This window comes from Meriones unguiculatus, chromosome 7 (genome assembly GCF_030254825.1).
Source record: "Meriones unguiculatus strain TT.TT164.6M chromosome 7, Bangor_MerUng_6.1, whole genome shotgun sequence".
Classification (NCBI taxonomy): Eukaryota; Metazoa; Chordata; class Mammalia; order Rodentia; family Muridae; genus Meriones; species Meriones unguiculatus.
Genome location: NC_083355.1, coordinates 56,311,761 through 56,455,939, shown reverse-complemented (window position 1 = coordinate 56,455,939; position 144,179 = coordinate 56,311,761). Strand labels below are relative to the sequence as shown.

Genomic DNA, 144,179 nt, shown 5'->3' with positions numbered 1-144,179 from the left:
AAATCTTAGATATTTCAAGAGAATCTACAACAACCAGCGTCATTCCTAGTTGCACTCTAAATATTTATTCTTAAATGCACAGATAAATGTAGCTGTCACCCTTCAACAAAGAAACGTCTCTTTGCAACAGATGGAGACCATTACAGAAAACCATAACATCAAAATGAACAAGTGATCAGGTGGTGCCCAGCTCCAACTGATCCATTTACAACACAGCTCTTATACCTAAGACTCAGGGAACATCACAGAAAAGGGAGCAGAAAGATTGTATGAGCCAGAGGAGCAGGAAGTTTGAGACTGCTCTTCTAGAAATGTTGAAGAAGCTACACCTATCAAGTCTAAACAACATGGCTGCCTAAACAGGACCCGAACAAGGATAATAGCTCTAGTCATACTAACATTAAAGGTAAAAACTCACATTGTTCCAACCCTGGACAGAGAACTACAGGCAACTAAGGTATGCTGAATATGCAATAAACAGTAGTTGGCTGTGCAAATACCAATTGGTAAGTATTGAAATATGCAGGCAAATAACATTACACAGATTGAGAAGGTTGTATAAAAATAGTTATAAACGTGTGCATATCTGTGTGTTGTGTGTGTATGTTATTGTGCATAAAATGACAATTATAGAAAAAAGACGAAGGCTATAAATTTGACAGACAGGAAAGGGGAGTACATGAAAGGGCTTGGAGGAATGAAAGGGAAGGAAAAATGATATGATATTTTTATTTTAAAAACAAATTAAAAAGAAAATCTCTATAGTGGTTTGAATAAGAATGTCCACATAGGCTCCTATGTTTCAATGTTTAGTCCCCAGTTGGTGTAACTGTTTTGGAAGGATTAGGAGCTGTGGCTGTGTTGGAGAAGGTGTCATGAGGGCTGGCCTTTCAGTTTTCAAAAGCCCAGGCTATTCAAGTAGTTCTCTTTCTCTGTCTAATGGTTGCTGTCTCAACATGTAAACTTTTAACTACTACTCCAATGCCATACCTGCCTGACTGCAGCTGTGGTTCTTGCAAGGATGATCATGGACTCTACTATCTTTCAGAATTGTCAGCCTCTAAATTCAATGCTTTCTTTTATAAGTAGCCTTTATTTTATTTATTTATTTTTTAAGTAGACTTGGTCATGGTGTTTTGTCATAGCAATAGAAAGTAACTAATGCAGAAATTGGTACCAGGGACTAGTGAATTAATGAGACAGTCCTGACCATGCTGCTTTTTGTAGAAATATGGAAGATTTTGGAACTTTGCACTAGGAAAGTGGTTGAACACTGTAAGTGGAGCATGGTAGGAGCTTGGAAGAGAGTAGTGTTGAGAGCAGGGTGGGCTGTAGAGGCCCAGCTCAAGAGGTTTCAGAGGGGAGCAATATTAGCAACTGGCTTAGAGACCATTCTTGTAATATTTGACAAAGAATGTATCTATGTTTTCCTCTTGTCTTAAGACTCTGCCTGAGGCTAGATTGAATAGTTTAAAACTAATTTTATTGGAACAGGAAACTTCAAGACAGATTAATATTGACTGTGCATTGTGGTTACTAGGGAGCACTCTTAAGCAAGATCCCACACAGCTAAGATTCCAACTGGTAAAGTTGTCTAAGGAATCTTCTACTCCTAAAGCGAAGGAAAGCTAATTGCATAAAGGAAAGCAGCAGCAAATCAAAGCTTATGTAAATCTTATCAAGGAGGGGCCCAGATTCCATCTGAAGTAGGCAACTCAACTTGACAGTATTAGCTATGTGGTTCTGGCTTTGAGTCAAGAAGGATACAGGAGTAAATGGGTTGTCGAATTGTCCTCCACAGTTAAGGAAAGCCGTGGAGACTAGGGATGTAGTAGAGGAAGTCACTTCATGGATGCTCAAAGAGGCCATTATGTCAAGGTGTGAAAGTGAAGTCTGGGATTTTTTTTTAGAGACCCCAAGATTATGGAGATGCCAGTGCCATGGGTTGTCTGCCAGGAAAGTTGCATACAGAGAGAGTTGTCCAAGACAGAGAAATGTGTTGCATTCAACAAAGATGGCAGGGCAGAGCCATCTTAGCCCTTTCACATCTGTCATGGAACTACAGGATTTGGAGTTTACCTTACTGAGGTCCAGTCTTCCTTTGGTCTAATAATTCCTCACTGTGTGCCTTTTCTTCCCTTTTGAAATGGTGATATATATTCTGTTCCACTGTATGTTGGAAGTATGTAATTTGCTCTTTGATGTTTATAAGGGTTACAATTAAGAAATTGTCTTTAGTGTCAGAATAGGCTTTAAAAAGTGTTGAGACTGTGAAAGACTGGAGCCATGCCTTTCTGTCTGCTGCTGTACTCCACACTATGATGGTCATAGATTCTACAACCCTCTGGAACTCTGAATTACCAACTTAATTACTTTATTATATAAGCATCTTTGATCATGGTATTTTATCTTGGAAATAAAAAAGTAAAAAGACTGTTGTTTTAAACAAAATCTCAAATATTCAATCTTACCAATAAAGACTCAGGAGCCAGATGCTGGGGTGAAAGCCTGCTAGCTCAGAGAGGCAAAGAAAGTAATCAATTTACCTTCCTCCCAAAAGGAAACCAGGACATTCTTCCCCACACCACCTCAAAAAACCACCAACCTGAATTTCCCTCCTTTCTACTTCCTGTTCATCTACCTATCTGTCCTTTTGACTTTCTATTACTGTCTATTTATTTTCCCATGTTCACTCTCTGTCAACTTGTTGCTTGTTCTGCCTCTTGACCTTGGGTTAACTTTATTTAATCCTGTTTTTGGTACTCAAGCAGGAAGCTCTTGGATTAAAAGTGTATGCTAGGGCTGAGCCACAACACAACTAGGAACAGGTTTTTCCTGTAAACATCACAATCTCATGGTTCACAGCATGGTCAAATATCCTGCAACATAAGACAAGACATATTCCTTCCTTTTGTAGTTTTAAAATAGTTTGAAGAGTATTGGTGTTAGTTCTTTGAGGAGCTGGTAGAATTCTATTCTGACTATATCTAGCTCTAAGCTTCTCTTAGTTAGATTTTAATTATTGATTCTATCTCATGGAATGTTCTAGATCTATTTTTCATCTTGATTTAGTTTGAGTAGGTTATGTAGACCTAGAAACTAATTAAAAATAAGATTTTCCAATTTGATGGAATGTAGTTTTTTTTTGTTTAATTTTAAGGTTGTATTTTAATTACAACATTTCTCCTGTCACTTTCTTCCCTGTAAATCTTTCCATATAGCCCTACTCATTTCCCTTCAAATTCATGACTTTTTTTCATCAATTGTTATTGCATGTATATAGGTATTGGTATAGACATATATATTTCTCAATATAACCTGTTGAATACATATAATGTTACTTGTAAAAAATGTAAGTTTTCAGGGTTGACCATTTGTCACTGGATAGCCAGTTTGTGTGCTTTTCTCTGGGGAGTATCACCTCACCCACTCCCAGCTTTTCTCAGCTGTCTATAGTTCTTTGGATAGGGTTGAGGCCTTATGGTCTCTCTTGCCCATGTAGTTTGGCATGTTCATTAGTGTCCTCCTTGTTCAACTCACAATTGGGTGGTCATGTTAGCAAGACTTTATGGGTGTAGCTTCTTATGTTACTAGAGACACAATTTCACAGAAAAGTCCCTGATCTTCTGGTTCTTACAATCTTTCTGTCCCCAATTTTGCAATGTTTCCTGAGCCTTAGATGTCAGAATATTTTGTAGATGTTATCAATTGCCTATCCAATTGGTGTGGTTAATAGGCACTAAGCTAGGTGAAATCTTTGCCTTTCTCCTTTGGAAGGTTTCATAGTGCCTTCTGGTAACACGACAGCTAGTCCTCAGGGAGAGGGTATTCAGGGAATTCTAGCTCAGGGGCCTCTTAGCCCTGTTTCTGCAGTGCAAGATGTTATTTTGTTTTATTTTTACCATAATTTTACCTCCTTCCCTCCTTCTGTATTTACCCCCATTTCTCTGAAGAAGCCTCAATTTTCCTATTTCTCAGATTACTTGCACCCTGCAATTACTCCCCTGCTCTCCAACATCCCTATCCAGGTAATGTACCATTTAACTTTTCTGGTTTCTGTAGTTACTGTGGGCTATATAGTGACATCTGAAGATTTGGAGCTAAGACCTTCCAATAAGTGAAAACATTCAACATTTGTCTTTCTGGGTTTTAGTTACCTCACTCAATATCATTTTTTCTAGTTCCATCCATTTACTTTTAAAGTTCATGATTTCATTTTTTAAACTGATGGGTATTATTTATGACATAATGTACATATACCAACTTTTCATTATTCATTCATCAGTTGTAGGACATTTAGTTTTTTAAAATTCCTAACTATTTTGAATAGAGCAGCAATGAACATTGTTATTAAAGTATCTGTGGAATATGATGTCGAATCCTCTGGGCATATGCCAAAAAATAGTATAGCTGGGTCATATGGTAGATTTATTTTTAGCTCTTTGAGAATTCTCCACACTGATTTCTATAGTGGCTGTACCAGTTTGCAATCCCACCAACAATGAGCTTCCTACATCCCCTGCAGCATTTACTGTTGGCTTTCCATTGATATTTGCCATTCTGACTAGGGTAAGATGAAATCTCATAGTTGTTTTGAATTGCATTTCTATAATTGTTAGAGACAATGAATATTTTAAAGAGATGTTTCTTAGCCATTGCTTTTTCTTGTTTTGAGAACTTTGTATTTGTGTCCCAGGCCTATTTTTTGAATGGGTTGTTTTTTTTTTTTCTTGTTGCTTTTTGAGTTCTTTGTTCTTTGTATATTGTATATTGTATATTGTATATCACATGTGTAGCTGGCTTCCTCTTCACCTGGTTGATTGTTTCATTAGCTATGCAGAGGCTGTTTACATTGAGAAAATCAGCTGTTATTCTGATGGGTTTTTCTTTATATGTGAGTGGCATTTTCTTCTCTTGACACTTTCAGCACACTGTCTTTGTTATGGATACTTAAGGTTCTAACTAGGATATTCATTGGGGCTTTCTTTTTTCTGGTCTGGTCTATTTTGTGTTCAGTGTGCTTCTTGCATTTGTATGGGTGTGTCTCTCTGTAGTTTGGGAAAGTTTTCCTTTATGATCTTGTTGGAGATCTGGTCTGGCTGACTGGGCATTCTTCTCTCATCTTGAAGAGCTTAAGTTAGTTTGGGTGACCTCATTTTGAGATAAGAAGCAATCTGTGTACACCTGTGACCCAGGGCTGAACTCAGGTACCAGGAAGAATCACAGAATGTGCAGAAAAGAGAGTTAACTCTCCTAGCAACAGCTTCCAGGAAATATCACAGAACAAATGCTTGGTAGAAAAGAGAGATAATTCCCCTGGCAACAACCAATCAGGATTGAGTGGGAAAATTTTCCCCAATGTTCCAGATGTAGTTTAGAAGAAGAGCCATTGTAAGTTAAGCTTCAGCTAAAAAGTTACCTTTCCCCTCTGACTTTTACCCAATCCTGTAATGCCAAAGCATGGAACCCCCAGCTTGCAGTTTTTCCCTTTAAAAACCCTGTTCACCCAGGGCTTAGGGTCCCACTTCTCTACTGCTGTGTCAGGGAGATTTGGGTCCCCTGTTTGAACACATATACAATAAATCCTCATGTATTTACAGCAGAGTTGATTCCTGATAGGCTTTGGAGGGTCTCACGAACTGGGTATAACAATTCATGTCTATAATTTGAAAATTTAGTTTTTTTATGGTTTCTCATATTTCCTTTGCATTTCTTCCTTGAGTTTTTAAAAAATCTTTTTCTTGCTGATGTAGTCTACATTCTCTATTCTACATTTGAGTACTGATATTCTGTCTTCTGCTCGATTCATTCTACCTGTAAGGATTTTCTATGAGTTTTCTAGTTGTGATATTGGGTTTTCAATTCCATCTTCACTGGAGTTTGAGTCCTCTTCAATGTTTCTATATCTTTATTGAATTCAGTTTTCAAATCTTGGATTGTCTTTGTCATTTCCATCAGGCTTATGCTTGTATTTTCTTGGGTATCACTCAGGCTTTTATTCTCCTTAAATTCTTTCTCTATGTTTTCATTGAGCTGTTTGTGTCTTCTTTAAACTCCTTAATTTTTTTGAGGTTTATAATTACTCTTTTTAATTTCTATGTTTTGAAGTTTATATGTGTAATTCTCATTTGAGAGCATTTGTACAGGATTGGTATGTTTTGGAGAGAAGATACTTGCTTGATCTTTCCTATCATTGCTATTCTTGTGATGAGATCTGAGCATGTGGACTTCTTTTTAGGTTTAAGTTTGTGGTGGGAGGAGCAGGGTTGGGGAAAACGAGTGGACGTTGGAGTGGGTTGGGTCCAGAGGTTGGAAGTGGTTTGGTTGAAATGTGGTCTGGTGGGCAGAGGGGACTAGGCTGGACTACAGGATGTGCTTCCTGTTCCAAGCTTGTGTGGGGTAGATATGTCTAGGTGGAAAGGTTGGACATGGGGTGAGAAGTCCTGTGGTATGGTAGATAGTTGGGAGGACACTGGCCCAAGCCTAGAGAGAGCTCTTTTGAGTACAAGACACAGAAGGCCAGACAAAACAGATACACTGTTTTGGGGACTTAGGCTAATTCTGTTATGTAATGGCGAATGTGTGGATGAAGAGGTCAGGGGTACTCACCAGGCCAGACCCTTGAGGAGGACATGGAAAATCTGCAAAGGGTCTTGTGAGAAGATATAGGTAGAGCCAGTTCTGGTGGGAGCCTAGGTGTTGGCTACAGCACCAGAGGAGGTGGTGAAATTCGGCTGGCATGTAGGATTTGAGAACTCATGGAAGGCTAGAGGTCACTATTGCAAAGTAGAAGTGGCTAGACTAGGTCATGGTACTGGCTAACAGGTATGAACAGGTATGGAAAAAATAAGGTGTGTGTGTGCATGCGTGTGTGTGTGTGTGTGTGTGTGTGTGTGTGTGTGTTGTGCTCACCAGGCTAAACCTTGGAGGAAGATATAGGAAATCTTGGATATAGATTTTTAAATTATTTTTTTGTGATTTTCTGAACATCCTCTGGATCCCTTTTCATCTTTTATTTTATTATTTTGAATCACTTCTCTTTTTCTTTTGGTTAGTTTGGCTAAAAGTTTGCAATCTAGCTAATCTTTTCACAGTACAAACTATTAGTGTCATTGATTTTTCTCTTGCTTTTTTCCTTCATAGGTTATTAATTTTTATCAACTTTGAATTTTTTGGCACCCCTGTGACTCTCATTTTGGACATTTATTGTTTTATTATTAGAGAATTTCATACAATATATTTTGATCATAATCTTTTCCTTTTCCCAACCTTTTTTGATATTTTCTCCCACCCTACCCATCCTATTTTCCACCTCTTAAAAAACCCACAAAACCAAAACACCCCAAATGCAAAAAGTCCAATTTATATTGACCAACTACTTCTGAGAATGGAACCTTCTCTGAAGTGTAGTTGATATATCCAGTGTTACTTCCTTGAAGAAAACTCATTTTTTCCTTCCAAGCCTTTATTAATTGCTAATAGCTTCTTGTCTATGGGTGGGACTTCATGCCTGCTTCTGTTCCTCTGTTCTGGGATTTTGTCTGTCGGCCTTGATTCTGATTATTTTTTACTACTTACTTTTTCTGAATGTTGATTGTTCTTGTTTTTCTAAGGCCTTCAGGCACATCATTAAGTTATTAATTTGAGGTATCTCCAATGTTTTGATGTAGGCATATAGTACTATGAACTTTCCTAATAGGACTGTTGTCATTGTATGTGATATGTATTTTGATATATTTTGATAAATTTTCCTTATTGATTTCTTCCTTCACCCAATTTTAATCCAGTAATGTGCTTCTTAGCATCCATAAACTTATATACTTTCTATCATTTCTGTTGTATTAAAATAGCTATATGAATTTATTTCTTAGTTTAATTTGTTGGAAATTGCCTTTTCCGTTATTTTACCTTAAGATTGTATCTCCCATGCATCATAGGGTGTGTTTCTTGGTGGCTGCAAAATAGTCGATCCTGTTTTCTGATTCAATCTAAGGGTGTATGCATCTTTATTGGGGGAGTTGAGCTCATTATTATTAAGAGTTTTTATTAAACAATGTTTACTAATTCCTGTCATTTTTGTTGCTTTCATGGTATTTTATTAGAAGTTTTTTGATTCAGTGTTCAGGAATGACTTACTTGTTTCTGGTTCCTTCATGATTGTCTTAAACTTCTCCAGTCTTAACTGTTCTTTCCAATATCCTCTGTAGAGCTGTCATAATGGTGATGCAGTCTTCAAATCTTTTTTTTTTTTTTTGTTTTAAAGCATGGAGAATTTTCCTTTCTCTTTTGATTGCAAATGAATTTTGCTGGATATAGAAGCCTCAGCTGGCATCTATTGTCTTTTATATCTTGTGAATCTTTGGTTCAACCTCTTCTGGGTTTCATAGAGTCCATTGAAAGATCACCTGTTATTCTTATGTGCTTGACTTTGTATATGATTTTTCAGCTTTCAATATTCTTTCTTTGTTCTGTGAATTTAATGTTTTGGCTATTATATAATGTGGGTAGTTTATTTTCTAGTTCTGTCTATTTGGTGTTCTATATGCCTCTTAGACGACTTTGATAGACATCTCTTTTGTTAGGTTATAGAAGAGATCTACTTTGGTTTTGTTGAAAGTATTTTCTTTGCCTTTGATCTAGGTCTTTTCTTTTTTATGCCTATTATTTATAGGTCTTATCTTTTTTTTTAGTGTCCCAGATTTCCTGTTTTAATTTTTAAATATTTATTTATTATTGATACTGCCTGCATGTGTGCCCGAATGCCAGAAGAGGGCACCAGATCTCACTATAGATGATTATGAGCCACTATGTGGTTGCTGGGAATTGAACTCAGGATTTTTGGAAAAACAGTCAGTGTTCTTAACCTCTGCATTATCTCTCCAGTCCCAGATTTTCTGTTTTGTTCTTGGGTTTGTTTGTTTGATTATTTATTTGATTTAGCATTTTCTTTAACTGACTAAGCCATTTCCTTTACTGTATTCTCAACTGATATTCTTTCTTCCAATTGATACAATCTATTGATGAGGCTGTCTTTTGTGTTTCTCCCTGAACCACTGGAGTTTTCATTTTAAGCCCTATTTAGTTTTGCCTTTTCTTCAGAGATTCTGTTTCTCTATTTAACTCTGTTTTGATATTTGGAATTGCTTTTATTATTTCATTTCAACAGTTGTGTTTTCCAGTCTTCAAACTGTTTATATCTTCTTTGAGTTCCTTTATCATATTTATTATTGATGTTTTGAAATCACTATCTTATTTGTCATGTAAGCCGTAGATCTCTGGGACTTATTGTTTTGCTGGGACTTGTTTTGGTTATTTATGTTTTTGTATTGAGGTGGGACCTTGGCACCTGGAGTTAGGATATTTGCATGCTAGAAGGTAGCCACAGGAGATATGGTACTCTGCAGGCTGTGAGGGTGAGGGTGAGGTTGTGAGGGTGGGATTGTGGCCTCAAAGTAATGGAGATCTGCTTGTGTCTGTCTGTCCGAGTGCTGGAATTAAAGATAGGTGCCACCACGCCCAGTTGTAAAGAGTTCTTTTTAACACAAGAGCCCTTTTCTCGTATGGAACATGAACTGTTTTTGGATAAAAAGACCATCACCAGTCAGACATCACACAACCATGAGGGCAGGAAAATACAATGCAGGACAGGTTGAACGTGAGCCCAGTGTAGCTTTGTCTGCTTGTTACAGAGGCAGCTGTTCCTCAAACCTGGAACCCATGAAAACACCATTATCTCCTTATGCATAAGATTATTGGCCTGAACCATTGTTTTCTCAGTTTTTTGGGAGAAGTCACTTGCAGACCATGATCCCCAGACTACTACTAGTTTTACAAGTATTCTACAAAAAGCAAACAAGTGAGGAAATGGAAAAAAAAAAAAACCAAAAACCTCCAACAAACCTTTCCAAACCACTGAAAACTATACCAGAGAAATTGTGTTTACATGGGGGTGTAATGGGTAAAATTTAAATGTTAGGAAACTAAGAGGTCTGGAGATTTAAGAGGGAGTAACTATTGCCCAGCATTGTGTTCTAGGTTAACTAAATAAACCCAGTCTCTCTGTGGTAATTTGGTTATACAGCTGTTTATGACTAACAGCAACATTATCAGAAGATATATCAATAGTAAATATTAATCTACTGCCTACAACAAATGGCGCCCAACTAATCTAACTATCCACACCCTTTAAATAATCCTTTATCATAATTTGGTGCTGGGAATAAGCTCCCACTGGTTAAACCCAAACTTAAAACCTAAAAACTCCCAGGTCAATTACTGTCTCTTTAAGAGAGACTCTTAAACCCACCCAGGAGCAAAAGACAGCCTCCTGTGGGCAGACCTGAAACTTAACAAAACTGGCTGCTGCTGCAGTTTACTGAGGGGTAAACAAACATGACTCTTTTATACTGTGGCTGGCTCAACTGGCTCAGCTCCACAGCCATGGCAGGAAAAAAAGGAATTGGAAGCAGACAAACCTCTAGACAGAGTTTGGCCTAAATTGTATCTAAAAATAAAATAAAATAAAATAAAAAAATTACCATGGCAGAGGGTGTTTTAATCCCTTTTGGCTTCATTTTGGCTGTCATAGTCATGGATCTGGTTGCAATATGTTTAATGGTGTTGGTTCTTCTCCATACCTTTTCCAAGAAAGTTGAAGGAGAAAATGAGGAAAAAGCCAAGGATTGGGGTACTAAGTCACAGACAAGAAAAAGGGCACTCTTCCTAATAATTAGATTAATAATGGCTAAAATTTAAAGCTCTCTGGCTGCAAGATATATTTGTCAGCTCTTTCTGGTAAGGGTCTGCCAATTTCCTGAAACATCAACTGAATTCCAAAAAGTAACCAACTGGGATTTGTTTGTTACAGTGTAAATTGGCACAACTGACCACAAAGTTAAATTTTTCTGTCTCTTTGTTTGATTTTAATTTAAAGGCTTTGAGTTACAATGATACTGATTTGAAGAAAAAAAATATCTGAACATGTTGGTGAAGGCACATGCCTTTCTTCCCAACACAAAGTAAAAAGAAACAGGAAGATCTCTGAGTTGCCAGGATGGCAACTCCTGTTTTTTAGTCATTTGCAGAGATACTCTAAGATTCAAAATGACAAAATTTTCCTTACGGTTACCATATAAATTCTTTTTTCTTAATAATAGATGTTATATCCTTACTGGTCTAAAGGTTGGATTCATATCATTTTTAGGTTTATGTAAAGAGAGATAATGTCACACTGCTCTGGAAACTGCCTTATCCTTTTAAATGTGAGACATTTTCACGGGGGAAAAATGTTGGTCATGCCTAGGTAAAAAAGACACAAGAGGCTTAAAGATGGTAAAGTACATGCCAACCTAGTTTAGTCCTAAAAACTCAAATATTATATTCATATGTTTAAAAAACAAAACTGTCCATTCCATATCAAAAAAGGGGCAAGTCAAAGATAGCCAAAACCAATGTAAAAATCCAGGTACATGCCTAGGATATACTTAAATTATATAAAGTTTGGCTATAAAGGCATAACTGCCCATCCTGTATAAAAAAAGGGCAAGCTAAAAAAATAGTCACAATAGTCACAACCAATGTAAAACCCAGGTATAAGATGCCTAGGGTATGCTTAAATGCTAAAGGTAAGAGGGAGTTTAAATAAAGTTTGGCTATAAAGGCATAACTGCTTATTCTATATAAACAAGGGGATAGGACAAATAGCTACAACATATATAAAAATCTAGGGCTAAACCTCTAAATAGGTACAAGATACTTACGGTATGCTTATATTCTAAATTAAAAAGTTTACTTAAAACATGTGTTTTCTACTGCTCAAGGCAACCAGCTTGTCTCTCTAATGGGAGGCTTCTCTAGCGAAATAGGTAGCAACTTGGCCTAATACAACAGGCACACAAGTGCCCCAAAAATATTTTAATCTATCCAACCTTGTTTTGATTTCAACATTATAATGATTATATGTTCAGTAATACTGGTAACTTATATTGATGATCCCTTTGTATGGAAGCAACTCTAAAACTAACTGAGAGAATTAAAAAAAAATGGCTCCAGCCAGTACTCCAATATTACATGACCAAGAAATCCTTGGCTATAATATCCTCAAAAAAATTATTATGCTATTCTTTTAATTGGCATAGATTAAATTTGCTTACAGTTTAGTTTCATTCTGTACCTCTCACATATTTATAATTTTAGAACGCTATAATGCTTGTGAGAAATTATATGTTTTCAGAGAAAAAGAACTGGACACTGGAGATGGTAGATCAAACCTGACAGAATCCTCCTTTCAGCATGCTGAGACATTGACGCATCTGTTCCAGCATCTTGCATGTTCCAGTTTTCTGCTTGTTCCTGCCTCAACTGCTTCAATCTGGACATTGCATTGTGATACTTATTCTAAGCATCCTCAACTTTGTGCAAACAGGCCAAAATAAAGCAACTAGCCACAATGTTGAGCAAGGGAAAGGAAGCAGGGAGAGGGGAGAAGTATTTAAGTCTACTCAGAAATGCTTATGGACCACATAAATATATCCCACTATGCCTAAATTCAGGGACTTCAAGAGTCCTTACAAATAAGAATGTGCTGGCTTCTAAATTAAAGGGCTATTTTTGGTCCTGAAATCTTACATGATTTTCTGATTTCAGTCTAGGGTATATGTATGTTTCTGTTATGTTTGTTTGTTTAGTGTAAGTGTTGAAGGGGCACACAAACACCATGGCATGCACATGGAGATATGTGAACAACTTGTGAGAGTCAGTTCTTTCCTTCTAGGGTTCTTATGGGTGCCAGAGAAAGAGTGGGAGGAAAAAAAGGAGAAGAGAGGTAGGAGCAGAGCTGGGAGGAGATCTTGGAACTGTGTGGAGAATGAACCAGACCTAAGATTTCACAAAAAGCAAGTATAATGGGTAAAATCTAAATGTTAGGAAACTATGAGGGCTTGGAGGTTTAAGAGGGAGTAACTATTGCCCAGCATTGTGTTCTAAGTTAACTAAATAAACCCAGTCTCTGTGTGGTAATTTGGTTATGCAGCTGTTTAGGACTAACAGCAGCTTTACCAGGAGATATATCGATAGTAAATATTAATCCACCACCCAGAACAGGGGTGAGAGGAAGCAGGGTTTACGAAGGGAGAGCCCACTGTTACTTAACTGGCTTAAATGATAGGACATTCAAGTCACAGAACATTTAACTATAAATGTAACTCTAGCTTCAGAAGAAACTGTACAGCGTTACATACAGTATCTATTAATGCTTAGGAAATTAGTGTTCCAGTACAGACTGAGAAAAGCTCTCCTCAGTTACTGTTTGGTGTATACATATCACTTATTTCTTGGGAACACAGGATTTATCACTGAGAATCACTGGGGATTAGTTGTTATCCCTCAATTTTGCTGATACCAAAACCACTTAAGAACCTAAGAACTTTCTCAGAAAGAAAAATACTTTGCCCTTTGAGAAGTTTAGAAGGCTCTCAGCAGTGCGTTTCTCTTGGTAAACTTGTCTGAATAAATCTTGGGTACCAGTGCAGTTCCTGATATCAGTCTTCTTTAAAACATTAATTAAATGAGCAAACAGAGTTCAGATTCTTCAGGTTCAGGTCTTTCTCTCTTTAAATGTGCAGTGTTCCTCTGTTTGGAGTTGCCATGGAGTTCTACAACTGTACAAAGGACAACAGAAAGAAAACATTGCCAGGAAAGGGGTCAGTTATGCACCGAGAGCTGGTGCTGTTGGCATGACTGAGTGACTAGACCCACATAGCCAGGCCAGTCATTCTCAACCTTGCCTGAACGGCAGAATATTTTAAAAATGAAGGTCGGTGGCGCTTGAGCCCTGCCCTCAGACGCCTGGGTTTAATTAACTGGGGCAGCACTGAAGTCACTGAGATTTCTTTAATTCCCTAGGGAGCTGTGCATGCAGCCAAAGTTGGCAGTCACTTTAAGGAATCACACATCTTATCTACGTTGTTACATTTTGACAATAGTGCTGATCTGTCATGGACGATGTATGGATCTGTTATTAGGTATTTGACCAGGAAGTTCAACACTGAGGCAGTTTGTGCTGGAACAATTGGTAAGTATCATTATTGCCCATATTAGAACATGGCCAACCTCACTGTGCATCAGTGACCTGATGCACAGCTGCCTCAAGCAACACAGATCCAGGTAAAAGGAATGCCTCTGCCGAGTCACTGCAATTTTTGCCATTAGTACTCTGATTTTATTGTCACTTAACACTCCACATTTGGGCTGAAAAGATGGCTCACTTGGTAAAGGTGCTTGCTGACAATTCTAAAAATTATAGCTTGATCTCTAGAACCCTAGAAGGAAAGAACTGACTCTCACAAATTGTTCACATATCTCCATGTGCATGCCATGGTGTTTGTGTGCCCCTTCAACACTTACACTAAACAAACAAACATAATAGAAACATACATATACCCTAGACTGAAATCAGAAAATCATGTAAGATTTCAGGACCAAAAATAGCCCTTTAATTTAGAAGCCAGCACATTCTTATTTGTAAGGACTCTTGAAGTCCCTGAATTTAGGCATAGTGGGATATATTTATGTGGTCCATAAGCATTTCTGAGTAGACTTAAATACTATAAGCATTTTGGTGTAGGAATGGCCTGCTCTGGATGCTGGCTGACCTAATTCCGTCACATAAACGTTCATGGCCAGAGGATTTGCGTGATGAAAGGTATTGTATAAACTAGTAATAGTAAAATGTGTGTGGTAGAGATTAAACAGCACTGTAAATGCATCAAGGCAAAGCTACCTGTGAAAATTCCTATAGTCATCATCTGTGGGAAATTATGAGCTCTGGTTTTCACTGACTCAATCAAAATGGAATTTCTATCCCGCCAGGTACATATCTGATAATGCAACAGAGAGGATGTCACACACATCACACGTTTTTCTTTTCTTGACAGGAACTATACGAGATTGGAATCAGCTCAAATTTCTGTGCCTGTGCTACATAAGCTTGAAGCAGAATTAGTATTCTTTCTATAGATAAGACTGTAAAAACATAGTTACAAAGAAAGTTAAAAATATAAAGTCATCATAGAGAGGACCTAGAGCTCCCCCACCACCATTCAGATGTAGCCAAAGACAGCTCAGTCTCCATGTGTATTCCCTAGTTAGAGGAGAAGGGACAATCTCTGACATGAGCTCGGGTGCCTGCTCCTTGATCACTTCTCCCAGATGGGGTGACCTAGGCAACCCACAGAGCTGGATCCAGGCAGTCCCGATGGGACCTGATAGGCTAGGGTCAGGCAGTAGGGGAGGAAGACTTCCCCTGTTAGTGGACTAGGGGAGAGGGGTAAGGGAGGGAGAGGGAGTATGGGAGCAGGAGGAGATGAGAGAGGGGGCTACTAAGGGAATAAATTGTAAGAATAAATTGTAGGAATAAATTGGGATACTAAGTGAATAAATTGTAAAAAAAAAAAAAAATACTAATAAAAATACAAAGTCCTAAAAGTGGGGAAGAAGTGTTTTGGAGGCATGTTAGGCAGTTGACTCACAGGAATCTTGGATTATTTTTGTAGTATTTGAATACTTATAGCATTTTCAGCCTCCTAAAGGTTTTAATATGTTTTGATTGCTTTCATTATAAGTAAATGTTTAAAGCAGTCTTACCTGAATGCAGTTGCTGTGTGATACACAACTGCCAGGCAAGATGTGCTTGCTTATGGGTGTGTTAGTGACAAGACTGTTACAGGTGTGACTGTTACAGGTGTGGCCAGCCACTTTGCGATTGGATCTGATGCTTTCTCAACAAGTACTTCATTCCTGGTGCTTTACACCTGGTCAAAACCCTTTGACTTGGGAGGTCGTAGGCCTTAGAGGAAAAGCTATGACAGTTGTTTTGCTAAATGGATATGTGATAAGAGACCTAAGAGATTTTCACAGTGGTGTTGTCCCTCTGACCATGCACTTTTATGAACAAGGAAATGGGCCTTCATCTGAGATTGAATACACTGGTGCTTTGCTCTTAGACAATGTAGGCTGTAGACTGCAAGAGGTAAACGTTTCTGTGTATAAGCCACTGACTTTTGGCATTCTGTTGTTGTTATCTGAACAGATAGAAATTACGGATGACTTTAAATTTTCCCAGGGAATATAATAAGACTTAATGTTCTGTATATTTTATGTCGGCTTGATATAAGCTAAATTCAGCTGAGAAGAGGGAATCTCAAGTAAGAAGGGAGGAGGAATTTAGTGGAGACAATTCAGTTAGGACTGAGTGTTCCAGTGTTTCTCATCTGTGCGCATTGTCCAGTTGAGGGTCTCTGTATTTGTTTCCATCTACTTCACAGGAGTCTTTCTTGATGATAGCCGAGCAAGACACTGATCTATGAGAATAACAAAATGTCATTAGAGTCATTTTTATTGCTACATTCCTTTAACAGAACAGTAGTATTTGGTTTTCCTCTAGGTCCTTGTCCTGTCTAGCCCCACATTTTATTTTTTAATGGCTGAGTAGTATTCCTTTGTGTAAATGTACCATGGTTTCTTTATCCATTCTTCTGGTGAGTCACATCTAGGTAATTTTCAGTTTCTGACTATTATCATTACAGCATCAGTGAACATGGCTGAGCAAGGGTCTCTATGGCAGGATGATGTATCCTTGGGTCTATGCTCAAGAGTGGTATAGCTGCACTTTGAGACATATCTATTCCCATCATCCTGAAGAAGCACCACACTGATTTTTATAGTGACTATACAAGCTTTCATTCTCACCAGCAATGGATGTGTGTTCCATTACTCGGCATCCTTGTCAGCATGAGTTATCATTTGTTGTATTGGTCTTGGTCATTATGATTGGTGTAAGATGGAATCTTAAAGTAGTTTTGATTTTTATTTTTCTGATGACTAAGGATATTGTAAGTATTTCTCATCCATTTGTGTTTCATCTTTTGAGAATTCTGTTTAGTTGATCAGGTCTTTGAATCACTTTAGTTTATTTTTCCTCCATTTTTTTCTTGGTGGTAACATGGCATCTTTAGTTACTCAGCTTGTCACCAACTCTTGCCAGGCTGTTTCTGTAGTCATCTCCACTACACACCTCATCAGCTGCTCTTGTTCAAGCTCTCTTTATCACTCACCTAAAGTACAGCAATAGCTTTCAGGATGATCTTGTTGACTAGGAGTAAAGAGTTGAATCCGGGGGTTAGCAGTCAATGTGGTTATGGGGCGAATCCAGTTGCTGTCTGGTTTTTTGTAAATATTTATTGAAACACCACCATGTCTACTCATCTACATAGTGCCTATGGTTGCTTCATGCTTCAATAGCATAACTGGACAGTAACAGAGACTGTGGCCTACCAATCCCAACATATTTGCTATCGGATTCTTTTTAAGCAGTTTCTCAGGCTTTTATATAATCTGTTTTCCACTCTGACTTCTTATTCCTGCTTAAAAAATCTGTACCAATTCCTTCTCATGCATTGTACAACCTATAATTACCCAGCACAGTACTGAGGTGACCTCTGCTTCCCTTTTCAGTCTCTTCTAGCATTTCAACACTTGCCTACTATCTGTTGCTCTGATAAAATACTTGCCATGTCCCAGACATTATATGATTTTCCCAAAGGTCTTGCTTCTGGCAAACAGCCATCCTTCAACATTATGAAAAACTGTTGATGCTTTTTTTAAAAAAAATATTTTTTATTTTAAAATAATTTTATACATTCACTTGTATCCCAGCTGTAGCCTTTAGCCTTCACCCTCTTTCCCTCCAAATTCTCCTCTACCTCCCTAGTCTCCTCCCTGCCCCCTTCCGAGTCCACTGATTGGGGAGGTCCTCCTTTCCTTCCATCTGACCCTAGCTTATCAGGTATCTTCAGGACGCCTGCAATGTCCTTATCTGTGGCCTAGTAAGGCTGCTCCTCCCTCGGGGGCAGGGCGTGGGGGAGGAGAAGCTCAATGAGCTAGTCATTGGGTTCATGTCAGAAATAATTCTTGTCTCCCATACAAGGGAACCCACTTGGATACTGAGCTACAATGGGCTATGTCTGAGCAGGGGTTATAAATTATATTCATGCATGGTCCTTGTTGGTTGGGAAAAACAGTCTCAGAGAAGACCTCTGTGCCCAGATATATTTGGACTTTGTGGGGCTTCTGTCCCCTCTAGGTCATACTAACTCTTTCTTCTTTCATATGATTTTTTGCACTCTGCCGAAGGCTTGGTTATGGGTCTCAGCATCTGCTTTGATACACTGCTAGGTAGAGTCTTTCAGGTGCCCTCTGTGGTAGGCTCCTGTCCTGTTACTTAACTGTTGATGCTTAAGTAGACTTTCCAGTTCTTCTGAGAAGAAGTAAATTTTTATCTTTGGGAATTTGTAATTTCTTCTTTATCACCCACAGGACTCCCTTATTTGGGTGTCATTTTAAACTTGGCCTTTGAGTATAGATTATGAGCCTTTGGAAGGTCTGGGTGGTGTCTTAGGTACCCTGGCACCACTCTCTATGCCTTGTCCAGTGTCCTAAACATTGGGAACATTTAGGAAATGCTTGCTGAGTCATGCATGGGAAAATTTTCCCTGTGTCTTCCTTTAACAAACTGTCATGTGAGTTATGGAGAAGCAGACTGTTGTTTAAAAAATCTTTTTTTTTTTTTAACTTACAAAAACACTTTTTTTATTTACGTTTCTTATGTCTTTTTCTCTCTACTACACCCCAATCCCTTCCAACACTCCAGTACCAGGTAGAGAAAAACAGTCAGTAGGAGAGAGAGGCTGCAGTTCTTTCTCAGCTGCTGCGTGCTGGTCAGGGTCGTCGGGTTCCTTGGAGCCAGTCCATTCCTCATTTCAGTAGATCTCCAACTTCTTGTCTCACAACAGCAACCAGGAGCAGCAAGGCAGAATCAGGAGCAGCGTTGTTCTTTCTCAGATCCCCAAACTCTCTGGGCTTTGGAATTCATTCTCTTTCCAGAGTCCTCAGATTTAAACTATCTGCAGCTGGCAAAGAGTGCCTATCAGAGCCTGCACAAAGCAAATAGTCTGCTGCTGTGGACCATCTGAATCAGTCCCACATCCCACACCTGGGACCAAAACAAAAACATGTTTGTATCCACAACAACAAACCCTGCCATAAAGATTCAAAAGCACCATTGTTTGTTCTTACATTAAAACTGGCTACAAATTTCCAACAAATTTGCATACAAGAGAAATAAAAATCAATTTAGTATTCTTAATGAGACATGTGATGCATATCTTTAATCTCTGCATGTGATACTTTAACAGGACTTTCTATTTAATTTAAAAAGCAGGGACTTCTAAGCCTGGAAAGATGTTACACAGTTAGTGATCATCTCCCTAATATTGACACATTACACTTTTTATTGGGATAGAGTTTCACTGTAGCCTCTTCTGCCTCACCTGTCAAGTGATGGAAAATCAAATTTTTGAAGTTTGAAAATCAAATTTATGTAGTTTAGAGGCTGTGAACCACAATTACAGGTGACTATATAGAACATTTATAAATATTTGTAAAGTTTATTGTTTCATGTACTATAAATAGGACTGTTTTGGTCAATGTTGACTCTGCAGTGACACTTTTATTCAATTATTTTAAAATTTGTTTTGTTTAACAAGAAACTTTACATTTTCCTGGGATTGTGATATGACTCAGAACTGTTGACTCTTTTTCAAGCATCAAGCTTTTGGTGTCAGAAATTCATAGTTATTTGGATGTTTTTAATGGAAAGGTTTTGTGTGATTCTTATAAATCATCACGGTTGTCTGGTGGTTGTCAAACTTCCCTTCACATAGTAGGTGACCTGCTATTTGTCATGATGTATCTTGCCTGAGCACGGCCTCCTCTGTCGTCAGCTCAGGCGACGATATCCTTGTCAAGTGAGCTGACGTATGTAGGAATGCAAGTCTAAGTTCTGAGTTTATTTTCTCACAGGTTCTGCTAAAAATCCATTGCTGACGCATCCATTAGTACTCAGATATCTGTTCACTGTCTCTGAGTTCCAAATCCTTTTTTATCTGATGTCTTATTAGAAACGATTAAAGCTTGAGAATGTATTGAAATTTCTATGGTTTTTACAAATGCAGTAAATGTAGGGGTTCTGGAGTCCTGTGCAAGGCAAGGGCTGCTTGCTCTTGGTGCCATGTACCATATTAACAAGGATTGCTTCTTGCTTTTAGGATTCCAGGCTATTTTTTCACTTTCTAACTTTTCATTAGAAATTTCTAATTTTCTGTATGAGTTACCTTTACAGTCTGCAATCAGCTATGGTGTGTTGGAACTTGCTAGAACTGGCTCTTCTTGGTTTCGGTACTAGATCACATGCACCTTCCCAGGTTTCCATTGGCAGCCTAGTGTTGAGAGCTTGGAGAATTACCACCACAGAAACCGGCAGCATGGAGATCAGTGGCTTGGTTTTGAGTACACCACAGGTAAACAGACTTTCAGTAAGAGCCAAAAGAGTAGTCTTTTGTTGTACCAAAGTAACTGAAAGTCCACTCTTCCATAGGGCATCAATTTTGGGAAAACGCAGTGCCACACAGGCTTGGCAGTAGGTGCACCAGAACTGAAAACAAGTTGCGATAGTGTTGTGTAAAGAAGCTGGGCATGAAGAGGATGGCAACTCTTAGTTCTTTGGCCCTCAGAAAATAAGGCCACTGATTACGAACTACTGCATGTCTTACGAGAAGACCTCTGACTGTCCGGGTACCTTACTGAGGAATAAACTTGCTTTAGCTGACTTGCAGTTTGAGTTAGGTATTATGTATTGTAAATCACTAGAACATGGCAACATTAGTTAACTAAACTGTCCTGGTTTGGTGAGTATTCAGAAGCTGCAATGCTGATTTTTTTTTTTCTTTCTTTCCCAGAAGGAAAATTACAGTGTGTGTTCATGGCTTCTTTTGTACCTACAAAAACTTATTTTTTTGGCCACATTTTTAAAAGTATGCTTTTAATTGAAACATAATTATTTCATCTCCCCAGTCTCTTTTTTCTTTTTTTTCCCCCTTTTACCCCTTCCAGCAGTCTTCCTACGAAGCTCTCAGGTTGATAGCCTCTTCTCTTTCTTTTTTGATTATTATTGTTATGTACATATATGGGTGTATGTATGTATGTATATATCCATACACATACATACATACATACATACATACATATATACATACATATATATTCGTTGTGGTGTGCATATGGTTTTAAGGCTGACCACTCTTTGCTGGACAATTGGACATAATCTTTAAAACCTGAATTATATTCACTTTAAAATAAGTCATTGGGGGAAATGCAGGTCTTGCTATGGTGCTTTCTAAGCATGGTCTTGTCAGGCAGTGAGACCCCTGATAGGAAAGTATTGTCACTATTCACAGCAACGGTTAAAAACAGAAATGGTGACACTTACTTTTAATGCACTGATCAAAGCAAGAAATGTGTTAAAATGCAGTGATTAGACTGTTGCATTTAGAAGACTTTTTACCAAGAATGTAATTTGGTTCAATTAAACAGATGTTTGTGGGTGCTTTTTTATGTGGTGTTTGCAGTTTTTAAAGGGGAGATTCCCGAGGACGAACATGCCGCTGGCTCCTGAGGCCAGAGCGGAGCTGGCCAGACACCCTGTCAACAGAAAGCCACCGTTGTTGAAGGCTTATCCAAGTCTTAACCCACCAGACTCATGGTATCTTACAACGTGTGTCTGGCTGCCGAGCAGGTTGCTTGGTTGTCTGCCATCATCATATTATAATTGGCACACTTAAAATATTTTTACGTGACAAAATAACCAGTGAACTCAGAAAAAGCAATCCAGTTATGTTACATAATTAAAAAAGCCACATTACTTAAATTGGTTGTTTTGTAAGCAAAACAAAGCAAGCAACAAATTGTTTTAATAAACTGCTGGAATTTGTTAGACTGCATGATTGCTTTTCTGATTTCCACGGGATACCTGATGGAATGAGCAACTTGACCCGTGGGGTTTGAAGATACTGCCATTGTGTCAGATAGACCTGGCATCCTCTTCAGGCTGTGGCTGTGACACACACCGCCTGCTGAAATCATCCAGACAGAAAGAGCATGGCTTGGCTTTTGCTTCCATGCTATTTCAGTTGATCCTGCCTTCTTAGGCTGATCGCTGGATGACGAGAAGAACACAATTTATATACAGCTATGCTATTTTCTATGAAGATAATGCAAGTTCAGAAATTATGCAGTTATTTTTTATGGTTACGAAGAAAAGCTTAGTTGTTTTTTGTGGATGGATGGGTTCTTGAATTTATTCTTTTGCATTTCTTGAGGTTCCGTGTGGCAGGTGTGGTAATTAGTAGCACTTAGCTTCTTAAGGATGCAGGAGAGTAAAGAAGCCATTTCATAAAGGAATTGGAGATACTGAAGGAAAACTAATTTTTATAAGAAAGCAAAGAATTATTTATAAGCAAATGTGGTCTTTCATGATTATTCCTCTTTAGGAGGCTCTCTGATAGTTCTGGTTGCATGGGAGCCAGCCTAGGTGGACAATTTCTCCAAAAGCTGGTGAAGTTCTATGCAATAAGCCAGTTTTATTAGACATACTTCTTGGATGATGACAAATAGAAAAGAAAAACTAGATCAGCAAGGGTGATCAAATCTGGCTGAAGCAGCAGAAACCCTCTCCTCCCCTCTCCTCCCCTCTCCTCCCCTCTCCTCCCCTCTCCTCCCCTCTCCTCCCCTCTCCTCCCCTCTCCTCCCCTCTCCTCCCCTCTCCTCCCCTCTCCTCCCCTCTCCTCCCCTCTCCTCCCCTCTCCTCCCCTCTCCTCCCCTCTCCTCCCCTCTCCTCTCCCCTCCTCCTCTACAGGTACCTGTAAGTGTGTAGGGATATAGACAGTATTAGTTACTTTTCCTGTTGCTTAACAGGACAATACCTTAACAAAAGCCACTTAAGAGCAAAAGGGATTATTTCAGCTCATGCTCTGTGGGTACAGCCCAGTACGGCAGGGCAGTCATGGCAGTGGGAGCTTGAAGTGGTCCGTCGTTGCATCTGCAGTCAGGAAGCTGAAGGACATGGATGCCATGCTCACCCTTTCTTGGTTTTCATCCACTGTAGGGCACATGGAATGTACCAGCATTTAGGGTGTGTCTCGCCCTCTCAGGAACCCAATAATCTCTCACAGACATGCCCAGAGCTTTGTCTCCAAGGTGATTTTCCATCTTGTCAAGCAGACAATTGATACTAACCACCACGACTTCTATCTAAAAGTTATACGTTTCTCTCCTACTTCTTCCTGGTCTATTCCTCATTATAAAAATTAAAACATCACAAAATAGACAAAATCCATGTCTCCAGGAAGAAGGGAAGAAACAGAGCAATCAACGCACCCGCAAGGCTTGCCAGAAGAGCTAGACTTGTTTAGTGTTGAGAAGAGAAACAAAATCCAGAGTGCACAGCAGCATCCTCTACACACCCGTGGGAAGAGACCAGTAATGACCCTGTCTAGAGTGAAATCACCTATCCCCTGCAACAGAGCATTTTCAAGGTAATGCCGAGAGCTTGGAGGTAGCTTCTCCCAGCATTTCAGAAGGAAGAAGGCATCAGTTTCAGTATTCATTTTAGAAAGTCTGTTAGCAGTTCATTGGGTAGGTGTAGGTGTGTTGATGTAAAGATATAAATCAAGTTCTTAGTTCATCTAATTAGTTTTGCAGGAAGAACTCAGAGGCATTTAAAAGGAAAGTGCATTTTTTGATGTTCAATGCAGGTGGTATTTATTAATAAGTAGACTGTGCATAAAGAATATGTTTGTATGCATGCAAAATGGTATTTTATTGAAGAAGGCAAAGGTAGGTTGTCATGGAGATTAAAAGCTTTGGAGTGCTATTCACTTGTGCTAGTTCTTGTCGGGAACTGGGGTATTAGGTTCTGGTACCCTGAATCTTTCATTGTTGTAAAAATAATTACACTTTTATCTTCACTGTACAGGCTATTCAATCAGGGTAAATAAATACAGACGCACTAACAAGCCTAACTTAAAGGTAAATATAGCAACCTTAAGACCCATCCCAGTGCAAAATTATGTAGCTGTACTTACTATACCATCAAAATGTTTCATTTTCATTGCAGGACTGTTGAGGCTGTTTATAAGGTAAAATTACAAAAATGTACAAAATCTACACTCACATTAAAAGGCAAAAAAAGAAAAAAGGAATGAAAGCTATTGACCATTAGCATGGTCACTGGTAAATACAAAGGTTCCCCTTTAGAAGCAGAGCAGACAAATGAAAAGCTTGTTATATGTTTGGTAGCATTTGCTTGAAATACTGTATTTATATGAAAATTTCAACCCTACGTTGACTCCATGGAAAGCTCAAAGTGATTTTTTTCTGGTATTCATTTCTCTTTGACAATTAGATGAAATGATCTTGACAAATTTACCGTGGCGAGAAGTATTTATTTTCTGTATAAAAAGAGCACTTACACTGACAGATCAGAGTGGACATTTTCTTAACCAATAAATCAATAGACAGACTAACAATATAGGAAACCACACAACATATACATTATAGCACTGAAGGCTGAAGCTGTAAGTAATATGGTTTTCAGAACGGCCTCAAGTGATGATTAAGTAGAATTATATATATTTATATTTAAACTGACACCACAGAATCCTTTGAACTCTTGACAGATATGTGGAATATTTAAATGTAGTAATTATAGTTGCTAGGTCTCCTGGGGATAACCTGCTGGAGCGGCAGTGACATCTTCCACAGAAATAAGTGATTTACATTGTGGCTGAAAAACCAAAAAATGAAGTAATTCCGTGTATATTTTCTATAACTGTTTGGAGAATAAGTTTACTGTAACTAACGATTGGGATACTCTGTAATTATGATTTGTGATATGTGTGAGTACAGGCACATAAGTACCTTTTTATCACACTGGTACTTGGGCTTCACAATGTAGCACAGCCCCTAAAAGCAAGACAGAATGAGAGCAGCAGATCAGCCCTGGACCGATGTTAATGGGAGGTGGGCATTTTGGATTTACATTTAAAGGTAGGCTCCATGTTACCCTGTTTCCCGTACTGGGGTGATGTTGGTGAGCAGAGACGTTGGAAGGAGAGCTGGTATTGATAGGCTCTCCTGAAAGTAAATTGTTTAACAAAATGCGTGGAGTGCAGACTCTTCTCCTAAGTAGGAGAGATAGAAGTGGGCTGTTGCCCTGCTGCCTGGGGGACGGTTCAGTGGTTCAGAGCTCTTGCTGCTCTTCCGGGGGGCTGGATTTGGTTCCCAGCACCCACATCAGGTAGCTCAGACCTACTGTAACTCCAGCTCCAGGAATCTGGTGCCCTCTTCCAGACTCCCTGGAGATGTACATACACACGTGTGCGCACACACACATACATAAAATGCCAGAACCTTGAGGACATTCTTTTACTTGATCCATACAATATAACAAAGTAGTCTCATTGAGTTTCAGAATTAATTTTAGGGACTTGATAAAATAAAAAAAACATCTTTACGTATTATAGAAAGACAGTTTGAGAGCGTAAGTCTCCCTGGCTTTTCAGTATCACACTGTATCTCAAAGGCTTTCAACTGTTGTCCAAACCCACCATTGTATACTAGCCAACTGAGGGATTTTGAGCAATTTGTTCACTATACTGGCAGAGAAAGCTGAGTTACGCAACACTAATTTCTCGAATGTGGCAGTTGTTGCTAGCGCTAGATTACCAGAAGGTGTACATCTCCTTTGCATGGCCTGGCTGCTGTTTCCCAAACTCATACCTGAGTCCCTGCACTGTCCGGTCTTACAGCACATACAGCCTGTAAGAGGCAGTCCTTAGCAAAGACCAAAATACACCGAGACCACGAACATCTATTTGAAACAAAATTTTACACTAAAATGACCCCAAAATAACTTGATGTCTAATCTCATGCTCTTTGCCAAGCTGTGTCCCTGCATTTCTAACTGCATGTTTGCAGTCTCAATCTGAAGGAAATTGGTAACTCAACATCTCCATCTTCACTATCATCATTTCCCACTCCAAACGATTTCTTTTCAACTCTTCTCTGCTTTTTAATGACCCTGCCCTTTACCCAAGCAAAGCAGATCTAAGTCCCTTCCTTTGTTTTGTCTTTCACACTGCTACCAGGCATTAGTGATTCTGTTTGGATGCTGTGTGGCCAGGCTAGTTTTTAAAGTCAGTTTGACACAAGCTAGAGTCATATTGGAAAAGAGATAGTCAAATGAGGACATTCTCACCAGATGATCTGTGGGAAAAGCTTTTGGGTCTTTTCTTAATACCCCAACTGATAATTGATGCAGGAGGGCCCAGCTCACCGCTAGCCTTGCCATCCCTGGGCTGGTGGTCCTGGATGCTGTAAGAAAGCAGGCTCAGCAAGCTGTGAGGGGCAAACCAATAAATACCCTCCTCCATGGCCTTCGCTTCATTTCTGCCTCTAGATTCTTGCCTTGAGTTCCTGCCTTAACTTCCTTTAATGATGGAATGTGCTTTGAGATTTGTCAGTGTGAATAAACCCGTTTTTCCAAAGTTAATTTAGGCATGGTGTTTTATCAGAGCAATAGCAACCCTAATCATGGTAATGTGTCTCTTTTGGGTGTTTTTGTTTTTTGTTACTGCAGTCTTCAGGCACTGGGCTTTCAAGTAAATTAAGCATTATTATTCATTCATGAAATATTCACTTGTTTATTCAACAAACATTTGAGTGTGTGCTGGGACTTCAGTAATAAACAAAATAGCCATTTTCTCTCACAGAGCTTATAGAGTTAGAAATAATATAGGAGATGATAACATAGATAACGTAGGAGATGAATAACTTTAGAGTATACAAGTTACACAAGTTGCAAATGTCACAAAGAGAATCATAGACTGCTATGTGGTGCCAGGGAAGATAATGGCATCTTGATATACTTTGGGGAAGAAAGAGAAGGTCTTGTCTGAGACCTAAAGTGAAAGTAAGACTTAGAAGAGTGTGAGGAAGAGCACCTCAAGTAGGGAAGTGCTTGTTTCTAGAGCATGGAGCCCATAAGCCTGGAGAAGCAGGAATCAGATTGTGTAGGCCTTTGAAAGAGTGCAGATTTTAAGTGTGATGAGACTTAGGAAAAATCTATTGGAAAAAGGGACATTTGAGAGAGTATCACCACAATGACAGAATTTTAGAATATGCATTAACAGTAATTTTTATTTTGAGACCTTTTTAAAATTTTTTTTTATTTTTAATTATACTTTATTTACTTTGTATCCCCCTTCTAGTTCCCTCCCTCCCTCCTTCCCTCCCAATTCCTCCCTTCCTCCCCCTTCTTTTAAAGAACACTGGATCATATTTAGTCAACTTTTACCACACTAGATAAGATTCTTGTTATGGTTGAGACTGATGGTCTCCTAGTGAGAATCTAGCACCATACAGAAAACCTCTAGGCATGTCTGCGGGGGAGCTTCTAAACAGGAGAATCTTAGCATTTTGGTTGTGAGCCTAGCTTTTATCAGCTGACCTGTCTCTCCAGCCTGACAGAAGTAACTAAGATGAGATGACCTGTAAATGTGAGAGGCACCATTCCACAGGCTGAGACCCAGGGCTACACAGAAGGGGAAAGCAAGCTGAGCATCTGCGTTCATTGCTCTCTTCTGACTGTGATGGAATATGACTAGCTGCCTTACACTGGCACTGCTGATTTTTCAACACCATGGAGTTTTCCCTCAAATGACAAGCCAAACCAAACAAACCAAACCAAACCAAACCAAACCAAACCAAACCAAACCAAACCAAACCAACCAAACCAAACCAAACCAAACCAACCAGCCAACCAATCAAAACCCTTTCTTTCTTAAATTGTCTTTGTTATAGCAATGAAAAAAATAATAAAATTCCTTTTTGCAAGAGAAGGAGAAGTTTGGCAGATGCTTTCTGACTGGCTGTATGTAAAATAGCATGCTATGATGTTCTCAAATCTGAAGTTGACAGGAACTCTTTATTTTTTTAAACCCCGCAAGTGCTGGTATCTATAGACATTTGGGGAGCAGATGATCACTTTCCTTCTATTTCTTACTTTGAAGGGTATAAACTTGGCTACCAGTTTATACAGTTCTAGAACCAAACAAGGAACAACCTGGCCATTTACTAAATAGATTTTATTCAATTTCTGTAGTGATTATAGCATCTTCGCCTGTTGTAGATGAGTCAAGACTGGAGTTCTTAGGTTGAATACCCAGTTTAGTAATCAAGCTTTTTCTGAACAGTTGAGTTCCAGGTTGTAAACTTCTATCTGATAACTATTGTTTTTTATTTTTTTGTATTTGTAGAATGTCTTTTTTTCACTGTCAGAAAGGAGTCAAAACAAACTTAGTATGACATGTCTTACGAGTGATGCGATTTCTAAAAAGTATTCACTATCCTAATGTGGTAGTTTAATAAAATGCATAATCTAATTTTCTACCATAATTTTAGGATTCTCATTGTATGCTATAAACCCAGAGAGTGTTTTGTCAATGAGTTTATGATTATTTTCATGTTGTTAGTGCCGTGTGTACCTTCAGGCATCTTTTTCTTTCTAAAGTCCCTTTGCATCAGATAATTGCTAAATTAATGAAGGCATATTTATATAAAACAGGTTTTTTTTTTTTTTTTTGTTTTTTTGTTTTTTTTTTTTTAGGGAATGAGCTAAAAAGAAAAGTGCCTTGTAAAGAAAGTACTCAGGTAAAGCTGCTAGAAAAAGGAAAGACAAGGTCAGAAACCCCCATGCTGAATTACCCTTTGTAAAAGAAATTAATAGAAAATAATGAAACTGAGACCTGAGGTTGGAACTATAGACTTAAGCTCAGCCGGCTTTAACCTGAGGGTGGGATTTAGCATGGGCCATCAGGTCACGAAGACTGAATGGCTCAGAAATCACTCAACACGTCAAGGAAATAACATGTAAAGAAACAACTTAAGAATCACACATGGAGATAACCTAGAACCCCTGCACAGATGTAGCCCATGGCAACTCAGTCTCCAAGTGGGTTCCTTAGTAAGGGAAACAGGGGCTGTCTCTTACATGAACCCAGTGGCCTGCTCTTTGATCATCTCCCCCTGAGGGGGGTAGCAGCCTTACCAGGCCACAGAGGAAGACAATGCAGCCAGTCCTGATGAAGCCTGATAGGCTAGGGTTAGATAGAAGGGGAGGAGGACCTCCCCTATCAGTGGACTGGGAGAGGGGCATGGGAAGAGATGAGGGAGGATTGGGATGGGATGAGGGAGGGGGCTACAGCTGAAATACAAAGTAAATAAATTGTAAAAAAAAAGAAAAGATGGAATCTTTCCAGTAAGGCACAGTCTCAAAAGTTACTTTTACTTTCTTTTCTTTTTTCTTTTTCTTTATTTTTAAAGACAAAATATGGAGTAACTTAGGTTAAGGCACAGCCTGATTTCAATAAACAGGTTTGTGCTAGACCACTGATATGTACCTTTAAGGAATTGACTCAACTTTTTTCTTCCTTTCTTTTTTCATTCTTTTTATTTTCTTTAGGACTGTGCTTAAAATTTAATGAGTATTACCATCTTGTAGCAATCCTACTATTTTTTAAAAAATATTCACTTTACATCCCGATTGTATTCCCCTCTCTCCTCCTTCCCTCCCCTCCCTTCTTTCCCTTCCCCCTTCCCTTCTCCTCAGAAAAGGGAAGCCTCCCAACCCTCCACCCGCCCACCCCGCACATCAGGTCACATCAGGATGAACTCCTCCACTACAGCCAGGCAAGACAACCCATTAGGAGGAAGTGATCCAAAGCAGGCAACAGAGTCCGTGTAATAGACAGCTTATATTTTAGCAGGAAGTCAGTTTTTGTCAGCTCTAAGATTTGGAAGAGATGGATGACTTCACTATCTTCTTAACCCGGAAGTGTCTCTGAGCAGCTGTGACACTTCATGCCTTTCCTGGGAGTCTGAGCTCTGGCCCACAGTTACTGCATTTATGAGGAAGGCAAGGGAGAGAGAGAGAGAGAGAGAGAGAGAGAGAGAGAGAGAGAGAGAGAGAGAGAGAGAGAGAGAGAGAGAGAGGAAAGAGCTCACATGTTTGATGAAAGGAGGCTTTCCACTTTGTGCAACACTTGTCTAGGAAATGCCAGTCTGCTGTGCCTCTGGAGGACAGAAAAGCACATCAGCTTCCTCGGAACTGGAGTTACAAATGGTCGTGAGCCAACATGTGGCTGTTGGGAATTGAACCAGATCCTCTGGAAGAGCAGCCAGTGCTCTTAACTACTGAGTCTGCTTTCTAGCCCCAGAGATCACAGCTTTGACATACCTTTAAGAGCATCTTCAAGTGGGGAAAGAGGAGGTAAGATATCTATTGAGAGGGCCTGGTTAAATACTAATTTTCTTGCTTGACAGAACAGGTCTAAGAGTTGCAGGAAAAATCACAGAAAAAGAGCAACCAATCAGAAACAGCCAAGACATCTGACCTGAGGAAGATAAGGTTGCTTAGCCACTGGTCTGAGGAGCCCCTAGGCCATGATCAGAATCATGTAGACTTCACAGGCACTGGCCAAGTCCTGACCAGAGTCACATAGCCTCCAGGGGCACCGGCCAATCCCCATCGAGGTTACATAGCCACAGTAGAATTCCCCTCTGGCTTTAAAAGGGACCTTCAACTCTCCTCGGGGCTGACACTCTGTCGTGAAGGTGGTGGCCCCAGCTGCTGGATCTCTGTAGAATAAAATGCCTTTTGCTGCTTGCATGCTGCTCAGTCTGGGGTCATTCTTTCAGCGTCTTCTGGACCCTAACACTATGAGGTTTTGAGGTTCTTGGATAAAAACGGGGCCTTTAATGTGGTGAGTTTGGTTAGAGGTCTGGCTAAAATTATAATGTAGTTTTACATTGGCAGGTACAATGAGATTGGGGATCTTGAAACGAGGCTGCAAGAGTCAATATAATTTCATGAGGCTGGTTGGGCAGCTAACTGTCCTGAAGCAGGTGCTTATTGTAAAGAGGACAAGCTGAGTAATCTACTGTGTGATTTGTACTATTTGCAACTTCACTTTCCTCTTTCCCTTATTTCCGGGAATACTGGCCAAAACAAAGTGCACAGCAAGGTCAGCGGGTGTGGACGGCTTCACTTCTGGAGCTCTCCATTCCCCGCAGTTGTTCTTCCGCTTGCACAAAACTGAGCACCAACTCTGAGACCACCTGAACCAAAGGCCAGGAATGAAAACTTTGAAGTTTTACTGCGGTACTCATTACACGTAGGAAGGATTCATTACCTTGGCATTCAAAGGCACAGCTTCCCTTCCAGGAGCCCGCGGCTTGCCCTAGTGGGTGTGGTGCGTTACACATTCCACTGGGGACTTTTACCTTTAACCTCTTAGCATATGCTTTCTTCATTCATGCTTTTTTTTTAAAAATTTTAATTACAGCTTATTTACTTTATATCCTAGCTTTAGCCCTCTCCCTCATTCCCTCCAAATCCCACTCTCCCTCATCTCCTCCCTGGTGCTCTCCAAGTCCACTGTTAGGGGAGGTCCTCCTCCCCTTCCTTCTGACCCTAGCTTTTCAGGTCTCTTCAGGACAGATTTAGTTGATTTTTCTTTTAAAAATTTGTTAAAATGTGGCCTTGAGGGCTGGAGAGCTGGCTCAGAAGTTTTGAGCACTGGCTGCTCTTCCCGGGGTCCTGAGTTTGATTCCCAGCTGCCACATGGTGGCTCACAACCATCTATGATGAGATCTGATGCCCTCTTCTGGAGTGCAGGTGTACATACATGCAGAAAGAGCATTGTATACATAAGGAATAATAAATCTTAAAATAATAAAAGTGGCCTTGAATGTAGTGATCTGCAGTTGACAATGAAATCCAGGTGATTGCTGGTGTTGTTGCTTTTAGCTCTTTCTGCACTGATATTATACTCTCTGGCTCTGTTCATTTCTGGGACATCTCCAATCGTAAGGGTGGGCTAATCCATTTCTTCTGCCGTTTTATTGGCTTTGCATCACATGGCTTACTGGGATACTGTTAAGTGAACAGTATCATTAATATCTCAAGTGTCTAACTCTGATATTAGGTAATATTCTTCCCTATCCATTACCTCTTTCGTTACTTTGAAGTCAGCTCTGTATGAAATTAGAATAACTTACTCTCACTCCCTAAAAAAACTAGTGCATGGTATGTTTTTCTCCATAAATTTGCTTTTAGTATGTTTCTTCATATTTAAAGTTATTTTTTTTTTTTTGTCTGACAATTTTGTCTTTAAACTAGTCTATCTAGACTGGTCATGTCCAAAGTGACTATATATGAAATGTTGTTTACCATGCTTGTTATTGCTTCATATTTTTGCTCTTGTTCTGGTAATTTTGATTTCAGCAGTTTTTCTGTCTTTTTTGTAGATTAAAAACATACTTCATTTATTTATTTATTTTAAGTTTTATGTTTGTTTATTAATTTGTGTGATAGGTGAGATCCACAGCACACATGGAGGTTAGAGGATAACTTTCAGTCACAATTCTCTCCACCATGTGGGTCCTGGGATCAAACTGACCATCACTCTTGGTGGCTGGTACCTTTTACCGAGCCAGCTCTCTGCCCTGTCCTCCAAGTAAATTAACTGAGCACATGATCAGATCCTATTTTTTGTTCCTCCTCTGCTTCCCTCCCATTCTCCCACCCTTCCATCCTCCCTCCTTCCTTTTCATTCTTCCGTCCCTCTCTCCTACTGCCCTACAAATCCATGACACTACACCACTCTCTGGGTAGAATGTAATGTAACATAACCAAATAATCCTCCCTCATCCTATGCCTTATAGCACTGTCATCAATATTGTTTGCTTGTAAGCATGTCTGAGGCATGTATGTACATGTAAAGAAACATTGTTACTCTTATTATTTTGATCTACTTTTTATCTGTTAATCAGTGAGGGATAGGAAAAATGAAAGTGTGTGTGTTTTCTTACTCTTCCTTTCTTAGCAGATGAGAGTTTCTGGTCTGTGTCATTTGTTCACTTTAAAGAATTTCTTTTAACGACTCTTGTGGGACCAGTGAGCTGACAGCAAACTTGCTGGCTTTGGCTTCTCTGAGGAACTCTTTATTCCTGTCTCAGCTTTGAAGCAGGTTTTTAGGGTATAGTGCTCTAGATTGGAATGTTTTTCTTCTTAACACTTAAAAAAAACACTAAAAACTGCTTTATTCTTGCTTGCATAGTTTCTAACAAGAAGTCAGATAAAATTTGTACTGATGTTTTATAATAAAATACTTTCTTCAGTACTTTCTGTTTGAGTATGACATGTCTATATGTAGTGTTTTGTCCGTTGATTTTGCATTTATTTTGCCTTGTGTTGTGTAAGCCTCTTGATCTATAGTTTTATGTTTGGCATTAATTTGGGGAAAGTCTCAGTCATTATTATCTAAAACCCTTCTTCATTGTCCCTCCTTTGCTCCGTTATACTTATGCTCTGATAGACACCCTTTGTAGCTGTCTCATAGTCTGTGCATATCCTTTGTTTGTTTGTTTGTTTGTTTGTCTTTGTTCTCTTTGCTTTTCAGTTTTCAAAGTTTCTATATTTTTAACTATTTATTGGTGTGTTTGTGTATATGTTTCTCTCTCTGTGAGTGTGTGATGTGTTGTATGTGAGAGAGAGAGACAGAGGGAGAGGGAGAGGAAGAGATGGGTGGCACTTGTGGTCAGATAACAGCTTTGTGGAACTATTTCTTTTCATCTTTACACAGTTTCTAGGGACTGAATTCAGGTCACCATACTCTTGCAGCAAGTCAGCTTATCTTGCTAAGCCATCTCGTCGGCCTAGAAGTTCCTATTCTAAATCTCAGAAAGCCTTTTTGTAGTCTTGTGTACTGCTTAGCCCAACAAAGAAATGAAAATTATTTTCATTTAATTAGCTTGTTTTTTATTTCTAGATTTCTCTTTTGTTTTCTGAGATTTTGCACCTTCCTACTCCTGCTCCCTGGAGCATGTATAGAGCTCTTAACCATTAATAGCAGTTTTGATTGCCCTGTCTGGTCATTTCATCATCTCTGTCATGCTTGGCTCTAATGCTTGCTCTGTATTGTAGCTTTTGCTTGTTTGTTGTGTTGTGTTTTTTGCTTTTGGTATGCTCTGCAGTATTTTCATGGTATATGGATATGACATGCTGACTGCCATTCACAGGCCTCACCCTTTGTAGTGGTGGGATACAGGGGGCAGGGGGCACTCTGCGGCCCTGTGATGATTAAGGCACAGGTCTCTGTGAGCCATGCCTCTGGTCTGTGAGCTTCACAAAGGGTTTTCATCTTGGAGAGGAGGGCTAGGGTGGGTTGAAGTTAGTTATTTCTCTTTCTACGTATGGAAAGCTGGAGTTGGCTGAAGTCTGGCCCCTTTCCTTAGGTGGGCTGGACACTGACAGCTCTTCAGGAGATGGGATCTGGTTAGCTTGTTTTTCTTTAGGGAAATCTTGGTGAGGAGAATAATGTGCTTTGGAATATTTTTAAAATGGTCCCACTGGTCCACTTTCCTCTCCCCTGCCAGGAGCAAGAGGAGATTTTTCTTCAGTATTTATCAGAGAGTTCATCTCATTTGTAGAAGGCATCTCCCTCGCTCTTGCCTGGGTCACCCTGGAAGTTTTAGCTCACAGTGTTTGGATCCATCTATCCTGAACTCTCCCTTGTTCTGGTTTGTGCAAAGATGTCTGCTTCTGAGTTTCTGCTCTGGTATGCAATGACCTCCAGGCTTTTCATGCCTGTCTTTCTAGCCTAAGGAGCTGCAGCTTGTCTTTCCTCCTGTGTTTTAAAGATAACAGAATAGTTGTGTTTCCGGTCTGCTCAGCTTTTTGGAAGGATGAAGTTGTTGTGATGTTCAAGCTCCTGAGATGAGGAACTGGAACCTTGAGTCAAATGCATTCTTAAGCAAAATGCTTTTGAGTGTACTTTCAAAATACCTTATACTATCTATTGCTTTTCTAAATTCATCAAGTTACATATAAAATACCTTCCCAGCCTTCCCATTTTATTTTATTTTTTTGCATCAAATTTTTGTATTTAATGTTCTTGAAACAATTGCTATATATATTGGAGTTCTTCAGTTTATCTAAAACCACACTAAATTCCTCTGTAAAGTTCTATCTTATTTAGGCTTTGAGACATCTATGATAATGTTTTTTACTTAGAATGGTGACAGGAATTATAATCAACCATGAGAGTTTTCCTGTTGCAAGGTAAGCTGAATTTTAGAGATAATTGAGGTTTGAGCATTATCAACTGGTTAGAAAGGAGAGGAAACAGGTCAGGAGGCAAGAAAGGGCCAAAATTTAGGAACAGCAGAGAAAAGAAGTATAGAACAAAGGTCATCTGTTGTAAGCTGAGATTTGAGGTATCTTGTAGAGAACTAAGTTTAAGTGTTTTTTTTTTTTTTTTTGTGTGTGTGTGTGTCATTTGCATTTGGCAAGGAAATTTTTAGTAATGCAATTTGCAATTTTAGAATCTGAATTCTTTTGGTACAGTTGTTTATACCAGAAAACCAGACCACAGTGGCACTTTTTGTTTTTTGTTCTTTGATGCCTTTTGTCTTTTTTGTTGTTTTTGTTTTTTGAGACAGGGCTTCTCTGTGGGGCCTTGGCTGTCCCGGCCTTGCTTTGTAAACCAGGCTGGCCTTGAACTGCCTGCCTCTGCCTCCCTGAGTGCTGGGATTAAAGGAATGTGCCACCACACCCAGCTTGTCTTACTTTTTATTGCTGTGAAGAAACTTCATGACCAAGGCAGTTTAGAAGAAAGTGTTTCCCGGGGCTTAGAGTTTCAGAGAGGTGGAGTCCATGACATTGATAGTGGGAAGCATGGCAGCAGGCAGGCAGACATGGCACTGGAGCAGGAGCTGAGAGCTCACATCTTTATCCACAGCATCAGGCAGGAAGAGTGCCAACTGGGCATGGAGTGGGCTTTGGAGTGGGCTTTTGAAACCTTAGCTGTTAGCTCCAATGATAAACCTCTTCCAACAAGGCCACACCTGCTAATCCTTCCCAAACAGTTCCACCACTGGGGACCCAAGTATGCAAATATATGGGTCTGTGGGGGCCATTTCCAGTCAATCCATCACACCCTTCAAACAGTTTTACTCATATAGGGTTCAAAGTGAACACAGTAAATTCAATGTTATAAGACCATGTTGCTTTGGAAAGATAAGTAGAAGAGTTTTGGTAGAAGCATAAGTAGCCTAGGAAAAGGTGGACTCTATCCCAGGGCAGCTGAGATTACTGTGGGAGTCTGAGCAGTCAGAGTTGTTGAATAAACACCTGTGGAAGATATCAACAGTCTCCTGCTGTTCTACCTCCGACTGCAAATCTATTTTATTCATAGCTGTTGATGGATTGAAAGGTTAGGGAGAGAATATTTTCCAGAAGACTCTTAGGAGCAACTTCAGATTGAGGAAAGTTTTAATGATGTCTTGAAAATTGACCTAAGGCAGGGTTTGTTTGAAGTATACTACTATAGGAAAACATCTTCTGAATGTTTCCATCTTCAGAATAAATTCATGAATGGTCTTGCCATGAACTCATGCATTACTCTCCCCACTGAACTTTTGATGGCCACACATGAAAACAAACATAGATGAATACATTAAACTGCAGTAATTAGTCAAATTTCCATTTACAAAAAAATGTTTTGCAAATTTAGATAAGAAATTTCTAAAAACAAGAACAATTTGGTACTTAGTTGTAGTCATTTGAATGACAAATGTCCCCCAATGGTTCAGGTGTTTGAACACTTGGTCTCCATTGGTGGCCCTGTATGAGGAGGTGTAGGGGTGCAGGCTTCCTGGAGGAAGAGATCACTGCAGTGGGCTTTAAGAGTTTATAGCTTTGCTTAACTTCCAGCTCATGCCTTTGCTGCCACAATGGACTCCTGACCCCCTGGAACCAGAGGCCAAAGTAAATGCTGTCTCTTAAGTCGCCCTTGGCCACTCTGTCTTATTACAACGACAGAAAAGTACTAATATAGCACTCTAGGAAGCAAAAGAAACAACATTTGGGGACTTTATAAAAAAGAAAAGAAACTGAAATTCAAATCCAGTGTTGGTATACCTCTCCTGTATGTCACAGAGATGTCTGATGAAGGGGTTCAATGTTGTTGAGGAACGGTTTTCTTGTTCATAGTCTTGAACTATGCGCTCAGCTTCCTATAACAGTACATTTATGCTAATGCAGACAGCTGAATAGTTACCTGCTGTAGACAGTAAGCTGTGGAGAAGGTGTCGATTATCAATACTTCTCCCCAACACGCACACATGCACACACACACACACACACACACACACACACACAGAGTGTTTTTTCCTTGTTGAAACTTTGGGAATTTCGGTTCAGGAACCATATGAAATGCTGCATCAGTTTGCAAAGTTCTTTCTGTTTGCAGTGACACTTTTTCCTTTAGTTGACTTAGAATTTGCTTTATTCTGTTGTCAGTTGAGATTTATTTTGTAAAATGAAATTAAAATGCCAACAGAGCATTTAAAGTGCATAATGGCCTCTAAAACGAGAACACTCAGGCACGATCAACATAACTTTTTCCATTTTAAGTCATGGTCAAAATTGGAAGGAAAAAATTTTAAAGTATGATTTCTTTTTTCCCTCCCAGCAGGCATTATTAAATATAGAAAGCTTAAAATTTTAGAAACAGTCTTCTATGTGAACATAATTTAAATAAAATATTCTGTTAAGATAATTTAAAAAAATAAAAATCTGGGGTAATCTTTGTGCTATATTTTCATTGTACACTCTTAAAAACATTCTTTTGCTACATTAAAAATCAGTTAAAAATTGAAGAGCAGACTTAGTTTTTTGCTTCCAGATGATTTGTTGAAAATAAAATCTTTTGATTTTAAAAGCAAAGCAAGTCCTATTATAACATTTGAGAAAATTTTATAAAGTACAAACAAGAAAGGGAAATTTATAAGGCATGCTACTCTCCAGAGACAGCCTTAGCAGCTAAGACAACAGCTCACACCATGCAGCTTCTGCAGGGTCGAATTCTTCCCTCGGTCTAGCTGGACTCTGCACCTTAGACGTCTACTCCGAGCTCACCTAGGGGAAAATCTGCCTCCAAGTTCATTCAGGCGTTGGAAGAATTGACTTCACTGCGGCTGCGTGACTGAGGGCCCGGCTTTTTATTGAGAATTGGTTGAAGTCTTCTTCAAGTCCAGAGGCTGCCCGCAGCTCCTTGCCATGTGGTGGCTTGAAGCTTCAAGGCCTGCAGGAAAATCGTTGTCTTTCAGTTTACTCACGCAGTTTTGTGTAATGTGCGATAGCGTGCAGGTGACACTGCATCCCTTCCGTGCGTCCTGAGTGCTGCCTCCGTTAGCAGTCGGGGATTATAAGAGGCGTGAATCAGCAGTGAGGGGGACACACTAGGGTCGTGATCTTCCATGCTGTTTTGGATGGTTGCATATGGTACTTCTTGTGCATATATTTAGTATATGCATATGAATATATGCTATAACATGTAAAGTGCCATAATCTCTAATAAAATATATCACAACAAATGGTAACCATCCCAACAGAAAAATATTGCATCAAATATCAAGCCTGACCGTAGGAGATTGCTTATACACCTTTTCATTTTACATAATGTCTTAGTATGGATTAAGATTGCTCCTGATTTTTCTTTTTAGGTTTGAGACAGGGCTTCACTCCATAGCTCAGGCTGGTCTCAAAGGCAGGCTCCTGCTGCCTCAGCATTCTTGGTGCCACACACACTTGGTGAATCAATATTATTTCAAATTTCTCTTGATCATATGTGAATCTTCAACAGAAAAATTGCATCCAAATTCATGTCTATCTATTAAAAAGCTCTTTCTTTAGGATAGACTTTGGGCAGTAAGATGACTAGGTCTTATGAAGACATTTTAAAGGGCTTGAATTTATAATTCCAAATGAACTGTTGGGATGTCAATATAAATTTAAACTCCTTCCACTCTGCAACATTTTACAAATCTGATTAAGTTGAAAAATGACACCTGGATTTACTCATTTCTTCTTTTCCCTGTAAGTGAGCAGGATATTTCCATGTGACTTTCTCTTTATTTACACTTACCTGATTATCTGTTATTTTTCTACTAGATTTTAATTAGTTAGTTTTTTTAAATAAAGAAAATAGATTAAATGAGAGGAGGATACATTAAAAAGCTTGCTTGTTTGTTTTTGTAAGTGATAAATGTTTCAAGACCAACTTTTAAATATATAGATGGCACAGTGAAATCCAGAACCTTATAACATTGCCCGCTGAAACGCTAAAATGTACAAAAGTTCACAGCATATTGTAAGGAAAATTCATTTTTGTAAGGAGAATCTGTTCAGTTATCTTGGAGGTACCAGACATACCATATGCTGTGTCTAGGAGTTGCTATGGCAACTACTTTTAAAATTTAAGAACAGGGTAAATTGTTGCCTAAAATCTCCATAACTTAGTGAGTCAATTAAGACCTCTTCAGAACACCCCATTCCTTTTGCTACCTGGTGATGTTTCCTGTCTCTGAGTCCAGGAGCATGAAAGGTCTCTGGGTCAGAGAAGAATGCTTTCAGCTGTTTAAGGTCCTGGAGACAGTTTGTCATTTGGTATTTTTTATGAATCATTAATGAATCATCGAAAGGAAGGCAGAAGGAATAGCCTCGCTGAAGCTGAACAGATCTGAGCATGTAAGTGTAAAGTTGAAAGCAATTTTTAGCTCAGACTTCAAATAAGGAAACTACAGCAGAGAGACGTAGCCTTTAGGATTTGGAGTGCGGGGATTTGGGATTATGTTTTGCCCCTCTCAGTATCCCACCAAGCTGTAGTCATTTCAGTCTACTCACTTTAAAATTTATATCCTTATTCTATTTTTAAGACAGTTTTCCTTAGTATTGCATTCCTCTGGTTAGCCCTGAACTCCTGAGCTCAAGTGATTCTCCTGCCCCAGCCTTAGGAGTAGCCAGAGTCACAGGCACACCCCGCCCCGCCACAGTTCTCTCTTTCTCTCTTTTCCTTCCTTCCTTTCTTTTTTTAATAGGATAATTAAATCTTATTTATTTTTTTTTACTTAAGTGTGTGTGTATGTATGTACATGCCCCATAACATGCCTGTGAATTCAGAGGGCAGCTTGTGGGAGTGAGTTAGTTTCTGCTCCCCCTGTGTGACTCCCAGGGACCACACTCAGGCTGTCAGGCCTGCTGAACCATTTTACTGGACCTTAAATTCTATCTTTAATCAAGATGACATCTGCTAACTTAATTCTTAGTGTCCCTAAAGTGAACTCCGATTTTAGAATAAAATTATCAGTGTCTGACCCTTCAAAATATTCTGACAAACTTAATTCATCAAGGTTAGACATCATATTAGGTTTTAGGTATTTCTAAACTCTGCTACCTTATAATTTCAAAATAAATATTTAATAATGTTGTTTTTACTCTTTGAACCAAAGTTATGAAATTGCAGTCTTAATACACCATTGCTGACTGAGGTAGCAAGTAGATTCCTTTCGTATGAAGCCTTTGCTTTCTCTGAAGTTAATAATTAAGCTTTATTAAAAAAACTTTTAACTGTTATGTGCTCGTTGCTATTGTTTTTAGTCAGACATTTATTGCGCTTAGAAGGGAGTAAAATACGGTTTTACACCCTGCCCTGCACGTCCCTCTTACACATGCACTTTCCCTCGCTCCAGTCTGGACCACTGTGTTGTGTTCTGGATGTTGCGAGCTGCAGTGTTTCTTTTCTTTCATTTTTCTCATGTGTTGAGACCCTTGCTTTCCAAAGCCCACTCTTTTCCCTTTCTGTCTTGTGCTGCTGAAGCACATTCTCCAGCAGCGTCCAGAGAAAGTAAGTGTGTGGCTAGTGATACTTGAGTACACAAGTAAACAGTTTTATCCACTGCTTTATCCTGACAAAACAAAAACAAGAACCAAATTAAAAAACAAAACAAAACAAAAGCCCTAAAAACCTAAGAAGAAAGAAGAAAACTGTGTGGTCCATAAATATCTTCAAATTCTTTCATGTTTGAAATGGCTTTAGCTCATTGAATTATACCGAGCCCAAGCAGGTAGTGCGCTGGGCGTGTCGTCATAGGTAGGAAACAATTGCCCCTCCTAATCTGGAGGCACCATGACAGGTTTTTTTGGCATCATAGGCTAGCAACCACCTTTGCTTTTTGGCATTTAACCAGAAGTAAATATTTATTATTTTTACAAATATAAAATGTAGAACTCCAAAAATTTTAAATAATCTATTTTTCACGTATGGACTGATTTAAGGAAGAGCCAGAGTTTAAAGCTCTGATTCGTCTCCAGATTGTTCCTAATAGATTTGGAGGAGGGGGGCATGGTCTAGACTCTCATGGACTGGACTAATGCCGGCTTGTTTCCAGGTACACGTATGAGGTCAATAGTGAAGCAGGTTAAAGGCAAGAGTACAAAAGGGTTGTGTGTGGTACACCTGGGTCTGGTTGTCACGCTGATGCCCCATACAGCCCAAGGAGTCCAAGAGGAGAATTTGCTTTCAAACCTGACTTCTCCATCTCAACAAGGTATATTTGCAAATTTAAAACTATGTTACTAATTTATGTTAATGTGGTGGATAACTTTTAACTGTCTACACATTCTCCATCTTGGCATTGTGAAAGTTCTTAGTGACCAGCCTTTGGTAGTCTTCATTTATTATATTAGTCTATTTTCTCTTACATTCCTCAGATCTGAGAATATTTCTTGTGTTATACCTTTGAGAATTCCCTCTCTTTGTTTTTCTCTGCCCGTCTGAAATACATTTTGCTCACCCAACTTATTTTCCTATCTATTAGGGAAATTATAAAACTTGGTTTAATGCCCGAAAACCCTGTTTTTGCATATCCTGTGAGTTGCTTTTCCACAGCCTTCTATTCTTCTTTTGTGGATGTATAATCTTAATTTTTTTCTTTAAAGGTACTGATTATAATTTTCTAGAGAATTGCTTTTTTAAAGCTTTCTTGTGAGAATACTCTTATGCATGTCTCTACATATTTCCAAATAGACTTAATGACAATAAAATCATAAAAATTAGAGACTTTTTATGGAATTTTTTTTTTGAGAGAAAGAGAGAGAGAAAGGGACCAAGAGAGCACTCACGTCATTGTGTAGCTCTGGATTGTCTTCCGCTCATTGTGTCATCCAGACTGGGCTCAAACTCATGAAAATTTGCTGCATGTGCCTCCAGGATGCCGGTGTGTGGCACCGTGTCCAGCGTGCCTTATATCTTCTGACTGAAATTTCTTGATCAGAGTTTATGCTGAGGAATTATTATTATTATTATTATTGTATGTGTGTGTGTAGAGGCATGTATGCATGCATACCAAGACACACATCTGAAATTTGAAGGACAATTTGCTGAAATCTTTTCTCTCCTTTTAGCATGTGGGTCCCAGGGGTTGTCAGACTTGGCAACAAGAACCTTTGCCCTCTGAGCCATATCACTGATACAAGGTGTGGCCCAGTCTGGCTTTGGAGTTGTGATCCTCCTGTCCCTCCACCTCTTCAACACAATGTATAGTAAGAGGCTTTTTTGGGTGTGAAGAGATAAGTATTGAACCCAGGACCTTGAACAGGGCCAGCAAACATTCTCCTACTTATCTAAACTCTCAGTCTAAGAATTTGTTCTTATTTTGAATTCTACTTAAAGTCAAATCCAGGCAAGGGTGCTTCCCTTCTCACAATCACGTTCTAACTTGAGCCCTGCAGAATGGCTAGTGTAAAGAAGGGTGTCAATATGAAGGCGAAGAATAGGAAGAAGAAGGAGAAGGAGAAAGAGGAGAAGAAGAAGAGGAAGAAGGAAAAGAAGAAGGAGGAGGAGGAGAAGAGGAAGAAGGAGAAGAAGAGGAAGAACCATCTGCCATCAGCAAGGATGGCTCAAGAATACATCAACATTCACATGTACATTCTTAGAGTAGAATCAGGAAATTTACCATAAAGGAGATGGGGAGTTCAGATGTGTGGATTGATACTAGGCGCCATAAAGCCATTTGGGTCCAAAGGAGTAATGAATGCTCCATACTGTATCCATATGCATTCGTCTAGAGAACTCAGCAAGAATGAGGACTCACTAAACAAGCTCTATGTGTTGGTAACTTATGTGCCTATTTTCACTTTCAAAATCTATAGACGGCCACCATGGATGAGAACTAACCTCCCAAATAAATGTTGCAGAACTGAAAAAAAAAAAAGTCAAACCCAGTCAAGGTGTACTGGTTTTCTTTGGTTTGTTTAATGAAGAACATAGCTCAAACATAGCTCAGTGTGTAGTCTGTTATTTCCTGTATTTCCCATCTAGAACCTTTTTGGCTTCTATATCAAAAAGCCTTCACATGATTTCTGTTTTTGATCATGTTTTCATTGAATGAAAAAAAAAAAAAAAAAAAAAACAATGAGAACTAATGGGATATTCAAGGGCTGAATAGAAGAAGCTGGGTGCGGCTGAGGCTGAGCAGGTGTGTATTTGAGGTATAGCTGAGCACTGCCAGACTCTGGCCTTTCAGGCTCTAGGAAATGCTTGAGAATTGTACATTTGCAACAGGGTCAGAAGCAGACACTTGCTCTTCTGGGAATGCAAATCCTGGCTACCAACGATTCCTAGTGCAGTGGGTTGAGTTATTTTAAGCAGCTGTTTTCACCTTCTCCATGCACTTTGCTCTTGTCATTTGTCAAATGGGGGTAATGTCTACCTTAGCACACTGTTTTGAAGATTGCAATTAGCTAATGGATTTGAAAGTACTAAAGCAAGTTAAAAATGATCTGCAAAGGTAAGGCATTTAACATCGCCTTCCGAGGCTCTGTGCTGTTCTGATGGGCGGGAGTGGCATCTTCTCCTGCACCCTGTTAGCCAAGATCAGTGGCAGTTTCCCACAGAGGTGTCAACCCAAGGCCTGTGCTGCTAACAGTATAGGCTGTCTTGTTTTCTCTTGATTTCCCAGCATCTGTAGAAACAGTTCTTAGTTTGGGAAAAGATTGGGGGCGGGAAGGGGCCTATAATATTAAAATAAGCAAAATGGCATTTCATCTATCTAATGAAACCCCATCAACAATCACAGATGATTGCTATGCTAACATACGCTGGACAGCCTGTTACCAAATGGGAAGCTCTTGACCATCGCAAGTTATTGTTCAGTCAGAGCTTAGGAAGGCCAGTGAGTCTCCAGTAATCTTTTATTCTCCCATGTTGCTGTCTTCATTACTGGTTTCTTATGAAGGCAGATGCCACAGAAAACCAGAGATGGAAGAAATGAAGGCAGACCTTAACCAGAAACTACAGCCACAGAAGGAAAAGCTCTCAGTGTAAAGCAGGGCTTGATGCTGAATTTACCAAGGAAAATTGGAGCTTCATCATCAGTGTAGACCTCAGTGCAGAGCAGGACGGATGGGTTGGTGGGTTGAAACTTGCTGTGAAATGCAGACATTCTTTGTTATATTGATCTGATGAGATTCTTCATGGAGGCAGGTCAGAGTGATCAGATATTACCTGTAGGAAGGGCCGATATTTGGTCAGATATCAAAAGTGATCAGATATTGAGGATAAAAAAGTCTGGCTAAAACAGGATTCTACAGGAGTTGAAATAGAAGCTTAAGGATAAGAATAAAAGTGGGCTCAGAGCCTAACTAAGCATGGTCTGGGGCAGGGGAGATGGCAGAGTGGCTCAAAGCACACATCGCTCTAAGTTTGGGTCTTAGAACTCTTTGGGTGGTTCACTAACTTATCAGAAGAATCTTATGCCTCCTCGGGTACCTGCATTCGTATGCACTACCAACACATAGACACACAATTAAAAATAATGAAAACAAACCTTGGTCCAGGGCCGAATGTTTGTGATCACCTTTGCGCTCAAGAGAGGTGGTAGCAACACCAAGTTCCTGTCCAGACAGGAGCCTCCAGGGGGCAGTGAGCTACTGTCTCTGCTTGGGACTTTGCCCAGAAGCTTCAGCTTGACTTCCCTCACATCACAATGGCCACTCCAGACTACTAACTGATATGAGGAATAGATAGCCACAATCTTGCCAAGTCAATCATAATTATCTCCTTTAGTATCATGCCTATTGTTTAAGTTGTTTTAGAAACATCTTAACTTCTATCTTGAATTTAAAGTTGTAGAGAAATTTAAATTCATCAACATGGCTGCTCTGGCAAGGGATTACATCTAAAGACCTTCTAGGTCTATGTGATCTGGCTGGAATGCAGGCATGACTTACTGTACGCCTTCATTCCCTCTGGCTGGAATACAGACATGCCTTACTATACGCCTTTGGTCCCAAACAAGACGTCTAATTGAGGAACAGATAGTGAAGAATCAGAGAATGATTTGACAGAATGAGTCAGAGATAGGATGTGTTCAGCGAGAAAGAGAGACACACAGAGAGAAGCTGCTTAGGCGCAGCACAGAGAGGAGAGTGCAGTGGAAGAGAGTGCAGCCCAGGAATGCAGGTGAGTAGAGCTCGGGAGTTCAGTGCAGTGCAGTTCCGTTGAGTTTGTGCAGGTCTGTGCAGTTTCATTCAGTTTGTGGGTTTCAGAGGCAGTTTTTTTTTCCAAGCAGAGCAATTCAGTGAGAAGTCAGTATGAATCCATTAGCTTAGAGAGGAGTTTTGAGCCAGAACAGCTGAGTTGATCTGGCCAGCCAGAGTTCTGAAAGAACTAGAAAGCATGAGCAGCAAGTCTCAGAGGCCCAAAACATTCTAGGTCTAGGTTAGCAGATGGAGGCTGGAAGCTGAAGCCTTCAGGGTCCAGGCTCACAGAAGATCAGATGGTGCAGAGGCTAGAGGCTTCCAGGCCTTAGCCTAGGGATAGTTAGACAGAAATGCTCTGGGCTCAGCCCAAGCTGTGTGTTCCTAAGGCTTAGGTACGGTGTTCATCGTGGTGGAGATCTAGAGCAAGTGGAAGCAAGGAGCAGGTCCCCACATCCTCCGGCTTCTTTCTCTAGATGACGGTGAGGAGATATGTGTTATTCTGAGTCACTGCCACCCCTCTGTCAATTCCAGCTGCCACAGGGCTCAGAATTATCTCCACTGAAGTTCAAGATAGATAGAAAACCACATCCAACAGATGATAAAATATTAGAAGCAAGGCGAGTTTAGAATGGCTGGCAGTTCTCAGGACCTTCAGGCTGGTTGGGTAGACAGAAGCCATTCTTGGTGACTTCATTGAGTTGCAACAATGCAGAGAACATATCAAACGTGTGTGACATTAGAATCCACTGCGTTTGGTCTCTGCATTTCAGATACCAAATGGTATGCAAAACAATGGGCAGAGGCCAGGCAGAGTTTTATTTGCTATCACCTGGAGATATTGCTAAATTTTGGTATCTTTCTCAGAAAATCTGAATTGGATGAAAGAGAGAAAAGGCAGTAGGAGGGAAAATAAAAGAGAATAGCAGACTATGAAAATATAGAAATTAGAGGCTATTATCCTGGGAAAGTTATCAAAAACAAAGTTATTTAAAAAGGTATCCATTCCAGATGATCACAGTGAAAACCGTACTGGCCACAAGTGAAACCCCGACAGGAATGCAGCTACTGAGTGATGAGAAGCTGTTGAAGCAGCGCCTTAGACAGGCTTCTCTAAAGAAACAGAAGCAGCAGAGTGCACTGACACACACAGAAAGATTGGCTCACATAACCACGAGGCTGAGAAGTCCCAGAATCCGGTCCAGGCCCAGGGAAGCTGAGAGGGAGGTTTCAATGTCGGCCGAAAGGCCTGGGACTCAATGATATGTCAAAACAAGAAACATGATCGTTACTGTCTAAGGACAGGAGAAGATAGATTTTTCCCACTTCAAGCAGAGTGTGAAACTCACTCCATCTCTCTCTCTCTTTTTTTTTTTTTTTTGTTTCAGTCACAGCCTCAGTGGATTGGATGATACCCATGTGTGTTGGTGTGGAATCCTCAGTGCTAAGTCTACTGATTCAAAGGCTGACTTCTGAGAACATAGACACACCTAGAAAAAAATGGCTTACCACTTAACTGGGCATCCTTAGTGCAGTCATCATTACACAGAAATAAACATTTATGGATCTGAATAAACTTGCCTCATTAGAGGCTAAACAGTAAAATAATTGGATAATGATGGTGCTGGTAAAATTCCATCATGAGTTAATTAATGAAAAACATTGATTTTATCTATATTTTCAATATTGATGAAGTACATAACTTTTATACTATTGTAGGATAATTGAATAGAACTCATGCTACATGGTTTATGTAGCTGCTGGTTTTGTTTGTTTGTTTAAAAATAATTCTAAGCTGCAAAAGGTGTCATATGATTGTAGTCACAGTTACTAGGGTGTGGCGTAAGCCCAGAAATTTGATCTAGTATGAGAAATATAGAGAACGATATCATTGAAATATAGTTTATATGACATAAGAGCCATTCTTTGTAATTGTTCGTATGAGTCATAACTCTCTAGAAGAACAGAATCAATAGTTTTGATAGATTAAGACTTTATTAAATTGGCTTGTATTACAATAGTCACAACTGTCCTCTCAGAGCCGAGAGTGCAGGGACCTGGTAATTGTGTGGTCCATGAGGCTGTGTGCCTCAGCAGTCCCTTTTGGGTGCCTGAAGTGTGGACGACTCCTGGAGAGCTGCTGGTCCTGAGTCAGTGATGGAAGCTTATAAAGGCTGACTCTGATGTCAGTGACAGGGTCATCCTCCTCCTCCTCATCATCAATGACAGCAGCAACAACAGAGTAGATCAACATCCCAGCAAGAGAGAAGGCTGAGCAGACCATGGGTGACAGTTAGACAGTCTTCCCTCTGTCTAACACTGTAGAAAATTTCTTCAATCTGGGCTGCTGCTAAAAGGTGCCACCCACACTCAGATGGGCGATCAGAACAATTCCTCATGTGAGGGTCCCTACTCAGGAGAGTCTACTTTATTGCAAGTTGGCATTAAAGCCACCATCACATTGTGTAATTCAGTAATTTGTAGCAAATAGACAGAATTTGAATAAGCTTTACCACGCTCATTTCTAGTACGTATTTCCAAACCTGTGCTCATTTTCCAGTGCTCTTTTGTAGTCAATCTCATTATCTCTCTCAGCCCCAGGGAAAAGTGTATCTGTTGTCTACCTCTGTAAATTTACCTTTGCTGGGAATTTCATGTAAACAGAATGATATAGTATATCGTGTTTTGCATTTGGTGTTTTTTTTTCACATACTGGTCCAGGTCCAGTCAAATAGAGGTAGCATGTGTCTAAAGTTCAGTTCTTTATTGCTTAATAGTGTTTCATTGCGTGGATATGCTTTTCTATCACATATTTCCTTAAATTTATCAGTCTGTGGCCACTTAGATTGCTTACAGTTTTTGGCTGTTATAAATGACAACTATGTACAGTTTTTTTGTATGTATGTTTTCATTTGGGAGGATATATGTCTTGAAGTAGTATTACTAGAACATATGGTAATTCTAGATTTTTACCTCTTAGGAACTGCCAAACTGCTCGTTCCAATTGGCTGTCCCACTTCACAATATTACCAGTGGTATTGGAGTGTTACAGTTTCTTCATATTCTTGTCATTATCTAAGATTGTCACCTTGGCAATTTTAGTGTGTGGTTGGTTACACTATTCACTATGGTTTTATATTTTCCTAAGGACTGACAAAACTGATAATATCTTTATTAGTCATTTGTATATTTTTCCTGTTAGAATGTTTATTCAAGTTCTTTGGCTATTTTTAGTTTAGTATTTTACTCCTTTTTGGGTTGAAAAAACACCTCCCCCCGCCCCCCCCCCATACATGTCCTTTATTTTCAGACATGTGATATGCATGTTTTTTCCTACTCTGTAATTGTCAGGGTAAGAAGTCAGGCAGACACAAACTGGAAAGAAGAAGATGTTCTGTAGAGCTGCCTCTTTTGTGGTTAGGTAGATCTTGACCAGCTGGTAAAGCAAGAAATTAGATTTGAATTAACCAAGTAAACCCATGGCTGTATATTGGTAGCTATGTCCCCTGATGGCTAAAATACTATGCTTTGGTAGTATTTTGAAATTATCTATAGGCTTTTCCTCAGATATCAGAAATTAAGCTCTAGACAAGTGGCATACTGATGGGCCAAGATGGAAAACAAAACAAAACACTGTAATATGCCACAATATAAGATGACAGCAGTGACCAATGTGGGGTTGGGGCACCATCCAAAAAGCTGTATCACTGGGAGAAGAAAGCAACAGAACAGCTTTTCTTTTTTATTCATTTTTATTTTTATTTCATGTGTATTGGTGTTTTGCTTAAATGTATGTCTGTGTGAGGGTGTCTGATCTTGGAGTTACAGATAGCTGTGAGCTGCCATGGAGGTGCTGGGAATTGAACCAGGGTTCCCTGGAAGAGCAGCCTATGCTCTTAACCTCTGAGCTATCTCTTCCATCCCAGAACAGCTTTTCTATACCCACATGGGCTCTATCCTTCTTAAATGTGTCCTTCCTCACGTTGCAAGCACTGCCAGTGGCCTCGACTCCAGCTCCTTCTGTTTTGGATGTGGGCTTGTGGCAGTGGCCCTCCAGGGGTCTCTGAGTCCTGCAGCCTGCCCCTGGGTTTTACATCATTGTCCTCTACCTTCTCTGAAGGCAGAGGAGCTGTTAGTTTCTCTAGAACTCCAGCTTGTAGAAGGGTGTTGTGGGCTGTAAGCCATCCGGTAGATCCATTTCAGAGTTTTGTGTGCACACTATTTTTTAAGGTAACCCTGGTTCACACAGACACTTCAAAAATAAAGATAACAAGTGTTGGAAAGGATATGGAGAGAAGAAATTCTTGTACCTGATTGATAAAATATAAGTTACTGCTGCCATTGTGGGAAAAAAAAAAAAGAATTTCCCTAAGGAATTTAACCTAGATTAAAGCATATGATCCTGCAATTTTACGATGAGTCATTTATCTAAGCAAAATGAAATTGGTATGTTGAAGAGACATTTGAATTTCCATGTTCACTGTAGTACTGTTCATAATAGAAACATCTTAACTGCTTATTGGGTGATGGATGGATGGATAAAGAAAATGTGTCACAGTGATACAATGGACTATTATGCAGCCTTAAAAAAAGAATTAAAGCTTGTCATTTGCAACAACATGGATAGAACTGGAGATTATATGTTTAACAAAATCATATAGGACAGAAAGACAAGTGTCACATGATCTTAGTGATATGTGGGATCTGAAGAAGTACTCTCATAGAAGTTGAGAGTACAATAGCATTTACCAGAGGATAAAGAGTGAGGAAAGGAGATCGGGGAGGAGCTGAGCTGTGGGTACTAAGTTACAGATGGCAGAAGGAAGTTCTAATGTGCTACTTGTATGTATAGATAGCAATGATGTTCTATCTGTTTCCACAAGCTGGAAGTTTCAACCATAAAAAAAATTGATGTTTGCAGAGATACGTATATTTAGCTTTACACAGCATAAATACTATTGATACTCGATTTAGCTTTGCACAGTATATATAGTTATTAAAATGTTGGCCAGTACCCCACTGATATTCGTAATTCCTTGCTTTATGTAAAGGGTTTTAGAAGTGAAAACTTCTTAATGCTGCTATGATGCACCGGCTGTAAGCATGTGGACACACCTCTAGGCCATGAACCATGTCCTGTGCTTTTTGTATGTCTTTGCAGCCACCACATTGCTTTCATTGTTACAGCTTCATGTTAAATTCTGAATTGCAGAGTACAAGTTCTTTAAATTTGTTTTCTTAAAAAGTTATTAGTGCTAATATAGGTACTTTGATTTTCATTTTCATCTTAGGATCATGTTCTTAAAAAAAAAGACTTCTTGGATTTTTCTTTGAATTGCATCAAATCTGTAACATTTAGGAAAATTGCAGCTCAGTGCCTTATCCAGTCATCATCAGAGAGGCCTTCTCAGCGGCAGACACCCCACAGCATCATGTGAAGAAAGAGTCTAAACTGGAGGTCTCCACCAACTCCCTCCCCTAGAGCTCAGGGAAAGTCGAGGAAGATGTGGAAAGAATGTAAGAGCTAGAGGGGATGAGGACACCAGGAGAACAAGGCCCTCTGAATCAACTATGCAAGATGTATATGAGCTCACAAAGACCGAAGCAGCAAGCACAGGGCCTGCCTGGGTCTGCACCAGATCCTCTCCTGACTGTGAGAACTAGTGTGTCTCTGACTCTTGTCCTGCTCTTGGGACTCTTTTCCTCCCGTTGGCTTCCTGTGTCCAATTTCAACATGATTATTTTTGCTTTATCGTATTATATTTTATTTTTTCATGTTTGGTTGTGTCTCTTAGAAGTCTGTTCTTTTCTAATGAGAGACAGAAAGGGAGCAGAAATGGAGAGCAGAGGAGGAGAGGAAGAACTGGGAAGAATAAAGGAAGGGGAAACTATTATCAGGGTATACTTTGTGAGAAAAGAATCTATTTTCAGTTAGAGAAAAAGATGTTAAAAAAAAAAGAAAATTGCTCTCTCAATAATGTAGGAGCTTCTACTCTCTGATCAAGAAATATAATCCCATTGATTTAGATCTTTATTTTCCCTCATACTTAATTATAATTTTCGAAGGAGAAATCTATTTCTGCTAAATTGGACATTATCTTATTAATAATAAGATCTTTATAATTTCTGTTTTGGAATAGTGCCTCACTATGATGGTTAATCCAGATCATTTTCAACCTGACTGGACTTGGAGTCACCTATGAGACACAGCTCTGGGTACATCTGAGGAGTGAGGATGCATTCTGACTGTGGGCAGCGCCATCTCATGACGTGGGGTCTGAGACAATAAAAATTAGGAAGGGGGAGGGAAAAGGAGAGAGAAAATAAGCTGAGCACCAACATTTCTCCCTACCTCGTGCTCTGCTTCCTGCTGACGCAACGTTACCCGCTGCTTCACGGGCAAAGGCCGTGCCTGCCCTGCCAGGGTGGGCAATGTCTCCTCCTAAACTGCAAGCAAAAATTAACCTGCTTCTTTAGATTAATGTTGTCAGCTATTTTGTCATAGCAATGAAAAAGCAACGAGTACAACTATGATCACGTTGACTATGGATGAAGGTAGTTTATCTCTTCATTTTTTTAGTTGATTTTTCTTGTCTGAGTGCATGGGACAGGATTCAGTATACGGAAGTGGGAAGAGTCTAGAGCCTTCTCTGCTTCTAACTCTGGGAAAAGAGGATGTGGTGTGATATGGTGTTAGCAGGTTGTTCTCATGAGGAAGTTACTTTTCATTTCTGACTTTTTGAATGTGTGGCCTTGAGATGTCATGGGAAGAATTTGGTTTTGTATGATGATGGTGCTAGGGTTTAGAAAATGCATTCATAGCAAGCAAGACAGTGGGAGAGACCAGAGCCAGGAAAAGCAGCTCAGAGTCATCAAAGACAAGGCGTCTGTAACAAGTCAGGCTCTCAACATTTAGCCTACATCAGAGTTAGGGGGAGTTCTTACTAAGACTCAGTTTTCCAGCCTCACCCGCACAGGATCAGCTTCAGTGGGCCTGAGAGTCAGCAGCCCCAACGTGTTCACAGGCTACTTCAGACAGTGCCACACGGGGGCCTCTGGTTCCGACTGGACTTGTTAAAAAAAATGCTTGATTTTGTGCAGTTGCAAAAGGATGTAAGGCTGTGGTGACTGAAATAACCGACTTCTAACTGAAGTGTTTATGAAACGTGGAGAAGAGGCTTAGGAAGCGAAGTCAGGAACTTGGGAAAACATACAAAATTCAGATTTGTCTGAGTGTTGCTAGATTCTGATGAGTCAATTTCTGGAGACAAATTTAGGCAAAGCAGGTGGGGGAGAGACAAGATGATAACAGCACAAGGATCAAGTAAGCGGTTGCAACATGAAGAACACATACGAAAGGAGAAAACCCCTTCTATTCATCCTAACCATGACTGGAATGAGTGGACAGCAGAGATTCATAGAAGAAAAACATCATAGAAGAAAAACATCCACATTTACTACCATGCTCAGAGGCCACCACAAGGTTTAGATCAGCCGTTAGCCCAGTATGATTCAGATGCAGACAGACCCCTTTCTGAAGGATAGGTGAACAACAGGGAGGACAGACAAATTTTAGGGAGACTGTAAATGATTTTTTGGAAACTTCAATAGACTTGGGGAATACAGTAGCCTAGAAAAAAGCCCTTTGGTCCCACAGAACAGACATCAGCCTGTGGATAATTATTCACTTTGGCATTCCGAATGGAACTAAAACAGAAGACACTGCTATATGACAAAGTCTGTCCACCATATCTTTCTTTTTCTAACACTGGCCTGATCTTCTCTGGGTATTGGAATTTCAGCAAGGAAACTAATGACAATTGTGTGCCCTCTTTGATTTATCTTGCTGGATAAATAAGGGAATTTTGCAAAAAACTGCTTGCTGTGTGGGATAGGAAGAACCAAGGCAGCAGCACGGGCCTCGAATCTGAAGCAGCCACAAGTGTTTCAGAACGTCAAAGCACCAGCCACTGGGAGTATGGTTTTTCTGAACTCCAGCAACCACTAGGGCAAAACACGGTGTTAAAACAAAACGGGATTTCGGAAAGGAGTGTGTGTGTGTGTGTGTGTGTGTGTGTGTGTGTGTGCTGGCAGATGCACCCCTGGCAGATGTGAAAAGTGGGGACTTTTCACATATGTGCATGTGAAGAGCCCAAGGGGGAAAAGCTCAGTGTAGAGTGCAGTGTCTCTTAGACACCAAGAAGCACTTGAAGATTCACGTGGATTTTGGATATCTAGTGTCTGGGAGATGGGTGAAATAATGGGGAGGAAAATGTAGCAACACTAGCACAGACAGACAGAAAGCAAGAACCAGAGCAGTGGTTTAGCAGCACACAACCCGTGGGTGCATGGAAAGAAGAAAGGTGTGAGTAGACAAAGGAGGAGATGATGGGGTTGTTGGCAGTGATGGGAACTGTGGGAATCAGTCATCTAGCCCAAAGAAAGAGGAGTCCAAATGCACTTCCTGAGACAAACACTCGGGAAGAGCACCTTCACCTGCATGCCCAGCGTCCCTGCTCGGCGCACTCTGAAGCAGCAGCCAGAAGCAGGTAGGATTTCCCCAGGACTTTGAGAGCTTCTCTCCTGCTCAAAGAGAAATTCTCAAGCTGCATTGCTTGCTCCGTGTGCCTTGGAGAGCTGATGTTCACAGGGTAGCGAGAGCTAGTGGAAATGAAATAATCTGTATCGACACATTTGGAAATTTTGCATCTTTTTCCACTTACCATGCTAACGTGATAATTGCTAGGCTGATGATTTTTCCAGTGACACATTTCCCTTTGTCAATATTTAGACCTGTGGATAGAAAGCTTATCTAACACACCTGGCTAATTTTCACTTCATTTAAAAATAAATGGAACATGTTTTGCATGCTGGGCTAGGACAAAAAAAAGGGGAGAGAGATCTCATAAATAATATTCTCAAAACACCTTTATTATAATAAGAAAATAACTATAAGAAGTAATTTTCTTCTTTAAATATATTTGATCAGAGTTAAAATCTTAGCTGAAGTGTGGAGAAGATCGTCTAAGGATTGGGGCTGCTCAGGTACTTTGTTTCTTTCCCTGGGAAAAGCAGGGGGTTGTTCTGAATTCCATATGTACTCAGTTGCCTCAACTCCTCAGGCCCATGCTGGGATGAGAAAGTGGGCGGCGCTCATAGTGCGAAAGCCCAGGGCGACGGGATCTTAGCCAGCTTTCTGATTGGTTTTCCTTCATCGTGCTCTGGGCTTTTGATGATCCTCCCACTCCCTCTCTTTTCCTTTCCATGAGGTCTAATTACTTCTTTACAATGTGAGCGCTGCTTTCATTTGAATGTAGAATCACACTGACAGTAAATGGGTTACCTGGATTGCAGGCTTTTCAAAAAACACTTCAGAAGTGTGGAAATACGGCTAACAGCACCCAGCCTTCCAGTTTGCTGTTGTGTAGCAATGGAGCAGATTATCTTCGTAGTATACTTTAGTAATTCTGATTGAATTTCCATCCTTTCTGTCTCTGGAATTCTTGCTGAAAATGGCAGCAACAGCATAGCTGAAGCTACTGGGCAATCTAAAGACAAGACAAGAAGAGCGCTGTCCCCAGATTCTGCCTAGCAGCATGGATTGGCATGGATTTCTTTTGTGGATATTTAGATGAAAAAGCATAGTTCAGGTATGCTGAGAATTGTTCCCTTTTTCTTTGCCTTCCAGGTTTGATTATCAAGAAACAAAGCAAAACAAAACACCCCCTAAACCAAGAAACCATCGTTTTATCTTCACCTACCTGTGCACAGAATAGACTCGTTTAAAACCTCTAAATATTTGATGTAGTGGATCAGAAAATCATTAAAGATAGCCATTTTGTTGAGTCAAAGGTTATAGTCAACCCAAGCTTTAAGTTCAAGGTTGGAATTGAAAGTAGCCACGTGGGTGGCTAAACCTCACAAGCTGTTCTGGAAGGTCAGCTTTAAAAACTGATTTAAAAGCAGATTCGGTAGCTACGGGCAGACCATGGAACGGGGACCGCATAATGAAATCCCGCAAGTTTTATGGTTTACAATAGCCCATGAGACGAGAGCCTCTAAAATTCCACCTACCCTTCTTTTCTCGGTGATACAATTAAAAAAATAAAACACACTTTAAGGTTATTGTTCTGATACCGTTGGTAATCTAATACCGGCTTTTATTTTTTAATAGAAACAGAAGCCTCCCTATTCACTATTTTGGAAAAAAAAACACAACCAAGATTGGTAATAAAACTATAAGAAGGGAATTTTCTAGAACTGGATTTCTATCAGATCATCAGTGAAAAAATGAAGTAAATGTTGAAAGATGAGTAGGAAAAAGTATTGTAAATTGAACTCAATTATGTGTCACATTTTCATATGGGATGTAACAGAGATCTTTCTCTTTTCTTTCAAAGTCACTCGTCTTTTGTCGTAGGCAGAGTTAATGGGAACCTAATTTGCCATGGCAAAGTTGCTTGGTAAGCCAGTTTTCAAGCCAACAAAGTTTAGTGGCAGCAGGAAGGCAGCTCAAACCATCCTGGCATGGGTCTATCAGTAGAACCATTGGTAAGGATTGTTCCCTCCGTCTTGGGAAATGCTCGGAACCATTGTTTGTCTGCTGTTCAGTAGTTGTTGTCTCCTTTTCCCGTTCCACATACTTTTTTTTTTTTTTCCTTTTTTTGGAAAAGTTACTTTGTCTAATTGAGTCTGATGTCATTCTGTGTCTTTAGCTCATGTTACATGGTTTTGTTTGGTATAGTTTTGTACATTATAGTGAGTTAACTAAATGTTTCTGTATCATCTGAGGGATCTTTCAGTGCAGGGCCATCAATAAACCAACACTTTCAGTAGCTTAGAGTTGGGTACAAGGAGAGATGGGTGTTACAGGTGATTCTGTTCCCAGAAAGTTTGAGGCTTTTTCATGGTCACCAGATGATAACAGGGATATTGGGATTCTTAATCTCACTAATAAAAGAGTTTAAGAAAGGACTCAAAACAAAAGCCTGAGAAAAATTTTGTTAGAGTTAAAACAAGCAAGGCTGGAGAGGTGGCTCAGTGGTTAAGAGCACTGTCTGTTCTACCAGAGGTCGTGAGTTTAGTTCCCAGTAAACACGTGGTGACTCACAACCATCTATGCTACAATCTGAAACATACAACTTTCTGGGCAAGTGAATTGTAAATCTTGGCAGCTTCCTAGAAGAAGAGAATGAAGAAAAGGGGAAAAAAGCCATTTTGTTTGAGGTAAGATGGAATATAGATCTGCCACTTGTTTAGGTGCTGGCCAGTATAGTAAAGAAAGAGAGAGAAATGAAACAAAACAAAAATTTGGGAAAAGTTAGCCTTTCTGAATGAGAAATCAGAAAGGTGTGCAGACCCAGCAGAACTTCATGACCACTAGTAGGGACTGCCATATCGAACAACAGTGTGACTGTGGAAGCTGAGGTGCCCCTGGCATTTGCTGGTAGAGTGCACACTAGTACCGAGACGATGGAAATCAGTATGAAAAATTGTCCCCACCCTTATTTTTCCTGAGACAGGGTTTCTCAATGAAGCCTTGGTTGTCCTGGACTTGCTGTGAAGAGTATAATATTAAGAAAGATAACCCTAACCCAGAAAAAGAAAAACTGCATATAATATAATATAATATAATATAATATAATATAATATAATATAATATAATATGAATCCTAGATTATGATGCCTTTTAGTCACTATTCTATTGCTGTAAAAAGACACCATGACCACAGCAACTTTTATAAAGAAAAGCATTTAATTTGGGCAGGCTTACATTAAAAGGCTTAGTCTCTTATCATCATAGTGAGAAGCATGAGGGCATGCAGGCAGACATGGCGATGTAGTGGAAAGCGCTACACCCTGATTGGCAGGCCGCAGGAAGGGAGAGATACTAGGTCTGGCTTGAACATTTGAAATCCAGAGCCCACCCTGAGTGACACACTTCCTCTAAAATGGCCACACCCACTCCAACAAGGCCACACCTCCTAATCCCTCTCAAGTAGCGCCACTCTTTAATGACCAAGCATTCAAATACAAGAGCCTATGAAAGCCATTCCTAGTCAAAGTACCACATGCTATGAATATGTGTGTGTATATGTATAAATTATATATATGAATGCAAATGGGCATGAGTGAGGATAAAGCTTGTGCTACTGGAAAGGAGATCAAGAGGGATGAAGAAGAGGTGCTAAAAATGACATGCAACTCAAAAGCAGAAGGCATGCTGAGGTGGGCACGCAGAAGGGGGACAGGGGATGGGGAAATAGGGGAGAGGAAAGCGACTGAAACAAAATTTGGTTGAAATGTCAACCAACACCTAATATTTTGTAAGCTAAATCATTTTTGCCAATGTAAGTGAAGAATGATAGCTTTTTTTCCCTTTTTGTAAAGACTAAAATTGAACACAGATATTTAGGAGTCATTTGATTTTCCTTTTCTCTAATTTGGATATATATTCTTATATTTTTCCTATCTTTCTGTTGGCCTATATCTTACTAATTTAGGGTACTTTTAAAAAACAAGAGAAAAGACTAGACATACAAATATTGAGTGCTATTAGAAAACTTCTAATGAAACTATAACAACAATGAACAGATACTAGTGAGAAACAGACTCACATTACCTTAGTCAAGGTTGTCTAGGAAAACTGTGTGCATGTAACAAAAGAGAAATTGTTTATGAGCTTGGCTTATACAGTCAGAGGCTGGATAAGCCCACAATGGCTTTCTACAAGCCAGAGAGCCAGGAAAAAAATAATTGTTCAGACTAAGAAGGTAGAAACCTCAGAGTAAGATGGGCCAACGCTGCAGCCACAGTCAAGACTGGAAGGCACCTGGAGAGTCACAGGTGTGTTTCTATACTGAAAGGTAGAGGAAACTGAAATCTAACGACCATGCATGGCGGCAGCATTGATAGAGATGAACACAGCCTGCTGGCTCTGCTGGCTCCCTCTTCTCCCCTTCTACCAGCTGGGCTTCCAGGTCATGTGGGACCACGTTCTAGGCAGGCCTACCCCTCAGATGCTTTCCCACATGTCAGTCATCTTTGGAAACACTCATAGACCCAGAAATGTGCTTCCATTTTTGCCAATGTAAGTGAAGAATGACAGCTTCTCCCCCACCCACCCCCCTTTTTTTGTAAAGACTAAATTTGAACACAGATATTTAGGAGTCATTTGATTTTCCTTTTCTCTGATTCAGATATTCTTATTTTTTTCCTATCTTTTTGGTGGCCTTTATCTTACTAATTTACAGTATTTTAAACAACAAAGAGAAATTAGCTGTTCATGACATGGTATACAGCTTTGCAGTGTTTCTTGGTTGTCTGTCTACTTTGCAGATGGCAGGTTTTCCACAGAGGTGGAAAAATTCTTTTCCACATGCTTTGAAGATTATGCTTAAGTCTGTCTGTTAACAAGGCCTTCCCTACACCAAGAATATGAAGGTTCTAGATTCTCTCTAGGGTGTGTATGTTCTTATCCTCACACTGAACTTACAAATTTGTTTGGTTTAAGTGTGAGGTTGTGATACTGTCATTTCCCCCCAGTTGTTCTCATTTATTTAATGATCTGCTTTTACTCCGTCCTGAGTCGTTAGTTAATTCCTTTATGCAGCTGCACGATGGTTAATCCTGATTGGATTTAAAGATGCTAAGAGATGAGTAAAGCACATTTCTTTCTGTTCCTCAAGACCAATTTGTGCTGCTCACATATTCTTTGATGTGCGGTCTTCCACCAGAGAGTGATTGACTCACCAGGAAGCCACCTTCAGTCTCTGAGCAGGCATCAATGGCCAGTAGCTCATGGCTGGTGGGCTGGTGTATCCACCTCTTATTTCCATGCTAGGACTTGGTTTGACTTGAGCTTGTACATGTTTTGTGCATGCCGTTTTAACCACTGTGAGTTCATATGTACAACTTCCCGGACGTATCCAGGAGACACTGTTTCCTTCTAGTCATCCACCACCTCTGACTCTTAGACTCTTTATAACCATTAGAAAAAGACATGGAAACCTATTACTATAGAATCTTCCATACATCTCTATGTCTGTCTATCTATCTATCTATCTATCTATCTATCTATCTATCTATCTATCATCTATCTACAGTTAAAATGGAGTTAACCCATAACAGGGCAACAATGCCCCTACTAGACACCAGAGGCTGACAAATAAAACATCAGTTGCCAGGCAGGGATACTGCTTTTGGAGTAGTTGGCTGATGAGCTGTCAATTACCCACTGCTTGGTTACCTTCCAGTACTTGATGGTAAGATTTTATTGATGAAAACACTATATGCACTTGGTTATTAGAATATAGAGAAATCAACCTGGCACTAACCCGGAAGCTTCATCCCTACTGTCTAGCTTTCTTAGACATGGAAAAATTTTTATATACACCAAAAGTAATCATCAGTCATATCCAGGTATGAGCCCTGTGAGCTACAACAATGACATGACCAAAGACATGTCCGTTGGTGCAATCATGGAACAAACATCATGAGAGTGACCAACCTCTTTCTGATTAGGTTTTAGTTCCACTCTACAAGATAATGCCCATACCTGGCACCATTATTGGGTTAAGAAAATATGGCAACACAGGTCTGTGGAAGAATGCATTACTATTCATTTTTCTACTAAATGGATATAGTATTAAACTGGCTTCTAAGGAGTTAGTCTTAATTTGAGCTCATCAACTTGTCCCACCCACATCGTTTTCCATCTGTGTTGGCAGCAACTGGATCAATAACTAAAACCAAATGATCGTGACTTTCTTCTAGACCCCACATCCACTCGTAAGCAAACCATATTGATTCTATGCTCAGATGATATCCAGAATCCAAAATTCTCTTGCCTCCTCAGTTATTATCTCCCTAGTTTAAACAACTAAAGTATCTTTCCTGGATTATTCAGTTATGGGTAGATCAATGCATTTCTCAATTCTCTTTTGAGAAGCTTCTATTTGCAATAGTTTGTGATTAGCACAGAGGTTCGCAGTTGCCCAAGCGTCACAGAATACCTTGTTACAGAATACTCATCACTGAATGGAGCATGCACACACCCTTCCTCTTTCCAAGGTTGAGGGATCACTGTGGAAGAGGCAAAGGAAAGATTATTTTAGGTTCTTAAGACAGAGCAATGAACAAAAAAGAACGAGTTGTCTGCTGGTCCTTACAGTTTGTCTGGGCAAGAGAGACAATTAACAGAACTTTAACAATTAAAGTGTCTAGTGTGTGGGATGTGCTAAAAGAGAAAGCACCATGGAGTGTAGGCATCATGGTGAAGAGAGAGGTGTGTAGTTTCAGTTTTAAACAGGGTGGTTAGGGTAGGTTTCATTGTCACACTGACATTTGCTCAAAATTTTAAAGGAGATAAAGCAGTGAACCACACAAGGCTCTGGAGCAAGCACACAGTGGCAGATGTTACAGAAGTACCCATGTCCTAATCAAAGAACAGCAGAGAGACCATGTGAAAAAACAAAACAAATCACGAGGCTAGAGAAGGCTGAGTTCTAGAGCCCTTCTCTAACTTGGAGTTTTATTCAGAGTGAGATGAGAAGCCAAGGAGTTATATTCTATGAAATATTTGAAAGAATTTATTTGGCTAGTGTGCTTAAAATAGGTTTATCAAAGGGGTTGCACTAGGAAGGTTGGGTGGGGTACAGTCCGTCAGACCAGGGCTTGTCTAGCATTCATGAATCCCTCAGTACAATCCATGGTAACCCTCATACACAGGGGAAAATGGGGAAAGGCTGAAACAATCTGGGAAAGATACTTAAGTTGTTTAAATTAGGGAGATAATCACTGAGGAGGCAAGAGAATTTTGGATTCTGGATATCATCTGAGCATAGAATCAATATGGTTTGCTAACGAGTGGATGTGGGGTCTAGAAGAAAATAATGAGCAATGGTGGCTTTTGGTTTTAGTTACTGATCCAGTTGCTGCCAACACAGATGGAAATGATGTGGGTGAGACAAGTTGGTGAGTTCAAATTAAGAGCTCAGTTTGAGTGCCGTTGACTAGTAGACCTCAAGCAGAAATGAATTCAGGCAATTCGATTCAGGTCCTGTGTCTAGGAGCAAGGATGGTGTTGAATGTGTAAATTTGGGAGTTGATCGATTACAACTAGGATGTAAGGCTGATATGAAAACTTGATAAACAAGGATTGGTCCTTGGACTCCTCCAAAACAAAAGATGTTAGTTCTTGATATGACCAATCTGTATTTGATTAGTATCAGCTGAGATTTGATCTCTGTATCAATGGCAAAACAGAGCTGAGATTTCCTCACCACCCACTGCTGACTAAAAGTTCGAGTATACAGAGAATCAAGCCCGCTGCCATCTCCGTAAGTAAAAGCATGAGTAATCCATTCATAAAAACTATTCAAAATAAACAATAATTTGGATTTTTAATAGCTGAAGAGGTTCTGTATCTTATAGAGAAGCATGTGTTATGTGTTAGCTTCATTTCACACCACAGTAAGCATTTTAGGCTCATCAGAGAAAGAGAGTGGATGGTAATATGCACCTTGTCCTTTGGAACCCATTGTCTAAATGTTACACAGGTTCATACATGCAATTACAGCATTATGCTGCCCCAGGTATTTGATAGCCTTTGCAAAAATGAGCTGCTCGTTAACAAAACCTCTACTCTTTGTACCATGTAATTATGCTGAAGACATGGACTGTCTCTGGGGAGGGTTGGGTATGTGTAGTCTATACACAGCTCTCTGATTTGGTCATGCTGAACAATGTTTGAGGGAGAGCCAAGTGTGGACTGAAAAGAGCAAGTGGCCTTTGAAATAGCTTAACAACCAATAGGACACATATTTTTTATTACCCCCGTAAGATGGGTGTTCTCAGAGCCCTCTACATACTTGGCATGGCAGCTCTGAAGACTTCTTTGCCCTCCTGAGGACTGATACCACTGTTTTGTACATATTTTCTGCTTGTGAGCATGCCTGTAAAAATTAAAATTGTCTTCTGCTAACAGCTGAAAACAAACCAGAAACTGCTTTTTATTCAATTCATAGCAATATGATAAAGAAATACACAGCTAAAAATGGGAAGACATTTCAAGTCAGACAAACATAGTCATAGCTGCCAGATTAAAATTCATGAAGAAGGGCTGGTGAGAGGAGTCGGTGGGTTAGCTCACTGCTGCCAAACCCAAGGGCCTGAGTTCAGTCTTTGGGACCCAGGTGTTGGAAAGAGAGAAACAACTTGTCCTCTCACCTCCCATGTAAGTTGTGGTACGTTCCCAACATAAACAAGTAAATATGTAAAATAAGCTTCACAATAACAACAGTCGCCAACTAGTGAATAGCGATACCTATTCTAATCACACACTTAGGTTATCTTCAGTCTAAATTCCTACCTGGAGTGACAATTCCAAGCCTATGCTTACTGCTTTTCACCTTCGGCTATGATTAGGGACTGGACCTGAAACACCATGTGACTGTGTTGGAGATTGGAATCAGAGTGAGATAATAAAAAAGTTAAACGAGATAATAAAAGTGGAATCCTCTGTTAATTACCTTCGTACGCCTGTTACCAAAATACAATTTAAAGGAGGAAAGGTTGACGTTTCCCTCTGTGTTAAAGGTTCCAAGTGTTTGGGCACAACATCACAGCAGCTGGCATATATGGTGGAAGAGGATTTTCGTGCACGGCAGACAGGAAAGAGGAAAAAGGAAGAGACCGGGACAAGGTATGCTCTTTAAGGACACTTCCTCCAGGCAGACACCTCACTGCATTTCTAGAACCCCTCCCCACCTCCCAAATAACGCCGCCAACTAGAAACCAAGCATTCAAAACATGAGCTTTGGGAGGTTCTTTCATCTTCAAGCCACATCAGACTCTAATCCAGTGGGTTCAGATCAGTGTAATAGGGGAAGAGGGTCCAGAAGCACCCTGCCTCCTCTACTTCCTTCTTCCTCCACAGAGACATGGCTGAGTGATGGCAAATGAGGTGATGACTGTTTACACCCAGAGAGGCCGTGCCAGAAACCAGCCCTTACAGCTCTTTGCCTACTTTTTTTTTTTTTTAAAGATTTATTTACTTCTGTGGCCTAGCAAGGCTGCTCCTCCCTTGGGGTGGGGTGGGGGGTGTCAAAGAGCCAGCCATTGAGTTCATGTTAGAAATAGTCCCTGTTCCCCTACTAGGGTACCCACTTGGATACTGAGCTATCATGGGCTACATCCGAGCAGGGGTTCTAGGTTATATCCATACATGGTCCTTGGTTGGAGAAATAGTCTCATAAAAGACCCCTGTGCCCAGATATATTTGGTCCTTGAGGAGTTCCTGTCCTCTCTGGGTCTTACTAACTCCCTCTTCTTTCATGTGATTCCCTGTACTCTGCCAAAAGGAGGACATTGCAGCCAGTCCTGAAGATACCTGATAAGCTCCGGTCAGATGGAAGGGGAGGAGGACCTCCCCTATGAGTGGACTTAAAAAGGGGAGGGAGAAGTTGAGGGAGGGAGGGTGGGATTGGTAGGGAATGAGGGAGGGGGCTATGGCTGGGATACAAAGTAAATAACCTGTGATTAATATAAAAAATAAAAATTATAAAAATAAAATAAAAAAGATATATATTCTTAAAAAAAGATTTATTTACTTATATCTATGAGTGCTCTATCTGCATGCCTGCATGCCACAAGAGGGCATCAGACTGAATCACAGATGGTTGTGAGCCACCTTTTGGTTGCTGGGAATTGAATTCCGTACCTCTGGAAAAGGAACCAGTGCTCTTAACTGCTGAGCCATCTCCCCTCTACCTCCTTACAGCACTTTGATCTTGGACTTCCGGCCTCTAAGGCTATGGGAAAATCAACTCCTGCTATTTAAGCCCCTCGTCTGTGACATCAGACTGTGGTGGCCTAAGAAACATGATGTATCTTTTGTTTCTCTTTGGAACAGTTGTTAACACATGACTTAAGATTTTGTGTATTGGTTTGCATGTCTGCATGACTGTGTAGAGAAAGTAGGTACAGCTACAGTTGCTGTACATTCAAACTGACTCATTTTATCCTTTTTCCATTGCACTTCCCTTGTCTGCTCTATGGAGGACAGACACTTGTCCCCATCTACGGAGGAGGCAGAGGCAGTACCTCCCTGCAGAGTAGCAGGGAGTGGCTGAAAGAAGGACAGGCAGCCCATCAGGAACTTTTTTTTTAAGCCACTGACTGCGTGGGCGCCTGAGACCTAACCCCGTGCTGAGACTCTGGGGAAGGTGTGACGTGAGTGCACTGTCTGCCCGAGGGGAAGGGCGGTCAGTCAGCAGCTTTTGAGAGCCGCTGGTGGTCTGCTACAGGCAACGCAGACTTCAGGAACGAAGGACAGGCCCTCATTCTCTGCCTATTGGACACCAACTGCCTAGCAGTAAGCTTATTGACACAGTGAGAAACAGATCATTCTTGCCTTTTAAATCATTAGTTTTTTTTAAATTTACAGCTGTGGGAAAATGAAGATGTGTCAGTAACAAGCCGTGGAAACAGACCTAAAAGTTCATTCCCATCTCATTCAAAACTACTCCATATTTTTACCCATAAATTCAAAATGTAGCTCAATGATCCACACATACCCATTAGACATATAGGGTGTGTGGATTTTCATGTTAATGGCCATGGGATCAGAGTTCTGGCTCTGTGTCCCTGCTTTGACCTCCCACTTCGGCACTGACATTTTCTCTTAAGCTCAGTACTGGCATTGCTTCAAACCTGGATGTTATTCAATACCAGGTTTTACAAAAAACTCCACCTCCCTTTATTTATTTTTTCTTGGATGAAGCTTTTAAAAAATGTTAATCTATAGATCCTCCTCCTCCATAATTACACTTGCCAGAGAAGTAGGAGCCAAACAATTAAATTCCCCATAGGTGTTGGGTATAATAATTCCTCATGAATCAGAAGATTAAGTGTGGCAACAACAAATGGAACAAGATGGTCTGAGCTCTGTTTTTCCTGCAGAACAGCAAATAGTTGCAAATCAAAAAGCAGCTCTCCTTAATTACCGCCGTATGAGGCGGTGGGCTAAAAGCAGGTTCATTTGGTAATGTTTTCTGTGCGGCTATGGCATGTGCACACAGTGCAGGCCTGTGTGCGCTGTCTAATAGACAATATTGTACGCTAGGGCACTGCCGGCATTCATTTATGTGGAGATACAACTGGTACACCCAGGGCCCTGGCCTCCAAGCTGTGTGCACTCTGAACGGAAGGAACAGTTTTGCTTGCTCCAGCCAGGCAGGACTATTTATACTTAAACACATTCTCTGCGACTTACAACATGCTGTACTAGGTGACAGTCTGTGAGCTGGACAGGCTGCAATCAGGGGCCGTGATCTCAGGCAGCCTTACAAGCCGTGGCTTGTAGGGAGCTTCACCAAGTTGACACATTTTCTCTCTCTCTTTACCCTGGAATCAGCAACCCTGCTGATCTGCAGGCCTTGGGGACAGGCACTCTTAGAGCAGGAATCAGGAAAGAATGGTATAAGGAAAGGAACAGCAGAGCTGCAGAGTTTTAGCCCCTTTCTCTGCTCCCCGAATTAGACATACTTATTTATTGTGATTGGTCAAACAGTTTAATTAGCATTCCATGCTTTTTATTTCCTTAATCAAGGTTTCTAACAGAACAAGGCAACCAGCCAGGCCAGTAATGAGTCTCCTCCACCTACTCTAAAGTTAAATACTTGCTGAGATCCCCATTGGTTTCCCAGGGACAACTCAGTATCGATGTACTCTCACTTATCAACAGGGTTACTGGACCCTGCCCATAAATGCATGCTAATTGGCAGTAGGTGGTATATATATATGCATATATATTTATGTAAATTCATCTTATGTATGGGTACCCAGAAAGTATACTTTTTTTTTAAGTGAGAAAAGTTGAGTGTTTTTGCAATGCATCTGTGACACTGTGAAGGCCATCTATGGGGACAGATGATTCACAACATCTGCTGACTCATGCCTGAAAAACCCATACATTAACTTTCCTGCATCTATAAAGATCATTTGAGATATAATAAGCAAGGATTAAAAAAAAACTTGTTGAGGAAAAGTGTGCAAGGTTGTAATTACTTAGGTTCCATAACAACCTGAGGTGTTTAGAGGGACACCAAAGGTTAGGCACATGGTTTTATTCTGTTTCACCCCAAACCATGTCCTACTTTGAGGTGCAAATGTAGATAACTTAAGCAGTGTTAAAGAAATTATGCAAATCCTAATTGCACACAGTTTTCCTTTTAGTTTTTTTTTTTTTTTACATTTAGACTAACTGTACTAATTATTTGAAAACCTTTTCATCTCCCACATTTAATAAAAGGAAATTTTATGCAAACAATGAAAGAGAATTTCAAAGCAGTAAATGAGGGTGATACTGGTTTGCTTCAGGGGCTAGAGGCGTAGCAGAAGAGTTTCTTTCTCGTCTTCAGACTTTCAGTATCATGAACAACTGAGGGCCTGACGTCTCTACAATGGCTGGCACAGGGGCCAACTTTTTAAGACTCCATATATGAGTGAGACCACACAAAGAAAAGCACTTATTTTCCGGTGTCTACCTGTGTTGAAGGATGACATACTCTATACATTTGTACAATTATTACATGCCAATTAAAAATAAGATGGGGCTGGAGATGTGACTCGCTTGCTCCGTAAGTGTGAATGTCTGAGTCTGACTTCTCAACGCCCACATAAAAACCAGACGTGGCCACACGGTAACCTCAGCATTTGGGAGAGGAGTTGAGCAGATCCTGGGGCCTTGCTGGCCAGCCAGGCCAGCTGAAATGTCAGGTTTGACGTTCAGTGAGAGACTCTGCTTAAAAATAACATGTTGGAGAGCGAGAGAGGAAGATGCCCAGTGTCAGTCTCTGGCCTTCACATCCACACACAAAAAGGCACATGTACCCATATATATACACGCATGTGCACACACAGACACAGTTTAAAAACTATCAAAGGGAGTGAAGGTTTTTTTCTTACTTGTGTACTTGAGGAGCACACCGATTCTGAAGGAGAAAGGGTCACATTCCACTGAGTGGCTTACATGGCCACTACCCCAGCTTTGCAGTGTGCTAGCAAAACTGAGTAGTCGTTAGAAAGGATTAGAGAAACCAGTGTCAGACTTTTGGCAACCAGATCTTATCTCTGCACCTGGCTGGCTGTTTGACCTCACCTCTCTAAGCCTTGATTTCCTGGTTTGATTGCTTAGCAGATTCTGGGGTACACAGCAAGGGCTTCCTACCTCTATCTTCTACAATGTGAACTAAACAAGCATTTAAACACACCCTTAAGATGAGTAGTGGCTCTGCTAGTGTAATGATCAGCCAAGTGGGAGCCTAGGCTTTCAAGTCATCTTGGAGAATCCCGAGAGGCAGCAGCATGAGGCTTCACAGTCAGGTAGACAGACAGGGCTTGGAGCCACTCTTGGCTGTCTGACCTAGGAACATGCCACTTGAACTCTGTAAGCCTCTGTTAGAGTAAGCTTCACTTCATAGAGTCTTGTGCAGTTACAACAATCTTGAGAGCCTTGGGACAAAGCATGACAAACATTTGGCTTTAACATTTGGGCCAGTGTCAGAGGATTTCTCAATCTCAAGCACTGATGCCATTCTTTGTTGTCAGGGCCATCCTGTCCATACATAATAAGATGTTCAGTGGCCTCTCTCTGCCAGATGCTGGAGCATCATCCAACCAGAAAAGAGCTCCAAATATTTCCAAATGTCCTCTAGGGAAGAGGAAAATTTGCCCTTGGTCAAGAATCAAAACTATCCTAAGGAAGAAGGGGATGCAGAGAAGCAACAACAAACACATTTGCTTTTCCTCTTTCACAATGCCAGCCTGAAGTAAAGGAGAAGGAGAAGTCAAAGGAAGAAATGAATGCCTGCTCTGCAGTGTCTCCTAGGAGTCTTTAGATGTTTGTAGTGGAGCCTGGAGACTTGAGGGTGCTTTTTCACTCTAATCCTTCTACCAGCTTAAAAATGGTCTGTTGAATCTAGCACCCCTGTTAAAGGGAGAACTACAAATAAGACTTGTTTTTTCTCTTTCATCTGAATTTAATAGTGAATTGCAAAAGTGAAATTGCAACCCAGTCTTAAAACAAGGGATGCAGGGCTGTATATTAAAATTTCATCTGATTTTGTTTTTTCTTGCTTGCCCTGACTGCTACAGTTATAGTCCAAGTGGTAATTTATGGCCCAATTAGCCTTTATGGTTATAGATATTTAAACAAAGGTGATAGGATTTTGTATTAAAGTGACAGAAAACTTTAAAATGATGTGACTCATGTGCTCAGCAAATACTGATTTAGAGTATGCCATGTTCCAAACATATTTGGAGAGGCTTGGAATGCACCAGGGAATAAGACAGGCAGAGCGTCCCTCTTCCAAGGAGACTAGCTTGTTGACCTTTGAGTCTACTGACACCCAATAGCAATGCTGTACTTGCAAGCCTCAAGTGTTATTCATCCCTTTTTCCTTTCCCCCACTCATTCTCTTACTAATTTTCTTTCTTCCACAGCCTCCCTGCTCCTAATATGCCACACCATAGAACAGAAACTCAAGAGAGAGTGGACTATACTTTCTGCATGCAATTCTTTATCTTCAGCCTGGAATGGTGGCACACACCTGTAATCCCAGCAGAGAGGCAGAGGCAGGTGGATCTCTGTGAGTTTGAGGCCAGCCTGGTCCACAAAATAAGTCCAGGACAGCCAAGGCTACACAGAGAAACCCTGGCTCAAAAAACAAACCAAAGCAAGCCAAAACAAAACAATTCCTCATCTTCTTTGTCTGTTGAAGGTTCTTAAGATGAAAAAAGCATTACCCTACCTTGGTAAAAAAAGAATTTTTGCTCCTAGGTGACAAGCCTTATCTTTATACTATAGACTCTGAGTTTGAATGACACAATGATAGTTTTCCCCTTCCCACATTATCTGGCATTTATTTTCTGACAATATTTACCTGTCATAGTCTCTAACCTAACATGGATCAAAATTTTTCTTTTTGAATTCGTACAGAACATTAAATGAAGAGGTAGTCAAGAAAATTCCTACCCCTCCGTGCCTTTGGCACTAAACAGTAAGGGCTATTAACTGACTTGGGACAAATTTATAACACTGAATATATGTTTTTATAGCTCTGTAAGTCAGTTTAATAATGTCGTTTGTTCTTCTAGTCTGAGTGTCTATTTGCCATTCAAATCATCATTGAACTTGATCTATGGATGGGCAATGTGTGAGGTTACAGTATTTTTGGCAAATTTTAATTAAGGGAAAGCAAATTTATACAGTTGATAAATATGGAAAATGTGAATCTTTTTCTTTTCTTTTTTTTTCTTTCTTTCCTTTCCTTTTTTTTTTTTTTTTTGTTTGAGCTGTTTTCAGATGTGACTCATCCAGTCTTCTCTTCTTGCTTCTGTCTTTAAGAAGTCAGGCTTTGCTGAGCTCTTAGCAGCCATGCTAAGTGGTCCAGGCAGATGATAGGTCATTGTGAGTAGAGAGGGGATAAAGGGTTGTGCCCCCTGTGGGGAGGGGGCAAGTCAGATTTTCAAGCTAAACAGAAATTTGCTTCAGTAATTACCCTTTATCATTAATGACAGGCAATTGCCATAGCAACTGGCTGCCACCTGTCTCTCACATACCAGCTTGGTCTGCTCCGAAGCAAAACAAGAGACACTACAAAGTCAACTGTGGAACCACAGCCTGAAGAATGATGAAAAATCTGTGTTGATATTGATAGCTTAGCTAGAGGCATGCGTGGTTCATTGTAAAGTTTTAAATAACAACAAAACAAAAAACTGATATGTAAAAAAAAATAAATGAACAGAGACAAACTAGGGGAGGGCCATGGTTAAAGACAGAGGCCTAGGGTTGGAGAGCAGAGGTTGAATCTAAGCTTCTCTGCTTACAGGTTGAGTGGGTCTAGGCTAACACTGTAACCTTCCCTGAGCATCAAAGGGTCAAACTCATGGACTTTTGGGAGGCTTCCAGACATGGATGATGATGTCTGTGAAACAGTCATCCCTAGATGAGCACGCTGTCACTGCCTGGAAGCAGTGTGCAGGGAGCACGTGCCAAGGGTGAGGGGCGAGGTGATGTTGACTTCGCACATCAGATCACCGCTCGGGGACCCAGGCCTCTCTAATCTCTCTGCTGCACTTTGTACATATGTAGGCACAGGCACGGAGGCACACAGACAGCCCATCGCCTTGCTGTTCTCCACAGCTTAGCAATGTGCTCTAGTACCACAGTTCAGCAGGTCATGTAGTCTTCCTAATGACTCTCTACAGACAGACCCCAGTGATGGCTAGAATTCCTTTTCCTTTGAGTCTTTTTATGTTTCTAACCCGTTCAGCACTCTCCTCTTACCTCCTAAGGCCTGGGATCGTACAGCGGCCAATTAGAGACGTTAGCCAACACACACGCAGTACAGGCGTTCTTTGGCACCAGGGTGGTAAAGACTACTGATTTGTACCTTTGACCCATCTGCTGAAGAGAACCTGTATTAACTGGACCACTCTTATAATCTATGTGCCTTATGGTTTGATGCTGGTGTATTATCAGTGTACAGTTAAGAATGCGCATAATTTCCCAATAGTCAATAATTGCCTGATTGCCCCTTTCTCATTTAGTCTAGCCCACATGCTCCTTGGCCCTCTCTGCTACCCAGTGCACTGGAGTCTTCCGGTCTGCCCTCTCTTAGCTTCTGGATCTCCAGCTTTCTGTTTACGGTTAGTGTTAGGGGTTCAGGCCTCATTCCCTTTCCTTGAATGCTGTGGCGGCCTGCTAGCTGGTCCCTGCTATTCACGTGCTACACTTTCTCAGCATGATTTTATAAGATGCTAATGTAATCATACGCCGTCCTTAAAAAAGAATGTTCAGTGCATTTTTCTAACCTTGCTGGTAAAGATCCTTGGCCATCTGCTCTATTCCCCTTTCCGTCACATGGACCATTGCTGTGGCTTTCCCTGGGGCATACCAGCCCGCACCATGCCAGTCCATTCTTGATTTCGCTCAGGCTTACATCTAGTAAAGTGCCTTTCATTCTTGCTTCTCCTTTCAAGCCCTGCCCAGCTGTTATCTCTTACTTGAAGTTTCACCATTCCTCCTTTTGCTAGGAATCCTAACTCCATCTTTTGCTTAAGTTCTCTTCATTGCTCATAATTCTGTGATTTAAAATACACTTCCTTCTTCCTTATTAGAATGTTTGAGTCTATGATAGGGTCCAGGCCTGTCATTTCTCATGTCTTTAGTCTCTAATAACACAGCAAATGTCTAATAAAATGTTGTTGAGGCAAAACACATATTTTTCATGTCTCTGAACAATGTGTTACTTTAAAAACTATTGTAGTGAAAGGACCTTTCTGCCACTGTGCTTTTGGTCAGCCCTGGACTGTCACTCAGAAGACATGGACTTGCCTCCTCAGAATCCTCTTCTACCTAGCCACATGCAAAAATGGTTGCATAGTTAAAAACCAGGATATAAAATTATTTGTCGGGAGTATCCAAACTCAGTGGGAAGAATCATCAAAATATATAAAGCCTGGAGCAGAAAGTGTTTAATATGAATAGTGGTTTCTTGTAGGTGGAAGTGTTAGGTTTTTTTTTTCTTGTTTAATTCTAAATTCTTTACAAAGAGTCTGCATTATATAATCAACATTTTTGTAGTAATTAACATAGATGTGAAGTTATTTTTTTTCCTCAGAAGGACTACTTAATCTTTCCCATTCTTGTTACTTACAGAAGAAGGCTAGGAAGCTCTTCTTTGCTTGCTTATTATTCTCATGGTTCCAGCAGCTCCATTTGCTGCACTGTCTGAATGTCTCGGGCTGCAAATCACTATTTCCACTAGATGTCACCAAACTACTTGCAATATTAGTGTAGATGCTCTGTGCATATTCAAACAGTTAAAAATATTTAAACACCATTATTCAGTGTTCTTTGGTGTCACACAAAGCATTCAGAATTTGAAGAATTAGTAAGAAAAGGCATATTACATAAGGTTCTGCTGCTTATGTAACAGGTGAGGGCTGACATGAATCCTTTGGTTTTATATAATTTATATTTTACTGGCTTCTTAATATGATTGTGAGGGTAAAACTGACATCAGAGTCTTGTTTAAATGTATTATTTCCAAGTGCTCCAAGCTCTCTTTTTATGTAATATATAGAACAAAAGAGGCCAAAATCCCGGAACTCCTGGAGAAGCGCTTCCTTCAGCTGAACACAGACTCCAGGGAATCTGTAGCTTTTGGGATACTGAATAAAAAATAAAATTATTAGGATTCTTTCTGGAACATGCTAATTTATTATAAAGAAGCTTGAAATTCATTTGATGCTTCAGGAAGAAAAACCAGTAACTTTTTCTTGAGGAATGGAAGAAGGCATCTCTTAACAAAGGCCAAATGAGAGCCATGTTTCTTTAAACATATTTACTGTGGAGGTTTAAAACCGGTCTTTTTTCTGATTGGCTCTGTTAATAGCTAAACTGAGGGGTTTAAGGAAGCTTGTTTCCAATCATTTTTGTTCAGAATAAAGATGATTAGCCAATCAAAAGACATTTAAATTAGGCAGTGGGCTTTGGGAGAGAAGCTTATGCATTCTCTCTTGCTTCCTTTCTCAGTACTGTGGAGTTCAGCGTTTAAATCATGGCATGCCATCGTCCTGAAGCTTCACCATGGGAAAAGAAGCCACAACACAAGAGTCTTTTAAACACAACGATGTCTAAATTGCCCTGGTCATTTTCCAGAGTTTTTCAATTGATACCCATTAAAAATAGCATGTTAAGTCTTATCAACAGCATTAAGGATTTTTTTTTTACTATTGTCTAATTTTAAGTGTTCTATATCACTTTCATTGGTTATTATACTATTTTTTCTGCATAAAATTGAAAGTCAGTAAAGATCATTAATACTATCTAAGTTTAATTGCAGGAAAAAAGCTACCATTGACAATAAAGAGGAAAGTAAGCCAAACCAGCAGCCCCTCGGTGTCACGCACATCTCAGTTTAGGATGTGTTTTTAAAGAGACGAAGATGTGTGGCACCGATCATTATATTTCAGATGTTATCAATCCAAAGCAAATGGGTTTACGTTTCCTCAGGAATTTTAACCTCCACTGACAAGAGCCTACTAAGGTTAGTATAACAAACGCTGTCTTACTTTATTTTGTGCAGAAACTATGAATTTTAAGCACTATGGAAATAGATATCAAGGAGAGCAGAACGGCCTCAGCGTTACTGGGCTCCTGTTTCTGTAAGCATTTACCAGGTACAGCTGAGACGCGATGCATCTGAGACTTGTGCTCTGAGCTGTTTCATTTGAAATGCGTGGGTCATTTCACTATACAAAGAGGTCATATCTGTGTTAGATCTTCTTGCAATATTGTAGTATGTAATTGCAATTTGGTTCTTCTGTCCTAGGCATCTCCTGCAAATTTCTTTACTTAAACCTTTCGTATGAAATATTCATCCGAGCTGCTCTGATATGGTGACAATCCTCAACTGTAAAGTGGAGGAGCCATTTTTGGACGTCTCTCTTCAGATACCCAGATTTGCTTCTCTCTAGTACTTAGGAAATGAATAGCTTCCATCAGCTACATATAAGGCCTGATAAGCTCACCCTGTGACACACTTTACACTGTCATTATTCAGTGCCTTCCTTTCATGTGTCCACCCAAATGCCTTAGTTTAGCTCCAAAGCATAGTGCATTTACTCTGTTATTTTTATGTTCACTATCTCCCTGATGCAGCTGATTGCTGCCACTGAAGCAGACAAGAGCTTTGCTGGTAGGCTCTCACCCATGAAACTGCAGAGTCGAAGACTAACTTCACATATTTTGAAATTAAAGTTTGTGTGTGTCTGTGAGAGAGAGTGTTGTGTCAGAGTGTGTATGTGTGAGTGTGTGTGTGAGAGAGAGAGTGTGTGCTTAATTACTTTAAAGACATTTTGCTAATTTGATGCAATCTTTTAGCATCCTGTGTTTTAATGAATGTTTCAGGGAGAATTTGCTGCGAGAGGTTAGTTTCTAGAGATGAAAGGCATTGGTATTCACAGAATTTGCTCAAAAAGAAGTCCAGCACTAAACTGCATGCTGCTTTGGGTGTCAGCCATGAAAATTTGCTCAGCTCATTGCTGAAGGATATCGAAACACATTTCTCGCCGACATGGCGTCATCTGTGGTGTGGATGGAGCCTTCATGCTGACAAACACTCCGTGAGTGGCTGTTGGAGCCAGTGGGTACTCCTGATGATTAACAACAAAAATGCTTTTGACTCTGGCTGCTGACAGGAATGACAATGCTTTGGCCAGACCGGCCTCCTTCTGGACACCAAAGGATGTTCCAGTCTTGGTTTTACCATCTGGTTCCAATGCAAGCCAGGGACGGCCAGGAACGACGGAGAGGAGTCTGCTAAAGAGGCAGCAATAGGCTAATTCTTTAGGCAGTTTAATCTTTCTCCGATTAATTAAAAAAAATGTACGTAGGCCAGCAGAACATAGCAACAACTTCTGAAGTTTTCGTTTCTAGGCTTGGCAAAAGTATTTTGAACATTTTCCAAATGCAAGGGGGTCTTGGTTGCATGGGTCACAATATGTTCTGTTACGGTAGAGGTGGGAAAATGTACAACTTTTGCCATGGAGCTGATGTTTACCAATGGTAGTGCAAGAATACCAATGGCGCATTTGATATGAGTCACTTCCTTTAAGCAGGTCTAAGTATATTCAGTTGGTTTAAGAATACTTAGCTCCGAGGATACAAAAAGCAGCAGAAATAATTCAAACTGAATATCCGTACTCAAAATATGTGTGGCCAAAGATATTTTGAATTTTACGTGATAAAGTTTGAAATATTTCTGTAGTAATGAGGTATCCAAGAAATGGGACTTAAATATACTTGCTGATCTGGGACTGGAGAGGTGGATCAGTGGTTAAGAGCACTTGCTGCTTGTGGTGGTTTGAATGAGAATGGCCTCCGCAGGCCCATATCTGTGAATTCTTAGTTCTCATTGGTGGAACTGTTTGAGAAGGATTAGGGGTGTGGCCTTGTGGAGGAAGGTGTGGCACTGAGCATGGGGTTCAAGATTTCAAAAGTCCATGCCACTCCCAGTGGGCTCTCTCTTTCTTGCTTTTGAATAAGGACATAAGCTCCAGCACCATCTTGCCTGTCTGCACCCTGCTATGATGGTCATGGACTCACCCTCTATAGTAAGCTTCTACAATACAGCTCACCCTCTACAATACAGCAAACTCTGTTATAAGTTGCCTCAGTTACGGGTATTTTGTCATAGCAATTGAAAAGTAACTAAAATATTGCTCTTCAGAGGACCTGAATTCAGTTCCTAGCCTCCAGATAAGGCAGCTCACAACTCTAGTTCCAAGGGCTCTGACGCCCTCTTCTGGTGTCCACGGACACTGCACACCTTATTGTGCACATACACAGGAGGCAGGTGCAGATATACGTAAGATAAATACACAACAAAATAGTCACCAGTGTTTCCTATCTCTGCACACATAGCCTGAAGGCAAGTCCATTATATATATATATATATATATATATATATATATATATATATATGTATATATTTGAGACAGAGTCTGGCTGGCTTGGAACTCACGTAGACCAGACTAGCCAGGAACCCAGAATTTTGCCTGCCTTTGCCTCCCAAAAGTGAGATTAAAGGTATATACTACCATATCTGGCTCCAAATTTTAATTTAACTTAATTTTTTAGATTTTGAGGCAGGATCTTCAAAGTTCAGGCTGTCTTTGGACTTGCTGTGTAGCTGGGGATGACCTTGAACTTCTGATCCTTCTGCTTCTACCTGAGATCACAGGTGTCTACCCCATACCTGGTTGAGACAGTACTAGGCAAACATTCTGCCACTTGAGTTACATCCCAACCCCCTACATAGTATTTTTGGTACACCTGTGCTTGGATAGCTATTTGTGATAGGAGATCACGTAAGGAATTTTCACTTAAGATGTCATGTTGGTACTCAAAAAGTTGGGTTTTTGAAATTTTCAGATATTGAATTTTGGCATCAGGGATGTTCAACCTATGATAGTCTTTTTGTGAGACTTTGTCATTTCCCAAATGCATTCAACTAGAATATTTCTTTACAAACGTTTTGCACAGCTAGATGAACAAACAGGTTTTTTATGCTCTCTAATTAGCATACATGGAAACAAACTCAGAGATACTAAATAATGTATGCAAAATCACACAGCAGGTTGTGGGGACAGGGGTGGGCTGGAAGCCGAGATGGAGAAGTTCTCTCTCTGGGGACTGTACTTTCCACTGTCTGGCATTGCCTTACGTCCTCCTGACAATAGTTCCTTGCTTCAAGAAAGGTCAGACACACTCCAGCATGAGGACGTGGGGTACAGAATAACACTCAGCTCTTCCTGGGACCTGCCACAGGCTTATACAGAGCACACCCTGGTCTTTAGACTTGCAGCCATGGAGGATCCATTTTGTCGATAGGAAATATCAATGTTGAGAACTTGATATGAAATTATCAATGATGAGAACTTAAGTTGTATAGCTAGTACAGTATGAATTGGTGAGAATATTAGTTTTCCCTACTGGCGTGTTACTAGGTATATCAACTACAGTTCTAGGTAGCTTCCATGCCCAAGAGTAGTTGTCCAGCACAAAACAGACTCCTTATTTTTTTTTGGGGGGAGGGCTTTTTGCTTGTTTATTTATTTATTGTTGGTTTTCTGATTGTTTTGATTGGGGAAAGAAAGAGAAGGAACATAGAGTTGGGTGGGTAAGGATGTAGGAGGAGCTAGGGGAGTGGAAAGAACATTATCAAAATATACTGTATGAAAAACAATACAACCTCAGTCTGTATAATGTTACTTATATGTATATATATGTTCAGGGATGACCATTTGGTGTTGGATAACTAACTGATATGTTCTTCCCTGGTGAAGACTATGTCTCCCACTTTCAACCTTGCTTAGTTGCCTGTAGTTTTATATGTAGGTTGAGGCCTCATGGGGTTTCCCCTGTCATGTTTGCATATCTATTATTGATGCTCTTATCTGGCTTATGTTTGGAGGACTCATATTGGTAAAACTTTATGGGTATAACTTCTAACACTACTAAGAGACACAATTTTACAGCAAACTTCCTGTTCTTTTGGCTCTTAACAACCATTCTGCTTACTCTTCCACCATGTTCCCTGAGCCTTAGGTGTGAGGGTTGTTTTGTAGATGTAGTCTTCTTCTGGAACTGGGCTTCATAATTCTGCATTTGATTGGTTCTAGGTTTTTGTAATGTTCTCTGTCTGTTGTACAGAGAATCTCCTTGGTGAGGGGTAAGAGCTACGCTTATTTTTGGATGTAAGGACATCCTATTTAGAGTGCAGTGACAGATTATGCTGGATTAATGAAGTGGTGGTTGTAGATTCTGTTCCAAGATCCATGGTTTCACTGGCCCTGGGTAGTTACTACCTTTCCAGTACCAGGCTTATTTCCCTCTTTTGAGTAGATACTAAGTCAAATTAGAGAGTTGTTGGTTATTTCCTGTTGGTTAGAAGGTATTCATGTCACTACCTCACCCTTGTATGGCAAGGCTCTGTCACTGAATAAAAGAGAAAGCGAGCTGAGCACCAGCATTCTTCTCTCTGTGTCCCCGTGGCCAGCTGCTTTACGCTCTCTCTGCCATGCTAGTCCCTCTGTGATGGAGTGTATCCCTCAGATTATAAGCCAAAACAAAGCCTTTCTTTTTAATTTATTACTTATTGTAATTTATTCACTTTGTATCCTGGCTGTAGCCCCCCCTCTCATCTTATTCCAGTCCTACCCCCCTTCTGTCTTTCTTCCCTATGCCCCTCCCCTAGTCCAATGATAGGGGAGGTCCTCCTCTCCTTCCTTCTGACCCTAGTCTGTCAGGTCTCATCAGGAGTGGCTGCATTGTCTTCCTCTGTGGCCTGGTAATGCTGCTCCCTCCTCAGGGGGAGGTGATTAAAGAGCCAGCCCCTGAGTTCATGTTAGAGACAGCCCCTGTTCCCCTTACTAGGGAACCCACTTTGATACTGAACTGCCATGGGCTACATCTGTGCATGGGTTCTAGGTTCTCTCCATACATGGTCCTTGGTTGGAATATTGGTCTCTGAAAAGACCCCTGGGCCCAGATGTTTTGGCTCTGTTGCTCTCTTTGTGTAGCTCCTGTCCCTTCCAGGTCTTTCTATCTCCCCCTTCTTTCATAAGATTCCCTGCACTCTGCCCAAAGTTTGGCTATGAGTCTCAGCTCTACCCTGCTGGGTAGAGTCTTTCAGGGACCCTCTGTGGTAGGCTCCTGTCCTGTTTGTTCCCTGTTTTTTCCTGCTTACTCTTGGATTTGGGCCTGCAGGGGCCTGCAGGAAGTAAGAGTGTGGGAGAGCAGCCAGTGTTGTCCACTGTCTGGTGCGGAGGAGGCCTGTCTGTTCGCGGAGGAGGCCTGTTCTCGGGGAGGCTGCTGCCGGCAGAGCAAGGGAGAGTACAGGGGGTAGTTTACCACTCTCAGACCCCAGAGACGTCCGTGGGGGACCCGGATCCAATCTGTCCCAGCTCGTGGATTGTCCCCTCTAGCCCAGGAAGCCTCAAAGTCAATGTTCTGGCTGAAGCCATCCATCCACTCACCAGTTTCCGAGATTCAGATCCGATACGGTGCACACTGGTTGCCTCCATCTTGGAGCCCCAACAAAGCCTTCCTTAAGTAGTTCTTGTCAGCTATTTTGCCAGAGAAGTGGGAAAGTTATCTATCACAGACTCCTTTACAACACTTAAAAAAAATCAGATCGCAAAGGGACAAAACAAATATTGTTTTGTTTTTTTTTGTTTTGTTTTGTTTTTTTATTCACTGCAATGTTTGTGGCTGAGACTTCTCTAACAAAAACACAGGAGAAAAACGTACTTATTTATTTAATATAATTTTCACAGAGATGGGAGTCTTCAAAAATGAATCCCCACCTCCAAATATAATTATGAATGGAGGCAAAAGAATGATTTAATGACGAGTTAAGCAGGGAATGCCAAGATCTTTTTCTGTGATGTGAAATGATGGGAAACTCCTCTGGAGGTTTCAGGACCTACAACAGGAGAAGATCAGCTGGGCTTTATGTGATCTTCAGGAAGAAGTTGCTGGGTGGATTCTGGTTTCTTTGCTCTCCCTCCGGGCAGAGGACGGGGAGAGGTCAGAGGGTCCTTCCCAGGGCTGTTTTCCTGGCACACCATCCTTGATGCTGTATGTCCTGAGTCCTTTTACGATAGAACCAAAGCTTTCCCAAGCCTCTTTGAATATTGTCAACTGTACATTATATGAATATATCACAATATGTTCCACATACGTACAACTGTTTATTTATTCACATTGATCTTTTCAGATTGAAAAGCAAGGCAAATCTCAGGGAAGAGCTGATGTATGTGTTCTCTGAGCACAGCTTATATCACTGTCACATAGTTTTTTTTTTTCATCTCAAGCTTTTCTGTTTAAAACAGGTATTTTAATTTACCAATGTTAAGAGGTCCATTTGGAGAAAGTCACACTTCCTTTGGAGGTTTGTGAGTTTGTTATCTGAACATCTGTCTTCAGGCACCCACCTTATATGACAAAAAGTCTAGCGACTTGAAATTTTAAAAAACTACTTTTTGTGCTGGCAAGATAGCTCGCAGGGAAAGGAACTGCTGTAAGCGTGATAGTGGGTCTCTGGCAGCCACATGGTGGAGAGAGAGAACTGAGTCCTGCAAGCTGGCCTCTCACATCCACGAGTGTGCGCTCACACTTACATGCACGCCCAGAATTTAAGAAGCCGCTTGAACGAGAATCCTCTAAACATGGCAAGAAAGCTGGCTATGTCACAGTCGGTTCTGGTTCTGAGGCTTGGTGCTGCTGTTCTGCTCATCGGTGACACCATCATCCTTTCGAGCACAGGCTTTGATGCCAACTGCACCTTGGCCGGAGGCTTTTGTGCTTGCATGACACTGGGGAAAATACCCAAGACCAATAAGTATGTGGGATAATGATACTAAACTGCTGAGGTTTTTGAAGATTAAATATTTTTTTCTAAAACCTTGAATTTGTATTTTCTTTAACTTTTTTGTATATTCACTTTACATCCTGATCATAGCCCTGTCTCCCCTCTCTGTCCCTTTACTCCCTCCCACCCTCTTACTCTTATTCTTCATCCCCTTCTCCTCAGAAAAGGGGCCCCTCCCAGTCTACCAGCACATCAGGCTGCATCAGGACTGAGCTCATCCTCATCCACTGAGGGCAGGCAAGGCAGCACCAGTAGGGGAAGTGATCAAAAGCAGGGGACAGAGTCCATGCCATAGACAGCACCTGCAACTTACAGGGATATACATGAAGATCAAACTTCCCATTAATTACATATGTGTAGGGGACCTAGGTCCAGTCCATGCGTGCTCTTTCTCTGGTGCTTCCATCTCTGTAAGCCACATGGGTGTGGAAATTTCTGTAAAGACTTTAGTACAATAATTGTCATATAGTTAATACTATGTAAATGTTTTTATTTAAGAGCTTCTCCTATAGATTTTTGCTTATAAGATTTCTTTATAGTACTTATGGCTGATCCAGAAGATAATTTTTTAACAAATTATATATTTAGTAAGTTAAATTACTCAACAAATGAAATTTAATAAAATTTAAGTATTATCTACAGAAAGAAATATGTGAATGAACCAACAGTTTTATTTATGTGGAAAGAGATGGATTGTGGGTAAGGATGGGATGGAGGCTAAGAAAAGAAAGAAAATGGTTGACCCTTTGCATGACATAGCAGCCACTCTGCGGAATTAGCTGACATAAACCTGTCAACAATTTTGTCTTTATTTCACATAAGAAGAGAATTTTTTTAATTCTTTATTTTTTATGTAGCTATGTTAAGACAGAACTACAAGGTTGAAAAGCTCACCATTTGTCCCAGAATTACATAAAATCATAGAACTGTTGGCTCACTTCTATTCTAGATGTCTTCACTGAAGGCCTTGGAATCCCAAAGTTGCCTTTGGTGGTTCAGGTAGGTATCCATAGGGGAGAGCTGCGTGCTGTGAGCTGAGCCTGGCTCCTAATACCCACCAAGGGACTCATTCACATCTATCTGAGCAAAGGAGGGATGGTGGAGGGTATTCCTAAAACATGGGATAGCATGCCTGCCACGGGGACAGTAAGCAATATGAGCTACTTTTGCAGGCTTGAGCTGGTTGGCTCAGTAGGTAGCTTGTCTTGCTGTCTTCTGTATGTGATTTGACATAATGATAGAGAAAACACCTTATTAAGTTCTCCAGTGGACCAGTAAGATGTTAACATTTTAAAACACAAAGTGCTGCACTTGAGTAACATAAAATGAAATGGACAGCGGAGGCAATTACGATTACATTCTCAATTTGCTGGAGTTTAACCACTTAGAGTTCTTTATTAACTGATTGGTGTGTGTGACCACGGGCACTCTTGCCAGTAAAAGGATAAAGAAGTGACTGATAATTAGCACACTTGTCTCTGGACCGTAATTTTTCTCTTAGTAGTAAGACAAAGCTAAGATACATTCTCAACTTAGCTCTCCAGAGGATGGATGGAAGAAAGTCTGATTATTTAACAGAGTTGCTAATGTTCACACTTCCACGGCTGAGCATTTCAGTTCTATAGCTGTTCTAGATGAGTGAGGTCGCATCACCCGCAGTCTGTTTTTAGGGACCATAAGAGGGATTTAGGACTCTTATGACGTCTTGGTCCCTCTTGCTTGTGGGATAGCTCTCTCAACCATTCACATATGCATGTGTACACACAGGTCCTTGTTTTCAGGAGAGAAACATAAATGAGGGCACGCAGAGTGCCTTTCTCTGGCTGTATACTCTGCTGCAGTGAACACTCTGACTCAAGATGAAACACTTCATTAGCCAAGTCGAATGATCATCTAGAAATAGTCGGCTGTGTTTAAACTATGCTTAACTGTATTTAAAATAAAATACAACATATTTACATTTCTCCCCTAGTTTATTATAAAGTTTACACTTTAAAAATTTTAAATAGAAAACGTTTCCCAGAACTGGGATTTGTATGTGTTCCTTTGACTTAGCAGCAAGAATCAATCAGATCATGTTAAGGTGCACAATAAGGCTCTTTTCGAAGCCTATTATTAAATATACATAAGAATAGACGTTTTTGTGTGTTCAGAAATAAAGAGAAAGAAAGTGTTCTCTGTTTTTGAAGATTGAAATCCTTCAAAGCTTTTTCGATTGCAAGAAAACAAAAGGCTATTGTAAACTGGAGCTTTGAAACAGGGAAGACAGCCGCAAAGTAATTAATTGCTCATTCATGAGAAAAAAAAAGTACAAATGGAAGGCAAAAGTTAACCCCTCAAGATAAAGTGTGCAGCTACCAAAACAGCCATCAGCTCCTCTGTTTTGAAACACGGTGGGCCTCTTTGTGCTGCTGCTGGTTTTGTTTTGAGGGCTGATGGCAGTGGCTGATGACAAAAGACAGTGCATAGGAGGAAGGAAGGTTTCCTCTCAGGGGAAGGAAGGGCCGACTGATTACGGAGCTTCATTGTGAAAGCTAAGGTGAAGACTATCCTATGCCTACTTACCTAATACATTATACCCGTGGCATTCTTTGTGAGGAGATTGTCTAATTAAGACACAAATGCAGATATACACACCTAGCGCAAGGAGAAGTGATTATTCAGTTTCCAGGGGGCTGTGAACAAGTGCTAGAAATTGAAGACTACGGAGGATTTTTCTCTAAAACACTCAAATTAAGTGATCAATCCTATTTAGAAAGGTTTTCAATATATTTCATGCCCCAGGGAATCTTGCTCCAACCAAGCGCTGTGGCTGGTAGCTTCTATATCTACATTTGCAACAGCTTGAGCTATGCCATCTCACAGGGCTTAGGGAAATTGCTGCCAGCATAAAGCAAATAATTCGCTCCCTTCAGCCCTCAGGAATCACTGGAAGCCGTAATTTCTCATTATCAGACCTTCTGCTCTATGCGTCCCGCTGCACCTTTGAATCACGAGTGTTCGCAATCACCCTCCTGTCTTAAGCACAGGTGTGTCTGTGTTTTGACGTGGCAAAATCACACCCAGCCCTCCACAGCATAACATCTTTCTGAGGGCAAGGGAGGAATCTGAAGTACATTGAAGGGTGGCTGAAAACTACTCATCATTTTAGTGTTCAAATCCTGACTGACTTCGCCTTTGAAAAGGCCACACGCTTAAGTTAGCTGGAAAAGCAAGTATCCCTTTGGGTTTCATCCAAAATATTCATTCACCCTGCCTCAGAGGGCCTAAGGCATTGCTTTTTAAATTTCATTTCTTGGCTAATTTAACTGAAGAACTTCTTTTTCTTTCTTTAATATTATGAGATAACAATAGAAATGAAACAGACAAGTGTTTGATGTGAATAATAGTAATAATTGATAATAATAATAATAGGTAAATGCAGTTACCATATATTAATATTTTGTTCTACAACAATTTCTTTTGTAAACTCATCCTAAAAACTTAGAAGCTATTTACCATGATGGCATGTGAAACATGTTTATTTAGATTTTGTGGTTACTATGTGTACTATATCTAAGTTTTATATTTTTTAGTTGAATAGGTTATTCTCATACAGTATATGCTGACCACAGTTTCCCCTCCCGGCACCTCCCCCCAATTCTCCTCTCCCCTAGATCCACTCCCCCTCTGTTCACTTCAGAAAAGAGCAAGCCTCCAAGAGATTATCATAAAGCACAAAAAAGCAAGATATAATAAGACAAGGCAGAAGCCCTCATGGCAGTGGCATAGAGACTCAGAGCCAGACACTGCTTAGAGAGAGAGTCTTAATTAAAGTTCCCCATTGGGCCCCCTCCTTGGAGCAAACTATCTTTAAAATACAGAAGGTAATCATTGGTTTAAATATATTTTATTTTAGTATTTTATTTATGTATATGGGTGTTTTTCCTGAATGTAGTCTGTGCAGTGCCTATGGACTCCAGAAGAGGGCGTTGGTACCCTGGAACTGGAGTGGCAGCTGGTTTTGAGCCATCAGGTGGGTGCTCAAACCCAGGTCCTCTGGAAGGGCAGCCAGTGCTCTTCACTGCTGAACCATCTTTCCAGTCCCTTAAATGAGGCTTTTTCTTGGATACTGCATTCTGAGTTTTACAGAATGTCAGGGCAGTGCATCACCTCACTAATTAGCTGGAGCAGGAATGTTGTCTCCTGATGTGTGGGCAACAGGATGTGGAGAGCTGCAACGGAAGCACTGCTGGTGGGTTCTACGGTGGGAAGAAGATGACTTCAGGACAGGGAGTTGAGTGGAGAAGGCTGAGGAATTGCCTGGGGGGCTCCGGAGAGCCGGCTTGCACTGAAAGGGGCATAGAATGGGGTAGGAAAAAAAGAATCGCCAGGGTCAGAATGACCCCACCCAGCGACTGTGGTATAAGTTAAGGTGGGTGAACAGTAATAATTTGCTCCCACTTCAAGAAAAAGCTCTTCATCGTAATGGTAAAGCGGAGAAGTACTTGCATTAGTCGACATGGGTAGCTGTTGGGGCAGCCAAGACACTGTGAGGTAGAAGCTTGTCTGTAATGATTATCTCCTATTTTGAATTTTTAAATTCTAACATTAGCAATGTCTAATAGAAGAGTTCTTGAAAAAGAGATCACATGAACATTTGTTTATTCAGTCAACAGTTACTGAGGGCAATAGTTGTCTTCAATTTCTTTAAGAATTAGCTGGAGAATCCTGGCATGTTGGCGCATGCCTGTAATCCCAGCACCCAGGGAGGCTGAGGCAGGCAGATCTCTGTGACTTTGCTGCCCTCATGGTCTACAAAGTGAGTCCAGAACATCCAAGGCTACACAGAGAAACCCTGTCTCAGAAGAAAAAATTAGTTGGAGAAAAATCAATGCAGTAGGAATCTTAAATGACAAAGTATATTCTAGAGGTTATGTTAGTTGATGTCAGGAGTATTTCTATGCTGTATCAGGGCCTTCACAATTGTCACAGTGTAGAGAAATTGTGTCAATTCTTTAGAAAAGGCAGAGATTACGTCCAGAGGGAAGCTGGGAAGACACTGTGGAGGTAGTAGTGTTTGAACCAGGTTTTGGAGAGCGAATGGGCACACCACAACAGGCAGGACAGGGCATGCCAGGAAGCATGAGAGTATGCTCAGCTAGGGAGCTAACCTCAGTAAACCTTGACGCTGACTGGATACAGAGAATAAGAGCATATTGCTATTTTTTTTAATCAAGAGTATTTATTATGACACTGATGCCATTATAGATCGGGGGACACACTGATTCTGAGCACCTTCTTGGTCTGTTCAGAGAGGCAGGTGCAGCCAGCAGGGGAAATGAGGGTAGAGATGTGGGGAGATTCTGCAGTAAAGGTCTTCAAGCCCGCAGAAAGCCTAGATAAGCTTACCAGGGGCTCCTGAAGGTGGAGAGGCACAGGGACACTTCTTTGGGAGTGGGAGAGAGCAGGAGGGAGGCTAAAGGCATTTAAAGGGGGTAGGCTGCAGAGAATTACAGGGAAAAGGCATAGTTCCATTGGAAGGGAACTATCTTTTGGAGCTTGATGGGGTAATCAATGTACACACACACAAACACACACACTCTAAATAAATCTATCATGTGGGGTCTGGAGATGGAGCTCAAGTCTTTCAGCTTGATGGCAGGTTTCTCTACTTACTGAGCTATCCTGCTGGTCCTACAAACTTTAAATCTTTTTTCTTTTAAAAATGTTTTTACTTGTTCTTTGAGAATTTCATTTAACGTGCATTGATCATATTCACTCTTAACAACTTTTCTCAGATCTACTTCTGCTTTCCTTTCCACCCAACTCTGTGTCCCTACCCTGACTAGGGTCAATTCATGCTACAGAGGGCTAATACCAAATGTTTTTGGATGTGTGGTCTTCCACCGGAGTGTGGTTAAGCTATCAGGGCTCCTGTCTTATAGAACTGACATTTCCTCTCCAGGCAGCTAAGTATTGGTACGGGTTACCCAGCTGGGGTGGGGCTTCATGCACAGACGGCCCCTCCATGCTGGGATGTGGTTTGGTGTGGCCTCGGACAAGCCTTGTGTATGTCCTCACAATCATTGCTGCCCTGCTGGGAAGAGAAGACAGGGTCTCCTAATAATTGGCCTCAGTCTCTGGCTCATCCATGCTTTCTGCCCCTATTCCACAGCGGTCCCTCAGCCCTGAGAGGAGGGGTGTCATATGTATGGTTCACTTAAGGCTAAAAATTCTGTGCTTTCCCACTCTCTAGACCTTGGGCAGTTGTGGGTCATTACGTTGATCCTCATCTATTGCTCGGTAGATGATTTTGGGCACATGATGTATAGGTTCTTGCTGATAATGGTGTCAGATATGAGTTTCATCTTGTGAAGTGAGACTTCAACCCAACCAGAACAAAGCCGGTTACTTTGATGGGATTCAGGCCACTATTGTACCAATGAGCATGTCTTACCAGGAAGTCATTATTATAGCTCCAGGACTGACAGCTGAATATGAGTGGTGATTACATTTACCTTTTGGTAGTGTGCATATTACTATCCAGCACTATGGAAGCTTGCCAGTGGAGATGACGCTCCCAGGCCATCGCCAGCTTACTTTGTACCTAACTCCATCTTAACACTTTTTGAAATGTATGAGTGTAGCTATCTATACATTAGCAAGCTTGTACACAGGTAGGTTTTCACACGACATTTTTGAAGCCTAAAGACTTCAAAATACGTTATTTATCCTTCTTAGTCTCCCACTTCCATTTATCCCCTCTTGTTCTACAATTCCAATTTAACCCTTTATCCACCAGATTCCACCTCCCCTTCCTTGACCCACCTCCATGCCGCTTTTGTAAATTCCTGACCTTTTGATCTTTAAATGAAACACACATATGTTAAGATGCAAAGCTAATGTCTACAAATGAGAGAAAATATGTGATATTTGCTTTTCTGGGTCTGGTTACTCATTCAGAAGGATTGTTTTCAGCTCCAATCATTTACCTGTAAGTTTCATAGAATCATTTTTTCTTAAAAACTGAATAACATTCCATTGTGTAAATGCATTCATCAGTTGATGGATGGATAGGCTATTTTTATTTCCTGGCTATTGTGAATTGCACAGCAGTAGATATGGATGAGCAAGGACCTCTGGAGTCAGATATATAGTTTTTTAAGACTATGGCCAAGAGTGGATTAGAAGGATCATGTGGTAGATTTAGTTTTAGTTTTTTGAGAAACTTCTATATTTATTTCCATAGTGCAAATTTGTACTCTTATCAGCTTTGAGTAAATGCTTCAATTTTCCCACACCCACACCAGCATTTCTAGTCATTTGTTTCTTGCATTTTAACCATTCTGATTGGGGTAAGATGACATCTCAAAATAATTTTAATTTGTATTTCTCTGATGGCTGAGAATATTGAATGATTAAAAAAAAGTTTCCCAGCTGTTTGTATTTCATCTTTTGAGAATTCTTTAGTCCCATGTCCCATTTTAAGTGTGTTGTTTGTATAAACCCTAATTCTTTTGTGTGTGTGTGTGAGGGAAAACATTTCTTTATTCTATGTCAAAATGCTCCTGTTACTTCCAGAATCATTGTAATTAGGTATGGCAATAATAAATTTCACATTTAAGAAAGTATATAAAAATGCATTATTACAATTAAGGAATACTGTTAGCTTGCAGGGTAGTTTGTGACATCCTTTTTGTTCAAAGTATTCTGAACTGCTAATCAGAAGTCCAGATTTAAAGAAACCCTAATTCTTAAAACAAACAAACAAAAATATGTACAATCTTCTGCCTGCATGTACACCTGCCCGCCAGAAGAGGGTACCAGATCTCATTATAGATGGTTGTGAGCCACCATGTGGTTGCTGGGAATTGAACTCAGGACCTCTGGAAGAACAGTCAGTGGTCTTAACTCCCGAGCTATCTCTCCAGCCCTTAAATCTTAATTCTGGATGCTTTTTTTTTTTTCCAGTATTCAATTTATCCTGTTGAAGGTAGATTCTTTGTTTTTTGAGGGGGGAAGTTCCTTCATCTAAATTTTTTGAATACAGCTCTTGAGTTTACCTTTAAAACTATGACACATAGTACACACTAAACCGGTTCTCTCTACACACATTTATGTTTGTTGTTGATATTAAATATGCTTACCCAGATACCTATTTTTTAATAAGGTAAACATCTGCATTTTTAAGTTCTAAAAATAAAATTGATTCTACTAGTTTTAATTCCTTGGACGGATGCAGTGCAATCTATTATTATAACAATAATCATATTTATTATATATAGGATAATTATGGAAACATCAAGAATCACAGTTGTTTTCAATATAGTGATGGTATTGTCTTTCCCCAGGATGTTGTAGAAACCAGTCACTAACATGGATGGAAAAATTATTGGAATATATGAAAGTTCCTAGTCGGATGACTGAGAAAGGAATGAAGATCAAAATTAGGTTGTGTTTCTGGACAGAATGGCATCCAGGGCAATAGTCCTGACTGACAATGTACAGAATGGAGGTGCAGGTTACTAATAATGACACAAGGAAGGGCAGGTACAGAGAAAGGAACAGGGAAGGGTTCCCTAAGAATCCTGTCAGGCAGGTACAGAGAAAGGAACAGGGAAGGGTTCCCTAAGAATCCTGTCAGGGGGAGATGATGCTAAGAGCCTTCCTTTCATATTTCTTAATTTTTAGCCAGAAAGAGAAACATTTATACTATATTTTGACAAAGGTGATGGATGAAATAACATTGCTTTTCTTTGAAAAATGAATACATTTATATTGGTGATTTAAAGTTAAGACAATAAACGTGAACACATGTTTAGTTTTTTCTATTTCTTCTCCACAAGATCAAGCTAGATAGTATACATATAGCTAGGGAGGTCACTCAGTGAGCCAAATCAAACCAGGCTGAGCTCACCGTGTAAATGACATAGAAAGATTTACCAAGCTGGACTCTGTTTCCCTACTCAGCAACTCCCCTTGTCCCAACCAAAGCAGAAAGAAAGAAGACCTTTCTCTGGGTTGTGAACAGGGAATGGAGAGTTAGAGCTAGAGTAACAGGTCACTGAGAGGGGTCCCTGAACCACAGCACCAATTCAACAGAGTGTCAGGCAGGGGACCAAACCCTACAAAATTAGTCCACTGAGACTGGAGATGCATGCCTTTCTTTCTGTGGGTGTGCTGCATCTTCTTGAGTGAGCGTGGGCTGCTATTGATTGTTAATGGCAGTCTAGCTTGTTTATACATCAGCTCCTAGCCAGGGCCTAGGAGTTCTTTCTTTGATGGACGCCCATATGACTCTTTATAATGTAACAGTGTTCTTCACATATTTCTAAGAGGTGATGTGGGTTGCCATGGCCGATTAGCTCTTTCTGATACTCAAGGTATTATGTTAACGACTGCTTGATGCTGACATGTTGGGAATGGTAAACTAAACCACAGAGTAGCGAGTTGTACATACAATCCTTGGAAAAGCAAAATTTCCCATCACATTTCACAGTGTCAACAAGAACAAAATATTAATAGTATGAGGTAACAAAAGAATAATGAAAGACAATTGTATACTTATTGGGAAATTAGTTGTGATGATTAATCTATCTTTTTAGTTATAATATTAAGAATATATTCAATATTCCTTCCAAGAGCACTGTAAAAGCTGAACGAGTTAAATTTCTCTAGGCAATTTGCAACACTGAGAATATGCCTTTCCAGACTAATGACTCTTTCATGGATGCAACGGAGAAGATATTCAGCATCTGTAATTCTCTTTGGCCCAAGAGTGAAGAGATAAGTAGTAATCATGCCTTCAAGGTAGAATTCATAATCAAATCCCTAATTAAACTCAATATGGAAAGTCCCTAATAAATATCAAAATCTGACTATCAGATTTTCTGGCAAATATTTAATGCTGTGTTCAGTTAATGCTATCCGCACATCACTGTGGAAAGAATTATGCTGCGCCTCTTATTTCCTGGGTGCACAGGACTATCAATGTCATATTTAAATGGAGATGCGTCCTATATGTTAATAATGCACTTTCATATTACTCTATTTTTTGCCTTATACATACTTAACACTTTCAGAGGAATTTCAATTTCTTTTGCTATTTTAGCATTTATATTCATTATGTATTAAGTGAATATGTATGGCTGATTCTCTTTTCAAGGAGTTTTTAATCAGATCTGTTCTATTTGTTCAGACCCAAAGTCTCACTGCCTTCCTTGACTTTTCTGTCTTTAAAGGTTCACTTCTTTCACCACGCCCTCTCAATTCTACCTGTCCAGGGAATTTTTTCAACTCTCTCTACCTTCTCGCTACCACCTGTCCCAGCTGTGGTCGTGTCTCCCGTGGATTGCTGGGGTAACCTCTCTTCTCTGCCGGTGTCTCTCTTCTCACACCAGCCCAAGCATCCTGCATGAGACCTTGCTATTCCTTCTCTCTTAACCTCTCCAGGAGTCTCTTCTCACAGCTACAAACCAGACTCTTTCTAAGGCCTAGAATTCACACCCTCTCACCTCCACCCCACCCACTTCTTTCCTGCTCACTTCCTGGGGTTTGTCTTACAGGCTGGATGCAGCAGAGGCCATCCTTTCTGCCTTGCACTTTCCGCTTCTGTTTCCGTCGGCTCTCTGAGGACAGCCCCTGCTAGCTCTCAGAAGTCTACTCAAAAGGCATGGTTTGAGTACCTGGATACTGCCTCTGAGATGTCAACTCCATGACACTATGTATCTTTTTTATCTATTTCATGTTCCTTAAAACACTTAAGTTTTAGCAGGTCATATCATATTTTTTTATTTTATTTTATTAATTACACTTTATTCACTTTTTATCCCCCTATAAGCCCCTCCCACCTCCCCTCCCGGTCCCACCCTCCCCTCCCCATTCTTCACGAATGTCCCTCCCCAAGTCCACTGATAAGGGAGGTCCTCCTCTCCTTTCTTCTGATCTTAGTCTATCAGATCACATCAGGAGTGGCTGCATTGTCATCTTCTGTGGCCTGGTAAGGCTGCTCCCCCCTCAGGGAGAGGTGATCAAAGAGCAGGCCAATCAGATTATGTCAGAGGCAGTCCCTCTTCCCATTACTATGTAACCCTCTTGGACACTGAACTGCCATGGGCTACATCTGTGCAGAGGTTCTAGGTTATTTTTATGCCTGGTACTTGGTTGGAGTATGAGTCTCTGGGATGTTCCCTGTGTTCAAATTTTCTGGTTCTGTTGCTCTTCTTGTGAGGTTTCTGTACTCTCCAGATCTTACTATTTCCTACTTCTTACATAAGATTCCATGCACTCTGCCCAACAGTTGGCCATAAGTCTCAGCGTCTGTTTTGATAGTCTGCAGGGCAAAGCCTTTCGGAGGCCCTCTGTGGCAGGTTTCTAGGTTGTTTCCTGTTTTCTTCTTTTTCTGATGTCCATTCTCTTTGCCTTTCGGGATGGGGATTGAGCATGTTAGTCAGGGTCCTCTCTCTTGCTTAGTTTCTTTAGATGTACAGATTTTAGTAGGTTTATCCTATGTTATATGTCTATATGAGTGGGTATAACACAGGTCATATCATACTCACTCATATAGACATATAACACAGGTCATATCATATTTATCTTTTTTATTTTATGTCTCTGACAAAAATGTATGCTTGCTGGCTCTGTTGACACAGGAAACTTCAAGGCAAGCCTGGGCTACAGAGTAAATTCAAGGCTATCCTAGACAATATAGATGCATGAGGTCCATCTCAAGCATGCAGGGATGTGATGTAATAGATGGTTTCATCTGTTCTTGTTTAAAAATTGTGTTGCGGGTACTCAGAACAGCTCGGTAGCTTTATAGTAAAGTGGTCCCATGAGCCTCTGCACTCACTCAGCTCTGACAAACCTCCACTCCCTCTTCAGTCCGCCTTTGTGTTCGTTCAGCACACCAATGCAGTGTTACCTTCTGTGCCTTGGCCTTGTCTCCTTGCAACTAAGATGATGAAAACCAGGACTCTGAATAGACTATGCTGTCTCAGGCCAGCCTGAGCAACATTCCTTCCAGCTGGACTCAGTCCTCAGGATCCTTTCCACTGAAAACCAGAGTGAACTAGACAAGCACTTAGGAAAGACTATGTCTTGTTCCCAGGAGACACACAAAAGAGCCATAATGTAACTGATGTTTTAATCCTAATTACCAGAAAAGGGGCCATAATCAACCAGATTCAGAATGAGCAAAAAGTTCATCAGTTTTGGACATAAATGTTTATTTTTCAATTTTATACATATTTTCTAATTAATGATGCATGGTAGGTTGCAATTGGGTTTTCACAAAATAATTAAACACTACTCCCACAGAGAATAATAAATGAATAGTTGAAATATTTCATTCCTGTGGATTAACCTTGACTATACAGGTAAAAACATTTAGATTGTAGAATCCACCTGTTGCATTTAGATGATAATGAAATTGAAAGGAATGAAAAGAAACATGGACAAGTTATTCTATTCTGGGATGCATTTGTCAGAATTTCTCACGGAGAAAAAGTCATCTTTCCTGGACCAAGCACAGTCATCTAGAAAGAGATAAGAATACAGTCTTCTTTCAGTTTAGACAAAATACTTGGAAATTAGCACAGACTGACTGGACAGGGAGGAAGCAGAGCAGTTGAGAGAGAAGCTCACAAATCAGAAACATTTAATCTTTATCGGAGGTCTCTGGTCTGCAAGCATTTGGGCATTACTTGCCTCAGTTTCCTTACCTGCTCCATGGGTTGGTGGGAAGGTGAAACACGCTCCTTCACTCCTTCAAGCTGCTCGAGTGCACGTGAGTGCTTACTAAGAACCAGTAGTTAGGATTATTACTTTAAGTGTGAGTGCCATGAACACAGGGGCCTGAGGGATAGTCAAGAGTGATAGTGCCCTATCATCAGGCCAAGAAGACACCAAATTAGAGGTATATCAGGGGTGTGAGAAGGAAGAAACAGTGGCTGCAGGAGGGTCCTGTGGGGAGGCGACGACGTGGCCTATCTGCAGACACGCTCGAGCACTGAGCTTGGGTTTTCTAGCAGTTACACGGGTCTCACCGGGAAACCAGGGGAGGCTTCACTCCACACTCCCCATCCAGTTCTTCCTGTTTCTCAGTCTCTCAAAATCACAGAACAAAGATGAGCCCAGAGGAGTGGAGCTGGCAGGAAAGAGAAGTGGAGTTCTCTTTCTGCAGCCAGTTAAAGCTCCTCAGCAGGAGGAGGGTAGGAAACAGTCCCATTAAAAATAGAGAGGCTGAAATCTTGAACAAAAGAAAGAGATAGAGTCATATAATCTAGATGAAATGCAGAAAAAGCCTATCAGCCAATTGATGTTTCTGAGTATCTCGGTGTCTAGCATTGTGTAGGTAAAATACCCAGCTGCTTGTCTAAATTTTCCATTTTTCATCCAGATGTTTCCATCCTTATTGTAAGTGGATATATTTAATAATATTTATAGTTTAATTAGGCGCTATGAAAGCAATTATGAAGTTTGATTGGATATTCATAGTTTTGAAACTATAAAGAATGGCATAAAATGTTTGTACTGCTATAATAAAATTCTATTTTTATTTTGCAAAAATGTACTTGATTTTTCAATAGAAGAAAGAACTTTAAAAATATTCCGTATCATAACAAATTTGACACATCTGTTCTTCCTGTACAGCATACTAGGACCCAGGGGCCAGAATGGGCCTCTCAGTGTGAGGACTACGACCCTGAGACCTGGGGTTGGGAGAAGGGGCTTCACGATTTGTGCTGAGCTGAATGCTGTCTTCCTGGAGCTTTTGATAATTCTCTTCAGAGCGCATCTTCATTTCTTCTCATCAGGCTAATTCTGTTAACATTCAGGAGCAGGGCTTCCATCTCTCCCAGCTTTCTTTCTCTGTTGCCACGTTTTCTCCCTGCTGTTCACGTGACCTGTTGACGCTCTTCTCTAGCCTGTTAATAACGTTTGGTCTACACAGTTCTGTGATGTAACTCCCTTTGTAAGAAGCAACACCAGTGACTAAATGTATTTTCCCTGGAGCCTGACCATGGAGGAGACAATGGGCTTATTATACGTGTCACTTTGGACACCGGGAATACGCACACAGCCCGAGTACTCAGGGGTGATGGTGAAGCTCGCTCGGTCCACTGGTGATCCAGCAGTTTAACGTTAACTGACAAGGCTGAGTCTTTGGTCGGATGACTCTCTCTATGGCCTCGCAGGGGTTTTGTTGAGCGCCACTCAAGAGAACTCCTCTTTATTCTTTTTTCCTGTTGTTGTGTCATGTGAGCGCACCGTTCCGCCTGTTAAGGAGGGTGGGTTGGGTCTCTCTCTAACATGCTGCCGGTGTGGGGCAGATGAGGCGTGGCGCCTCTCCTCACTTCCCACAGGGGTACAGCCAACATTTCCGTAACTAAGTCAGGTTTACAAGAGAAAAACATAAACGTATCAATGAAAGTTTTAGGGGAATGAAAGCTTTCAGAAATGAAGGCCCCAAATACCCAGGGAAAACTCTGTATTTAGGTTCAGTTAAGAATGAAAAAGGTCGATATAAAGGGCTTTTCTTGGCTGCCCTGTGTATCAGTCCTTCTCAATGTACGGCAGGACTGCTCTGGGATTAGGGAAAACCTTTCTGAGTTTTATGACCTGCTTTAAGGTGGGGATTTTAGTTTCTGTTCCCACCTTGGGGAGGAAGTTTACTTTAAAGCGCTTAGTGTGCTTAAAATGCCAAAGCAACAGAGTTTGGAATAGTCTTTTCTTCTGTCCCCGTACTGACAGGCCTATGCCTGCTTATGTTCTAGGATCATAGGAAATGCGGCGTTTCTTGGTAATGCTGTAGAACTGGGTATGACAGGCTGAGCTCCAATACGTTCCTTCAGACTTAGGGACTGATTAACTGGAAATGGAAAAATCCCAGTTTTTATGTGTTTACGCATTTGATTACAGTGGAGGAAAAACAGAACTAGATCAGTAATATGTCCTCAGAGAAATCACTCCTGCCTGACAGCACTGAGGAGATGGCTGGGGCTGTCCTTCACGTGGAGCCCGTTGAGGAAGATCTGGGTTGACTCAGCGTATGAGGAAAGTCTTTGGGAATAAACAGGTTTTGTTGTAGAGTTTACATTTTGAATACCTTGAGGGTTTCATTTATTGCTAAGAATTAACATCTAATTAATTTGTTAAAATGTTTCATAAACAGCAAACAAAGTAGGTAAGGGGGGGAAGCAAAAAAAAAATGGTTGTTGCTATGTCAAAAAGTAAAGTTGAATGGTGCCCTGATTAATTGATTAAGGATGGCTCCTGTGGTGAATAATTATGTTCAATAACTGTCAATATCATTTGCAATGAATTATCACATATAAAGGCAGCCTATAGCAAACTTGCTTTCACATGCATCTCAGTGCAACTGCTGCTCGAGGACCCTAGCCTGGCAGGACCCTGTTCCTTCCCAGGGTCCTGTATTTAACAAAACACAGCGAGTGAAGGCTCTTACTAACAAGGCGTTCTCCTCCCCCTCTGAGACATCACCACTGGTCTTGGTGGCTGTGGTCGGAAGTCATCTGACTCGCAGCTGATGAGCGGTCCCACTGCCCGGCATCCTACTCACATCTTTTCTGTGTCACCTAGGCAACTGAAGAATAGTTTTCTGCCCCTTTGATTCTGGGACTTTGTTATGTGACTTATTTTGGCCAATGGGATGTTAGGAGACATAGCAGAATCTTGACACACGCTTTAGGATATGAGCTTGCTCTGCTGGATCCCATGTGATGAAGCTAGGGCAGACCTACCTGCAGCGATGAGCCATTTCCACTGAGAACTGGTGGAACTTGCTAGAAGCAAGGCCACATGGAGTAAGCAAATCACAGCTGACCTGAAGACCTCTGCGTTTCAGGATGAGTGCTTGCTGGCACATGCTATTGACTTATTATTTTTAATCATCAATAGGTAACAACACTACAACCCTTTCTTTCCTTTTCCATTGGGCACTATTTTTTTATTATATTTTTATTCTTTATATTAATTACAATTTATTCACTTTGTATTCCAGCTGTAGCCCCCTCCCTCTGCCCCTCCCAATCCTACCTTTCCTCCCTCATCTCCTCATATGCCCCTCCCCCAGTCCACTGATAGGGGAGGTCCTCCTCCCCTTCCCTCTGACCCTAACTTATCAGGTCTCATCAGGAGTGGCTGCATTGTCCTCCTCTGTGGCCTGGTAAGGCTGTTCCTCCATCAGGGGGAGGTGATCAAAGAGCCAGCCACTGAGTTCATGTCAGAGACAGCCCTTGTTCCTCTTACTAGGGAACAGTAATAGGAATTCTGTTAGATTCTGAACTTGAATACTGAACTGGATACTGAACTGCCATGGGCTACATCTGAGCAGGGGTTCTAGGTTATCTCCATGCATGGTCCTAGGTTGGAGTATCAGTCTCAGGAAAGACCCCTGCGGTACTACTACTTAATTAAACTTGTCTATCTCATTGTTTCAGTTTGGTAATAACTCATCAGGCCAACACTTAGTTCCAGAATTCTTAGTTTTCTTAATGTAGTCAGGCAGATATAATAGAGGCAAAAGGTCCTCGAGAGCCCCAGATACATGTTGTGTTCATATACTAACGCTCTTTAGTTTTCTTAATATAGTCAGGCAGATATAATAGAGGCAAAAGGTCCTCGAGAGCACCAGATACATGCTGTGTTCATATACTAACGCTCATACCTTCTTTCAGGGAAGAATTCTCCAGACACTTGGGTATATTTATTCTAATCCTAAGATTCAATTTAAAAATCTTTGCTAATTTGGTTTCCGCCTCATCAGAAAGTATAATAAGGAATGTAAAAGCCTGCAGTTTTCCGTGTGACCCAGAAACCCCACTTGCTTCTGCAGGCCCTGAAGTTGGCCCCACTTTCCAGCGGAGCCTCAGAACTGAGGTGTGTGAAGGTATGTGCTTGGGAGGCAAAGGCAGTGTGGTACAGGAAGTGCAGGCTTCTATGGAACATCCATCTGGGATTTAAAGACACTTTAAGACAAATGAAAATACATATAGGAATTTTAGTAGATCAGTAAAAATAAGAGAAGATTTTTTTTGTCAGAAGGGGTATTTATTAATATGATTTATAAGGAAGACATTTATTTTAATTTAAAAAATATGTAGTACCTTCCTAAATAAGCCACTGGCAAGTGAAGCTTTGTGCCAGGGGACTCACTGGTTTGAGTTATTAATTTCATTCTTAAATAACTATGCAGTACAGAGTGCAAACTTTAGATAATATTTTAGGATAAGAATTGGGCCATTTTATGTCTATTCTCTAAGAGGTAGATATGCACTTTTTTTTTTTTTTGCTTGCAGGAAAAGTTGTGTAGGGAAATTTGAGAATTGCTATCCTGTCTTTGTTAAATCAAGCCCATGTCAACCACTTTAGGAAAACAGGGAACTATGCATTTCAGAATACGATGCACATTTCTCAGCGGTGGGAGCAGACATTTGTATTTAATCTTTTTGGTATTCTTTAATCCCAGGCCCCATTTTTAAATTGTGGTATTTGTTTTAGTTATGTTTAATTTTTTGAGTTCTTTGTCTGTTAAGGAGACTAAATCTCTGTGAGGTGTATAATTGAGATATTTTTCCTTTTTGTAGGGTATCCCTTCACTCACATGATAGCGTCCTTGGCTGAACAGAAGCTTTTTAGCGCTTTGTCGTTCTATCTGTCAATAGCTGGTCTTAACGCCTGTGCTTTAGAGCATGCATTGAATCACAGCACGTGGGGAAATCTAATCTGGTTGCTACTCTGCTGGAAGCTTTACCCCTGTCAGCTGCCTCTCCCCTCACCGAGGGAAGCCAGTCACCATCTCATTCGGCCCTGGACCCTGTGTACCAACTACAATACCTACTTGGCAAGTAGTGTCCACTGCTGCAATAGTTGAATAAATGTTGTGGAAGTAACCAATCACTTCGTAAAAATTGGGTTTTAGGCCTCTTCCACATGATGAACCATATATATGACACTGTCAACGAGGCCGAGAACCTGTGGCTAACAGGCCAAGGCCCTCTGGGAAAACCTACAACTATTATTCTGCTGAATGGACATAGAAATGAGATGACTCCTAATGACTTATTGTTACATCTACTGGTCAGGGCTTCACTCAGCTTTCATGAGAGAAGCTTTTCCTTGCCTTACAGGAATGTGCAAGAGAGAGCAGAAGGGTTCTAAGAGCAGAGGTGGTAGATGATTACAGGGAAACAGAGAAAACAGTGTTTTCCAGATACAATAAGACAGATACACATATGAGCTCACATAACTGAGTCAGCATGTAAAAGACCTGCATGAGCTCAAGCCAGACAAAGTTCCAGCATAGAGGAGAGAGAGGTGGTCATAAAGTCACACCCCTCATCTGAGGAGCTATTGGCATTTGTTTGTTGCTGGGAGGAGAAGGAAAGTCTTTTTTCTTCAGTGGTTTGGCATATTCCAAGATGCTTCATACTCAGGAGTAGTCAGTCAACAAAGACTGGTGGTACACGAACACCCACAAATAAATTTAATTTTGAGAAAAGAAAACAATGCTTTAGTTTAGGGCTAAGTTTTTGCTCATCGATATACAGTCTTGTTTTGTGACCACAGCTGAATCTTTACTGCACAGCTATCAACCATGGACATCTTATTTTTCTAGAAAACATCTAGTGAAATGAATCAGTGAGTTAACTCATGGTGATTCTTAAAGCCACAGAACTGTAGCTTGTGTCCAGGGCTTATTTCCTCCTTGAAAGAGGAGAGAATGTCACCTGTGGAGAGGTTGAAGTCTAAGTAATTTTTATTCCCAAAAATCCCTACTGGCTTGTAGTTCCCTCCATGGAAGTAGTTCTTATGACTTTGACAATGAACTATCAGATATGGCAATCCCCACAGCCAGCAAGCATTTCCTTGTGTGTGTGTGTGTGTGTGTGTGTGTGTGTGTGCGTGCGCGCGCACGTGCGTGTCAGGGGGCAGAGACCAATCCTGCTCCAAAGTTTGTAATATAGCTGCAAAAGGAAGGTCTAGCTGAGACAACAATACAAGAAAGAAAGGACAGGGATAAATGAAGAATGAATGTGTTGTTTCCAAGTTCTGTAGGAGGTTTTAGGAGAAATCTATCAGGCTGCAGGAGGAGGAAGTTTTCCGTGTATAAGCAGGAAACATGAGGAGGGTCTGTGTTTAGCAAATGGACAGAACCCAGAGGACTCCCATGTTGGCTGGTGGTGGCCTGGATGGTGCAATAAAGAGAGCCTGGATACTCAAGACTGACTGCAGGATGTCAAGGGCACTAGAATTTGAATTCCAACAGGAGGAAATGGAATTAGCTTTAGTAGGTCAGTGACATGATGCTCAGGAAGTTTGATTCAAAGAGAGATAACAAGAAAGGGCTGTGCATGAATGTCTTTGGAGGGTCTTTGCACTGAGGCAGCACTGGATGCTCCAACAAATCAGGGAAAATAAGCCCCCAAAGCACATCTGCAGAAGGAAGATGACTCAGGGCTGGCTCCCGGCTTTTGGGTGATAGGACGATGAGTGAGCAGTGGCCCTGGAAAATCAGACGTAAGACATTTTAGGGGCTGTGTTTGGTAACAGATTTTGAGGTCCCCAGCAGCCCTCCTCCCTGAGAAGTAGAGGAGAGAGAATGAAGCTGGCTTGTCTTTTCAGGGACACAGGATGAGCACACGGTAGGAGAAGCAGTAGTTCTTGTCGTGCTCACTCACATTTGGCAAATACATTTTCAGTGTCATGACCACTTTGTCAACGGAACCAATGTATTTCTGTCATGTCCTGTCTACTTGATTTTATTCTGTCACATGTAAGCATCAAATACTGATGTATCTCAACTCTCATTGATCTCTTGAGGAGGCTGCCATGCAGTAGTCACATGGTAATAAAAGTGACATCAGACTTCTGTGCAGACTTCTGGCCACACAAATCTTTGCCCTACTCTTTCCTTTCTTGTGTTACCTGAAAAGGAGAATGACTGAGAAGATTCAAACACTGGACAGTGAGATTTTAAGATCTCAAATAACAGAACTAAAAGTAACAGATACTTGAAGGGCTACAGTCTTACTCTTCCCTTGGTGTCTGTAGAAAATCTCTTTGAGATGGAAGTTACTCATATTCAAACAGACCTCAAGGCAAGATACCTCTATTTCCAATCGAGAGCGTGCCGACCAGCAACAGGCCAGTGTTTTTCACACTGGATTTATGAGAAGCTGGACAGCAGGGCATGGCATAGGGTATAACCTAAAAGGTTTAATGAGGCCTCTTGATACCATCAGAGATTTCTGGCTTTTCTTTCTATAAGCCTTTACTTTTATGCATATGTAAAGTTTCCTTAGTTGAAAGGTTATTTGACTTAAAAAAAGCTGACTGATATCCAAGTTTGCTTCATTTTTTTAACTATACATTATCAGTTCAACACCTCAATCTGAATTATTCTCAGATTAAGCCTAGTTTTGTGTTTGCTGCTACAAAAGATATCACACAGAATGCCAAGCTTTGACCAAGACATTCAAGCAATGACTAAATATACTACAACCCGAAAAGCACAGGGAAGCAGAACTTCATGCCAGCTGCAAAAGCAACAGGCATTGCTTCAAGTTTTGTTTTATTTGGTAAATGTAGGATGAGCTTAGTTTGTGAAACAAATGGTGCCAAGAAGTCTGTGTTAGAGAGGCAAGGACTCGAGTAAGGCAGAAGCAGCATCACGAGGCTTCTGTGGGAGGACTTAGGAGTGAAATAGAAGGGCTCTGGCCACTGAAAAGGCCCTTGAACATTTGCATGTTTTCATAGGTTGATTTCCCATGCTAATTTTATTATTTGACAAAAGCTCATCAAAGTATTATGGAAGTATTAGTATTCTGGTGTTACTATTTTAAAGATTATGATTTTGCAATTGGAGAAGGAGGTTTTGCATTTTTTATCAGCTGGTGCCCCTCATTGCTGCTCACCGCAGTGCAGGCACAGGGTTCTCTGGAGTACAGCCCTGGGGAATTGTCTCCACTTCTGCCATTTTGCAAATGTCTACAGTGAATCCACTGGAACCAGGCTTCTTCACGGAGGATAGCTTCAAGTGTGAATGAGTTAGCCGTTTATGGCAGAGGAACAATCTGTGGTAATTTGAACTTTTGAATAACCAACTATAGCACAATGTTTGAAAAGCTGTAGAAAAGACTTGCTCACATTCACAACTGAAGATGAGACTTTTATAATTTTGCCCCAGAGTGTTCCATTTTAAACATCTTATAGGTAAATAGAAGTAAATGGCAAGTATTTAAATCAGATTTGTTCTCAAACCTGTTTTAACTTGAGCAATTGCTGCAATAAAATTTCTTTAATATCTTTGTTGAACTGCCATTGGTTTAAAAAAAAAACCTAAATCTGGTGCTATTTCTGAAATTGAAGATTGAGCATAATTGCTATTAAGTACCATTAGGCTCATTACTGGCCTTGTGAAGCTAGCTCTCTATCTCTGGGATGGATATCAGCTCAGGGCAAAGGAAGTTCAGCTCTTACGTATTTCTTCCTTTCATTTCTGCTCACTGAACCACATCACAGAATGTGCTCCCTCTGCCTGCTGGGAAAATGAGGCACAGGGATTTCAGAGAGGGGTGACATGTGTGCGTATTCACAAACAATAGCCCATGGCGAGTGCTTCTGTGATAGAAGTGTGTGCGGCATCAGTGCCTGAGTACACATGCACAGTTAATGAGTCTATAGCCACAGTCAAGGAGATGGCTGAGGAAGGTCAGTGAAACTGGTAAGAGGTGCAGCTTCTGCTGGGCTGCAGTCGATGACTATGAGTTTGTTAGGTCAATAAAAGAGAATCCCGGGTAGTGGCAAGAGTCTGATCAAAGTGTGTCAGAGTTCAAGGAACAGTAGGAAAATTGTGGTACTTAGAGATATGGCTCCCTAAGTGGGAAGAGGCTGGACAGAAGCCTGGAAAGCCCAATTTGTCCCCTGAGAATGACACGTTATTGTCTTCTGTTAATATTGTGCTAGAGTGCTCTTTAACTCTCAGACTTGTGCAAAAAGCTCTCACTTCATTGCATCTATAAATGATGGCATTTCCTTTATTCTACAAAAGGAAGATCTTGAAAAAAAAAACCCCAATACATTTCTTCCCAATACGCATTTGCATTTGATTGTCTAAAAGAAACAGATGATCTGTAGAAATGTGTGTGATTTTACTGAACTATACATTTCTACAGAACCACATCATTTCTATCAGATCTTTCCTATTATACAATAAAAAGTCCTTAAAATGAGTGACAAGGCAATGGTATAGTATTATCTACAGCAGAGAGGCTTAGATACTGTTTGTCATTGCTTGAATAGTACATTTTTGCATGAGAACAAGCAAATTGTGGGCTCTTAACAACCACAAAAAGATCTCAGAGAATTCTTTCGATGGTGATGAATTTTATCTTTGTGTATGAGGTTACACAGGGTGGCTTCTGAAGTCTGGAGACACAATAAGATCATTTCATGTGTATTGTGATAGCAATAAATCATTTATTAACCTATGCTCTTGGACTTGGCTTCTAATCGGTACTTCTGAGATGACTATTAGTCAAATATATTTTGATAGTCAAATGAGATGCTTAAAAATAATGGGTTCTGTTTAAGTAGAGTTTACTTTCCCAGATCTCTTTGCCACAGTGGGGAGCTATTTTAGATATAAGCCATTTTTTTACCACTATCAGAAAGCAGCTTTATGAATAGTGGTTTGTAAGAAGACAATTGAATTTAAACGAACAATTCTTGGTAGACCTGACCAATGTGGATATAGATGATGGATGATATATGCTAACACGGAGACCTTGATACACAGATGCTTCCTATGTGTGGGGACTGGTCAGAATATTTCAGGTATATACTCAGGGCAGAAAGGTATTCTATGTGTCTGTTGGCCTGTGCACACTCTTTTGGCAGTGAATTAGAATACACCGAAAGGCATATATGGAATGTCTTTCCAGGTTCTACATTATTTACATGGTCTCTGAGGTTCTGCTAAAGTTGTGTCCCTCTTGCTTTAGAATGCCTTTTACCCGGTTGCCATGGACATTTCCGCTGAGCCCATTGAGCAGGAGTTTCTTTTGAAAGTGAGGAAAGAAGAGGATTCTAGACAGTGGGAAAGCTGTCCAAAGGGACAGTGGTAGAGAATTCAGAGAATGGTGAGAGAAATTATGGTAGCCATGTAAAAGTTAGAAAAACAACCAAAAATGTCCTTTCTTCTGCTTAGCACTGGGAGCATGGATTGGAGTTGGAATGAGGTGACCTTTGTGAAGTGTGTCCAGAAAAAACTTGCATAAATATATACTGGATATCTGTGTTTCTGTTTTCTAATGCTGAGCATCTTCAAAATATTGAGATTTAAAGGGAAATCCTATAGTCCACTTTTATTACATATTATGTAAGAATGTAAGTAAATTAGCATACTAACTATATATTACATATATATGTATATATTAAATATGTATATTACATATATATTAATTTAAGGGTAGCATTTTTTGAGTTTGCTAGAATTCTCTAACTTTTTTTTTTACTAAAGTTATGACAAACTTTGAAGGATTTCACCCCATCTGTTTCTGATATTGATTATTCTAAACCAGAAAAGAGAGTGTGAATTCATGAAATATCTTGGTCAGTAAAGCAGATGGTCCTGGGAGTCTATAGAAATTCAGTTAGCATCCAAAAGTCCAGGGGATGCAGTTCCCAGGCTGCTCGTCTGAGATGGGAAAGAGAGCATGTGCGCAGAAAGCCACAGAACAATACCACCTCCAAGTTAACTATTCAATTTTGTTTTCATTTATGTAGAATAATGGGCCCCTCAGTTGTCCATTTTCTACTCCTTGGAGCATGTGAACATCTCATCTTACATGGCAAAAGGAACCTTGTGGCAGTCATGAAGATACAGGCTAAGGAATCTGGGCTGGAGAGAGAATTCTGGATGACTTAGACGGGCCCCGCCTAGCTGAACAGGTCTCTGAAGGACTTACCCTCTGTAATGAGCAGAGGGAGTTGCTGCTTGGTTGAACCTCTGAGGGTGGCATAGAACTGTCGGCTCTGAAGATGACTAAAGGAAAGGCCATGAGACAAGAAATAGAGCTGACTTCTGGGAGCTTTTCTGGGATCCAGAAAAGGCAAGGGGAGATACTTCCAAACTCTCTAGAACGAGTGCTGTCTCAACTGACAGCTCAGCTGTAGATCTGTGATGTTCATGTCAGAACTCTAACATGTAGAGCTGAAAGATAACAGAGTCACAGCAAAAACTGCCACATAATATTTGCATAAAGTACTAAGTTATGTACTAAATGTTTGTTTGTTTTGGACCATTCTCTCAAAGCCTTTATGTTGCCATTTTAAAAAAGTTAAACAATAACATTTGTTTAATGTCTATGCATCAAAGACAACCACCAGCAAAGCAAAGAGGCCATCTAGGGAAGGGAGAAAATATTTGCAAAACATACACACACACCTGATAAGCTCATTAATATTAATATTCAGAATAATAATAAAGACGTCTTACAACTCAACAGCAGCAGCTGACTTGATTAAAAACGTGCAAAGAATTGACGAGGCATTTCTTCACAGAAGATGTACAAATGGCCAATCAGCACCTAGAATGATTTAACACTCATTAAAGTGACTATTTTAAAACAACAACAAAAATCCAAAGTGGAAAATAGCAAGTGTTGGTTTGGCTGTAGAGAAATTGGAATCCTGTGCATTGTCAGGGGAATGTAAAATAGTGCATCTGCTGTTGAAAACAGCATGGTAGATCCTTTAAAAAAAGTCACCATATGATCAAACAGTTCCATTTCTATGTGTATGCTCAAAAGAATAGAAAGCAGGGACACAAACAGATATTTGCACATAGGTTCATCCTAGCATTATTCACTGCAATCAAAAGTTGGAAATCAGCCAAGCCTTCATAGCCAGACTAATAGCAAACAACATGAAAAATGTGCACACATGCACACTGTGGAATACTATTCAGCCTTAAAAAGAAGAAGATTGGGATGCATGCCACACACAGATGAACCTGAAGGTATAATTAAAATAAGCTAGACACAAAAGGACAGATGCTACAATTCTTATTTCTATAAGTTACCTAGAGTACCTTATAGAATTCATAGTCAAATTCATAGGGGCAGAATGTATAATGATGTTCTAAGGCTTCTCACAGTCATCTCCACTACAATGCACAGTTCTACACCCACAGAAAAGGATTGTCCAGCCACAGATGTTAGCAGTGCTGCAGAAGGAAAGCCTGCTGTAGACAGAGGAAAAGGTGACTGGGCAAAAGAGCAGACAGAACACAAGAGCGTCTGAAATGCAAGTTGTTAGGAGTTTGCACAAAAGTCCAGCTCTTTCCTTAAGATGAGAGGAGGTGGCAAGGGAAATAAGGGAGGTGAATCTTGGAAAGCCAGCTTAGCTCTGAGGAAAGGTTGAAGGCAGGAGACCAGGTAGGCAGTTGCTATGGTGATCTAGCATGGTGTAAAAGAACACAGTGGGATGCGATGAGCACTGTTCTCAGGCTTTGCTGTATTAGCTCATGCAGTCCTTGCAAGCACTGTGTGTTACAGTTATCCCTTCAGTTCACAGAAGCGCACAGTAAAAAAGGAAGGAGTCAACAGTCGTGGCACATGAGCCCAGAGAGACAAGTCTACTTCTTGTTGCAGAGGTAACTTTATTTTTCTTTTAAAAATCTGAATACATCTCTTTTTAACTTGTCACCTTGGTTGAAAAATTGGTCTCGTGGCTAAGTAGGAAGAAGAGAGTATCTAGAATTTACTCCCTTTCCTCATTAGCCTGAGCTTGAGGAAACTAAGGTGGCTGAGGAGATAGAGCTGGTTTCTTGAGTTTTAGAAATGTGCTTGGAGAGATTAGAATTAAGAGTGGGTGAATTAAAAATACAGGTTGGAGGAGGTGAATAATCAGGGAGGGATCGCAATGTCTCACCCACCAGCTCTCAGATTCTGACTCTCCAAAAGCTTCAGCAGGCTGTGCATGCCATTTCACTGACATGCATCAAACTTGAAAAACACAATCTAGGCCAGGATTGTCACACTGACTCCCACTTCCCAGGAACACTCATTCGTCCTCAACACTTCCCACTCAGCCAGTAATCCTTTCCTACCGAAAAGAAGGAAAATGGCCATGCCCTGCTGGGAGGGCCTTGTATGAGCTTGCTTAGGGACAGCAGGCTGGAGAGGAGAGGCTTTATTTCTTAGAGAGCACACTCCACTCTTTGCATGCTCCTTGCAACCAGAATTGCAGCTTGCAGAAACTCTGGAGATCTGGAAAAGGCTGAAAATCTGCCAGCCCAATTAATGTTTGTTTTTGTAGAACTAAAGCTACGGATCTAGCTGTGCTAGTTCGCTGCATCACCAGTCAACTCTGTCATCTTGGACAACGTGACCACATTTATTACTGCCACACCGCCTGCTTCCCCTGCTCCCACTCTTCTTCTGATACCCACAACAGGCCTCTGGAGTAGGCAAGGCAGACTTTTCCCCACTAAGAAAAACAGTGGTTAAAAAAGGAAAAGTAATCTATCCAAGGTCACCACCTGCAAAGTGGTACCTTTGGCCTGTGAGTGGGGTGTCTAACTCAATTCTAATCCATCTAGTCTCTAGGAGGAACTGAGGGAGGGGGAAACAGGGTCAAAATATATTGTGTGAAAATGTTTTCAATGAAGGATGGTAGTTACACTTATCTGTGGGTATAAGTATAAAATTTAGAATGAAGTAAGAAATTATGCTGGTCTATCAAAGTAATAGTGGTAGGTTCTTCTAATGTCCTTGGGCTCACTATCCCCGGGAAGCTAGCTGGGTTTCCAGTAATAGGCATAACGTCCCTTCTGTAGAGCAGTCCCTAAGTCCAACTAGACAGCGGCTGATTGCCACCACCATGTGAGGGCCACTCATTCTCATTGCACCTACATGCTTATCTTGTCATGCTGCTAATTGTCATGGTTCGTAGGTGCTGGAGCTGAGCAAGACTCTTTAATTGCTTCTCTCCTTTGTCAACTTACATAGTATTTTCTTGAACCATGGGAGCTTCAGTGCAGGAAAGAATCATGTCAGATCCAGCTAGATCCAGTTGTATGTCCTAAGTGTGTAGTATCTTCAGCAATAGAAACCCACCCTCAATCCCTGAGATGCAACAAAGGACTACATCAATAACCTATATTTTTATTATCCTCACATAAACAGATAAGTACAGACAACAACCTTCATCAGAGAAGCTGTTCTTTACAGCAAATGGAGACCACCACAGGAAAGCCAACTGGACACAACACGGTGATCAATTGACCATGGAGAACCCAGCCCCAGTGGATACAATCATATCATATCTCCTACATCTCTGGCTCAGGGAACATGGTGGAAAAGGCGCCAATAAAATGATAAGAGCCAGAATACCAGGAAAGCTGCTGTGAAACAGTCTCCTCTAGAAATAGCTACATCAACTAGACGGAACTATGGCAATCTCATGGAAAGATTTGGTGGAGTCTACCCCCTAGACAGAGAGTGGCTGCTGAAGAGTGAGTCCTCTTATTGGTTGACCAGTGCAGACTTGTCAGCCACGAAACCATAAATACACAAACAAAAAAAATGGACTCAAAAGGTCATTGTATATTTTTCTCATAGAAAGACGTGTGTATGTAACCTAGCCAGGCCACAGAGGAAGAGGATCCAGGCAGTCCTGATGACTGGATAGGCTGAGGTCAGTCAGGAGAGGAGGAGCGCTCCTCCTTTTTGAGGACTAGGAGAAAGGGATAGAGAGAAGAGGGAGGGAGGGGAGGATTAGGAGGAGGTGGGGGAGGGGGCTACAATCTGGATGTGAAGTGAATAGAATAAATTAAAAAACAACAAACAAAAGACAAAAGAAAAGGCACTATTTTTTATTTTTATATACACTTTTATTTATTTATGATGTTGTTTGTTTCCCTGTGATTTTTAATTTTTATTATTAGTTACATTTTATTAACTCTGTATCTCAGCTGTGTCCCACTCTCTCATTCCCTCCCAATCTCTCCCTCCATCATCTCCTCCCTGCCCCCACTATGAGAAACCAATTGGTTACTGAGCTACCACGGGTTTCATCCGAGCAGAGGTTCTAGGTTATATCCGTACATGGTCCTTGGTTGAGTGTCAGTCTCAGAAAAGACCCCTGTGCTCAGATATATTTGGTTCTTGTGGAGCTCCTATCCTCTCCATGTCATACTAACTAACTCCCCCTTCTTTCATATGATTCCCTGCACTCTGCCGAAGATTTGGTTTTGAGTCTTAGTATGTGCTTTGATACACTGCTAGGTAGAGTCTTTCAGAGGCCCTCTGTGGTAGGCTCCTGTCCTGTTACTTGTTTTCTCCTATGTCCAATGCACATCCCATTTGTCTTTCTAAGTGAGGATTGATCATCTTACCCAGGGTCCTCTTTCTTGTTTATCTTCTTTAGGTGTATAGATTTCATTATGTTTATCATATCTTATAGGTCTATATAAGTGAGTATATACCATGTGTGTCTTTCTCCTTTTGGGATACCTCATTCAGAATGATCTTTTCTAGATCCCACCATTTGCCTGCAAATTTCATGATTTCCTCGTTTTTGATTGCTGAGTAGTATTCCATTGTGTAAAAATACCACAATTTCTGTATCCATTCCTCTGTTGAGGGACATCTGGGTTATTTCCAGGTTTTGGCTATTACAAATAAAGCTGCTACAAACATGGTTGAGCAAATGTCCTTATTGTGTACTTGAGCAAATTTTGGATATATGCCTAGGAGTGGTATAGCTGGATCTTGAGGAAGCACCATTCCTAATTGTCTGAGAAAGTGCCAGATTGATTTCCAAAGTGGTTGTACCATTTTACATTCCCACCAGCAATGGAGGAGGGTTCCCCTTTCTCCACAACCTCTCCAGCATGTGTTGTCATTTGAGTTCTTGTTCTTAGCCATTTTGATGGGTGTAAGGTGAAATCTCAGGGTAGTTTTGATTTGCATCTCCCTGATGGCTAAAGAAGTTGAGCATCTCTTTAAGTATTTCTCTGCCATTCTGTACTCTTCTACAGAGAATTCTCTGTTTAGCTCCGTACCCCATTTTTTAATTGGATTACTTGATTTATTGCTTTTTAACTTCTTTAGTTCTTTATATATTCTGGATATGAGCCCTCTGTCAGATATAGGGTTGGTGAAGATGCTTTCCCAGTCTGTAGGTTGTTCTGATAACAGTGTCAGATAAAGGCACTATTAACTAGAGAGTTGAGAGACATAGGAGGAGTTTGAGGGAGAGTAGCAGGGATAGACTGGAGGCAGGGAAAATGATGCAATTCTACTTCAATAAAAACATAAAATATAAAATTATTAACCACAGTCGATGTATTATTCAACAATGACCATGCAAACAAAATAAGAATAAATTAGAAAACTTAGCTGGTTTCCCTAAAAATCTGTAAAACTACTTCACCATACAGTTACCCCAGTTACCCAAAAGGTTAAATTTTAAAATTTGTGATATATAAATGAGTAAAAATATTCATGTTGTAAGTTTTGTTCTAGAGAACCCTGACTAACGCAGGCTCTTCAGTGAGTGTGCTGGGAATCAGGTCCCCGGGCACGCCTTCGAAAGGCACTCCTGGGCTCTGGCTCCTCCTTGCTTCTCTCTGATGTCTGTGCATCAAGAGAGGAGCAGCCTTTTCTCTGCCATGTCCTCCCTGAATTGCCAAGCCACCGTGAAGTGTAACCCATGGGACCACGAGTCCCTGCAAACATTCTTCTTTTCCATGAATTTTCCCATTCATTTTATCACATTAGAGAAAAAATAACTTATTCTATTATTCCACTTGCATAAAATGCTAGAAAAATAAAAAGTAACTTACCACCCTGGGCTACGAAGTAAGAGAAAACTTTGGGACTAATTGGTAAATCTCTCCATGACAGTTTCATAGAGTAAAACCGATCAAATATTATGCATCAGTGTGAAGTCTATTACACTATCAGTTATAAATTAATAAAGCTGAGAAAACTGTATAAATCAAATGGAACAAAAGAAATAGAAATTGTCAAGTACTAGAAGAATATTTAAATTTTTGTGTTAAAGATGAGAATGGTGACAATGTTTTGAGTCATAGTTTCTATATGGAAAAACACATAAAAATCTCAACTTCAAAGCGTGTATAAATACAACTTAACCTGAACTGTTCACAGATTCTCCAGTCTGTACTGTGCTAGGTGCACCGCGCTGTATGTACATGGAACACATACTTGTTAGTGTAGGCAAGCATGTGTGTGCATACATGTGTGTGTGCGTGCATGAGTGTGTCTGTACACACAGAGGTCGGGGGATCCCCCTTGGTTGCGCACTCCTCTCGTAGTGTCTCAGCTAACCGGAAGCATTTCCGGTTAGGTTAGGCCTGAGCTTTAGAAATCTTCCTTTCCCATGCCCCCCAGTGCGGGGGTTACACTCCACTATCCTGGTCCTTGACACGGATTCTGGGGTTCCAAATTTAGGCTTCCTGCTTGCAGAGAAGGCGCTTTGCTGACGAGCCCTTCCCTGAGCCCTCGGGCCTGTTATTGAGCTAGGACACAGATTATGTGAGTGAACTGTGGACTCCGAAATGAGCGACAGGGCAAGACAGCTTCTCCTTTGTTGACTTACATTACCAAGGTCCAGTTTCGGGGAGAAATCGGGGGTTTCCAGGGGAACCAACAAGGAAGGTGACCATGTTCCTGACACAGCTTTTAGATCACTGGCCTCATCTTCCTCTATCTTTAATTTTTGGTAGTGGGGGTTAAGCCTAGGGCCTCAAGCTTGCTAAGCAAGTGCTTCTGTACTGTACAGTCCTATATACTCAGAAAAGATCTAGTTTCTGCTCTAAGTGTGTGTGTGTGTGTGTGTGTGTGTGTGTATGTGTGTGTGTGGGGGTATGTGTGTGTGCGTGTGTGTGTGTGTGTGTGCGCACGAGTGCAGGTGCCTTGGAGGCTGAGATCCCCTGGCAATGGACATAGAAGTTGTGAGCGGTTTGTTGACTTGGGCGCTGAAAACTGAGCTCAGGTCCTCTGGAGGAACAGAAAGGGCCTTAACCATCGAGTCATCTCTCCAGACCTGAAGATCCAGTTCTAATAGAAATGTGTTCATGATTGTCTACTTGGGTGATCATGGCTGAAGACACAGCACAATTCTGCTGGCAGCTTGTCACAGATACCTTGAATGTGAAGCCACCTGCCTGCACTCTCCAGTAGCTGGCCGCCCAGTGTTTTGATTAAGTAGCTGTTGTAGTCACTGGCCCATTGCTGTGAACAAACACCATAACCAAGACAACTCTTATAAGAAGGGAGCTTTTAGATGGGCACTTGCCTACAGGGTTAGGAGGTTAGTCATCACCATGGCAGGAGCCTGTCAGGAACATGGCAGCATGCATGGCGCTGAAGCAGTAGCTGAGTTACATCCTGATCCATAAGCAGCAGCAGCAGCAGAGAAAGAGAGACAGAGACAGAGAAAGACAGAGACACAGAGAGAGACAGAGACACAGAGAGACAGAAACAGACAGAGACACACAGAGAAAGAGAGAAACCCTGGACCTGGCATGGGCTTTTGAAAGCTTAGCGCCCACCTGCAGTGACACTCCTACTTCAACACGACCACACCTGTCCATCTTCCTAACCCTCTCAAACAGCTCCATCCTTGGTAACTAAGCATTCAAATATCAGAGCCTATGGGTGTCATTCTCATCCAAACCACCACATTGGCTTTGTCTGTGTCAGCTATAGATTGAAAGTCTGATTTCAGCCCATAAAAAAGACAAATGTATGATGAATGAAGGTCTGGATCAGGCAAAAACGCTACTCCTGAAAGTTGAGGCTGGCCTGTGAAAACAGCCCATTGGAGGGGCTTCTCCGCTTGCCTTGGCTTACTGCTGTTGGTTCCTAGCTGTTTCAGTTTGGCTTTACAATGGGTGAAGCTGAGCTTTAAAGAGCCAACATAACTTTCTCAGAGTGACAGGGCTTTGGTTAGAAGGCAGGCAGGGTTTGCCAGAGTTCTGCTTTAGATTATTACTCTTCTGCTAGGCGCATACTCCAAAAAGTGCTGCAGCAGGACAGACAAAGCTCCAGAAACCGTAAGAGAAGCCTCTTTGGTGGATGGTGCAGTAGACTGAATTAAAGCCAGGGAGGACTCAGGCAGGAAAGGAAATGGACCAGCTACTCCACTCTTAAGAACTGAGACCTGATTGAGTTTGGGAAGAGCTGTTTGAACTTAGTGATTGGTGAAAGTCCCTTCTGTTCCACGGAGAAGAGAACACGCACTACAATGACTCTTTCTCTAGAGACCCACAGTTTTCACTCTTTTCTCATCTTCCAAACACCCATTTTCCTTCTTACGCCTTTTAATGACTAGGCCTCCTAGTACTCAGGCCTAGATTGTCTTGTCTGAACGTTCCTTTCAGTTACTACATGCCCTTGGGAGTCCTGGCAACCAGGCAAGGAGACCCCGACGTGGGAGCCAAAGAAGGCCTGGTTTTCCTTCCCATCCCCAGGCTCATTAACTATGGTGCAGTTTCTACCAAGAGTGTTGGGGGCGGAGGCTGTGTGGGCAAGACACAGCTTCCAAATGTTCTTGTAAATATTCATAAAAACACGTCAGTGTTGCTAAACCCACGGTAAACCCTAACCGCCCATCCTTGCACACCCTGCATCCTTTCGCTGTTAATCCTTTTGTCCGCCTTGAATTCCTTCCCACAATCGCTTCTCCCTCCATCTTGTGTTTTTGACTCGCTGCCAGCCACCTTAGCCTTTCATGCAAGCCCGTGGTACTCTTTTCAAAGCAGTGGGCCTTGCTGCCAGCTAGGATGCGAACGATACACACTGTCCCGGGGAGTCTGTGTTTTCTCATCTTGGTTCCTTGCTCATGGGGAACACGGCAATTATTCTACCCAGGAACTGATGGGGATTTCGGAGCGACCTGGCACATCTGAAACATTTTTCTGACTCACTGAGTTGGCATCTACTCCTAGATCAGCTTTGGCCCAGTTCCACACAGCCTGTCACCAACAGTGGGTGTTGTTGTAAGCACTAGTTTTGATTGTGGCAAGATGGGCTCTCTGACTCTCCTCTTGTTCTGTTGAGATCAGAAAAGGCATCTGCTCTCCATTCACATTGCATTTGACAAGAGTCCAAAACCTAAATGAATGTTGCTAATAAAGACCTGTAAGGAAAAAACATGTTGAGAACCACTGAGTGTATTCAACACATATCAAGTGTTGGAGCAGGGAGGGGGTGGGGCGGGAGCGAGTCACTGGGTTGGGATCACTGACTGGCGCTGGCCTCTGGGCCTAGCTCTGCCCACGCACTGTGCCTCAGTTTGCCTTCTTGAAGCTGAACGTGCTCATAATGTGTTTTCTGAAACAGAGAGGCTGCGAGCCGCCTCGTGTATGTTTACCTCGGCGTGGGTCAACCAAGCCTCAGCTCAGTAGTGGTGTTGACTGAACACCACTGTGCGGCTGCCAAGGGTGACTTCAGCGCTGCGCTTAAGCCTCACTGCTCCTTCTCACCAGAGTCTTTGATCAGGGTAACTGGCATGTCCTCTGCCTTTTGTGTAGCACAGATAAACACAGCCCAAGCTCATCTCTCCGGACTTGCTCAGGCGTACTTCCTGCATTGCAAAATCCATCCCGGGCACAGCTTCCCAGAGCACCCAGTGGGCAGCCTGAGAGGGTTTGCTTCTAACCAGGAGTGGTGGGAGGTCGGGAAATGGTAAAATGTGAGACTAAATTAAAGTTGCTGTCATTAAAGCCCTCATTTGGAGTATCCTCTGAATATGAATTATCTAGAAAACATACATATACCAAGATGACTGAATGAGAAAACTTTTAAAAGAATATCTTAAGTTTTAAAACAATAACATTATTATGATAGATAAAATTCGTCTTTCAGGTAAATTGTGACTAACTTTTAACACAGTAAATGACTTGAGATCATCTCAAGCAATACTAACAATCATACTGTCAATATTAATGTTACCTTCTCTTTGCTAATTAATATACAGAGCATGTGCTTTGTTCTTTAGAGACTAATACCACATAAACCAAAATATCATTAAATATTTTAAGGGCTTTATCCAGGGAAAATTCCTATATTCTTAGTTCTTACAGGAGGGTGTCTATCAACGAAAATTATTCATTTTTATCCCATGATCTTAATATCATAGCAAACCAGATTAAGAAAAACTGGAGGAGCTGTAGGGATGGCTCAGAGGTTAAGAACACTGGTTGTTCTTCCAAAGGTCCTGAGTTCAATTCCCAGCAACCATATAATGAGATCTGATGCCCTCTTCTGGCATGCAAGGCAGAACATTGCATACATAATAAATAAATAAATAAATAGATAAAAATAAAAATAAAACCCCCAAACTTCAAAAAATGTTTAAAAAATGATTCGTGGTGGACTTCTCGGTGCTGGGCAAAGCCTATTTCAGTCTCAAGAAAAACCTGGGTCGAGAATTCAGATTCTAGTTTGTCAAACAAACATCTTCCATATTGTATTGAGGGGCATGAGTAAAACGATATGCTAGTATTTGAGGGAAGTTGAAGCCTACCCTTTACGAAAATAAAGAAGTCCAAGATTTAGCCACATAGAACTTCATTAGAGCAAGTAAGGTTTGCAGTGCTGTATTTGTCCCTCTAAAGGTACAACCAAAATCCTCAGGAAGTCGGGCAAATTAAAGAGGGTAAGAAGGTGTGCAGTTGCATACATGTTAATTTTCAGGTTTTGGTGTGAAGGTAGCAGACATGACAGAATGGATGGAAGGTCAAAGACCTTATAGTTCTGGGACCCTTGGTGTTACAAGTCCGGAAGCTGGGGCCTTGGTTCCTTTTCCTGTCCCTGACAAATCACAGACAGAGGAGCAAGGGAGGCAGGGTTTGTTTTGGCTCCTGGCTCAGTGGGTATCATGGCAGAGAAAGCATGGTAGGTGGAGAGCTTGGAGTGGTGCTTCTCATTTCCATTCTGGTGTTTGCTTTAGTGTGCCATCACAATCATGTCCATCTTGGCAGATCAGGAAACAGAGAGCCCGAACTGGGACCAGAAGTGGACATCACCTTCAATATTAGCACCTCATGACTCGCTTCTGCTCTCGAGGCCACAGCCTTAAGGTTCCAGTCTCCTCAAAACAGTGCCTTCATTTGGGTATCAAACATTTAAACACATGAGCCTGTGAGATTCATTCTGTATTCAGAGACAGGTGATTGGTACCTGAAGGCAAATCCATGAGGAGGGGAGAGGAAGTGTCTCCAGTGTGGACACAGCAGTTTCCCTGTTGGTCACGTTTAGGTTAATAGTTACTGAGAATTTGCTTGTATTTGCACTTGCGCCGTGAATAGGAGGGTATAGAAAGATGAAACAATGTTTTTAGTTCTAGAACAACAGAGCCCCCAAGCAGTGGTTTATATAAGAGGACAATTACTATTATATGGAAGTATTTAGTAACGCTTTTGGGTATCTTCTTCAAACCTCAATTCTCACCTACCCTCCAAATCCATGTAAATATCATAGTCCAATTTCCACTTCTTTCTTTCTTTTGTTTTTCTCTTACTTCTCAGACTCTTCTGGTATTTTCTGTCAGTCATCAAAAACCTCTTTCAAGTCACTTTGCTGAATTCCAAGATAATCTTTGATCTTTATTTCCTAGACTTCTTTATAATTCATTCATTAAATTTTTTAATTTAAATTTTTACTCTTTACACACATTACATTCCAGTTAGTTTCCTCTATCTTCACTCTTCCTAGTCTCCCTGCCTCACCTCCTCTCTATCTCCCTTAGATCCACTCCTCCTGCATGTCCCTTCAAAAAAAAAGAAAAGAAAAAGAAAGAAAGAAAAGAACAGGCCTCCCAGGGCTATAAACCAAACATGATATAACAAATTACTACAAGATTAAGCACAAACTCTCATATTGAGGCTAGACAAAGCAGCTCATTAGGAATAAAAGTGTCCCAAGCCCAGGCAAGAGTCAGAAGTCAGAGATCCCCACTACTCCTGCTGTTAGGTGTCCCACAAGAACATCAAGCTATACACCATAAGGTATATACAGAGGACCAATTCAGACCCATACAAGGTCTATGCTTGTTGCTTCAGTCCCTGTGAGCCCCTCTGAGCCCTGCTTAGTTGATTCTGTGGGTGATATCCTCTGGCTCCTAGAATCCTTTCTTCCCTTCCTCTTTCTCTTTCTCTTTCTCTTCCTCCTCCTCCTCCTCCTCCTTCTCCTCCTCCTCCTCCTCTTCTTCTTCGGAGTTTCTTTGACTTTGCCTAGTGTTTGACTATAGGTCTTTGAGTCTTCTTCCGTGAGTTGCTGGAGGACGGCTCTCTGATAACAATTAGGCTAGGGCTCGGTCTATGAGTACAGCAGAATCATTTCATTGCCCTTTTTTGCCAGTGTATTTAGCCCTTTCCTGGGTCTCTGGGCTGACTATCCTCTGGTTCTTGGCCATCCACACAGTGTTAGGAGTGGGCTCCCACCCCGTGGGGTGGGACTAAAGTCGGGCTCGTCATGGTTGCTCACTCCTTCAAGTTTTGTGCCACCTTTATCCCAGCACATCTTGCAGGCAAAGACATATTGTCCCAGCCCTACTCCTGGGAGCCTGGCCTAGTTATAGAACATAGCTGGTTTGGGCTCCCTGTCCCCATTACTAACCATTTCTTTAAACATCAACAACATCACACTTCTCCCAATTAAGCTTTAAATCCTGGAGGGCCCCAGCGTTCTTTAAAAATCTTTACTTTGTGTGTATGTATGTTTTGCCTGTGTATGTATATGTCCACCATGTCCTGAGAAGGCCCGAAGAGGGCAAACTCAAATTAGGGCTGGGGGTTCTGCTATGAGGGTGCTTGGAACTGGAGCTGGGTCCTTACAAGAGCAAGTACTCGCTCCTCCTAGAACGCTTCTGTTATTGCTTCGACCCAGGTTAGATTTTCATACTAGTTGTAACACTCTAACGCTGCTCCATTGTCTTTCTCGCCATGCTCAATTTGTGAGGCCAGGAACACCGTGTAGCTGTATTCACATCGTTTCACTTAAAGCTTATATGTCTTTCCTGAATGGAGCTGAATGAGTCTGAAAGGCTTGACGGATGTAGAAGAGTAGCAAGGAAAAAGGGAGCCTTTGCTTTCCCCCTTTTACATGTGCTATGTTACTAGGAGGCATTGGGGAGATGAGATTGGGGGAGATTTGAAGGGTAAGTCACTTCAGTGGCAGTATGTAAGAGATTAGACATGGGATGAAGAGCAACTGGCTGCATAAATCAGTGAAAAGGATGATGGCTCTAGAGACAACAGTTTAGGCATCATTAGGAAACTGAACCATTGTCTTAAAGAGAAGTTAGGAGAAATCTTGTATTCTTTGGAGTCCTTCACCAGCGTGGGAAGCACAGGCAGAAAGCAATTTAGGAGACAAATTTGGATTTGGAGTGCTGAAATTTTAAATTCTTAAATGTTCTGTTACAAATATAGAAATTATATTATGAATTCCAGGAGTCTGGGACCATGTCACTTTAATCACATAGTTCATTCTACATGTTGGTGCTTGATAAATTATTTTGATGGTATGGATAGAATATCATGTTGCCACCTGAATGTTGCTGTTTCACTTAGGGGAAGCCCTCTTCACAAAGCCTATGTGTTTATTTACTCACACAGCGAGGCTTTATGACTAGGTTGCCCTTTAGATGAACATTATCTATTTTTGCAGATGGTGTTTCAAAATTGATTAGTTCTCCGACCCACCCTCTGAAATCATCTAACCTATTGAAGAAGCAGAATAGGATGTGGATTATAGGGTTTCAGATAACACCAAGTCCCTGGTGAAAGGTATGTTATTTCCCTGCTTTGTTCTGCTTTCGGAAGAGCGTAGCTGTGTTTTCTCTTCTCCAACTGTATAGGTCATAGCAATTTTTTTTCCCACACCGGGAATTACAAGCTATACGGAGAGTCTCCAGAGCAGAATCACAGTCTTACACAAAAGCTAAGGGCGATTAGTCAGGGCCTGGAAGGTACACAGAAGGTAATTACCAGGTTATATTTGGGTCAGCAACCAAGGTCATTTATGAGATGCTATAAGAAAAACAGATGGTTTGTCTTTAGGTGGGGGTATGTAGACAGACATACATAGTTTAATTATTAGAATATTTGCATTCAAACAGATTAAATACATTTGGCAACTCGATGTATATTTGTGTCTACATAAAATGACGTAAGGAGCAACATGAAGCATTGTTCTGTGTTTGTAAGAAGAGAATATGGTAACAATCAACCCCACTCTTCTCTGACATGTCGAAACTGTTGTCAGAACTGACAGAAGACAAATCCTATTCTTGGCTCAGTTTGCTGCATGCTGCCAAGGGGTCATTCATTTGGTTGTTTTAAAGTCATCCCTGTTCAGCCATAGCTGTCGAATGGTGGGTCTTAGTGTTGGTGGACCTTGCGGGCTTTTGGAGGCATTCGTTGCCAACGGAAATTCCGAGGAAGTATTATTAATCCAGAAGGGCAATAAGGAGAGTAAGAACTGTTTGAGGGTGGAAAGAGTGATGAATTTCATGGGTGGGCCAGAAACACGGCTCAGGCATCTCCTTCACACGCTCCTACAAGCTACGATAATCTATGTTCCTCTTTCTTTGACCACCTTTCTTGGGGAACAGACTTTCATTGGATACTTACTCAGATTAACCCTCATCTCCTCTTTATTTTAAAGTTTTATTACATTTATTTATGTATTTGGGGGTGTGTCATGAGTGTGCCACAGCACCCATGTGGCTGTGAGAGATCAACTTGGTGGGCTTGTTGTAACAGACCTTAGCAAACCATTGTCACAGTGAACTACCATTCAGGCTGTAAACCTTAGTGCAAAGACAGCACCACCTGCCAAAACGAAAACACAGACCTAATCCACCAACGTCCATAGTTCTGGGAAACTCTCTAAATGTGGTGACCTTGCTTTTTGGTGTCTGTAGTTTTACTTCTGTCTAACTGTTCTTGTTAAGGGAAGTATGCCACCGAGGATATGGTTTTTGTGCTTAAAATCTCATCTTGAGAAAGGATACTGGCTACAGTGGTATTCTGAGCATCCAGCGTGGTCTCTGTCTGCTAGTAAAGACTTTCTCTTGGCCTAAACTGGTGTCAGAGTCATCCCATCCGGTGACTACCCTACAACAGAGCCAGGTCTCTCCTTCCACCATGTGTTTGCTGGGGTCAAAGTCAGGTCACAGGCTTGGAAGTACCCACCTTTATAGGCTGCACCATTTTGCAGGCCCAGTTCTTCTCTTGAATTCTGGGGCTCTAAATCAAACTGGCTTCTATATTTACACCAAATTCTTTCTAAGTCAATAACCAGATCAAAATCTTTATGTCTCAACATGTTCAAAGTCAAGCTGATATTCTACCTACAATTCTCCCTGCTGAGATTATTAGTAATTCACATGGCCAGTCTAGGTTCCTTTTTCAGTATTTCCCCGTCTCTCTCTGCTGATAACTAGACAGTCACTCATTGGAATGAGTTTGATTTATAAACATCTGGAATGGTCACTGTCTTAATTTAGGTCTTCTTTGTTCTCCTCCTCCTCCTCATAGTTCTCATCTTCATCATTTTCCTTGTCCTCCTTCTGGTCCTCTTGGTCCTCCTCCTGGTCATCCTTGTCCTCCTCATCTTCATCCTCCTCCTCTTCATCCTTGTCCTGTTCATCCTCCTCCTGTTCCTCTTCCTCCTCCTCTTCTCTTCTTCTCTTTCTTCCTCCTCCCATTAGTTCTCATCTTTCATTGTTTTCCTTGTCCTCCTTCTCCTCCTCCTTATTTTCATTGTCCTCCTACTCCTGCTCTTCTCTTCTTCCTCCTTCTCTTCTTCTTTCCTTGAATGACTAGCCATCTTTGGGTGGATATTGTAGTTTCCATTATTTTCTCATCCTTCTTTTTTCAGTATATTCTTCGGATCTTTGTTGGATAGCGCTTTAAAGTATAAGCCCACTAGCTCCCTTCTTAAAGCCCACTATGTTATACTAGTTATATAAAGGCCACCAAGCATGAATTGTCTCAGCCCCTTATCAATTTTCACTGTTTGCATCTTTGTTCCCATTCTTCTTCCTGTCTCAGCTCCTTAAAGCTCTGTGTGTGCTGAGACTCTGAACCAAGGTCTCTCTTTGAACAGAGTGCTTCTTTAGGGTTCTTGGACCATTGTTCATAGCCATTTTCTTTGTTCCTGACTACCCTATTTCTCTTAATACATGGCATTTTCAAAATGTTTAACATTCTCTAATGTTAAACAACAAAATTATGTTTTAAGATATAACAAGGACCACACAGTTCCTATTTCCTTGGACCACTTCCGGTTAACTATGTGTCTCAGACTGCACATGTCATCTGTGTGCTCTTATGCCACAACCTGCTTCACATGTCATAGTCACATGTTTTTTTTCCTGTCTTCGCTTTAACCTGTGAGTTTCTTGGGTGTTGAAACTGACATTTTCTTTTCATTATCAGAGCTCTATTAAACAGGAAAGATAAATTTCAAATAGTAAACTTGAGTCTGGAATTTTAAAATTTTTTCTAAGTTTTTAATTTTGAGATTTTTATGTCAGGAATGAACCCTCCCACCTCCTCGCCTCTGAGGGAGGTTGTGAAGCACCTGTGCTAATGAGGGTGAAACACATGACACTTGTGGTCTTGAGCTGCCTGAGCTGGCACCTGTGACTTCCATGAGCACAGCTTTCCCTTGCTGCGTGTTCAGTAGTGGCATCCTCCCATCCACGTCATGAGCGTCTCTGGACTGGCTGTGTCTTCACTGCTTCAGCCTTCTTGCTGGACACATATGATTGGGGTTCCCTTGTTCTCTCTCTACTGGAGATCATGCCAGGGATTGAAGAGAAGCATGCGTTCTCAGGAAAGTTCAGTGCTTTGGCTTTTTACTTTTTTTCTGCCTCAAAGAATCAGTTTTACATTATATTGGCTTCTAATTCAGTTAGCATAAAGTTTCGCTTGAATCTTTCAGGCATTAGTATCTTAAAACCTCAGACTCAAACATATCAATCTGGATGATTTCCACCGCAAGAGAGAAACACTTAACATGAAAGCAGCTTCAGTTAATAAAAAAAATGCTTAATGATCTCATGTGAAAGGAGGTTTGGGTTAGGGCATGTAGCATAGAAACTTCAATGATGATTCTCGCTCTTTCTTTCTCTCTATTGCCCAATCCTTAGTAAACAGCTTTAGTTATCAAACCTGTTTCCTCATGGTCCCAAAATGGTTGCCCCCATTCCCACCATGAGAAGAGACATATTTACCATATCAGTTGCTGGTAATATGCAGCCATTAGTATATTTCCAATCTCGGCAGCACAATTTTAAACGATTACGGTGACTTCAGTATAATACAATGTTTACGCAGTTTATCCACCGTTTGTCAAGTTAAGTTGTGCACTAATTGACATACACACAGCATCTGCAAACTCTATGTATTCATCAGACGCTCGTATATTAACAATGGAGAGCGGTCAGCACAGTCACCACGGCCTCCCAAGAGAGAAAAGTCAAACTTGTCCAGAATAAAACCTGAAGCCGGATGTTCCTATGCGAAGGGGCGAAGGTCACACGTAACATACCTTCTTACGCGAGCATCCACTCCTGACATCCTCACTTAAACCTTCCCAGCCTGCTCTGTGTGTGGTGGTTTAGCTTACTTCTGCTTACCTACAAAGCACTGTTTTTCCATCATTTAAGTAGCTCTCCTAGACTCATCTTTACTTCTTTGGTGATACATCCCAGGCTGCCAAGCCAGGTCCTGTAACAGCCAAAATTCAAGGCATCTGGTCTCTTCCCATAACCATATCGAATCCCTGGATAGCTATAGGTTTTACTCCAGAAGGAGGAAACTGTTTATATCTGGCTCTCATCCTCCCTTAGTTTGCATTATAAGCGGAAAATTATGCATTCTTGAGTTGAACCAACTCACAAAATAACGAATGAGTAATGCTACTTGGCTCTTGTTTTCCTTTTTAATTTTAAAGGACATAATGTGTGTTATCTCAGAGAATGTCAGTTTGCTGATTCAAATTTGGCCATGTGGTTGAATCCAGCTGCCCTTTATAACTCTACTTTCTATATATTTCAAGTTGCTTTCACATTCCAAATAGCATCAGTGAATGCATGTTTAAAGCCAGAATTGGGATTGCTACTTACACTCTCGTTGAGATTGTTCTCAAATCAGAAAAAGCCTCTGTAGGTCATGACCTTTTCTCTCTGCTGTGTGACAGAACCTTACAATCTGGGACACATAGCCCTCTGGCATATTACCTGCCAGTGAGGTTGTCTAGCTGAGAATAAACCTCAATGCATGAATTTCTGAAAAGACTCAAAATTGAACTTCTAATATTATCCTTTGTCAATCATCTCCTTATTATTTATTAGATTTCTATAGTGCCTTTTCTCCAAGGAGCTCAATGTATTTTAAACACATGTTATAATGTACTTTAAATAAGTGTTACCAGATTTGGCATTATATGTGAGAAATACTGGTCAAATTACAAATCTCAACTACAAATTACCAGAAGAATGAAAGAACATTTTAACATCATTTAAAAATTACATGTATGTACTTGCACGTGCACACACACACACACACACACACACACACACACACACACACACACCGCCTGTTGGCCCTATCAGAACCTTTTCAGAAACAACTGTAGGTTAGCTTTATAGGTTATCATTGAAAAAAAAAAACAACAGAAATTTACCTATAAATGCAGGCACTTGCCTGGGATCTGAAGTGCAATGTAGCCTTCTTGTTCTGATGTTCTCTTCAGACCAATCTTGCTTATGAACACTGATGCAAAAATACTCAATAAAATACTCCCCAACATAGATATCAGAAGCAGGAGAAAACAGGGAACAGGACAGGAGCCACCACAGAGGGACTCTGAAAGGCTCTACTGAGTGAGATGTAGAGATGTAGAGGCTGAGACTCAGAGTCAAACTTTGGGCAGAGTGCAGGGAATCTTAGGAAAGAATGGTAAGATATAAAGACCTGGAGAGGACAGAAGCTCCAAAAGGAGACTAACAGAGCCAAACAAAACAAAACAAAACAAAACAACCCTAGCCCTGTGGGCCCTGCAGAGAATGACACCCCAACCAAGGACAATGCCTGGAGAGGACCTAAAAACACCAGTTCAGATGTAGCCCATAGAATCAGTCTCCAAGTGGGGTCCCTAGTAAGGGGAGCAGGGGTTTTCTCTGGCATGAACTCAGTGACGGGCTCTCTGATCGCCTCCCCCTGAGGGGGTACAGCCTTGCCAGGCCACAGAGGAAGACAATGCAACCAGTCCTGATGAGACCTGATAGGCTAGGGTCAGATAGAAGGGGAGGAGGACCTCCCCTATCAGTGGTCTAGGGGAAGGACATAGGGGAGAAAATGGAGGGAAGGGGGATTGGGAGGAAATGAGGAAGGGAGCCACAGCCAGGATACAAATTGAATAAATTATAATAAATTATAATTAAAAAGAAAAATATACTCACAAATCGAATTCAAGAACATATTAAAGATATCATCCACCATGACCAAGTAGGCTTCATCCCAGGCATCAGGGGTGGTTCAATATACAGAAATCCATCAATGTAATCCACAATATAAACAAACTGAAAGAAAAAAAAAAACACATGATCATCTCCTTAGATGCTGAAAAAGCATTTGACAAAATCCAACACCCGTTCATGTTTAAGGTGTTAAGAGAGATCAGGGATAAAAGGCACATACCTAAACATAGTAAAGGAAATATATTGAAAGCATATTGCCAACATCAAACTAAATGGAGAGAAACTTAAACCAATCACTCTGAAATCAGGGACAAGGCAAGGCTGCCCACTCTCCCCATATCTCTTCAACATAGTACTTGAAGTCCTAGATAGAGCAATAAGACAGCTAAGGGAGATCAAGGGTATTCAAATCAGAGAGAAAGAAGTCAAAGTATCACTATTCGCAGGTGATATGATGGTATACATAAGTGACCCCAAAAATTCTACCGGTGAACTCCTTCAGCTGAAAAACACCTTCAGCAAAGTGGCTGGATACAAAATCAACTCAAAAAACTGTGACGCCCTCCTGTATACAAAAGACAAAAGGGCTGAGAAAGAAATTAGGGAAACAACACCCTTCACAATAGCCACTAATAACATAAAGTACCTTGGTGTGACTAACCAAGCAAGAGAAAGGCCTGTATGAAAAACTTCAAGTCTCTGAAGAAAGAAATTGAAGAAGATATCAGAAGATGGGAAGGTTTCCATCTCATGGATTGGTAGGATTAACAGTGAAAATGGCTGTCCTGCCAAAAGCAATCTACAGACTCAATGCAATTCCCATCAAAATACCAACACAATTCTTTACAGGCCTTGATGTTTCCTTTATAAAAACACAACAGATATTTCAATGTAGCCATCAAGGGATGGGCTCAGTAGGTACTGGGTATTTATTTGGCTGGATTTACAGGGCGTACTAACTCCTTTGCAGAGAATGTTATTTCTTTTCTTCCCCCTTGGATGTGTCAGTGTTGAAGTAATACCAAACACAACATAGCTATGAGCAACTTGTCCCCTTGATAGCAGAGGGAGGAGAGCTTCAGGTAAATGAAAACAACTGTCATACAGCAACATCTCTGAGTTAGAGGGACTTCAGAAAGTCAGAGGCAGGTGGTGCTTTCTAATTTAGAGACATCTTCTCTTTCTTTGTCACAAAATACCACTCCTTCCCCAAACTTTAACAATAATAAAAGACATGCCACATTCAAAGCACCACCCCATACTCCCCACCCCCATCCTGGCTGTCCTAAATTGTGGGCTTCAGTTGCATTCTTCCTTCTTCTTTTCTTCCTTCTTCTTTTTACTTGGGTGGATTTCTTTCAGCCCAGGCAGTCTTCATTCCACATGAGCTTTGAAATCATATCCCTAGATCTGTATAGAGAGGTAGTAGTTCAAGGAATTAGTAGCAGCCTTCAATGGTAATGCTGTCATTAGATCATTATGAGTCCTCTAAGGTTCTGCCTGTGAGCATGGCATGGATTTTATATTTGGAAATAAAATCCTCCCGGGATACCACAGAGCTGCATGCTGGCCTTGCCCCTTCTCGCAGGCCCTTAGCATTGGCTGCCCTGCGTCTGTCTTGTGTTACACCAGAGTAAGTCCTGCTGCGTTTGTTTCACATAAGAACCCCTTTCACTTTGTTTATAATGATCTGAATGATATTATTAGGAGAACAAAGCTGCTCAATGGTGACACTTATTGACCAGTCATATCATCTGTAGTTAACTCTCACGTTACATTTCAGGGAAGCTGTGTGAACCTAACTCCAGTATAACTTTTCTTTGGGGAACATTGCTTTGTGTTGAGTTTGAAATAAAATAGAACATAGAAAGCAGGTTTCATTTCCAGGACAGCATTTCAGTTAAGAGGTTTAGCCTTAGCCAGATTATAGAGACTTGTCTAAAGGAGACTCTTCCACCCAGCCCTGGCTGTGTGACTGTGGCCACGTGTGGGGGAATATGGTCTGCTCTGAGAGGGAGGGGAGACCCGTTAGGGGCTGGGGGTGAATATCTGTCAGAGGCGTCCAGCAATGGCTGGAAGACAGCCGTGTGTAAAAAGAAGACGCTCCTGCGCAGGAGTTGGGGGTTGAACAATTTCCTGTCATCCTGTCGGGATGACTATCCACGCTAGTATATCACTTATTGTCTGAGGAGACCCTGTAGGTAGCAGTGATGGTGGCTAGGTAAGCAGGTGAGCTACAGCATGGGGACATCAAAACACTACTGAAACCTAAAAGTCCTCCCAATCGGGCTGGCATGAATGAGTTTTGAGCAGCAATAGAATAAATAATACACAATAAAAACCGCATGTGCCAGATCTTAAACATTCTCACACCCTTCTCATTAACGTCGTAGTGTCACCGTCACTCCTGTTTCTCCACACCCCTCTCCTACTCTGCTGCAATAACACTGGAAGTAAGTCCACTATCTCACCGCTCTGACTTCAGAACCACTCCTGTGTAAGTCCAAAAGAGATGATTTAAAACATCCCAACCACAACACCCAGATCAAACCCAAATAGACTAATAGTCCCTTAATATCAGCAAGTATTCCATGCTTGTGTGATAGTTTTAACAATTGGTTGGCTCAAATGAGCATATTAACAGAGTCCTCAGATTAGGTAGAGCCTTTTCGGACTCTTAAAAATATTTTAATTTATACATCATCCTATTTCATTTTTATCTTGAATTATTTTGTTGGCAGAAACTCAGTTATTTTCTTTACAGAGATATCTATGTTTTGGTGATTGTGTCCTGTTAAGGAAGTTTCTAACAAGCAAGTGGACTTAGAGGCTTGATTTGATTCATGTTTTTATCTAGTAAGAACATTCTTGTTGTTGCTTTACTTACTACAGCCAAGAATTGGAGTCAGCCTAGGTGACCATCAATAGATGAATAGATAGTGAAACATATATGTGTATATCCAAATAGTAATATATATATATATAATCCTAACCAGCTCTAGGAAAAATGAAATCACAAAATTTGTAAAGAAATGGATTGTCTTGGAATGTGTAATACTAAGCAAGTTCAAAACAGTTTCAGACAGAAAAAAAACGGCATGTCTTCCTTCATATGTAGAATCTATCCAGTAATATATGTACATACGTAAACAAATACATGTGAGTATTGTATAATACAAAGAAAGAAACAGGAGAGGCTAATTATTATGGCATGAAGAAGGACTGAATGCAGGTAATGGACCTGAGTTTTGAAAAAAAGGATGTAAAGCTGATTTTTGTTTAGTTGTAATCCTGTTGTCGATTTTTTGTTTATACTAGCAGATAAGTACATACAATCAGACAGTAAACACATGAAACCCTATATGAAGCACTGTAGCTTCTGTCTCAAACAACTCCTGTGACTGGATAGTAGTTCATGGAGGTGCATAGTCTTTAGGTCTGGTTAACTTCAGCGTGTGGTTTTTGTTCATAAGCATTTATAACACGGTTTTAAGAACACTTCGCAGGCAATGGGTGTTCTTCCACCACGAGGCACGGAATCTCCGGTGTCTCTTCGGGGGATATAAGCCTGTAGTGGTGCTTAGTGTCTGGACCTGAAATTTCAAAGGTTTTCAACCTTGGGGTTTCCTTCTCTTTGGAGTATGTCCACAGGGAGAAACCTTCTCGTGGCAACTCTAGACGATGCCTGGGGCACAGCTCACATAAGAAGGGCAAGTCAGATATTCGGTTGCTTCTCTTCAGTTGGTGTAACCCTCCCCAAGGTCAAGGAGTTCTGTCTCCTTTGGTATTATTACGTATAAATGCATTTTTTTATTTGATTAAATTTAATCAATGGAAATTATCTTTTTAGTGCCCAAGATGGACTATCTCTGGTTACTGCCTGCCGTTCAGTTTCTCTTAACTTCTTTGACACAGTAGAAGACCTTGCCACTTGGCCCAATTGCACCCTTCTTGCTCTAGTTGTGCATGTCCCATTTTATGCCTGGACTCAAACGTTTGTTCAGAAAACTGGTTTCATTCACAGGAAGGTGAGATCAGGAGTGCCCCCTACTTCTCATCAATGGAAGTGGTATGTATGTTTTCCATTAGGCCGAGTCAGTTTTAAGAAAAAAAAAAAAAAAAAGCAAAAAACTCATTTTTTTTTCAACTCATATTTCTGTTCAATGGTGACACAAATGTTTGGGATACATTGCTTGGCAATAAACAGAAAATATGACCCAAGTTGACATTAAAAAAAAAGTTTTTCCTTCTTTTTCTGACTTTTTGTTGTTAATTTGTTTTTTTTTGTTGTTGTTGTTGTTTCTTCATTTTGTTAATTTATTTTTTAATTTTTCTTATTAGTTACATTTTATTAACTCTATCCCAGCTGTATCCTGCTCCCTCATTCCTTCCCAATCCCACCTTCCCTCTCTCATCTCCTCCCTGCCCCTTTCCAAGTCCACTGATTGGGGAGGACCTCCTCCTCTTTCATCTGACCCTGTTTTATCAGGTGTCTTCAGGACTGGCTGCAAAGTCTTCTCTGTGGCCTAGCAGGACTGCTCCTCCCTTGGGAGGTGGGGAGGTCAATGAGCCTGCCATTGAGTTCCTGTCAGAAATAGTCCCTGTTCTCCCCACTATGGGAAACCAATTGGTTACTGAGATACCATGGGCTACATCAGAGCAGAGGTTCTAGGTTATATCCATACGTGGTCCTTGGTGGAGTGTCAGTCTCAGAAAAGACCCCTGTGACAGATATATTTGGTCCTTGTGTAGCTCCTATCCTCTCCACGTCATACTAACTCCCCCTTCTTTCATATGCACTCTGCCAAAGGTTTGGTTGTTATTTGTAACAGAAGAGATAAGACTGGGTTCAAATGAAGAACTTGGTTTTTCCCTGTGCCATGCTTTTCTTTATATATAATGGCTCCATTTTCAGATTAGCTGTTCTCAGGTCCTGAGAATTGCCACTAGCTTCCAGAGCTTCATGTTTCCATATGTACAGCCAGAACCAAAAAAGAATCTTTGTCTCTTTCTTCTAAGAAATAATACTGAGAGTTGTTTGGATAAAAATCTTTACTTGAGTGCTTGCTTGATGGAGAGCCAATGGCTTGTCAGGAGGAATATGCTGATTGGCCGAACCTGCTCTCTTTTGCTGCTGAGATTGGAGGAAAGAGCTCCCTAGATCCAGCTGAATCTTCAGATAGAAGCTGAGATACTGGAAAGGGGAAATAGGAAGGAGGACATGGATTCTGAAGACAGGACAATAAAGATCTAATGTCATTTTATCAATCCACGTGTACTGACTCAGATCTTTCTAGTAATGTATGCACTATTTTAAGCCTTACAAAGGCAAAGAGGAGTTAAAAAATTTCCTAGTCTCAAGGAATTTTGGGCTATCAAAAGTTGAAACAGTGTATTTGAATAAACTAGTAGACAAAAATTTAGATTATAGTGAGGTCAAAGGAAGGATCTATCTGAGACAGGCTCTCTCTATGGTCCTAGCTGACCCAAAACTCACTATGTAGACCAGGCTGGCCTCCAACTTATCTACCTGATTCCACCTCTCAAGCGCTGAGATTTAAGGGAGACGCTACTGCAGTCACCATACATTTTAGTTGAGAAGTTTTCTGGTTATTTTGATATATTTATTACCTTCCTTGGAAATCTATACCAGAAGACTCAAACAGTCCGCAAATAATATCTACTCTCAATGGGGAAATTGCCAGGGACATTTCCCTCGCCATATCTCTCAAAAAAAGTTATTATCAGTGTAAGAATTAGTTTCTGAGATACTTTTTCCATATGCTCTTTCCGGGAGAAAAGGAACATTCTGTGTTAACCCAAAGCTTGCTTTCTCTAAGTTGGTTCGTCTACTATTACCTGAATGTTTTCATGAGTAACTCCAAAGAAAACAAGATGCTAGCTCCAGACTGTTCCACTGAGCTGACCATACATTCAGGTGTAGTATTTTGGATTATGAGGACACGTGAATTATAAAGCAGAGTCTGGAATACCTCTGAAATCCCATCCAAGCAAGTCTCATCTTCAAAAAGAAAATGTGGAAGAAGTTCCATTAAAAAAACTGGACATCTATAAAGCTTACAGTGACCAGAATCATAAATAGAATGATAAAATTTAAAGATCCTGACTCCAGTTAGTACAGATGAAATGATAAGGCGGCGCCTCACTCACTTCAAGTCAAACACAACTCCTATTTCTTTTATTAAATGAAAGGCTTTAACTGTAGTTACTTTTTCTATTTTGTCAGCTGGTGTGAGAGTCTAATAGCAAATTACAATCACAACTTGGGTGTACAGAATAACAACTTTATCTTTTAAGCTCATGGAGTGTCATCTAATTATTTTGAATCATTAAAGGGATCCATGCATTATTTTCTCAACCTATTCCCACCATTGGGATGATTGGTACTTATTAAGTGACCATCTCCTGCTTTCGTTCTCATTCGTGTTTGCCATTTATTAGCAGTGTCTTAGGGACCTCCCACGTTGGGCTGGAGGACACTCTTTGTGGTCAAGTCGGTGCAAGAAAATGCCTTGGTTGGTAGAGGGAGGGGGAACAGACACAGCCAAGGACCTCAGACTCAAATGCAAGTGTCTGTGCTATTTGACGGGGCGTTCCTGACTCCCAGCATAGTCCTAGCTGAGAGTACAATTGTTTATGCTGTGCCGCAGTGTAGAGCAGACAATAGCACACAATCAGAGCCTTCACACTCAAACAGACATCACACTCTGTAATTATATTTGTCTGACAGATTATTATAATTGTACATGGCAGGTAGTGGAAAGCAACTCCTTTTTGCAGCCTAAATAATGTGGCATATTCTGCATACTCTAAATCAACCTTGCAGAAGGTAAATTATGAAAGCTAAAAGCACGTTGAGTGTTTTTATTTACTCTTTCAGCTAGCATCTTATGTGGTGCTAGACAGCAAAAGAGCATTACCTTATTTTGCCTGGTACTATTTCATTTAACACTTTATTGTGCAAAGTTCTTTCTGGCTGACGGCTTGTTTGATTTTGGCATATGCACGGCAACACTAGCAATGATGCTCTAGTGCTTTTCCCTAGGCTTGCATCGACCCGGTCAGCCCAGGGGAAGAAGTAGAAGGTCAAACGTGTGACTTAAAAGGAAAAACGCTAAGCTATGGTTTGGTTTCTTCAACAGTTAGAAGAAACCAGCTTTGCCAGCGAGCTCTTCAGCTGTTGGCAGAGTTTAGAAGACTCTCCGGTAGCCTGTAGATGAGTGCACACCTCCGAGGTAGGCTCCTAAGGTGCCTGCACATCCACTCCCAGGCCCCCCAAGCGTGAGGGAGGTTGCACTGCTCATCCACTTTGCAGTTAGACAGGACACTGAGCATGACTTTTTGCATTTGCTTGCGGTTAGAAGTGGCTAGGTCACTTTCCATACTGGAGTGTACTTACATGTGAGATCCCCTGCTCAGTCTTTCTTGGCTGGCGGCCAAAGATAATGCATGTTGCAGGGGCAGTTAGAAGAGAAGGCAGCCCTCAGCTCCAGCACACGGGATGCTGAAGCTGCACCCTGCTAGCCGGCCTCAGATAGAAACTGAGAATGAGAACCACGCCCACACCCATTAAACTACTAAAATTTGAGTGTAGTTATGTTAGTGTAATTCAGCTTACCCTGACTGATGTGGGACCTTTCAGAATTTAGTTTTTCTAGGCGGCCCACATCTTATAGCAGGTTTGTGAATTTTATACTAGTTTTCCAGTTTCTTCTACACGAAGGTTTCACATTTCTAAAAATATTTATAATACGATCTGTTAAACACTTGGTAAGTGATTATGCTGTCATTCCTTACATTCTTCATGGATAAGTCTTCTGAAAATTTACAAAATGAGCTTACTCAGGCTACAGCAGGTAAATAATCCCAACAGAAGTCTCCTGGGCTCTATTCCTGCTCTATCTCACAACTCTGGCTTACATCTGTTCCACAAAACAGCAAAATGAGTTAAAAGCAAACATATAAAAGGTAAATGTTGTAAGATTTAATATTCCCCAACATTTTTATAGTGTTCTGTTCACGTATTGCCTGATGAGTATGTGGAATTAGGTGTTGCACGGAGATGATCGTAATTAAATAGTCAAAATCCAAGTCTTCATAAATGGTTATTCTGAGAAGGCATGAATCATATGTAAATGTATTCAGACACACTCTGACGCAGATGCTGCAAGTGATCGGTCTAACTGGGAAGGCTTGTCAGGTGTGTCTGTGAATTTCTTGACACACTTTTAAGATTGAGGTCTGTTGTGATTTCTATTGTTATGGCTTGTCTTAGTGTTCTATTGCTGTGAGGAGACACCATGACCACGACAACTCTTAATAAAGAAAGCACTTAATAGGGGTTTGCTTACAATCTCAGAGGTTTGTTCCATTATCAGCATGGCAGGGAGCATGGTGGCATGTAGGCAGACATGGTGCTGGAGAAGGACCTGAGGGCCCTCCATCTAGAGCACAGTCAGCAGGAAGAGAGAACACTATTGGGCCTGGCTTGAGCATTGGAAACCCCAAAGCCCGCCCCCAGTGACACACTTCCTCCAACCTACTCCAACAAGGCCACACCTCTACATACCTGTCAAGTAGTGCCACTCCCTAATGACCAAGCATCGGAATATATGAGCCTATGGGAGCCATTCTTACTCAAACCACCGCGTGGCCTTTTCTGATTCAGCCTTGAAGTCTCTTAAGGATGGCTTTTAGCCAAGAAAGGTGTGCTAGCAGAACACTGGCCAATGCATGTGTGCTTGTGTTTGTGCGGGCTATGTGGGTGTATTTAGGGTGTCGCACTGAGGGCGGTGCTGACAGTCAAGTTGAGATGCTTCAGCCAAGCAGAAGAGAAGCTAAAATGTATGAACAGAAGAAATACGTAATTCACAGGATAAGGGTGCTGAGTCCCGGTGCTGAGTCCTGATGCTAAGTCCCGAGGTAGCAGACAGCTCACTCTGCTGGTGGGAGAGACTGAAGAGCACTGAGAGTGTACTCAGATGGAATTTGTTAGGCTCTCCCTCAGGGACTGTGGATTAGTTACAGCAAACACATAAACAGGGCAACTTGTGTGACTGAGGATTGTTAAGTTCTGTCGTGTTCAGCGGCTGTGGGGTGTGCTGGTTTTGAATTAGTAAAACGAGAAACAGTGCTGTACAAACTGCAAACCCATGTAGAAATCTGACTAGACCTCAGGTGACTGAAAACAGATAGCTCAGTGGTTAAGAGTACTTGCTCCTCCTCCAGAGGATGTGGGTTCAGTTTGCAGTGCCCACACTGTGGCTCACACTTCTGGGGGATCCAGTGCTCCCTCTAATCCTCTCTGGGCCATACAAATGAGGTACACATACAAATACAGAATCAAAATACTAATACATACAAAAAATTAAACAAGCCTTTAAAAAAATGACTGGCTGTGGCCGGGTTCAAGCACTGTCTATCAGACCTATATCTGGATGCTGAAGTCACATACATTTATTGTAAACAAATGTTTAATTTGCCAGTTTTACTAGGTCACATCAGGGGAACAACTTCAAGGCAGTTGTTGCTATTAAAGCCTTCTTCAGCATGTTCCTGGATTACTTAACTTTTCCCAGTTGTTCCAGATGACTTGCATGTTGGTTGATTTAAAGAATAAAAGCCACAGTGGAATTTTTAAAAATCAATTTATTGCTAACGCATCTGCGTAGAGTTTTCCACACCAAATTGCCTCTAAGAACATTTATTCCAGTATAAAGAAATTCCATGTTCTACTATTTTTCTCCATCTAGATACAGTCTTGGGAGATAGCCAGACTGGCTACTCACAATTCTTCTGCCTATCCTCCAGAGCACTGGGATCATAGACATGTGCCATCATGCTCAATCCTCGGTCTTTTCCTTTAACTCTTTTAATCGTGTAATTTCATATGAATCTGTCCTGAACTTCTAGTTAGTGTTGGTGCCTTAACTGAAAATGGCCTTAGATAGACCATTGGTAACTTAGATAGACCATTGGTAACTTAGATAGACCATTGGTAACTTGGATCTTGGCCTCTCTGGAAAATATGATCTGTCCCAACCACATTCATTTCTAAGAGTCAAAGGTTGGGGAATTTAGATGTCATGTTGGACCTATGATAACAAAAGGAATGTAATTAAGGTGACTCCTTGCATTTTTGAGAAGCAAATATTATCATCTTTCTGCAGTAAGATGACACTATTTTAATTTATTATTAAAAGGTACGAGAAGAACTTTGGGGGACACACAAAAGTTAATAAGTGTGCTAGTTACACTTCTTGCTGTGACAAAAAAAAAACAAAACAAAACTGGACAAAAAGCAACTTAGGTTAGGGCTCTTCGTGTTTACAGTTAAAGCCATCGTGGTGAGGAAGGCCTACTGGCAGGAACAAGAAGCAGCTGGCCATATTGTGTCCACAGTTAGGAAGCAGAGGGAGATGATCGCTACACTCAGCTGACCTCATCCTTTTCATTGAGTCGTGACTCCAGCCCATGGGATGTGCTTTTACTTCTTAATTAAGTCTTTCCAGGAACACACCCACGAAAGTGTTCTTCCAACTGATCCCATGTCCAGTCAGGTCTACGGTGAAGATGAACTGTCACACTAAGTTACCAGAAAGCCATCATACTCCTGTTGGGAAACAATGCTTTGGCGTAGAGCAGAGGTGTCCCATGGGATACAGCAGCCTCTCAGCCTCTCAAGAAGCAGGAGATCCCACCCAAAGACGGTAAGCGGTAGGATCTGTGAACATTAGAAAAGTATACTACAAAGTCAGCCAGAAACGGGGCGGAGCAGATCTCAGGCTTGTGACTTTGATACAGAGTGAACCATCTGAAAACATGTGATTGTATCTGTAAGTTGAAACCTTTTGTTTCTTCTCAATGATTTAAACATTTGATTTTGACTCAGGCATATCAAATTTTATTTCATTCATTCTTTTTTTTTACTGAGATATTGATATATTAACATAGCACCTATTAATGGGCTCCCAATATGTATGATTTAAGTCAGATTAATTCATCCTTCTCAAACTTAGTGACTTTTTTTTAATGGAGAAAATACTTGAAATCCTTTTTTTTTAGTTACTTGAGTTATATGGTATATAACTGTCATTTATGGTCATTCCATTGTGCCACGCTGCACCAAAGCTTCTTATTTTTAGCTAGCTATGACTTAGTATCCATCACTATTCTTTTCTTCCTAGCCTTTGAGAACCACTGATCTATCTTCGTCTTCTGTGAGACCAACTTTTTAACCTCCTTGTAGCATGAATAAACATTAATTTGTAAAAACACTATCTATTCAGGTTAGAAATTATAGAAAGGTACCTCTTACATGTGTTTAACTCAAATACTTAAAAATATTATCTTTATAACTGGAGACACAAAGTCATTTTCTGACATGTGGTTTGGGGCTATGCTACTGTGTCAAAGATCAGAAGATTACGGTTCAAGGACCAGTGCTACATTAATACAGTTATTTTGAGTTCTCATTAAGATGACTGGATATAAATCTATCCCCGTCACTCAGTAGTGCTGAGAGTTTGGGTATATTACTCATTCTCTGCTTCCTCCTCAACTTCATGGGAGTGTGAGAATATGCCATATCCAGCACCAGAAGATTTAAGGTCGGGTCAGAACTGGGGTGAGGACAAAGAGATGCTGAGGAAGAAACAGTTAAGGAGGCACCTGCACGGTCTGACACTGAGGGCCTCCCTAAATTTTGTCCCTTCCATACTTACCTTGTCTTCCTCCAGTCCTGACTCTGGTTGAATTATTATTACTTATATATGCTTTATTATTAAAATTCATGAGAAGAGCTTTGGGGTATGCACAAAAGTTGTTATAGTTAAACCTCCTGCCTGTGTGTTTTTGTGAGTTTCACACAATTCCTATAAAGAACTTAGCACATTGTAACACTCAGCAAAGAACAAATGTGAGCTTAAAACAGAGAGCTGTAGCCTAGGTCACCTCCACTTGTCACCTCCCAACCGCAAAAGTCGTGTCTCAGGCCCATCTCCTTTCAGTGTAATTAGCAATAGCTGCCTTAAGAGAGGCAGCAGCAACCTTTAGCAGTACAACTCTGTGGGGGTGGGATCATCGCAGAGCGGAGAGAACACGTTCCCAGTCTTCAGGGGCTCACAATCAGGCTGAAAAAAGGCAGGTGAATAAGTGAAACATATTCTCATGCATATGTAACAACACTATGTATATCCAAATCCACTTTCCATGGGGAATGACATGCTGCTGAGAAGCGCTCTTTGGAAAGCTGCTTTTTCTTCCAACAGTCCAGGGAAGATTTTGAGGCCTTTTTTGAGCATACTTTGAAGTGACAAGTAGGAAAAGACCATTGTTTAGTCAAATGGGAGTCAAGGAGAGTGAAGCCTGGGAGGTGAGCTGCTGTGGAGCCCTGGGCTGAGAACCGAACCACTGAAGACCTGAGGCTGTAAAGTGAGGCACGTTGTGAAAGTCCAACGAAAGAAAGGAAAGAAAGGAAAGGGTCGTGTACATTCACACGTGGAGGGAGCGTTGGTGCGCTCTGATGAGTCTGTCCTGAAACTTCAAGATGGAGGTGATGGGACCCTTGAACATTGTGAGATAATTTTTATCTCACTTATCAATTGGAGTCAATTTCACAAATGATATGTGAGGGTGACAGAACAGAACAGCAGAAATCCCTGGGGATTTTGCTCAGTCTGGTACAATTACTTCTGTCAGGGCAGACTCATTAGACTTTCTTTTCATCAGTCAACTGGTTGGCAAGGAACACAACAGCCGCTCCAGAACTGAATGAATCAATCAAGAAATGAGATCTTTTGGTTTTGAGGCTGTGGGGTTATTTGTTTCCTGTGCTTTTCTGGATGTAATGAGCCTTCTTGGATTGTAGTTTTCATTCTAGTATCTTCTGTAGGGCTGGGTTTGTGGCTAGGAACAGTTTAAACTTGGTTTTGTCACAGAATATCTCCGTCTATGGTGATTGAAAGTTTTGCTGGGTATAGTAGTCTGGGTTGGCATCTGTGGTCTCTTAGTGTCTGCATGACACCTGCCCAGGCCCTTCTGGCTTTCATAGTCCCTGTTGAGAAGTCAGGTGTAATTCTGATAGGTTTGCCTTTACACGTGACTTGGCTTTTTTTTTTTTTTTTTGGAGCTTTTACTATTCTTTGTTCTGTATATTTAGTGTTTTGACGTGATGTGCTGGGGAAGGTAAATAAGGGGGAAGAGGGGTTCCCCTTTTCTGGGGGGAAAGGGAGAAGGGAAGGAAGAGGAGAAGGGACTGGAAGGAGGGGAGGGAGGAGGTACCTTCGGGATGTAAAGTAAATAAACTAATCTAAAACTTAAAAAAGAAATGAGATCTTTATGTTAGGTCAATGTAAGTTCAGTGGTTCTTAGGTGTATATATTATTTCGTACCATATTATTTTAAGAATATGTTACAGCCACAAATATGTGAAATGCTCATGTAGACTTACGAAGAAAACCTGTTAATTGGTATAGAGGCAATCATTTCTGCGGACTTTATTAAAGGCAAAAGTGTGTGTTCCTGTGTACGAATAGCACACCCTTAAAGCTAAGCGGAAGTAAATGGTAAAGTGAGGATTAGTAGATTTACAAGCATCAGAGACCTTCAGATGTCTGCTGAGGAGTGGGGGATGGTTAGTTACTTTTCTCTTTGTTGTGAGGAAACACGTGGTAGAAGAGAAGGACTGGCATTTGCTGAAGCTTAAGAAGGTGTGGCTCCAGGGCAGTTCAGAGTCCAATTGGGTTCCATAGTAATGTGAAGAGGGACTGCCTCTGACATAATCTGATTGGCCTGCTCTTTGATCATCTCCCTCTGGGGGGGAGCAGCCTTACCAGGCCACAGTAGAGGACAATGCAGCCACTTTTGATGTGAACTGATAGACTAAGATCAGAAAGGAGAGGAGAACCTCCCCTATCAGTGGACTTGGGGAGTGGCATGCATGCAGAGGGAGGAGGGAGGGTGGGATCGGGAGGGGAGGAGGAAGGGGCTTATGGGGGGATGCAGAATGAATAAAGTGTAATTGATGAAAAATTAAAAAAAAATACAACGTGGGAATGTGTGCTGCTTAAGAAATAAAAAAAGAAAATTGCAAAAAAAAAAAAAAAAGGTGTGGCTCATCCTGGAGGGAGGCCTGGAGGTGGCAGTGTGCTAGGCTGAATACAGTCTGTCAGCAGTCAGCAGAGAGAGGGGATGACTAGGCTGCTTAGCTTTTTTCTCCTTTTAAACATTGAGTCCAGGACTCCTGCCCGTGGGAGACGCCACCCAGGGTCAGGGTAGTTCTTTCCTCGGTTAAGCTACTGTGGGAATTCTGTCAGCTACACCCTGTGGTAGGTAGCCTCAGTGAATCCACAGCCAACCAGGCCAACAATGAAAATTAACCAGTGCAGCTAGGCTTTGACATCAAGACATAGTTTACTGCTCTGTAAACTCACTGACATCTTTACTGGATTGTGGAGGCACGCTGTGGGCAGCATGTGTCTCATGGACTACATTATAGCTATTTAAGACCTACTGAAATTGGAGGACATTTGGTGACACAGAAAATGGTAATAATAAATTAAGTGGAAAAAAGTTAAGAATCATTATTGCCATACTGGATTATTAAAAAATGCACAGAGGAAGCCCATGACAAAGTCTAAAGTCAAAAGTTTTCTAAAGTCTAATGTCAAGAACAAGGTCATTTGAGAGACAAGACTATGATTTGCTGGATTTCCGTGTGTGCTTTTCATTATTTTGCCTATGGCTGGACCCATATTTTAAAAAATTTTCTTTTGTCAAATAATGGAGGGAAGAAAAGACCTGCTGGGCGTAGACTTCCTGCCCTTTCTGCTTCCGTGTTGAACCTTGTCAACCCAGATTTGCATAGGTCGATAATGCTGCCTCTTGCCTGTGCAAGCAAGCACTCAGCGCCTAGTTTTGCTTTGCTTCTTTGAGTCAGGCTCTCCCTGTGCAGCGCAGGCTTGCTTCAGACTTGGGCTTCTCCTGCTTCTTGCCTATCTCAATCCAGCTACAATCTGTTTACTCTGGATTAGCTTAAACCCAGATTGTGAACTAGATCTACTTTTTGGTAGGTTAGCCTAGCTTTGTGGCTATGAATATATTCATAAGTAGAGCTGAGAGGGGCCGCATGCTGCCCATGGTCTGAACAAGAAACGGTGCTAGTGATTAAGTTCACACAGTCTGTGAGATCTTTGCTGAGGGAGAGGCTGAAGACAAAAGGTCAGAGAAAAGACTGCTGTCAGAGTTTATTTCAGAATTGACCATGGCTGCAGAAAGGTCAAATTAGGCCTCCTAACATTTTAAGGAAAGTGATTTGATTTATTTGCTTAATACAGGATAAGCCCCACTGTCAACACACACGGTGCTTCACCTATGTGAGCTTATTAAAATAGTAAAACTGCAGAGAAGACTCAAATTTTCACACAATTATGCTCGAAACTAATGCACAAGTGAAAATAGGTGATGGTCTAACAGTAGACAACACTAGAGATGGTTTCTCAGCCTGCAGGTAAGAAAAGTTACTGATTGCCCAAGCTTTGTGCCAGCTCCTTTATCTGTCTGCATGCTGCTTTTCATTCAAATTATAACACCTTTTCCTGCAAGATAAATTAACAGGTTTTTTTTTTCTTTTTCTTTCTAGCTTTAAGTTTAGATCCTTTGAAAAGCTTAACATAAAGTAGAGTCATTAGGGTTTGGTAAGAGGCCAAATTTAGGCAAAGCAGACACAAAAATACTTCATGTAAAATAAAAACCAAATATGGGCTGAACGCATAGAGCCGCTGAGGGCTGTTTCTGTGGTCCTGCAGCTTTGTGTTAACTTCTTCCTGTTTTTAATTTAAAAAGGTTTTTTTTTGTGTGTGGGGGGGGAGGGGACAGTGAGTATTTTCTCTTGTAGGGATTTAAATTTTGTTACCCTTTCTGTTATCTTTCCTGGTTCTTTTTTAATGAGCAATTTTTTTTCTCATCATTCGCTAAGATATATTTATTTTATTAATTAATTTTTGTTTTGATAGCTTCATACATGTGTATAATGTATTCTTCCCCCCACACTCTTTCATTGCCTTTACATTTTTGTCAGTCTACCCCCTCCTCAGTCCCTTTCTCAGATTCATGATTTAGGATTTAGTGATTCTTTTGGTCTAACCAGGGCCATCTGCCTGACCACTGGATTTGAACTATCTATTGGAGCCTGGTGGGGTTTCCATAGAGTGCACAGCTGAAGGCAATGGCTTCCCTTCTCCATTCCTTTTTTTTTCATTCCTCCAGCACAAACAGTTCAGCAGTGAGCACCTGACCCTGACCGATGGGCTCGTTGGCCCATTCTTGTGCAGGCCCAGTACTGTGAGCTCCTGGTGGCAACTGCTAAGGCTTGTCACAATATGGCATTCCACAGCCCTTATCCCAGAGTCCTGGTGCTTCGTTCTTTCCACCTCCCCTTCTGCCATCTTCCTCCGTTCTCAAGGAGGATGCTATAAACATCTTGTTTAGCTCAGCCACCATTTACTCTCAGCGCCTTGTTCAGTCATGGGTTTGCCTTGAGTACCATTCACTGGAAAGAAAGGCTCCTGGGAAAAGACAGAGAGGAGTCTTTATCTGTGGGTATTAGAAGGCGGCTTGATACTGGTTGAACTTAGCTACACAGCAGCAGTCAGTCCTTTCCTGCGGTCTATGTTCTCCCCTGACATGGGTTTGACCAGATTTTTAGTGCTAGGCACAGATTCCTTAAAGGGAAGGTCTTACATCCAAGGAGCGCAGTTGGCTACTTCCTTACAGATGCATTTTTGAGACAGGTGTCCTTCATTCTTGAGTTACTATTAACTGGCCTACAGTTGAAGTCATGTCTTGGTTCTGAAGAGGTGAAGGTGAGCACTGTTCTGGAGTAGAAAAAGGAGAAGATGAGAAAGAATTTGGGGGAACAGTCACCATCTACAGCTCAACATTTCTCATTTTGAGGCCCACAGAGCCTCACTTAGCTATGATTCATGAAGACTTGTGGTCTTTAAAATATGTCCAGATGGAGGAGGCAGAAAGGGAAAATGCTTTCCTTAGAAGAGGGTGACAGTTCTTCCCCTTGACACTGACTGGGAATGCTCTCAAAGTTGCAGAAAAATCTATGAACAAATCTATGTATAGTCAGTAAAGATCTGTAGGTAATGTCCAGATGTTTGTTAATCCAGATGCTTCAACATAAAAACAACATAGAAAACGTGGCAGTTCTGCTCATTCAATTTCACAATAATCCTGAAATGGAAAACAGGTCTGATAATTTTTAATTTATAGATGATAAAGTTGGTGTCAGAGAGTGTAATTTGTTTGGAATTACTGGCAAGTGGCTGAACTGAGAATTGATGTCATATCACCTGGCTTTGAGAACAGCTGGCTCAGTGACTCCTCCTGGGATGGGCAGGACTTAGTCCTGCTGAGGTGACTAACACATTTGAGTGCCCACTCATGACAACTCTCTGGGTTCAGATGTCTACTTTCTTTCTTGCATTATTCAGGATGTGCAGGAAGGCACAGTGAGTCAGGGGTGGGTGATCTCACAAATACAAACACATAAAGATGGATAGATGCACACCATCTTGCCACGCTTTGGTACCCCTGCCCTCCACAGCTACGAAGAAGCACCAGGGTAAACATTTTCATGAAAAATAACTCCAGTGTGTATTCCATGATCAGTTCAGTATCTGCTGGTAATGACAAGAATAAATTTTTTAACTCAGAAATTTCTTCTGTTTCTTCTTCAACTTCTTCTTCTTCCTTCTTCTTCTTCTTCTTCTTCTTCTTCTTCTTCTTCTTCTTCTTCTTCTTCTTCTTCTTCTTCTTCTTCTGCTTCTTCTTTTCACATAGTCAGTAAAGTTTTAGAACCAGGTGAGCCTCAGCTGTGCCTAGGAGACAAGTGGGACTTGGTGAATTCCTAAGACTACCCACTGAGAGTCTCAGCTGTGACGCCTCATTGCTTGCTGTTTGACATTAAGCAAGTTGCTTTATTTAATGTGCATGTGTTTTTCCTGAATATATGTCTGTGTACTGTGTGCATATCTGATGTTTGCAGAGGCCAGATATAAAAACATCAGATCTTCTGGAACTGGAGTTACAGACTGTTATGAGCTGCCATGCAGGTGCTGGAAAGTGAACCTGGATTCTCCAGAAGAACAGCCAGTGCGCTTAACCCCGGGCATCAGATGGATGGCCAGACCAGTGCCCACTGCAAGCACAATGCTAGTTCCTCCCCTGAACTCTCCAAGCCTGACTGCTATTTTAGAGTCTGGAGTCTGGAAAATTGTACACCCTTTCCCATCCTAGCAAGCATGTCCTAATCCACACACCGATAGCGTTCTGTCTGGCCTTGTTCTCGCTGACTTTCTCGGCAACATTCTGCCCCGCCTGTTCTGTTAAGGCCCATCTGCCTCTCTGCAATGCCTGGTCTAGCTCCTTGCTTCTGTGAGCAATGGCTGAACAAATTTTGAGTGAACAGCATTCAAGAGCCTTGATGTTCCCTTTGAGTCTAAACACGATCAGGCCCCTGAGTTAGGTCCCTTGAGTTGTTCGAGTCTCTTGGAGTTTTTCTCTAATCTGTAACAGTTATACTAATCGGATTTAAAACTGACTGAACACTTTTATTATAGCCTGCCAGAGGTATGCATTAAAATTTAACACCGTTTCCTCTTAGAACAGAAAGAGAGTGCTTATGGTGTGATTATATCGGATTAGAATTTTTCATTAAAAAGGGTTTTAAACACTTCGGCAAGTAAAAAGGCAGAATCCTGTTTAATGAGTTTTTAAAGGGAGTGAAAGTAACTGAAGGTTAAAACACCATTTTCTCTTTGCTAACATAAAACCCCTCATTCATTGTGTTGTCCCGTGCACAGATTGTGTCCATAGGACCTGGAGGGTTTGTTACTCACAGGTGCTAGTGAAAGACAAAGCCTGTTATAAAATGATCGAGAGTTTATGTAGAAACCGAAGAGAGACCAGAATGTTCTGCAGCCCTGAGTTTGGATAAGTTCTGAATTATAACTAGGAAGATTTCACTCCAGCCTTTGAGCAGAATGAGGTGCTTGGTGACCTACGATCATCTAAGCGGCTTAAAGCCAACATTCCTACGGAGAGCTAAAGGTCTGTGGATTCGAATTCTTCATCAGTGTGGCTTGCCGGAGTGCTGGGTGCCCCGGGCCCTCCTCATGGGACATGGCTCTTAGGGGAGGCTGCCTCATGTGATGCCATTTAATATGGCCCCAGTGCCACATACAGATGCAGAAACTGCAGCTACAAAGCCCGGTCCTCTGACAACAGGAAATCTAGCCAAAATATTTAACCAAGTAATTTTATCACTGCCTTTGAAATGGCTAGGGTATGCATTTTCGCTGGGCTCAAGGGTGCACATATATCAAATAAAGGGCTTGGACTGAAATAAATCTACCTCAGATCTGTTTACCCAGCAAGGTCAAGAGAGTCAACTGTCTAAGCGTTTCAGAAATCGGAGTTGTTGGATGTGAAACAGGCAGCTCAGGGGCAACAGTCTGAGCCTGCTCTGCTGTGAACTTCGAGAGAAGCAGTGGCTACTGGAGATGTGTGTACATTCTCATTTATGGCTAATTAGAAGTATTTTTGTGACTGGATTCCGGGGAATGTGTCGTGGGTGTCAGCACACGCTATTGCACAGTTAATAGGAATTGGCACTAACGTCACACGTGTCACACTCGGAAGCAAACTCCGATGGAGACAGTTTCAGAATGGTTTTGTATTTTCTCATTTATGACTAATTAAAATTATTTTTTTCATCTGGTGTCTAGAAAATGTGACATGTACTATTTTACCACTTGCATCTCAATTAGAAAATACAGATCAGTGACTTGAACTTGGGTGTTTCTTGAGGAACCCAGGTGGCTAGAAAGCTGGCAGGAGAACTCTGAGAACAGCAGGGCGCCGCAGCAGAGGGGCGCTGGTCATGCTTGTGCTGAGCCTGACGTGTGCACGTGGAACTTTGGGTCCGTTTCGTTCTTCTCCCATTTTGTCTTTCCCATTCTATTCCTTCTCCCTCTTTTCTCTTTATTGTTGGAAGTAAAAGCTGTCTTACGAAAGGAGTGGAATAGCAGGATCGGGATGGGTTCCTGAGAGTCGCACTATGTAAGCCTTCTACACAGCACTTCCAGTGTTCCCGACGCCATTTGAAAGCCTAACTCACAGTGCTCAGCTATGTTCTAGCA

At 41.0% G+C, this 144,179-nt stretch overlaps 1 long non-coding RNA gene across 2 annotated transcripts; it reads left to right on the top strand.

The window, feature by feature from the left end:
* Positions 1-51,815: 51,815 nt before the first annotated feature.
* On the top strand, positions 51,816-109,101 carry LOC110559431 (uncharacterized). 2 transcript variants are annotated; one of them, XR_009592951.1, is made up of 5 exons: positions 51,816-51,949; positions 54,914-55,044; positions 62,993-63,098; positions 105,981-106,066; positions 107,601-109,101. It is a non-coding gene; the product is annotated as an uncharacterized LOC110559431 (long non-coding RNA). The 2 variants fall into 2 exon arrangements; XR_002477061.2 differs by lacking the exons at positions 105,981-106,066; positions 107,601-109,101 and adding an exon at positions 63,757-63,856.
* The last annotated feature ends 35,078 nt before the right edge of the window (positions 109,102-144,179 follow it).